The sequence below is a fragment of the Macaca fascicularis genome, chromosome 6 (assembly GCF_037993035.2).
Source record: "Macaca fascicularis isolate 582-1 chromosome 6, T2T-MFA8v1.1".
Taxonomy (NCBI): Eukaryota; Metazoa; Chordata; class Mammalia; order Primates; family Cercopithecidae; genus Macaca; species Macaca fascicularis.
The window spans coordinates 103,127,651-103,262,464 of NC_088380.1; the positions used below are offsets into that span (position 1 = coordinate 103,127,651).

At 52.3% G+C, this 134,814-nt stretch overlaps 2 protein-coding genes, 1 long non-coding RNA gene and 1 pseudogene across 12 annotated transcripts in view; 1 reads left to right on the plus strand and 3 right to left on the minus strand.

Moving 5' to 3' along the window:
• Window positions 1–1,009, minus strand: part of LOC141407043 (uncharacterized) — a 2,578-nt gene extending 1,569 nt beyond the window's left edge. Inside the window, exon 1 of the long non-coding RNA XR_012413980.1 lies at window positions 834–1,009. This is a non-coding gene — a long non-coding RNA (uncharacterized lncRNA). The remainder of the gene's footprint in view (window positions 1–833) is intronic.
• A 12,272-nt stretch (window positions 1,010–13,281) lies between these two features.
• LOC141406970 (uncharacterized) lies at window positions 13,282–16,441 on the minus strand. Its single transcript, XM_073993198.1, has 4 exons — window positions 16,231–16,441; window positions 16,001–16,128; window positions 15,238–15,532; window positions 13,282–14,206 (listed from the first exon to the last, which is right to left on the minus strand). The coding sequence occupies exons 1-4, from the start codon at window positions 16,439–16,441 to the stop codon at window positions 14,010–14,012; spliced, it is 831 nt and encodes a 276-aa protein (XP_073849299.1). The 3' UTR covers window positions 13,282–14,009.
• A 49,760-nt stretch (window positions 16,442–66,201) lies between these two features.
• Window positions 66,202–118,394, minus strand: LOC135971382 (SH3 domain and tetratricopeptide repeat-containing protein 1-like). 10 transcript variants are annotated; one of them, XM_073993969.1, is made up of 8 exons: window positions 118,246–118,394; window positions 115,117–115,233; window positions 76,971–77,151; window positions 75,644–75,794; window positions 71,435–71,557; window positions 70,573–70,729; window positions 69,415–69,611; window positions 66,202–66,601 (listed from the first exon to the last, which is right to left on the minus strand). In XM_073993969.1, the coding sequence occupies exons 6-7, from the start codon at window positions 70,706–70,708 to the stop codon at window positions 69,508–69,510; spliced, it is 240 nt and encodes a 79-aa protein (XP_073850070.1). In that variant the 5' UTR covers window positions 70,709–70,729; window positions 71,435–71,557; window positions 75,644–75,794; window positions 76,971–77,151; window positions 115,117–115,233; window positions 118,246–118,394; the 3' UTR covers window positions 66,202–66,601; window positions 69,415–69,507. The 10 variants fall into 10 exon arrangements, with proteins under 10 accessions (XP_073850070.1, XP_073850071.1, XP_073850072.1 ...); XM_073993970.1 differs by having other exon boundaries at window positions 117,676–118,394; XM_073993971.1 differs by lacking the exons at window positions 115,117–115,233; window positions 118,246–118,394 and adding exons at window positions 91,942–92,059; window positions 92,195–92,242.
• Window positions 117,615–119,053, plus strand: LOC135971380 (uncharacterized; annotated as a pseudogene).
• Window positions 119,054–134,814: the final 15,761 nt, after the last annotated feature.

The following is a 134,814-nucleotide window of genomic DNA, read 5'->3' on the forward strand; positions in this document are numbered from 1 at the left end:
CAGTGCTGTGAGCAGAAGCCAGGGGGTAGCAGGGCCAGGCTGCTGTCCTTCCCAGCAAGTCTCAGACCATGTCTGACGACCCCCGTGTATGATCTACAGTGAGAGAAAAGCTATTTTCACACCACTATCAACACATTGTCTTTTTCACTCATTCTTGCCCAAGTACATGGTGTACTTTCTAGAGGCTGCGTGGTGACGTGTGTGATACACAGCAAGCTGGATACAGAGCAGATGGGGGAGTCCAGCTTCACCTCTGAGCCAGACACTACAGAGATTCGCAAAAAAGGCAACACAGCATCACTCTAAGTAGTCAGTGTTTTACTTTGTTATGAGAAGTATTTTTCAAACATATTTATATTAACATGTAATGATGGCTTACCTTAATGCATAAGTATTTTTTAATACTTTAATTTTTTAATCAACTTTAATTTAGAATATAGAAAAATTATATAAACACACACAGGTACCTACACAGGCAAAAAAAAAGCCCACATAATCAAAAGCTATTTGGGTCCTCATTAAAACCCAACTGTGCCTAGTGTTCCATTATCGGAATCCTAAGCTTGTGGGAGTCATTTATATCCTACAGCTCAAGGTTATTGCCAAGGTCTGATTTTTACAAAAAAAATTGCAACCTCAGGCATAAATGGGTTAATTTTTCAGGGTGTAAAGGAGTCTTGAGACCATTTTGGATTAAGAGCTGCTGTCCTGCGTCTGTGTCTTCATGTCCCCTTGTGACTTTGACAACCTGCCTGTGCTGGTGTCCTTGAGGCTCATGGGTGGCCTGCTCTCTGAATTCCGTAGCCCCCCTCAGCTGGTGAACTATTTCTTACCTTTTCATTCTCAATTTGGTGGTCTTTTCTTCCAAGGAGTCTTCTTGAAACTCAAGTTGGGGTGACAGCTTCTCACCACTTCCCTCGTGGCTGGTAGGCAGACCTGGTGATCCCTCCGATTTACAGCCCTCGGCTATGAGTTTGTTGCAACACACATCAAAAAGTCCATTGTTCTCAATCCTTGCGTCCTGTGCATGGGTGATGGTGATTGAATACAGTGTTAAACAATGCCTGCAGGGTGTCTTTTTTTAAAATTTTAATACCATTAGAACAGTTTTATTTGCAAAGTATTACAGGCATATGCAACAGAATGTGATCAATTGGCTATATTGTAAGTAATGTAGCGTGTGTGTATTATTCTATATGTATATATTCTTATTTATTTACTTCACATTTCAAGACAAACAATGAGAGGATATTCTCCCAGCACCTTCAAAACAGACTTCTTCCCCTCCACACGTACTCAGTGGTCTCTGGGGATGACCCACTCTGCATCCCGGAGCTTACGTGGGAGCAGCTTAAGCAATTTCATGTCACTCATTATCACCCAAGCAATGCTAGGTAATATTTTGTTGGAAAAGTTTGATGGTGGATTGTGAAAAGTTGACTTGTTTGTGTTCTTACATTTTCATGACATGGCTTCTCTCACATTTAGCGATGCTTAAGAAATGTCTAAGTGTAGGTAAAATTCTTGGCCTAAGTTTGCCTATCTTACTTGGACATTGATTTTGGACATTTACAATGATAGTCTTCAGTGGGCTCAGCATGGTGGTTACAAACACGGTGTTTAGAGAACCCCAGAGAAGGGTCCTGGTCCCCAGCTTCTTGCCTCACTTCCAGCTTTGTTGCATGGAGAGTGGGGGTGCATGGATAGTGCCCACCCCGACCCAGGGTGTGTGAAGCTTCGAGTCTGTCCTTGGCACGGAGAAGTGCTCTTCCGATAGTGGATGCAGTCACAGAACCTTAATTACATCCTCACTTTCTGATACATCGCTTGTTTCTTATGTCACTAATATAAGGTCATTATCATAATAATATAGTAATATGTATTATATAAAATACTAATAATTTCCATATAAATGCTAATGTAAAAACATATTTGCAAGATTATTTTACGTAAAAAGAATTATGAAAACTTTCAAGCATACAGAAAATTAGACTAGGATAATGAGCCCCTAAACACTTATCACATAATAGATATCCTTTTCCTTGTGAAGTTTTTGGAAGTAAATTATAAACGTCATCATCTACCCCTAAATATTTGAATTTGTGACCCTAAAACATGAGGATTATTTCTTACATGAGCTAATGCCATTTTCAGTTTTAATAGAATAAAACATACTTTCTTAAAACTGCCTATTTCTTATTCCATATTCAAATCTTCTAGTTCGCCTCAAAGTGTTTGTGGCACAGGGTCCCACAGATCGCAGCTGGTCAGCCCGGGTCTCTCCTGGGCACCCTCTCGGACGGCAGCGGAGTGTGCAGGCCGGGTTTCCTCCGGGCGCTCTCACTTTCCAGGTGACCTGGCTGCTTCTGTGTGGTGTTGGGTGCCATGTTCCTGTGTTTCCTGAGAACTGGAACTTAGATCCAAAGACTTAGTTTGAGTCAGGCTGTGCCTTTTGAAGCAGAGTCCCTCGTGGGGAGTTCTGCATAGATGGCCACATTCTACCATCCTGTGAGGCCTGCTTGCCTCCACTGGGGGGGTCTCACGCCAGCGGGGTGCATGCTGAGAGTCGGCCACTGTCTTGTGAAGATCTGCTTTCTCCCTTCAGCCACGGAGCAGCTGGTGCACTTGAGTTTCTGGTGTCCTGTGATAATGAGTTTCTCATCAACCTATTAATGGTTTTCATATTCATTGAGGATTATTGTCTGAATCATTTATTAGAGTTTGTGAAGTTTTCAAATTCTGTAATTCTTCATTCGTTTGCTGGACTTCTTCAAAGAAGAGCTCCACATCAGCTGGGGCTGTCGGGTTATCTTGAAATATGGTTCTGTGGAAAAGGCAGGGGCGGCTGCTCTCCCTGGGAAGTCCAGTTTGAGGAGGAGGGGGGTGCAGGAACTACCTCTAATGATGACAGAAGAGGCTGTCTTTTTTTTTTTTTTTTTAAAGACAGGGTCTGGTTCTGTCCCCCAGGCTGGAGTACAGTGGCATGGTCTTAGCTTACTGCAGCCTCAGCCTCCTGGGCCACCTCAGCCTCCTGAGTAGCTGGGACTACAGGTGTGCACCACCATGCCCAGCTAGTGCTTATATTTTTTTTGTAGAGACAGAGTCTCGCCGTGGTGCCCAGGCTGGTGTCGATCTCCTGAGTTCAAACAATCTGCCCACCTTGACCTCCCAAAGTGCTGAGATTACAGGCGTGAGTCATTGCGCCCAACATGGAGAAGAGAGTTCTTTCTTTTCTTCTTTTCCCCCCCCCAGTCTTTGTTTTGTTTTTTAGTACCCCTGTGACCTCACAGAAATATTTCTGTATATGTACATATTTGAGACTATGCGATCAGATGGAATTTAGTTTTATTCCCACATTTGCCACAGCTGTTGGCCCATTTTGGTCTCACTTCTTTGGTTTCTAAGCCCCCACTCCCACCTCCCTAAAGCATGCACAGCCAGGCCCTCCCTGCTCCAGAGGCTCAACTGTCTGTTTCCCAGGGAGCTCTGATTTCTGTGGCTAGTGGGGAAGGGCCTTTGGAGAGTAGCATCTGGAAACTAGGGGTGGTGATTGCTTCTGGATTCTGTCAACCCCGAGAGTGTAAAGTTTGTTTCTAAATTCTAGAATGGGAAATTTCTGAAGGTTCTTTAAGATACCAGTTCCCCAAACCTTAACCATAGCTCAGGCAACATAGTAAAGAAAAAGATAAATTCTATCATTGTAACCTTTTTCCTCTGGTTGAATAAATGTTATCTTTATTAACATGTATAACCTTGAACTTGTTGCCAAAAATTGAGTTTTGTGAAATTGTCAGTTGGATTACTCTATTACTGTACAAGGGTTATAAAGTATTTCAACAAATACCCCATTTGGTTTTTGTCACATCTCTAGATGAAGTTTAAAATGAAAGATCAATTTTTGTCTAGGTGTGGTAGCTCATGCTTGCAAATCCAAGCACTTTGGGACACCAATATGGGAGGATTGCTTGAGGCCAGGAGTTTGAGACTAGCATGGGTAACAGTGAGAACCCATCTCTAAAACTTAAAAATTAGCCCAGTGGGCATGGTAGCTCATGCCTTTAATTTCAACACTTTCGGAGGCCGAGGTGGGGAGATCATCTGAGGTTAGGAGTTCAAGACCAGCTTAACCAACATGGTGAAACTCTACCTCTACTAAAAATACAAAATTAGCTGGGCATGGTGGCAGGCACCTGCAGTCCCAGCTACTCAGGAGGCTGAGGCAGGAGAATGGAGTGAACCCGGGAGGAGGAGCTTGCAGTGAGTGGAGATTGCACCACCCGCACTTCAGCCTGGGTGACAGAGCGAGACACTGTCTCAGAAAAAAAAAAAAAAAAAAAGGCTGGACATGATACACAAGGTGACCCCAGGAGACTCCTGTGCAGAGTAAAAATGAACCCCAGCACTAAACTCAGTCCCTGAAGTCCCTGTGGGATTCGCCCCACCTCCCACCCCTGGGTCCACCTGCACCCTCCCGGAAAGAACAGTGACATCACCCCACAGCAGGAGATCACCAGCAGTGGCCACCGCACCCTGGGTAGCTGGGCCACCCCCAGGGTTTCACAGGTGGAGAGGGAGCCTGGGAACTTGCATTTCTAGCAATTTCCAGGTGACAGGGCACCACACTTAAAAATACACAATACTGGGTCCTGAAAGGACTTCTATTCACTTGCACATTGGTGGGATGGAGCCCTACATTGCGAAGGGCTTTTCTTCACGTGTCATCCTTGAGCTCAGGGGCTGGCAGCACTTGGTGGGACCTAGTAGGGCGTCCCTTGCTGACTGCACACCCACAGCCAGAGCCCTCACCGGGATAATTCTCACAGGAAGCCCGCAGAGCTCCTGACACCTCGCTGGAGGGATGAGAAAGCTGAGGCTCTGAGGGGGATAAACTGATTACTGGAAGGTAACGACCTTAGTGAAGTGGTGAAGCTGCAGTGTAAACCATAGTCTTATTTCATTTTAACTTTCAAGACTTCCTGATTTCCTCTATTACAATGCCTGTGCCTTAGAGTCACCAATGGGAACTTGAAGGAAAATAATGCCTGCTGAGGCCAGATGCTCACTTAATTGCCTGGGGGTGGAGCCTGTGTGGTTCTAAGCCCTCCTTCTGAAATTCTGAATGGTGAGGACTGCAAATCAGCTGCCTCCTGCTGGGCCCTGCAGGGTGAAACCTGAGGAAGCCCCAGGAACATTCAGTGAGGGGTTAGGTTGGAGGAGAACATGGTTGGATGAAAAGTAAGAAGGAAATGCACCAACATTTACTGGCAGGCTCTGTCACCCACAGGACAGGGAGGAAGACATGCACACTTGCAGTGCGGGCTTTCACAGCCTGGCAATGAGTGCTTTCAGCCTCACAGGTAAACGTCACCTGTTTCACCATCTCCTTAGGGCTCTCTAGAGCCCCAGCACACAGCTATTTGGGACAAAGGGCAGTTTCAGTGTCTTTCACTCCACACTCAAGCTACAGATTGTCCTTATAGCTCAGGTATCCTGGGGATAATCCATCTCGTTTCGTTTTGGCCGAATAACTTTCCTAAGGATTTCCAGGAGAAAACATCTTCCCACCAAAGAAGAACCTTACCATTTGGAAAAACACCTCTTCGTCATTTGCAAAAACCCCAGTTTTCAGGGAAGTGATAATCTTGTCATGAGAACCAAAGATAAAGTTGGAGATAACGAGGGAGTGGTTACATAGGAAATACGTGGTCATTACTCTGACCAATTATTAAATCACTTTCTTCACATGACACACTTTTTAACAGCTTCTTACTAAACCACAGTGAGGGTAAGAGAGTCACAAGACCGCTTCTTCCTTGAGTCAGAGTCATTCACGGCCCACACCAGGGTCTAGCAAGAATGACTGACGTCACCCTTATTTCCTGGCTACTTGGAGGAGCTGGATATCCCAGTTTACAAATCTCAGTTTCCTGGGATTCGGCTCTGATAAAATCTAAACTGTATTTAAAAAAAAAAAAAAAAAAAGAAGAATAGGCTGGCTGCGATGGTTCATGCCTGTAATCCCAGGGCTTTGGGAGGCCAAGGCAGGCAGATCACGAGGTCAGGAGATTGAGACCATCCTGGATAACAGGGTGAAACTCATCTCTACTAAAAATACAAAGAAAATTGAGCCAGGCGTGGTGGCATGCGCCTGTAGTCCCAGCTACTTGGGAGGCTTAGGCAAGAGAATCGCTTGAACCCAGGAGGCGGAGGTTACAGTGAGCCGAGATTCCACCACTGCACTCCAGCTTGGGTAACACAGCGAGATTCCGTCTAAAAAAAAAAAAAAACCGAATAGATGAAATCTAATGAAATAATCCAGTTCTATCCTTTTACCTCCTCCGTTGTCTGGAGTAATAAAGCTCCGTGCCTCGCCCTCTCTCACAGCACTGAACTGCTTTTCCTGAATTTTCCCACACTGCTGATCACTCACTTGTTAATTTCGATGATACATTCTTTTTGAGAAATAAAGTCAGTTTGCCGACTGCTGCCACTGGTTTGTCAGAAAATTAGCTTACACTGCGCTGATCTCACTCCTGCTGCCAAAGCTCCTTCTAAGGGTCTCTCCTTTGACAATATAGGGATTATGTAGGCATGGGGAGGTGGGATACCAAGGGGGGATTCTGTCAACGTGCTCTTCCCCCCTCCCCAGCCCCACCGGTTCAAAGTTACCGAGCCGGGGGCCTCTCTGACTATCTGGACTGTGCAGACCACCGTGTCTTCCGGTAGGGTCAGGGGAAGGCTTGAGATAAATCTGTAGGGCTCTTCACTCAACCACCGGCCCACTGTCGACCTCAGGTGCTCCAAGTGCCATCGCTGCCGGGCGCTATGTGGATGCGTCGGTGACAAAATGGAAAGTTTCTGGTCTGGGCAGAGCTTGTTCTGATCAGGAGAGACCCGAAAGCAAGAAACACAGTGAACAAATGCATGATGCCCAGGGGTGGATGGCAATAAGCACTAAGGAGAAAAATAACAAGTGGGGTGGGGGTGTTAAGAGGGTGGGGAGGGGAAGGGCTGCCATTGACAAGCGGAGAGCCTGCAGACCTGCCTGAGAGTGACGTTTGGGGAAAGAAGGAAAGGGAAGAAGGGGAGGGAGGTTAGCTAAATGGACATCTGGGAAAGAGCTCAGGCAGCAGAGGGTCTGGGGCGTGGGCGCGGTGGCAGCGTGCTGCATTCCAGGGTCCTCTGCATGGCTGGGACGGAGTCGGCCCTCCCCTGCACATCCCTCAGGGCCTTCGCAGAAACACCCACACGGGGACCTTCTACATACAGGCAGGACACGCCACCCATCGCCGTGACCACACTGTCCCTCAGAGGAGCCGCTGGCCACGTGCATCCCGTCCACATGGAGATGTACTTTAAGATTCTTTACACAATGGATTTCAAAGACTTAGTATGGAAAACAGTGTAAAATATTAATAATCAACATAATAACTGATTGTTATCAAATAATGGGCTGAATATAAAAGTTTTTTTTGTTTTACTTTTTTTTTTTTTTTTAGATAGGGTCTCACTCTATTGCCCAGGCTGGAGTGAACCTGTGCAGTCACAGCTCACTGCAGCCTCCAACTCCTGGGCTCAGGCAATCCTCCCACCTCAATCTCCCATGGGGCTGGGACTGTAGGTGTGCAACGCCATATCTGACTAATTGTTTTGTATTTTTTGTAGAGACTGGATCTCTCCATGTTCCCCAGGCTGGCCTCAAACTCCTGGGCTCAAGTGATCCACTTGCCTTGGGCTCCCGAAGTGCTGGGATTACAGGCGTGAGTCATGGCACCCAGTGTCCCCCCGTCCCGGCCCGCCTTTCTTTAATGTGGCAACTAGTTCATTTAAAATTGCATATATAACACAAGCCACCCACGCAGGCCCCAATCCTGGGAGATGCTCCCGTTGGAGAAACCTCCAAGAAGGGGATCTGCTTGGATTTGCAAATGGCCCCTCTGGCCCCAGGGGGATCTACTGTGCAGAGCTGCTCTGGATTCGGCTCTTCAATACTGCCCTTGAGTGTACTGTGCACCTCTTGACTTTCGACCAGCACAAAGCTCCTTATTAAACGCTGACAATAATTCCTTCCATTCCAGGTGCCATAATGGATTCATTAATCTCCTGTTGATAGTTTTTTGCTGGTTTTCCCACTTTCTATTATTCTAAGCACTGCTATGAAGACTCTCCTTTTACCCCACCAGCCTGTGTCTGCCGCAGCTCACACGCTCTGCCTTCCGGCTGTAATAGCTGAGTGGCCATTTACCCCACGCCCTGACACACTCAAGTCCCTGGATCTCCTCGGCAGGGTGTGTCTGTGGGCACAGGGCTGCCCTGCCACATGCCCCACCCCATAAGCTTCCATCTATGGCCACTTCTTGTGCGACCCTAAACTCACTACCTCTCCTCCTGTCCTCTCCTCTCCACAGAGCCACCTTTAATCGGAGACAGTCAGTCTGCTTCCCAGTCAGTCGGCTTCCCTCCACCTGCTTCCCAGTTCCCCTAAGACAAATCCAAAGTCCTCCTCTGGGCCACCCTCCTCTACCGACTCCTCCCTCACCGTAGGGTCAGGTCAAAGGGCCCCAACCAGAGGCTCCCCTGGGCCCTTTCATAAGACTGGAGCTTTTCTTCTCAGGTCCAGCTACAGGCACATTGTACCCACGCCTCACCGCAGGAGTGAGAGCTCCAGGGGCATAAAGGACTTGGTTCTTTTGCCTAAAGCCTGCCCTGACTCACCGAAGTCGGTCGGTTAATGTGCGAAATGATTACAGAAACACAGAAATAAGGTTAGGTGTGGCGCCTCAAGCCTGTAATCCCAGCATTTTGGGAGGCCAAGGCGGGTGGATCACTTGAGGTCAGGAGTTCGAGACCAGCCTGACCAATACAGTGAAACCCCATCTCTACTGAAGATACACACACACACACACACACACACACACACACACAAACCCAGGTGGGCATGGCGGCGCAAGTCTGTAATCCCAACTACTTGGGAGGCTGGGACAGGAAAATCGCTTGAACCCGGGAGGTAGAGGTTGCAGTGAGCCCAGACCAAGCCACTGCACTCCAGGCTGGGCAACAGAGGGAGACTCCATCTGAAAAAAACCCACACACACAGAAACAAAATCTTAATTGTAGTAAGACACAGCTGAAAAGATATGAAGGAAGTCCCCAAGTCTACTGCATGCCAACCTTTCAATCATTTTCCATTCAGAAAACTTCACATCAGATCATTTACATATGTACGTTAAGACAAGCGGTCCTATATTAATGAATCTTCTCCGTCAAAATCCTGGTCAAAGTCAGAAAACAATCCCACAGGACTCCTGGGAGCATCTCACGTTGGAGAAACCTGGAGAAGTGGAGAAGCTGATCTGCAGGATTTGCAAACCGCCTCACTGACCCCAGGGGGACCCGCAGCACCGGCGCCCTCCCCCTATCGGTGAGAGTCGGAGCCTCACTCAGACCCACACAGTCAGGATCTGAACCTCCGAAGGCTCCCCCAGGCAGCTCTGGGCACATGGAAGCTGGGAAGACAGCAAATGGGCCCTGGGGTTGGGGGACCCAGCACAGTCCAGCCTTTTCTCTTTTGCCTCCTGAAGACTTTCACTGTGGATGTGTGTTAGGGAAGAGGGGAGTGAAGAAAGAGACAGGGAGAGAAGACAGAGACCGAGTGATGCCTCCATTCTGCAGAGGAAAACACCGAGACCCTATCTCAGCACTCCAGACTGCAGGGCCAGGGCAGGACTTATAAGTCTCTGCCTCTCAGTGCTCTGGTCTGCCATGTGTCTGGCTCCCTCTTCCATCCTGACAAGCACAATGACTGTAATTCCAAACAAAGGACTGGGAATTGGGGGTGAAGATGGAGAGAACCGAGGAGTGGGGAGGGAAATGGCAGCCTCTGGGCAGCTACTCTCTAATATACACAAACACACCAGAAAGGGCTTGTAGAAAAGAAACACAAAACGCAACCCAACTACTGACACATGGCCCTCTGTTCCATATTCACCCGCACGTTCTTAGCAGAAAGGCAACTGTGAACGTGCAATCTGGTATCGTGACGTTTGCCCTGACCACGTTGTTACCGTATCTTCATCTTTCTAATTTTAATTGTTTCTGATGGCCCATCCGATTGGTAGAACTTATTTAAAGAGCCCTGATTCTCCCTGATAAAAGGTTGGAGTCCTGTATCAAAAGCTTTTAGTTTCTGTAACCAAGAAGGAAAACATGCTTCTTTTGAAAGATGACAAAATGTCTAGCTTCGAAGGGTCCTCCGAGTATGGCACACAAAGCGGTCTGCATTCATAGAAAATGATGCCATCACATAAATCTCCCACTGTGCCACGGGGTGACACCATCACTCATCGTCTGCCTCCCAGACCCAGTAATTTCTGCAAAATCAATTACTGCACTTTACACTGAAAAGATCCCATCAAAGAATGTGTGTGCACAGGATGGTGAGGGGCGCCGGAGCTGTGTGAGGCGAAACGGCACTGTTCTCAGTTTCCCCTTCCATCCGACTGCGCTCCGAAGCGTTGCTTCAGAGATTTCCATTTTATCTTATAATTAAATAATATGAACTCTACTGGGGGAAGAAAAGCAGCCCATCACATTGGTACTAAGCCTTGATATCATTTTTGCCATCTTGACTCCTATCGCTATAAAAAGTCATTTTCCGTTGCCCTCACAAAACCACCCAAGGAATATTGCTTCAGACACCAAAGGTGCCCATGTGGGGATCAAGCCTGGTGTCCAATAAATATGTATGTCATTGACCTAATGCATGTCCAGTCAATTGAAACCTCACACTTCTGACTTCGGTTTTAAGGTACTAATCTTGAAGTCTTAACAGTGTATATATATTGACCTGAGGATGTTGGGTACTTTTGATTAGAGAGGGTTGAATTCCTCTAAAGGACTTCATGAATGAAGAAGACAGCTAGAAGCCCTGGTTTCCTGCTCCTCACTGGAGATTCCAGGCGGGAGGCAGGCAGCAAACATTTGTGTTCCTGTCAAGCGCCAGGCGTGGTGCTGGGCACGGGAAAGTCACAGCGAAGACACAGCTACACGCAGCACTGAACATCCCTGCTGCAGCCACAGGGCCTGGCCACACCACGGAGCTCTGTGAACTCAGGGAAGCTGGAACACCTCGGGCATCCCTTGCTCATGTGTAAAGTGGGGATAAGTCAGTGCCCAGCATCACTGAGGGCCTGCCACATAACAGAGAGTCACTAAACGCTAGCTATTCTCACTAGGATTGGAAAGGTTGATACTCAATTTATATGAACTTTCTATAAATACTGTATTGATGTTCCTGTCACCACAGGCAAAAAGGACGCTGCTTTCGCATCCAGCCCACCCTAAGGATGCACCTGGACTTCCCAGTACACTCAGCTCCACCAGGCATCAGGCCCTGCAGAAGCCACAACCTGTGACTAAGACAGTGAGTCACTCTTGGTGTGTGGCACAGCGTGACGTGGCGGTGGGCACTTAGTCATGATCAGTCTGCGATCAAGAGCTGCGGAGCTTGTTTTAGGTTGAGTGAAAATCAATTTAATTTTCCAGACATGTCTTGGGACAACAGAAGATACCCAAAGAAGCAGGGGGAAACAAAAAACAAAAAATCCCACAGCCTGAGACAGAAGATACCCAAAGAAGTAGGGGGAAAAAAAAAAAAACAACAACAACAACAACCAAGCCTGAGAAATACTTTCTTCATTCAAGGCCTGGGGAGTCAGGAATACAGGAAAGAGATTTTCAATTTTATCTTATAATTAAATAATATGAACTCTACTGGGGGAAGGAAAGCAGCCCATCGCGTTGGTATTAAGCCTTAATATGATTTTTTGCCACCTTGACTCCTATCGCTATAAAAAGTTATTTTCCATTCCCCTCACAAAACCACCCAAAGAGTATCTGTGTAATTTTGAGCAAGTTGGGTTTTCTTCACTTTTGAGCATTAACTAGATTAAGGAGCTTCACCAAGAAAGTCCCATGAAAATTATGGTGGAGGCCTGACATGATGGCTCATGTCTGTAATTCCAGCTCTTTGGGAGGCCAAGGCAGGAGGCTCACTAGAGGAGGCCAGGAGTTCAAGGCCAGTCTCAGCAGCATAGTGAGATCCTGTCTCTACAGAAATCATCATCATCATCATCATCATCATAACAATTAGCTGGTCATGATGGTGCATTCCTGTCTTCCCTGCTACTCAGAAGGCTGAGGCAGGAGGATCACTTGAGCCCAGGAGTTTGAGGCTGCAGTGAGCTATGATGGCACCACTACACTCCAGCCTGGGTGACAGAGCCAGACATAAGCACTCTTCATGGTCTAAGAGAGAGTACAATATTTGGAATTAGGATCTGTTTTGCTCCTACCACAATCACGTATGCCCCTCATGCCCTTACCTAAGTTATTTTTCTTTGTGAGTCTTTCTCCCCACTTCCAAAATGAGGGCATGCCTCTCTTGGGATCATGTATCTAGGCTTGGAGATGAGAATTGTAAAGCTCCTAGTATACAAAATATTTTCAACAAATGGTAGCTATGGTCATTTTAATATATGGAATTTTACCATAATTTCACATCTGACAGATAATTCCCCTGAAATTAATACTTGAATGTGAATATGTTCTCTGATCTCTAGCTACAGGCAATAGTCTTCTATGTCAGGGAAAATCAAGTACTAATATAGAATCAGAATAAAATGGCAAAAAGAATGGGGGCACAACAGATAAATTCTCGAGGAATAACCTACTTACTGTAAGAATTTGTAAATCTGTGGCAGCTAAGACCAGGCCCTCTGAGCACATCTGGAGGTGAACTTCCTTAAAAGAAATGCGTCCAAATGCTCCAACAGGTTCAAGATCATATCTCGGAAGGGTAAAGCTCTTTAGAGTCTACAAAAAAATTGTGACTTCGGCTCTGCCAGGGAAAGAATGCCCAGGTGACCCGCCGTGGCGGGCTTCCCCAGGGACAGCCCAGGTGTGACCCATGTGGGCTCGAGGCCACCGTATTTGATGCCACCTGCAGAGCTGAGGGCAGCTGTCTCCCATTAAGCCAAGGCTGTACCAACCAAGCCACGTTCCCACATAATATTGGTTTCCAAAATACCTTTTTCCCCAGAAGAGAAGAGGCGTGGACTTACTAACCTTCAATATGTGTAACTCCTCCCGGGTGGCAAAACCAGGATGACAGAGAACACCGCGATTCTGCCAATGTATCCTAATCTCACATGCCTGTACACAAACTCCCAAGCATTTTAGCAAGCTTTTGGACATGAAGCTCAAAAGAATGACCCATCAATATTTTCCAATACATACAGCATCTTAATGTGTTTTTCTTTCGTGTTTTTTTTTTTTTTTTTTTTTGTAGACACAGAGTCTCACTATGTTGTCCAGGCTGCTCTGGAACTCCTGGGCTCAAGCGATCCTCCTGCCTTGGCCTCCCAATGCACTGGAATGACAAGCATGAGCCACCGTGCAGGAACCACAGCACCTAAATTCCAAAATAACCTTGAACCCCTGACCTTCCACCCGCCCTGGTGACTTCCAGAGATCGGTTCCTCTTCCCGTGCCAAAGGTTTCTTGTCTTTCGCGGCCCGGGTAAAGTCACTCAAGATGTTCCCTCTGCTTCTGAAGGCCTTTGACTGAGAAGCCACTCTGGGTCCTATCCCGACCCCAGGCGGTTCCACTGGTACTTGCACATCTCCGGGCCGGTTTAAGTCACGCTGGCCAGACTATTTCCACTTCACTCTGGTAATTTCTCCAATCCCAGCGTCTGCTGCATCACCTTTTCTTTCTCTGAGAATCCAACCCTACAGGAGGAATGCTGAGGCTGGGGGTCCTTTTACTAGAACGCTAACGCCAGAGCACTTCCCAGGGGCGCTGGGGGTCGGGCTGCAGGGCGGAGTCTGGCGCTGCCACTGGGGTCTCCCGCGGGGGGTGCTGGGCCTGGGGAGGCTACGCTGCGGGCTCGGGGAGTGCGTGGCAGACGGATGTCCCGGCCTGGGCGCAAGGAGACTACGGGCCCGGCATCACGTAGGCGCTCGCGGCGGGCGGGGCGGGGCCCACAGCGCCCCAACCTGCAGCACCCGCGCCCGCCCCGCGCGCTCAAGGGCGAAGGGAAGGTCACCGGGGCCGTGGGCTGGGGGCCCATCCCGGCTCCATCCTTGTTCAGTGCGCGGTCCCGAAACGGGAGGAAATCCGCCATCCGGGCCTTTCCACGCATCTGCTGCAGGAGGAACCGGGAAAATAAAAATCAAAACCCAGCTCCGGGCGCGTCGCGTCTCCAGCCCGCGCGATCGCTAAGGCTCCCAGGTAGCGTTCGCCTGGGAAGCGCGGATCTACCATCCAGCGGCTGCAAGGATCGGGACGCTCCACCGTCGGGGCACTGGCGCCCCCACGTGCACCCGGGGCCTGAGGCGCACAGTCTCCACCACCTCCGGCTCGTCAATGTTAAATGTCCTCCCGGCGCGCCCGCGTCGTGGGCCCAGACTCGGGCCCCTCCTGGAGAGCCGCTTCTACATTGCAGGGAAGGGGAAGCCCAGAGCCCGCGCCCCGGCTCCGCTGACGTCCCCGAGTCCCCGCTTCCTGGTCCTTCCCGTCCGCAGAGGCTGGCGGGGAGGGCCTGGGACCCATTTTAGTTTTCGGTATCGTCACTAGCCGAAAAGCAACTAGTGCAGGAAACCCTTTTTTTTTTTTTTTTTTTTTTTAAATCCTTTTAGGAAACCCTTTTTTAAACTCTTCCAACGGAAAAGCGACATGCTGGGGGGTGACGTGGGGCGGAGTTAGGGGGCGGGGGGCCACTTAGCAAGTGATCGCGCTGTACTCACGCTTCGGAGGGGAAGCCCGGCCCTGTCCTACAGCTCTGATGGAGAACGTCCCCCAAGGGCGCTCCAGGCGACCCCCTCTGCCAGGCTCAATTTAAAACATAAACCGGAGGGGGTGGAAACCTCACTCTCTTCCGGACGGAGGTTCCTACCGCCGTGTCCCTTCCTCCTCCGCCCCACCCGGCAAGGACCCCGGGGCTGCCTTGCCGGCTCACGCCGCCCCGCAGGTACCCCTGCCGCTCCGGGTCACGGGCTTCTCTCCAGTTCTCCCCATCGCTTCCCCGCTCGTCTCCCCGGTTCTTCCCATCGCTTCCCCACCTTTCCCCGGGTCCTCCCATCGCTTCCCTCTCTTCTGCCCCGTCGCCCCATCCACTTCGCCCTGTTCTCCCTCCTCCGTCCGTCACTCCCTCGCCGCCGGGAGGGGGGCGCGCACCTTGAGCATCCCCGCCGCTGGTCAGCACGCCGATGGCCTTGCGGGCCCCGAAGAGGTGCTCCAGGAACTTCCGCAAGGAGCCCTTGGGGGCCCGGGAGTCGTCCGCGTCCATGGCGAGAAGGCGGAGGGCAGCCCCTAGTCTGGCTGCGCCGCTGGCAATGGGAACCCTGCCGGCGCGCGCCCGACTCGGAACCGCCGCCAGGCCGGCGCCCCTGAGCGGACCCAGGGCCAATGGGCGGTGACGGGATGGACCCGAGCGCACGGGAGGGGCTGCGGGGCGGGGGCGGGGGCGCGGCTAGGGGCGGGGTCACGGCTAGGGGCTGGGGCAGGGGCTGGCGAGGGGGCGGGTGTGGGCAGGAGGACCTACGCGGGGGTCGTCCTAGGTGGGGGCCGCGCTAGCGGTGGGGGAGGCCGCAGAGGCGAGGGTAGAGCCACAGGTGGGCGGGGTCCCTGCGGGCGGGGCCGCGTTGCTGGTGCGCGAGCCTCGCGGGTGGGTTGGAGGACTCTGGTTGGGGGCTTTAGAGATGCCCCGAGCACCACAAGTGGGGACGGGGGCAGTGTCCTGGGGAGGGGAGACCGCAGCGGGGCGGGGTCACATCGTTTACCGGGCGCGCCAGAGCGGGGCGGGATAGAAAGCGGGGAGCATCTCCCGGGGGGTCGAGGGAGACCCTGAGTGTGCGGGAACGCCGGGGCGTGTGGAAACCCCTCACTTGCGGGGAGCGCCGATGCGGGGCGGGGTGGAATTGGGGCGCGGAGACCCCACCTGGACGCGGAGGCTCGCGCCCGGCCGCGCGCACAGCTTTTTGTTGCCGGCAGGATTCCTCTTGGGGCTGTGCTGGGAGCCTCGGGGCGCGGCTTCCTCGACCGCCGCCCCCAAGTTTTCTCTGCAGCCTGAGGTCGGGAAGGACGGACGGAGAGTGGATCCCCAAGGTGGTGAGAAAAGCTGATCGCGGCAGGCTTAGCTTTGACCAAGTTGCGATTTCCGGGGCCTACGGAGGCTGTGACGCTCCTGGGCCCCCAGCCCGGCCCTTGGGGAGAAGAAGCCTTGGGGTAGAGGAGGGTATCGGGCGCGACCCTCAGAGACCCCTGGGCGCGCGAAAGTCAGAGTGGGGCAGGAGGAGGCGCAACAGGACTGGCCTGGAGGGGAGGCGGGACGACCCTTCCTCCCCACGGACAGGCGCGCTGCTGTACGCTGTGCCGACATCGGCCGGCTTCACTGGCCAACTCCACGTGCTGAAATACGCACACCCAATGGGATGTGCGGTTGCCTATCCACAGCTTAACAGCCTGGTGCCAGGTACCCTGAGATGGGAGAGGGGGCAGCCCCGACAAAAGCACGGGCTTATGGGGCCCCGGTTCCTTCAGTGCTCACCCCACGAAGAAGGGCTCCCAAACGGCCCCACTGGACGGCTTACTGGAGGATGGTCCTGCGCAGTGGGTGTTTGTTGAACAGATAAGAGACAACAAAAGAGACTAAGAAGAGGTTTGTTCTGTGAACCGGGGAAAGTGAAGCAGTCGCAAAAGAGAGTCTCACCAAAGGGCAATCCTGGGGAAAAGATGGAGAGGCATGGATTTTTCTTTCATGTGTGCCTCATCCTGGGGCTCATCCCGCTGAGCATCAAATATTCATTGCAAAAGAGGAAAAAGAAATATGCTGCAGACAATGCTGAATGGTCTGATCTCTCCATTGGCCGGAATTAACGGGGCAGTCCCTAACCCCTCGTGGTCCTCAGAATCACCTGGCCTATGCACACCCCCACTAAACCACTGAAGTCCAGTTTCTTCGAGCGCAGCCAGGGAATGTGTATTTTTAAACAAGCCATCTAGGTTACTCTGATGAATGCAAAGTCGAAGAGCGCTGCTCTCATGCACTGAGCCTGAGCTTTATTCTATTAATAAAAAAGAAGAGGAGAATCCTGGGTGTCTTAAGGTGGCAGTTGAGTGGCCTTTGCCTTTTGGCGGGTAGGAGAGCAGACCGGGGCTCTAAGCACCCGCACCCACCGCTGGGCTCAGGATCTGTGCTGGAGAATAGAAGGGCTAATTTAATTATTCATGCCTTTTTAGAGCATATTACATGTGGAGAAGGTGGGGCACGCTGAATTGTATTTTAGCCAAATACCCCTTATCTCCTTATACACTAGATATTTGTATATTGAACATTAGGGGATGGGTCATTTGTCGTCAAATTGCCTGTAATACAGAAAACGAGAGATACAACCGAACAGTTCAACCATGACGAGTTAAATAAATGATGATAAAAATAGATGCTGCAATAATATTTAATTGCTGTTACCGCTACGAGGATAAGTGTCTACTGACATGGAAATATGTTCAGGACATACAAATAAGTGAAAAGGCAGTCCTAGACACAGTGCGACCCTGTGCGTGTGTGTGTGTGTGTGTGAGTGTGTGTGAGTCTGGATACATATGTAAATGTTTCTGAGCATTTTATTTCCTTTCTTTTGCTTAGTATAGGTAATGCTATTTTTTCCTCCAATGAACAGGTATTGTTTAGGGAAAAGAAATAGTTAATTAAAAACAATAAAATTTAGAGTGTCAACACCCCCAAGGTTACGGATTATGTTGAAAAGTTTGTCTGTATGTAAGGGCTGGGGTCAGGGTGGTCACTGACAGTCCTCACACATCTGTTTTCATGAGTTTGGCCCATTGCTCAGTCAGTCAAGGAATTAGCATATATTAATATATGCCTGTAGCTAAGATGGAAGAGAATAGCTATAGCTCTTTTTTTTTTTTCTTTTTTTTTTTTTTTTTTTTTTTTTTTTTGCACGTCATGTATTTTAATGGTGCTACAACTAGAGGTATTTTTTTTTTAATCGTTAGCCTTAGCAATGAATCTTCTAATTCAAGAGGAAGATATTACATGCCGTGCTGACCGTACAGCTTCCACCCAGTAGGACCTGAGGTGTGTGTTTGTTCTTTATTGTCCCTTAACAGGTTAGTCCAAACTGTGGCCCACACCAGCACACAGTTAAACCACAGGTATGATTACTCCTTGGGCCAGGAGTGCAGGCTTCACTGGGCCCTCTGCCCCAGGGGATCTCCGCGGCTGCAGCAGGTGTCTGCCCAGGGCTGCCGTGTCTTCTGAAGGCTCAGGCTCATCAGGGGAGGAGCTGCTTCCATGCTCGCTTCTGTGTTGCTGGCAGGATTCTGTTGCTTACAAACTTGGACTGAAGGCCCCAGTCTCTCCGTGGCATCAGCTTCAGGCCGCCCTCTGCCCTGGGCAGGTGACTGGCTTTGCCAGAACTAGCACCTATCAAGAGCCAGGGGGAGAGTTCCAGTGGACGGAACCTGCAGCCCCTCCCAATCCAATCTCCGGAGAGACCGCCACCTCTTTTGCCTGGTTCTATTCATTAGAAGTGAGCCACTGAGTCCAGCCCTCTTCGAGGGTCTGGCTGTGAACACTAGGGGCAGGGGCCAAGGGGAGCCACTTGGGAGGGGAGGTGCTGCCTGGGACCTGCCTAGGACAAAGTGAAAGAGAACATGCATAGGGACAGATGCCCTTCCCACTTCCCCTCTGTGGTGAGCGCAGGAGCTGCCGATGTGCCCTAAAGGAGTTGTGGCATCCCAGGAGGGAAGCATCCTCCCAGCCATGAGGGCGCCATGACCCAGTGCCCCAGCATGTGGGGCTGCACATTCCAGGGCTACCTGAGCTGCAACCTCTTCCCCTTCCCTGCCGTCTCTGCCTGTGCATGGAGTGGGCGTCTCAAATCTGCAGGGACCGAACTGAGCTCAGGCCTCTGCACCCCCGCACAACCCCCCACCACTCAGTCTTCCTCACCTCAGCTCCTGGTGACTCCATCCTCCCAGGGACTCAGGCTGAAACCTTGCAGTGCTCCTCCACCCCGGCATCTAAGTCCCTCAGGAAAGTCCCTCTTGGCTCTTCATTGCATCTGGAGCCACAGGGGCCAAGCCACCACCTCTGACCTGGACTGGCACAGGCTCCCTCCCCATGCCCTGCTCTGCCCCCACATCCACCCCACTTCCATGCCTCGGGTGTCCTCAGCTTCAAAGTCAGGGTGCACCTATCAGGATGTAATTCAGGCATATTCTCTGCTGACTCGGAGTCACAGGCCCCACACATGGCCCACTGGCCTGTCCTTTGGTGCCATCAGATCCTGGTGCTGCCCAGAGGCCCATGCGGGTACCCAACAACCTCAGGCCCAGCCTGCTCTTTCTTGAGGCCACGCCCTCCTCTCCCTACCCATTCTGCCCACCTTCCTCAGGTCTGTCCTGAAAGGTCTCCTGCATGGTGAGGCCTCCCCCGATCACCCTCGCAGAAATTTTGGGCTCCATGCACACTCCTGTTCCCTCCCTGCTTCTCTTAAAACATCCTCCTCAGTGTCACACATGGGGCATTTCACCTATCTGCTGAGCTTCTCGACAGGTCCCCCTGCTGAACTCTGAATGCCGTGGATTCAGAGCTCTTTGACTATTCCCTGCTGCAGGCCCAGGGCAACAGCAGAGCCCAGGACAGAGTGAACCTGTCATGGGTGCTGCTGAATGAATGAATGAAGGAGTGAGTGAGTGAGTAAAGGAGTAAATGAGTGAGTAATAGACTGAATGGGTGAGTGAGTGAGTCAGTGAATGAGTGAGTGGATAAGTGAAGGAGTAAATGAGTTAGTGAGTGGGTAAATGAATGAATGAGAGAAGGTTAGTGAGTGAGTGAATTGCTGAGTGAGGGAATGAGTGAATGAATGAATGAGTGAGTGAGTGAATGGGTGAGTGAAAAAGTAAGTCAATGAATGAGCTACTTAGTGAATGAGTGAGTGAATAAGTGAGAGTGAACAAGTGAGTGAATGAGTGAGTGAGTGAATGAGTGAGTGACTGAGGGAATAAATGAGTGATGAGTCAGTGAGTGAATGAATGAGTGAGTGAGTGAGTGAATGACTTAGTGAATGAGTGAGTGGATGAATGAGTGAGTGAGCAAATGAGTGGGTGAGTGAGTGAATGGGTGAGGGAAAGAGTGAGTGAATGAGTCAGTGAGCGAACAAGTGAATGAGTGAGTGAGGAAGTGAGTGAATGAATGAACGAATGAGTGAATGAGTCAATAAATGAGTGAGTGTGTGAGTAAAGGGTGAGTGAATGAGTGAGTGAGCGAGTGAATGAGTGAGTGAAGAGGTGAATGAGTGAGTGAAAGAGTGAATGATGGAGTGAGTGAATGATTGAGTGAACGGGTGAAGAAATGAGTGAGTGAGTGAATGAGTGAGTGAATGAGTGAATGAATGAGTGAATGGCTGAGTGAGTGAATAAGGGAGTGAATGAGTGAGTGCAGGGGTGAGTGAATGTGTGAGTGAATGGCTTAGTGAATGAGTGAATGAGTAAGTGATTGAGTGAGTGAATGGGTGAATGAATGAGTGAGTGTGTGAGTGAGTGAATGTGTTAGTGAATGAGTGAGCGAATGAGTAAATGAATGAGTGAGTGAGTAAAAGGGTGAGTGAATGAGTAAACGACTGAGTGAATGAGTGAGTGAGCGAGTGACGGAGTGAATGAGTAAGTGAGTGAATGAGTTAACGAGTGAGTGAATGAGTGAGTGAATGACTGAGTGGGTCTCTCAGAGGAGATGAGGACCGGAGCTGCCCTCTGACTGCTACAGTAGACAGGAGCTGAGGGAGGAGTCTGAAGGGTGGGATGTGCCCACTCGGTACATATACCCTGCTCGACACATCCCCAAAGAAACCCAATCTCACCAGAGTGGTCTCTGGAGAATTATTAGTAACAACCTTTTTTAACAATATTTCACATATGCAGGATGATTTCTTACTTTCCTTTAAAATGCCAATCGTTTTTTGGACTTGGAATTCTCCACTGCTGGTCCACGCCACTGTATTCTCCCATAGGGGCATCCCCCGAGTTGGAGAAAGAGTCATTCCCAGGAATGGATAAAAGCAAGAAGGGCATCATCAGGTGGGGAAGCTTCTCCTATCATCCTCCCCTTCCTGCTTGGGTTAGCCTGAGTGACTTTGTTTGGAGGTCTACAAAATGCGGACGCATCAAATTTGGATAAAAACCTAAGCAGTTTAAGAGGTTGCAGTGCTAGCAGGAAGGTCTTTGGCTCCCAGCACCCTCCTCCCCTCCAGTCTCTGCTGGACCCAGTACTCTGACTCCACCTTCGTCCTTGGGGGTTTTCTTCCTTCCTTCCCAGTCACTGAGCCGCCTTGGGCTAATCTGCAACCTCAGAGGCGCAGCCCTCCCCCTTTCCTCCTGCCTCTTCCTCCCTTCTCACTTTCCTTCTGCTTCTTTCGGGACTTTGGAAAGTCCAAGAATAAGCAAAACCGTAGACCAGAAAACGCTGCCTTCAGCCCATTCCCCTCCCACCAGCTTTCCCTTCAGACTCCTTGATCTTTCAAAATTAGTTTGCTTTGTATCTAGATGCTAAACTTTATATAGAAAACAGGTGGGGTTGGTTTCTTGGCCGGGTACAGTGGCTCACACCTATAATCCCAGCGCTTTGGAGGCCAAGGCGGATGGATTGCTTGAGGTTACATGTTTGAGACTACCCTGGGCAACACGGGGAGACCTCGTCTCTACAAAATTCAAAAAAAAGAAATTAGCCTGGAGCGATGGCACATCTGTAGTCCCAGCTACTTGGGAGGCTGAGGCAGGAGGATCACTTGAACTCAGGAGTTTGAGATTACAGCGAGATACGATTATATCACTGCACTCCACTTTGAGCAAGAGAGTGAGACACTATCTCCTAAAAAAATAAAAATAAAAAGGGCTGGAGTCCATATCCAAGCCCACCGCCAATTGCGACATGCGGATCTTTTATTTTTATCATCCGCCTCTCTTGTCTAAGTGCCAAATGACACTCACATCGTGTGTAACTCCTTCCACCTTTGTCTGGCTTCTCTTTCCTTATGTATTAAGAATCAGGTTGCATAGAGTTCTGAGAAAATAAAATAATAAATCAGCTGTGTGCCATGCTCATGTGTATAATCTCAGTGCTTTAGGAGGCTGACACAAGGACAGCTTGAGACCAGGAGTTTGAGACCGGCTTTGGCCACATAGCGAGATCCTGTCTCTACAAAAAATAAGAAAATAAAAATAAAACATTTGCAGGACATGGTGGCACACCTGTAGTCTCTATATACACTACACAACACATATAACACAAAAAATGTGCGTTAACCGACTCTCTGCGTGATCACTGAGGCTTCCACCCAAGAATAGGCTATTAGTAAATTCTTTTTAGCGTAGTCAAAAGTTATTGTACGAATTTCAACTGTGTGGCGAGTTGGTGCCCCTAATATCTGCATTGTTCATGGGTCAATTGTATTGCTTAAGAGGTGGCCATTGGAACACTCCTTAGGGGCTTTTTTTTTTTTTTTTTTCTTTTGAGATGGAGTCTCGCTCTGTCGCCCAGGTTGGAGTGCAGTGGCCGGATCTCAGCTCACTGCAAGCTCCGCCTCCCGGGTTTACGCCATTCTCCTGGCTCAGCCTCCCGAGTAGCTGCGACTACAGTCGCCTGCCACCTCACCCGGCTAGTTTTTTGAATTTTTTTAGTAGAGACGGGGTTTCACCGTGTTAGGCAGCATGGTCTCGATCTTTTGACCTCGTGATCTGGCCGTCTCGGCCTCCCAAAGTGCTGGGATTAGAGGCTTGAGCCACCACGCCCGGCCCAAGGGGCTATTTTTTTGTTAAAAATTTTTTGCCACAATGGGCGACTCATTTAAGGCCCTAGGATTCCTCACTTCTGAGCTCCTGCTGCCATAGACCAAGTGCTGATCATTTTTGGTGCTCAACATACTTGTGGCTTCCATCCATCACAGGTCTCACTCTGACCTTCCAGGAGCTGCTCCTTCCACTGCCTGTGATCCTGAGGGTCAGCACGTCCAGCCAGGCCAAGTAGCGAGATCAGTCCTCTCCTCTGCCCCAGTTCATGGATGGGCACAGGATGCGGGTGGTGGGGGTAGTCCACCCGGTTCCTGCTAATCCCACTGGATCATCAGGTGGGGAGAGTCAGCTTGCATAGTGAAACCAAAGAGAGCTGCGAGATGGAGAGTGAGAGTGAGATGCCAAGAAAGTGGGACACACACACACACACACACACACACACAAAGAAAAAAAGAAAAAGAAAGAAAGAAAGAAAGAAAGAAAGAAAGAAAGAAAGAAAGAAAGAAAGAAAGAAAGAAAGAAAGAAAGAAAGAAAGAAAGAAAGAGGGAGAGTGAGAGAGACAGAGAGAGAGACAGAAAAAGTCAGAGAAGCAGAGACACAGAGAGACATAGAAAGATGGAGAAAGAGATGAGGGGAAGAGAGAGACAGAGACACACACAGAGTCTTAAAAAGAGACAGAGAGAGACAGAGCAACCAGTAGAGAGACACAGAGAGGGAGAAACAGAGACAGACAAAGTCAGAGGCAGAGAGAGATGGAAAGAGAGATGGGGAGAGGGACAGAAAGAGAGAAGCAAAACACAACATTCCTTGAATTGCTTCTCCCTGAAGTCACCATTCTATTTCTGCACTTCCAGTTGCCACCAAGAATCTTTCTAAGTCACCTGTCCTCCTTCCTTCCCCATCTTCCTCATGCACTCTTACTGAAGCCTCCTGAAATCTGCCTTCCCAATGACAACTCCTCCTTGAAATGTCACCACTGACTTCCAAACAACCAGCAAATAAAAAAGATTTTTAAAACAATTACTTCCACCAGTTTCTCAGTTTCACTAAAAGTTATGGTGCTCTTTCTTAATACCTCTCTCGAAAATCTTTCTCTTTGTTTTTTATTTCTTTGCATGAATTAACATGAAAATAGAGCACAACATATTATAGTGAATATAGACTATAAATGATGTTTTGTGCATACCTTATTATCAGTGATAAACACTGTATAAGTAATTTATTTTTGCCATTGTTTTCTTACTATGGTTTGAAATTGTCCCCCAAATTTCAAGTGTTGGAAACTGAATCCCCCATGCAGTAGTGCTGAGGGGAGGGATCTTTAAGGGGTGATCAGGTCATGAGGGTTTCGCCCTGGTGAGTGGACTAATGTTGTTATTGGGGGAGTGGGTTCCTTATCACAAGAGTTGGTCTGTTACAAAAGTGAGTATGACCCCTCTTACTCCTTCATGCTCTCTTGCCCTTCCACCTTCCTGTGGGATGACACAGCACAAAGGTCCTTGCCAGATGCCCACCACCCCTTAACCTCATACTTCCCACTTGCAGGACTGTGAGAAGTGAATCTCTGTTTTTGTAAATTACCCAGTCTCAGGCACTCTGCTAAGAGAAGCAGAAAACAGGCTAAGACAAAATGTTTTAGGATCCTCTTCCCTCACAGTTGCAGTGAGAAGTTTATAGCTTTGTTTTGCTTTGTGGAAGACAAAATGCTAAGTAATAGGCATAATTTCGAAGGTTTCTCCTTCCATCCAAATATTTGATTCATTTTAAAATTTCTATTACACTGAGTTGTTGACCCTTGCTTCTGATGCCTCAGAGATGTCTGGAAGAAAACCACGGAGGAAACCTTGGGTGCCATATAGTCTATCTTATCTAAGCGCCCTCTGGACTTCGAGAAGGCTTTCTGTGAAGCAGAGAGCTAACAATGTAGTCCAGCTCAAGACACTTTCCTGGAAAAGTTTTCAGAACACAGCCATTCCTGGGGAGCATCACAGCTTTTAGACTTCACAACAGGCACCAGAGAGCAGTCAGAAGACCATGGAATATTTTGCCTGAATTCCTTCCAGCATTGTGTTCCAGGAACCTTGAAACTCCCTCCCCCTGCATGCAGGTCTTAGGTTTCTCTTTCCAAACCCAAACAGACTTGTTTTTAAACAATCCCCAAGGAGACGATGTCTTACCATTACATATAATTGAATTGTAAATCTTCTAAATTCAGAAAGAAAAAGTATGGAAATAATTCAGAAGCCCTTGAGTTTTTAGCCAGAAGAATCTGCAGTGAGGGGGAGACTCTCTTTATCCTGCGAATTCCCAGCATGCTTCTTCCACACACGATCCTTGCTTGTGTCTCTCTCCAAGCCTGTCTGTAAATAACCCACTCATCCTTCCAAGCTCAACTAACACTCCATGTGAGAGAAACAGTTGGTTCAACATCCATTTCCTCCTCCGCTTCTGACCAAGGCTCTGCACTAAATGCTTCATTCCCCAGCTGTCTTTGTGCACCCACGTGGCCATGTGGGTCCATTCTGGCCTATGTGATATAAGTAGAATTGTTGAGCAGGACGTCCAAAAGGACTCCTTAAAAGGAGCCAAACTACTGAGTATGGGGTTGTTTTATTTTTTCTTTTTCCTGCTGCTTTGAATGCAGCGGTGATTGCAGGAACAAAGCTGCTATCTTGGGGCATGAGGTGATCTAGAAGATACAACCACCTTCAGTCAAAGTGCCTGAGGCAATGATAAGAGAAGCTGGGCTCTCTGATAAGATCACAGATCCAGTGCACAGGGGAGGATTGCCTGCCTTCAGATTCATTTCATGTGAAAAGACAGACCTTTATATGTGTGAGCCTCTGTTAGCTTGAATCTTCTGTTTTATGCAGCCAAACTTAACCCTAACTGCCATACACCGTCTACTTCTATTTTATGATGCTCTCTCTAATCTCTTAGGTAATTGTGTCCCCCCAGAAACCTATGGAGAGCTGAAGGGGTTTTAGGATCATGGAATTCACCCTCCTCCTTTGGTAAAAGAAGACAAAGGCCAGAGAGCTGTGTGATGGCTGAGGCATGCGATTGTAAACCAAAAGGTACCTGAGACCGATCTCAATCCATTTAAAAGTTAATTCTGCCAAGGTTAAGGACGTGCTTGGAAGGAAAAAACACAGGATCGTGAAACACTCTGTGGTCTATGCCTTCCTCCCAAGATGATTTTGAGGGCTTCAGTAGTTAAAGGGGAAGGGTGGGCTGAAGAGGAAGGGTGGGCTGGAGGGAAGGGTGGGCTGGAGGGGAAGGGTGGGCTGGAGAGGAAGGGTGGGCTGGAGGGGAAAGAGGGAATCTGTGGTGGTCCTCAGGTTGCAAGAGAAAGAGAGCAGATGGGGAATGATCAGTTATGTCTTCATCTCGCATGCGGTAAATCAGTCCTTTACATAAGATAAGGTGAACATAGACCAGCTTCCTGTGGAGGTATGTAACCCTTTATCTGAGCTATCTGCTTAGGAACAAAAGGAAAGGCAGTTTCTTGCATGATTCAGCTTCAGTTTAATGTTTTTTCCTTTTTGGCTGTAAATTGGGGTCCTGAGGCTTTATTTTTCCCTGCACACTATATTGTATGTGAAAATTGTTGTTCAGGACCTAAAGTTGTTTACTTACTCCAGCTACGTCCCTTAGCTCAATTTCCATTTAGAGTGGCTTCTGGAAGGCTGGAATTGAAATCCACCAGTGCCCATTTCAAGGTGTTCCCAACATCACCTAGGAAAAAGGAGCCCGGATATGCTTCCCTATGGATGCAGGTCAGTCATCATAATGCGCAGAAACAGCATGGACCTCAGCCTGGAGCCATTGTCCTGAAAGGGGATTCTTCCCAGCTTCGGCCTGCGACTGATCCCTGAGAAGCGACCGCTCCATCCCTGAACCCTTCCTGCTTGTGTCTCCTCACTTCCTAGTGATCACGGCATTCAGCCTCAGAATGCCGCAGGCCTATCCCACTGGAAGCTGCCGAGGTGCCTCCTGCCACACAGGACGCCCGGCACAGCAGCAGGATCAAGGGACCAGCAGGGAAGAAGCTGCAGTGATTTGGGGGAACAGCCTGAAAATCACCTGGAGCCTGGTGGCAGGTGGTCCCACCTCCTCCCCAATATTAGGTACCAGAGAAAATGACAATATGAGCAGCTCATGTCACCATTATTAGTAGAGTCTTTTTATTCTTTCCTTAATTTTTTGCCATGAAATTGAGCTCTATAGGCCCATTTCCTTTTTTCTTTTTTTTTTTTCTTTTTTTTCTTTTTTCTTTTTTTAGACAGAGTCTTGCTCTGCTGCCAGGCTGGAGTGCAGTGACGCAATCTCGGCTCACTGCAAGCTCCGCATCCCAGGTTCACGCCATTCTCCTGCCTCAGCCTCCTGAATACCTGGGACTGCAGGCGCCCTTCACTATGCCTGGCTAATTTTTTGTATTTTTAGTAGAGACGGGGTTTCACCGTGTTAGCCAGGATGGTCTCGATCTCCTGACCCCGTGATCTGCCCGCCTCGGCCTCCCAAAGTGATGAGATTACTGGCGTGAGCCTCCCCACCAGGCCTATAGGCTCATTTTCTGCTTTTAATGCCACCAATACATGAAATTCCAGAGCTGCTTCAGTAAAAAAGTTTCATTTTCATTATTCTATTATTCATTACATTAATTCTATTATTTTATTCTCTTTGTTTTTTTTAGAGGAACTTCAGCATGAGAGGGGCTATCCCTGCTGCCTTGTGGCTGCAGAAGGAGAGAGAAGGAGCCTCTCCAAAAAGGGGTTTCATGAAAGCCCTGAGGTGAGATACTCACTTCAGAAGGTTCAGGACAAGGACACTCACTTTGTTCTGTGCGGTGTGGAGACACGGGTGAGCGTTCCTCAGTGGCACCAACTGTTTCCCTCTTGTCCTCAGCTGCCAGTGCCCTGGGATATGTCATTTGGACAGAACACTTTTCCATGTCCTGCCATCCATTCCACGGAGGCAGGAGAAAGGGGTCTGGAGGCAGGAACATAAGGCCGATTCACCCTGACTTCGGAGAACTAATCAAATGGAAACTCTTGGGCTATGACAGGAAATATCCTCTCCATTTACACAGGGCGTACACTGAGTACATGACTTTGTAATTGTACTTCCTCCTCTTCATTTACATAGGGTGCACACCAAGTAACCAATGGAAACCTCTAGAGGGGATTTAAACCCCAGAAACTTCAGTAACGGGCTCCCTCTGCTCAGGCGTTCCCACCCTGTAGAGTGTGCTTTCATTTTCCATCAATCTCTGCTTTGCTGCTTCATTCTTTCCTTGCTCCATTTTTGCATTGTGTCCAAGTCTTGGTTCAAGGCACCAAGAAGCTGGACACCTTTAACCAGTAACATTATCTTAATATCTTGTTTCAAAACTGAATTCAGTTTTTCATCTGTTCACCTAGCTTTTAGAAAATTAAAGTGAAATACAAATTGGAACTTCCACAGCTTAATACGAGGGTCACTATGAGCTATACAACAGGTTTGATGTTTAAAAGTTTGTAACATTTTTTGTTGCTCTTTCATTTACAAACTACAGTAAATATTTTATTTCTTATGTTTAATTATGAAATATATGACACGTAAGAGTCTATAAAATTTGGGTGGGCACGGTGGTTCATGCCTGTAATCCCAGCACTTTCGGAGGCTGAGGCAGGTGGATCATTTGAGGTCAGGTGTTCAAGACCAGCCTGGCCAACATGGTGAAAACCGTCTCTACGAAAAAAATACAAAAAGTTGTCTGAGCATCATGGCAGACACCTGTGATCCCAGCTACTCGGGAGGCTGAGGTGAGAGAGTTGTTTGAACCCGGGAGACAGAAGTTGCAGTGAGCCGAGATCATGCCATTACACTCTAGCCTGGGCTACATGAGCAAAACTCTGCCTCAAAAACAAACAAACAAACAAAATTGAATGTATAATCCGATAGATTAATAATTGCACTGATGTCATCATCCATTAGCATCGAGTGTCTTGAAAGGCTACAATATGCCCTTCCTTGATCACCTGGGTCTCCCTTCTTCACCCAGACATAGGACTGATGTGTTAATGTTTGTCTTGCTTTTCATAAGGTTTATCATTTCTGTGTATATTATTAAGCAATGTCATACGTTATGGTTTGTGAACTGTATATGGAATAGCAGCGTATTTTTCAGTAATTTCCTTTGTTCACTGTAATTTTTCATTGTTGATACTTCTAACTGCAGTTCATTTTCACAGCTGTATCATATTCCACAATGTGACTGTGCCAGCTTTTTTCCTTGATAGAGGTGTGTTCGGATGGCTTTCAGGTGTTTTCTATTTCTTCAATCACTGCCTAAATATTCTTGCCCCGTATGTGTCTCTTGAAGACAGTGCAAGGGCATTTCTGGGGCAGACATGCCTGAGAAGGCAAGTGTGAGGCCACAGAGGGGCGTGTCTAGCTTTTTGTGAAATACAGTCTCTTAACAGGAGCAACAGCAGTGCATACTTTGCCAGCAGTTGATCTTTTCCACCTTTTGGATTTTTGTGGCTCTACTGAATGTGTTTCTTGAATTATTGGATGTATCCGCAGTACTTTGTTTACTTAAGTTTTGTAACTTTTTGCACGTGGACTTATCTTCCTTGGAATTTTATGTGGGGAGATATTTTGAGGACAGGGTTGCATTGTTTCAGCAAAGATGTTCACTCACATGGGGTAGAGGTGAAGTGAGCAGCCGCCTGGTGCCACGTCGATTTCACCCATGCTCTCAAGGTCTTCCAGCACAAACTCCTGGAGGACTGTTTCTCATCGGTTCCCAGGGTCAGTGGTTTTCCCTCCACCCAGCACCAATGCAGGGACAGCTGCTCTCCTTGCTGCTCCTGCTCTGAGGTGGGCTTTTATTTTAAGTCTAAGATGTCAGATTTTTGGCCTCATTTTGGAGAGACACACAGTTTTGTTTCTGATGCCCCATCCTCTGTGCAACTGTCTAAACCGAAAAAAAAATTCCACTTTTGTTCCCGCCAATTCTTTATTGACTGCTGTGGATTCCATCCTTCAATGCGAGCTCAGTAATGCACTTACAAAGATGCATTTTTGTAGGTTTTACCCAACATCTCAGTTTTTGTTGGGAAAGCTATTTAGTGTCCCTTATGTTGAAAGTTGGAAGTGCCTGGCTGACACCATAGGTGAGAGAGCGGCTCTTATCCCTTTTCATCATCTTCCTGCTGGGTCCAGGCCTTCTTTTCCTCTGTGATTAAGCTGCCACAATGGGCCGGGTACGGTGGCTCATGCCTGTAATCTTAGCACTTTAGGAGGGCAAGGTGGGTGAATCATCCGAGGCCAGAGGTTCAGGACCAACCTTGCCATCATTGTGAAACTCCGTCTCTACTAAAAGTACAAAAAATTAGCCCAGCATGGTGGTGCATGCCTGTAATCTCAGCTATTCGGGAGGCTGAGGCAGGAGAATTTCTTGAACCAGGACCCGGCAGCTGGAGGTTGCAGTGAGCCGAGATCATGCCACTGTACTCCAGTGCGGGCTACAGAGTGAGACTTCGTCTCAAAAAAAATAAATAAAATTTATATATACATATATATATATGTATATGTATATGTATATTTGAAGTATTATCCAATGAGAGCAGGTGTTCCGGAAGACCTTATCTAAATACAGAATCTGAATGGGGGTCCATGTCACACCTGCCATTTTTTCATCTTCGCAGCTGGGCTTTTCTCCTCTTCTCTGCTGGACTGTGCTGTTTCCCACAAGGTGTTCAGAGAGTCTGCCCTGAATCGTACAACCAGGAGATGAGAAGCACAGAGTGACACCAGCAGGAGAACATAAAGATGCGGTGACAGTTATCCTCCTCCTGCAGAGTCCAGAGCAGTGCACTCCTACCGCTGGTGCCCTAGCTAAGCCTGGGGGCCAGCATGCCCGATGATAGTCTGGGAGTGCTGCAGTCAGGGTCCCCACAATGGGCACCCAGCCTGTGCCCTTGCAGTCTGCATGAGCGTGGCCATTGTCACCTCAGAGCCCCTGGGTACAGATCAATGCATCCTACCAGAGCTGCATGTGAGGAAGGACCATGTGAGTCCCGGGAAAGAGCTGAGGCCCTGCAGGGGGAGGTGGCCATGACTGAGACCTGATGCCTGTCTGGAGAATTGTCTGTGGGTGTGAGTGGCACTGTGGGGTCAGTGCCCAGGTTCTGCTGCTCCCCCTTCTCAAAGATCAGGGCCTGAGCAGGGGCTGGGGTGTGTGTGGCACCCGGAACTGCAGGGCCACCACCCATGTGTGAGGCTGTCATGGGGACCTGAACACGGTGTCGTGTGCAGACCCCACCCATCGATTGGCCCCAATTCCTGGCCAGCTTCTGCCAAGGTGAGAGGGTGGAATTTGGAAGGTGGGTGTAAGCTGAAGCCTGTCCCCCAGTGGCTGACATACAGTGGTGACACTCTGTGTGGGGGAAAGAAAGAGAGATCAGACTGTTATTGTGTCTGTGGAGAAAGACGAAGACATAAGAAAGTCCATTTTGATCTCTGTACTAGGAAAAATTCTTCTGCCTTGAGATGCTGTTAATCTGTAACCCCAGCCCCAACCCTGTGCTCACAGAGCATGTGCTGTATTGCCTCAAGTTTTAATGGATTTAGGGCTGTGCAGGATGTGTCTTAGTAAAAATGTGTTTGCACCTCCTGGGCTCCAGGCTGCCAGCTGCCTGCCCAGGGTCTGAATGTCCTATTGTGACCTGTTTCCTCACCTGGCCCAGAGGACAGATAGGGAAGGTTTGTTTTGAGGATTGGGCAGGGTAATCCCAGTCAGCCCTCATTAGCTTGCCTATCCTCCAGGTCTTTTTGATTTCTTTTTACTCTTCTTTGTTATGAAACTCTGGAGAACTGTCCTCCAGCATGTCTTCAGCTGGGGAGGTGGAAAGGCTGGACCATGCCCTTGGCTTCAGGGCCCCTTCTGGGTGCCCTCTCCTCCTAGGGTTTTTAAAAGCATATACTTAGCAACATACCCTGTACCTTAGGGAGCTGCAGAGAATGTCCTGCGTGTCATAACCAGTTCCCTGACCCCAGGCCATCATCACACCCCAAAGCCCAAATAATTTCAGGTGGCCAGCTTCAGACGAGAGTCTGAACTCAATGCTTGTTTTCTGGGGTCTACACAGCCCCGTAAGATGGGGCTACCTCCATTCTACCCCGTGGCTGCCCCAATCCATTAGGGGCCTCAACTCCAGTGATTCCTAACTGGGAGTAAGGTTCCCCAGGCAAGGAATGCAGCCCTCCCCAGGATGCTGGCCTGGCCATGTCCCAATGGACATCAGTCCTGGAGCAAGAGGTCCAAGGCAGGGAGTTTCACCCACCATTTCAGCAGGTGTGGTGATCTTCCTGGGTTCCTAGCCTTCAAGATGGAATTTTTACACTGTGCCACAGTGGGGGTAACAGAGGCACAGGGCCGGTGAGCAGTAAAGAAAGAAAACCTCTGTGACTAGGAAACGTGTCCCTTGCCCAGCACAGCCACTCCAGGATAGCACCCTTTGGGATGTACCGCTGAGCTGTTCCTGGCACATGGCATGGCACTGGGGTGGAGGTCAGCAGCTTGTGGAGTTGGGGGAGGGGGTGCTGGCAGGAGCGGGTAATTTTGGTCCCACCATGGGGAGGAAGGGGACATTGCCCCTTTCCCCATACCTTGGGCACAGCAGCAATTTTCTTCTCTGATGTGTGTGGGCACCAATGCCTATGTGGGTGTGGGTGCGTCCTCCCGTTTTGTTGATGAAGAACCTTCTTGCAGCCATCGGTGTGGGTATGGGCACCACACGTGCCTGGCAGCAGGGTGGTGTCTGCGGAGGCTTGGCTACTATATGTCCTCACTGCCACCTCCCCAGGGGAAGCAGACCCTGTGCCCTAGTGCCCCTCATAGCCAGTCCCTCACATTCTTCACTTGGCATCTCCCTGCCAGATTCTCCTAACTCAGCCCCTGCCAGGTTTCTCCAGGCACTGTGGGCCCTGGGATGGGCTCAAAGGAGGCATCAACTGTGCTGTCTGCCTCTGCCTGAAGTCAGGGATCCCTGGCCACTACTGGCCTCTGGTGAGCAGGGTAGGTGGGGAGGTCAGGGGTCAGCTTTTCCACTCCCTAGTCTGCACTGGTGAAGTCACCACGTGTAACTGGCCTGGAGGCTGCTCTGTGTCCTCCACAGTCCCTTGATGCATTATATTGAAGCCAATCCTTGTGTGAATGACTTGACCTGTTGTTACTGCCCAGATCAAACCAGAACCGAAAGACTCTTGCACTCGGGCCCAGAGCCTGGGGCTGAGGCCGCCATGACCACCCTGTTCTCTTCCTTCTGGGGTCCCTAGGAAGCTCCCAGGACTGAATGATCCCACAGAACACAGTGTCCAGGATGGGAGGGCTGGAGGTCAACTCCCCCCGCGCCTCTACCACCACAACCAAGAGGCCCCATGGAGGTTGGCCCTGAGCTGTGGGTCCCTGTCGGATGCAGGTTTCCACGGATACTTCAGGGGGTGAGCATGGGTCCTCCTGGCTGACGGGAGTCTGGTGGGCACTGGGTGTGTGGGGCCTGTGTAGGTGGGTTGGACAGCACTGGGCCTAGCCAGGGAGCCGGGGACTGGTGTGGCCAAAGTGGGCGGCAATATGTTGCCAGAACAAAACTACAGTGCAACCAGCACAGCTGATAGGGAGAAGGAGGCCTGCCTAGCAGGACCATCCACCCCTGTCCTGGCCCCAAGCCCAGACTGCCTGCCTGTACTGGAACATTGCGTGGTCCAGGAGGCCTGGGCATGAGGGTCAGGTGGTGTGTCCCTGGGTTCCAGACTTTGGTGGTCTCTTGGGAGCTGAGCATCCTCTGACAGGAGGAGGACTCGCGGTCCACTGTTTGTATCGGCCCCTGGGGGTGTGCCCCCACCCCAGCTTCTGAGCCTACACAGGGACGTGGCCAGCGCTCCTCCCCTGCTCTGTGGCTCCAGCTCTGAAGAGCTCACTGGTGACTCTGACAGCTTTCTCCCCAAAGCTTGGGTCCTCGTCTGTGGTAATGGGGTGTCCCAGGCCCCCTGCAGGCAGGAACCCACCCCCCAGCTCCTCTGGTGGGCCCTCCTGGGCTTTCTTACCTACTGGCTTGTGAGACCCGGTTGACCAAACTTGGTGTCCTATTTTTATTTTGGCCTTTTTCTTAGTGTGTGTTTTCTTTAACTACTGCTGTGTAGATCTTCTATTGGAGTTTTAGTAGAGAATCTTGCCCATCCAGAGGGCCTCCACCCAGAGACCCTCCACTACGGCTCCCCCATCGGCTGGTCCTGCCTGTGCTCCGCTTGGTGTGAATGTTAAGTGTGATGGAACACACGGCTGCTTGACCCTGCATCTCCTTACTTCTTGTTGCTGAGGCCAGTTCTGTTCTCTCTTTCAATAATGTTATCCTCTACCCCCGGCTATTAGGAATAACATCATAGAGGGGTGTACACTTTCTTCGATGTTAGGAGTAATATCCTCTCCCCGCCGGATATCAGGAACAAGTCTATTAATTACTAATATTAATAAATATAATAAAAATTAATAATAATCATCAATATTAATAATCATAATAAAGACAGTAAAAATTAATATTGCTTAAAAATGTAAACGATTAGTATTAATAATGAATAGTAATATCACTATTAATAATAAAATAATGATATCTGCAATTAATGTTGTTTAAGTCAATACTAAGAGATGTTGGTAATAAAAAAAGATTAATATTAAGAATTAATAATATTGTTAAATGACATTAATATTAATAATTAATTTTAAATGTGCATAATCCTATATGTGAAATAATTATCCATAATTAATAATGTATCCTATTAATTAAGTGTCATTAATAATTATTAAAATCGATCATTGATGTTTAATAATTAACCATATTATTACTCCTAATACCACAAGGGGTGTACACCTACCTGTGATGTCGTTCCTAATATCCAGGGACAGAGAGCATGATATTAGTTTTAATATCGTAGCTGGTGTACACTCCCGCTGTGACACTGATCCTGATATCTAGGGGGATAGAATATGACATGACTCCCAACATAGCAACGAATGGACAGCCACCTGGTGATATTGCTCCTAATATTCACGGAAGAAGCGTATGATATCACTCCCCATATCGCAGGGAGGGTACAGCTCTTCTGTGATATGGATCCTAGTATCCGGAGGGGGAGAGGATGATAATAATTCCAGTATCGCAGGCTGTGTTCACCCGCCCTGTGATAGTGTTATTAATATCCTGGAAGGGAGAGGATGATATGACTCCCCATAGAGCAGGAAGCGTACACCCAGCCTGGGATATTGTTCCCAATATGCATGGAGGGGAGAGGCTGATATTACTCCCAATGTGGCAGGGGGTGTACATCCACCCTGTGACATTCTTCTTAATATCTCAAAGCCGAGAGGTTCATATTACTCCAGTATGGCAGACACTGTACACTCCCGCGTGATACCCTTCCTGATATCAGGAAGAGGGGAAGATGGTATTAATCCCCATATCGCAGGAGGTGAACACCCACTTGTGATATCTTTCCTAATTGCAGGGGGAGAGAGGATCATTTCATTCCCAATATTGCAAAGATGTACACGCTCACCGCGTGATATTGTCATTAATATACCAAGGCACAGAAGATTATGTTACTCCAATATCGCAGAAAGTGTACACCCCCCAGTGATGTTGTTCCCATGATCCGGGAGGGAAGAGGATGATATTACTTTCAATGTCGCGAGGGTGTAAATGCCACCGGTGATACTGTTCCTAATTTCCACCTGGGAGAGGATGATATTACTCAGATATCTCAGGGGTTATAAACACTCCTTTGATATGGTTCCTAATATCCAGGCGGGAAGTGGATGATATTCCTCCCTACATTGGAGAGGGTGAACACCCGTCTACGATACTGCTCGTAATGTCTACAGGGGGAGATGACATTACTCGCAAAATCTTAACACGCTGTGTGTCCATCGTGGATCCTAATACACAGGAATAGATATAACACCTCAAGTCGCGGGGAGTGTCTACCCTGACTGTCACATTGTATCCTATACCTAGTGAGGAGAGGATGATTTGGCGACCAATATCCAGGAAGTTAACACGCCCCCTGTGATATGGTTCCTCATATCCACGTTGGCAGAGGATGACAATACTGTCAATATGAAAGGGGTTGTCCAACTCGCCTGAGATATTTTCTCTACTATCCAGAAGAAGAGAGAATGATAATACTCCCAATAGTGCTGGGTGTATCTTTCCGCCATGTGACATTGTTCTCAACAGCTAAAGTGAGAGAAGATAATAACATGCATTGTACTGCAGGGGGTGTAAAAAAACAGTGACATTGTCAGGGGGGTGAGCCACCCCCCGCGAGGTGGCTCCCAATAGCCACCCCCTCTCCCCCCCTTTGGCTATTGGGAGCCACCTCGCAGGGGGGTGAGCCACCCCCCGCGAGGTGGCTCCCAATAGCCACCCCCTCTCCCCCCCTTTGGCTATTGGGAGCCACCTCGCAGGGGGGTGAGCCACCCCCCGCGAGGTGGGGACCAAGAGCCACCCCCTCTCCCCCCCCTTGGCTATTGGGAGCCACCTCGCAGGGGGGTGAGCCACCCCCCGCGAGTGGGGACCAAGAGCCACCCCTCTCCCCCCCCCTTGGCTATTGGGAGCCACCTCGCAGGGGGGTGAGCCACCCCCCGCGAGGTGGGACCAAGAGCCACCCGCCCCTCTCCCCCCCCTTGGCTATTGGGAGCCACCTCGCAGGGGGGTGAGCCACCCCCCGCGAGGTGGGGACCAAGAGCCACCCCCTCTCCCCCCCCTTGGCTATTGGAGCCACCTCGCAGGGGGGTGAGCCACCCCCCGCGAGGTGGGGACCAAGAGCCACCCCCTCTCCCCCCCCTTGGCTATTGGGAGCCACCTCGCAGGGGGGTGAGCCACCCCCCGCGAGGTGGGGACCAAGAGCCACCCCCTCTCCCCCCCCCCTTGGCTATTGGGAGCCACCTCGCAGGGGGGTGAGCCACCCCCCGCGAGGTGGGGACCAAGAGCCACCCCCTCTCCCCCCCCTTGGCTATTGGAGCCACCTCGCAGGGGGGTGAGCCACCCCCCGCGAGGTGGGGACCAAGAGCCACCCCCCTCTCCCCCCCTTGGCTATTGGGAGCCACCTCGCAGGGGGGTGAGCCACCCCCCGCGAGGTGGGGGACCAAGAGCCACCCCCTCTCCCCCCCCCTTGGCTATTGGGAGCCACCTCGCAGGGGGGTGAGCCCACCCCCCGCGAGGTGGGGACCAAGAGCCACCCCCTCTCCCCCCCCTTGGCTATTGGGAGCCACCTCGCAGGGGGGTGAGCCACCCCCCGCGAGGTGGGGACCAAGAGCCACCCCCTCTCCCCCCCCCTTGGCTATTGGGAGCCACCTCGCAGGGGGGTGAGCCACCCCCCGCGAGGTGGGGACCAAGAGCCACCCCCTCTCCCCCCCCTTGGCTATTGGAGCCACCTCGCAGGGGGGTGAGCCACCCCCCGCGAGGTGGGGACCAAGAGCCACCCCTCTCCCCCCCCTTGGCTATTGGGAGCCACCTCGCAGGGGGGTGAGCCACCCCCCGCGAGGTGGGGACCAAGAGCCACCCCCCTCTCCCCCCCCTTGGCTATTGGGAGCCACCCTCGCAGGGGGGTGAGCCACCCCCCGCGAGGTGGGGACCAAGAGCCACCCCCTCTCCCCCCCCCCTTGGCTATTGGGAGCCACCTCGCAGGGGGGTGAGCCACCCCCGCGAGGTGGGGACCAAGAGCCACCCCCTCTCCCCCCCCCTTGGCTATTGGGAGCCACCTCGCAGGGGGGTGAGCCACCCCCCGCGAGGTGGGGACCAAGAGCCACCCCCTCTCCCCCCCCTTGGCTATTGGGAGCCACCTCGCAGGGGGGTGAGCCACCCCCCGCGAGGTGGGGACCAAGAGCCACCCCCCTCTCCCCCCCCTTGGCTATTGGGAGCCACCTCGCAGGGGGGTGAGCCACCCCCCGCGAGGTGGGGACCAAGAGCCACCCCCTCTCCCCCCCCTTGGCTATTGGGAGCCACCTCGCAGGGGGGTGAGCCACCCCCCGCGAGGTGGGGACCAAGAGCCACCCCCTCTCCCCCCCCCTTGGCTATTGGGAGCCACCTCGCAGGGGGGTGAGCCACCCCCCGCGAGGTTGGGGACCAAGAGCCACCCCCTCTCCCCCCCCTTGGCTATTGGGAGCCACCTCGCAGGGGGGGTGAGCCACCCCCGCGAGGTGGGGACCAAGAGCCACCCCCTCTCCCCCCCCCTTGGCTATTGGGAGCCACCTCGCAGGGGGGTGAGCCACCCCCCGCGAGGTGGGGACCAAGAGCCACCCCCTCTCCCCCCCCTTGGCTATTGGGAGCCACCCTCGCAGGGGGGTGAGCCACCCCCCGCGAGGTGGGGACCAAGAGCCACCCCCTCTCCCCCCCCTTGGCTATTGGGAGCCACCTCGCAGGGGGTGAGCCACCCCCCGCGAGGTGGGGACCAAGAGCCACCCCCTCTCCCCCCCCCTTGGCTATTGGGAGCCACCTCGCAGGGGGGTGAGCCACCCCCCGCGAGGTGGGGACCAAGAGCCACCCCCTCTCCCCCCACCTTGGCTATTGGGAGCCACCTCGCAGGGGGGTGAGCCACCCCCCGCGAGGTGGGGACCAAGAGCCACCCCCTCTCCCCCCCCTTGGCTATTGGGAGCCACCTCGCAGGGGGGTGAGCCACCCCCCGCGAGGTGGGGACCAAGAGCCACCCCCTCTCCCCCCCCTTGGCTATTGGGAGCCACCTCGCAGGGGGGTGAGCCACCCCCCGCGAGGTGGGACCAAGAGCCACCCCCTCTCCCCCCCCTTGGCTATTGGGAGCCACCTCGCAGGGGGGGTGAGCACCCCCCGCGAGGTGGGGACCAAGAGCCACCCCCTCTCCCCCCCCCTTGGCTATTGGGAGCCACCTCGCAGGGGGTGAGCCACCCCCCCGCGAGGTGGGGACCAAGAGCCACCCCCTCTCCCCCCCCTTGGCTATTGGGAGCCACCTCGCAGGGGGGTGAGCCACCCCCCCGCGAGGTGGGGACCAAGAGCCACCCCCTCTCCCCCCCCTTGGCTATTGGGAGCCACCTCGCAGGGGGGTGAGCCACCCCCCGCGAGGTGGGGACCCAAGAGCCACCCCCTCTCCCCCCCCTTGGCTATTGGGAGCCACCTCGCAGGGGGGTGAGCCACCCCCCGCGAGGTGGGGACCAAGAGCCACCCCCTCTCCCCCCCCTTGGCTATTGGGAGCCACCTCGCAGGGGGGTGAGCCACCCCCCCGCGAGGTGGGGACCAAGAGCCACCCCCTCTCCCCCCCCCTTGGCTATTGGGAGCCACCTCGCAGGGGGGTGAGCCACCCCCCGCGAGGTGGGGACCAAGAGCCACCCCCTCTCCCCCCCCTTGGCTATTGGGAGCCACCTCGCAGGGGGGTGAGCCACCCCCCGCGAGGTGGGACCAAGAGCCACCCCCTCTCCCCCCCCTTGGCTATTGGGAGCCACCTCGCAGGGGGGTGAGCCACCCCCCGCGAGGTGGGGACCAAGAGCCACCCCCTCTCCCCCCCCTTGGCTATTGGGAGCCACCTCGCAGGGGGGTGAGCCACCCCCCGCGAGGTGGGGACCAAGAGCCACCCCCTCTCCCCCCCCTTGGCTATTGGGAGCCACCTCGCAGGGGGGTGAGCCACCCCCCGCGAGGTGGGGGGACCAAGAGCCACCCCCTCTCCCCCCCCTTGGCTATTGGGAGCCACCTCGCAGGGGGGGTGAGCCAACCCCCCGCGAGGTGGGGACCAAGAGCCACCCCCTCTCCCCCCCCTTGGCTATTGGGAGCCACCTCGCAGGGGGGTGAGCCACCCCCCGCGAGGTGGGGACCAAGAGCCACCCCCTCTCCCCCCCCTTGGCTATTGGGAGCCACCTCGCAGGGGGGTGAGCCACCCCCCGCGAGGTGGGGACCAAGAGCCACCCCCTCTCCCCCCCCTTGGCTATTGGGAGCCACCTCGCAGGGGGGTGAGCCACCCCCCGCGAGGTGGGGACCAAGAGCCACCCCCTCTCCCCCCCCTTGGCTATTGGGAGCCACCTCGCAGGGGGGTGAGCCACCCCCCGCGAGGTGGGGACCAAGAGCCACCCCCTCTCCCCCCCCCTTGGCTATTGGGAGCCACCTCGCAGGGGGGTGAGCCACCCCCCGCGAGGTGGGGACCAAGAGCCACCCCCTCTCCCCCCCCTTGGCTATTGGGAGCCACCTCGCAGGGGGGTGAGCCACCCCCCGCGAGGTGGGGACCAAGAGCCACCCCCTCTCCCCCCCCTTGGCTATTGGGAGCCACCTCGCAGGGGGGTGAGCCACCCCCCGCGAGGTGGGGACCAAGAGCCACCCCCTCTCCCCCCCCTTGGCTATTGGGAGCCACCTCGCAGGGGGGTGAGCCACCCCCCGCGAGGTGGGGACCAAGAGCCACCCCCCTCCTCCCCCCCCTTGGCTATTGGGAGCCACCTCGCAGGGGGGGTGAGCCACCCCCCGCGAGGTGGGGACCAAGAGCCACCCCCTCTCCCCCCCCCTTGGCTATTGGGAGCCACCTCGCAGGGGGGTGAGCCACCCCCCGCGAGGTGGGGACCAAGAGCCACCCCCTCTCCCCCCCCCTTGGCTATTGGGAGCCACCTCGCAGGGGGGTGAGCCACCCCCCGCGAGGTGGGGACCAAGAGCCACCCCCTCTCCCCCCCCTTGGCTATTGGGAGCCACCTCGCAGGGGGGTGAGCCACCCCCCGCGAGGTGGGGACCAAGAGCCACCCCCCTCTCCCCCCCCTTGGCTATTGGGAGCCACCTCGCAGGGGGGTGAGCCACCCCCCGCGAGGTGGGGACCAAGAGCCACCCCCCTCTCCCCCCCCTTGGCTATTGGGAGCCACCTCGCAGGGGGGTGAGCCACCCCCCGCGAGGTGGGGACCAAGAGCCACCCCCCTCTCCCCCCCCTTGGCTATTGGGAGCCCACCTCGCAGGGGGGTGAGCCACCCCCCGCGAGGTGGGGACCAAGAGCCACCCCCTCTCCCCCCCCCTTGGCTATTGGGAGCCACCTCGCAGGGGGGTGAGCCACCCCCCGCGAGGTGGGGACCAAGAGCCACCCCCTCTCCCCCCCCTTGGCTATTGGGAGCCACCTCGCAGGGGGGTGAGCCACCCCCCGCGAGGTGGGGACCAAGAGCCACCCCCTCTCCCCCCCCTTGGCTATTGGGGAGCCACCTCGCAGGGGGGTGAGCCACCCCCCGCGAGGTGGGGACCAAGAGCCACCCCCTCTCCCCCCCCTTGGCTATTGGGAGCCACCTCGCAGGGGGGTGAGCCACCCCCCGCGAGGTGGGGACCAAGAGCCACCCCCTCTCCCCCCCCCTTGGCTATTGGGAGCCACCTCGCAGGGGGGTGAGCCACCCCCCGCGAGGTGGGGACCAAGAGCCACCCCCTCTCCCCCCCCTTGGCTATTGGGAGCCACCTCGCAGGGGGGTGAGCCACCCCCCGCGAGGTGGGGACCAAGAGCCACCCCCTCTCCCCCCCCCTTGGCTATTGGGAGCCACCTCGCAGGGGGGTGAGCCACCCCCCGCGAGGTGGGGACCAAGAGCCACCCCCTCTCCCCCCCCTTGGCTATTGGGAGCCCACCTCGCAGGGGGGTGAGCCACCCCCCGCGAGGTGGGGACCAAGAGCCACCCCCTCTCCCCCCCCTTGGCTATTGGGAGCCACCTCGCAGGGGGGTGAGCCACCCCCCGCGAGGTGGGGACCAAGAGCCACCCCCTCTCCCCCCCCTTGGCTATTGGGAGCCACCTCGCAGGGGGGTGAGCCACCCCCCGCGAGGTGGGGACCAAGAGCCACCCCCCTCTCCCCCCCCCTTGGCTATTGGGAGCCACCTCGCAGGGGGGTGAGCCACCCCCCGCGAGGTGGGGACCAAGAGCCACCCCCTCTCCCCCCCCTTGGCTATTGGGAGCCACCTCGCAGGGGGGTGAGCCACCCCCCGCGAGGTGGGGACCCAAGAGCCACCCCCTCTCCCCCCCCCTTGGCTATTGGGAGCCACCTCGCAGGGGGGTGAGCCACCCCCCGCGAGGTGGGGACCAAGAGCCACCCCCTCTCCCCCCCCTTGGCTATTGGGAGCCACCTCGCAGGGGGGTGAGCCACCCCCCGCGAGGTGGGGGACCAAGAGCCACCCCCTCTCCCCCCCCCTTGGCTATTGGGAGCCACCTCGCAGGGGGGTGAGCCACCCCCCGCGAGGTGGGGACCAAGAGCCACCCCCCTCTCCCCCCCCTTGGCTATTGGGAGCCACCTCGCAGGGGGGTGAGCCACCCCCCGCGAGGTGGGGACCAAGAGCCACCCCCTCTCCCCCCCCTTGGCTATTGGGAGCCACCTCGCAGGGGGGTGAGCCACCCCCCGCGAGGTGGGGACCAAGAGCCACCCCCTCTCCCCCCCCCTTGGCTATTGGGAGCCACCTCGCAGGGGGGTGAGCCACCCCCCGCGAGGTGGGGACCAAGAGCCACCCCCTCTCCCCCCCCTTGGCTATTGGGAGCCACCTCGCAGGGGGGTGAGCCACCCCCCGCGAGGTGGGGACCAAGAGCCACCCCCTCTCCCCCCCCTTGGCTATTGGGAGCCACCTCGCAGGGGGGTGAGCCACCCCCCGCGAGGTGGGGACCAAGAGCCACCCCCCTCTCCCCCCCCCTTGGCTATTGGGAGCCACCTCGCAGGGGGGTGAGCACCCCCCGCGAGGTGGGGACCAAGAGCCACCCCCTCTCCCCCCCCCTTGGCTATTGGGAGCCACCTCGCAGGGGGTGAGCCACCCCCCGCGAGGTGGGGACCAAGAGCCACCCCCCTCTCCCCCCCCTTGGCTATTGGGAGCCACCTCGCAGGGGGGTGAGCCACCCCCCCGCGAGGTGGGGACCAAGAGCCACCCCCCTCTCCCCCCCCTTGGCTATTGGGAGCCACCTCGCAGGGGGGTGAGCCACCCCCCGCGAGGTGGGGACCAAGAGCCACCCCCTCTCCCCCCCCTTGGCTATTGGGAGCCACCTCGCAGGGGGGTGAGCCACCCCCCCGCGAGGTGGGGACCAAGAGCCACCCCCTCTCCCCCCCCCCTTGGCTATTGGGAGCCACCTCGCAGGGGGGTGAGCCACCCCCCGCGAGGTGGGGACCAAGAGCCACCCCCTCTCCCCCCCCCTTGGCTATTGGGAGCCACCTCGCAGGGGGGTGAGCCACCCCCCGCGAGGTGGGGACCCAAGAGCCACCCCCTCTCCCCCCCCTTGGCTATTGGGAGCCACCTCGCAGGGGGGTGAGCCACCCCCCGCGAGGTGGGGACCAAGAGCCACCCCCTCTCCCCCCCCTTGGCTATTGGGAGCCACCTCGCAGGGGGGTGAGCCACCCCCCGCGAGGTGGGGACCAAGAGCCACCCCCTCTCCCCCCCCTTGGCTATTGGGAGCCACCTCGCAGGGGGGTGAGCCACCCCCCGCGAGGTGGGGACCAAGAGCCACCCCCTCTCCCCCCCCCCTTGGCTCTTGGGAGCCACCTCGCAGGGGGGTGAGCCACCCCCCGCGAGGTGGGGACCAAGAGCCACCCCCTCTCCCCCCCCTTGGCTCTTGGGAGCCACCTCGCAGGGGGGTGAGCCACCCCCGCGAGGTGGGGACCAAGAGCCACCCCCTCTCCCCCCCCTTGGCTCTTGGGAGCCACCTCGCAGGGGGGTGAGCCACCCCCCGCGAGGTGGGGACCAAGAGCCACCCCCTCTCCCCCCCCCTTGGCTCTTGGGAGCCACCTCGCAGGGGGGTGAGCCACCCCCCGCGAGGTGGGGACCAAGAGCCACCCCCTCTCCCCCCCCCTTGGCTCTTGGGAGCCACCTCGCAGGGGGGTGAGCCACCCCCCGCGAGGTGGGGACCAAGAGCCACCCCCTCTCCCCCCCCTTGGCTCTTGGGAGCCACCTCGCAGGGGGGGTGAGCCACCCCCCGCGAGGTGGGGACCAAGAGCCACCCCCTCTCGCCCCCCCCCTTGGCTCTTGGGAGCCACCTCGCAGGGGGGTGAGCCACCCCCCCGCGAGGTGGGGACCAAGAGCCACCCCCTCTCCCCCCCTTGGCTCTTGGGAGCCACCTCGCAGGGGGGTGAGCCACCCCCGCGAGGTGGGGACCAAGAGCCACCCCCTCTCCCCCCCCTTGGCTCTTGGGAGCCACCTCGCAGGGGGGTGAGCCACCCCCCGCGAGGTGGGGACCAAGAGCCACCCCCCTCTCCCCCCCCTTGGCTCTTGGGAGCCACCTCGCAGGGGGGTGAGCCACCCCCCGCGAGGTGGGGACCAAGAGCCACCCCCCTCTCCCCCCCCTTGGCTCTTGGGAGCCACCTCGCAGGGGGGTGAGCCACCCCCCGCGAGGTGGGGACCAAGAGCCACCCCCTCTCCCCCCCCTTGGCTCTTGGGAGCCACCTCGCAGGGGGGTGAGCCACCCCCCGCGAGGTGGGGACCAAGAGCCACCCCCTCTCCCCCCCCTTGGCTCTTGGGAGCCACCTCGCAGGGGGGTGAGCCACCCCCCGCGAGGTGGGGACCAAGAGCCACCCCCTCTCCCCCCCCTTGGCTCTTGGGAGCCACCTCGCAGGGGGGTGAGCCACCCCCCGCGAGGTGGGGACCAAGAGCCACCCCCTCTCCCCCCCCTTGGCTCTTGGGAGCCACCTCGCAGGGGGGTGAGCCACCCCCCGCGAGGTGGGGACCAAGAGCCACCCCCTCTCCCCCCCCCTTGGCTCTTGGGAGCCACCTCGCAGGGGGGTGAGCCACCCCCCGCGAGGTGGGGACCAAGAGCCACCCCCTCTCCCCCCCCCTTGGCTCTTGGGAGCCACCTCGCAGGGGGGTGAGCCACCCCCCGCGAGGTGGGGACCAAGAGCCACCCCCTCTCCCCCCCCTTGGCTCTTGGGAGCCACCTCGCAGGGGGGTGAGCCACCCCCCGCGAGGTGGGGACCAAGAGCCACCCCCTCTCCCCCCCCTTGGCTCTTGGGAGCCACCTCGCAGGGGGGTGAGCCACCCCCCGCGAGGTGGGGACCAAGAGCCACCCCCTCTCCCCCCCCTTGGCTCTTGGGAGCCACCTCGCAGGGGGGTGAGCCACCCCCCGCGAGGTGGGGACCAAGAGCCACCCCCTCTCCCCCCCCTTGGCTCTTGGGAGCCACCTCGCAGGGGGGTGAGCCACCCCCCGCGAGGTGGGGACCAAGAGCCACCCCCTCTCCCCCCCCCTTGGCTCTTGGGAGCCACCTCGCAGGGGGGTGAGCCACCCCCCGCGAGGTGGGGACCAAGAGCCACCCCCTCTCCCCCCCCTTGGCTCTTGGGAGCCACCTCGCAGGGGGGTGAGCCACCCCCCGCGAGGTGGGGACCAAGAGCCACCCCCTCTCCCCCCCCTTGGCTCTTGGGAGCCACCTCGCAGGGGGGTGAGCCACCCCCCGCGAGGTGGGGACCAAGAGCCACCCCCTCTCCCCCCCCTTGGCTCTTGGGAGCCACCTCGCAGGGGGGTGAGCCACCCCCCGCGAGGTGGGGACCAAGAGCCACCCCCTCTCCCCCCCCTTGGCTCTTGGGAGCCACCTCGCAGGGGGGTGAGCCACCCCCCGCGAGGTGGGGACCAAGAGCCACCCCCTCTCCCCCCCCTTGGCTCTTGGGAGCCACCTCGCAGGGGGGTGAGCCACCCCCCCGCGAGGTGGGGACCAAGAGCCACCCCCTCTCCCCCCCCTTGGCTCTTGGGAGCCACCTCGCAGGGGGGTGAGCCACCCCCCGCGAGGTGGGGACCAAGAGCCACCCCCTCCTCCCCCCCCTTGGCTCTTGGAGCCACCTCGCAGGGGGGTGAGCCACCCCCCGCGAGGTGGGGACCAAGAGCCACCCCCCCTCTCCCCCCCCTTGGCTCTTGGGAGCCACCTCGCAGGGGGGTGAGCCACCCCCCGCGAGGTGGGGACCAAGAGCCACCCCCCTCTCCCCCCCCTTGGCTCTTGGGAGCCACCTCGCAGGGGGGTGAGCCACCCCCCGCGAGGTGGGGACCAAGAGCCACCCCCTCTCCCCCCCCTTGGCTCTTGGGAGCCACCTCGCAGGGGGGTGAGCCACCCCCCGCGAGGTGGGGACCAAGAGCCACCCCCTCTCCCCCCCCTTGGCTCTTGGGAGCCACCTCGCAGGGGGGTGAGCCACCCCCCCGCGAGGTGGGGACCAAGAGCCACCCCCTCTCCCCCCCCCTTGGCTCTTGGGAGCCACCTCGCAGGGGGGTGAGCCACCCCCCCGCGAGGTGGGGACCAAGAGCCACCCCCCCTCTCCCCCCCCCTTGGCTCTTGGGAGCCACCTCGCAGGGGGGTGAGCCACCCCCCGCGAGGTGGGGACCAAGAGCCACCCCCTCTCCCCCCCCTTGGCTCTTGGGAGCCACCTCGCAGGGGGGTGAGCCACCCCCCGCGAGGTGGGGACCAAGAGCCACCCCCTCTCCCCCCCCTTGGCTCTTGGGAGCCACCTCGCAGGGGGGTGAGCCACCCCCCGCGAGGTGGGGACCAAGAGCCACCCCCTCTCCCCCCCCTTGGCTCTTGGGAGCCACCTCGCAGGGGGGTGAGCCACCCCCCGCGAGGTGGGGACCAAGAGCCACCCCCTCTCCCCCCCCTTGGCTCTTGGGAGCCACCTCGCAGGGGGGGTGAGCCACCCCCCCGCGAGGTGGGGACCAAGAGCCACCCCCTCTCCCCCCCCTTGGCTCTTGGGAGCCACCTCGCAGGGGGTGAGCCACCCCCCGCGAGGTGGGGACCAAGAGCCACCCCCTCTCCCCCCCCCTTGGCTATTGGGAGCCACCTCGCAGGGGGGTGAGCCACCCCCCGCGAGGTGGGGACCAAGAGCCACCCCCTCTCCCCCCCCCCTTGGCTATTGGGAGCCACCTCGCAGGGGGGTGAGCCACCCCCCGCGAGGTGGGGACCAAGAGCCACCCCCTCTCCCCCCCCTTGGCTATTGGGAGCCACCTCGCAGGGGGGTGAGCCACCCCCCGCGAGGTGGGGACCAAGAGCCACCCCCTCTCCCCCCCCTTGGCTATTGGGAGCCACCTCGCAGGGGGGTGAGCCACCCCCCGCGAGGTGGGGACCAAGAGCCACCCCCTCTCCCCCCCCTTGGCTATTGGGAGCCACCTCGCAGGGGGGTGAGCCACCCCCCGCGAGGTGGGGACCAAGAGCCACCCCCCCTCTCCCCCCCCCTTGGCTATTGGGAGCCACCTCGCAGGGGGGTGAGCCACCCCCCGCGAGGTGGGGACCAAGAGCCACCCCCTCTCCCCCCCCTTGGCTATTGGGAGCCACCTCGCAGGGGGGTGAGCCACCCCCCGCGAGGTGGGGACCAAGAGCCACCCCCTCTCCCCCCCCTTGGCTATTGGGAGCCACCTCGCAGGGGGGTGAGCCACCCCCCGCGAGGTGGGGACCAAGAGCCACCCCCTCTCCCCCCCCTTGGCTATTGGGAGCCACCTCGCAGGGGGGTGAGCCACCCCCCGCGAGGTGGGGACCAAGAGCCACCCCCTCTCCCCCCCCTTGGCTATTGGGAGCCACCTCGCAGGGGGGTGAGCCACCCCCCGCGAGGTGGGGACCAAGAGCCACCCCCTCTCCCCCCCCTTGGCTATTGGGAGCCACCTCGCAGGGGGGTGAGCCACCCCCCGCGAGGTGGGGACCAAGAGCCACCCCCCTCTCCCCCCCCTTGGCTATTGGGAGCCACCTCGCAGGGGGGTGAGCCACCCCCCGCGAGGTGGGGACCAAGAGCCACCCCCTCTCCCCCCCCTTGGCTATTGGAGCCACCTCGCAGGGGGGTGAGCCACCCCCCGCGAGGTGGGGACCAAGAGCCACCCCCTCTCCCCCCCCCTTGGCTATTGGGAGCCACCTCGCAGGGGGGTGAGCCACCCCCCGCGAGGTGGGGACCAAGAGCCACCCCCTCTCCCCCCCCTTGGCTATTGGGAGCCACCTCGCAGGGGGGTGAGCCACCCCCCGCGAGGTGGGGACCAAGAGCCACCCCCTCTCCCCCCCCTTGGCTATTGGGAGCCACCTCGCAGGGGGGTGAGCCACCCCCCGCGAGGTGGGGACCAAGAGCCACCCCCTCTCCCCCCCCTTGGCTATTGGGAGCCACCTCGCAGGGGGGTGAGCCACCCCCCGCGAGGTGGGGACCAAGAGCCACCCCCTCTCCCCCCCCCTTGGCTATTGGGAGCCACCTCGCAGGGGGTGAGCCACCCCCCGCGAGGTGGGGACCAAGAGCCACCCCCTCTCCCCCCCCCTTGGCTATTGGGAGCCACCTCGCAGGGGGGTGAGCCACCCCCCGCGAGGTGGGGACCAAGAGCCACCCCCTCTCCCCCCCCTTGGCTATTGGGAGCCACCTCGCAGGGGGGTGAGCCACCCCCCGCGAGGTGGGGACCAAGAGCCACCCCCCTCTCCCCCCCCCTTGGCTATTGGGAGCCACCTCGCAGGGGGGTGAGCCACCCCCCGCGAGGTGGGGACCAAGAGCCACCCCCTCTCCCCCCCCTTGGCTATTGGGAGCCACCTCGCAGGGGGGTGAGCCACCCCCCGCGAGGTGGGGACCAAGAGCCACCCCCCTCTCCCCCCCCTTGGCTATTGGGAGCCACCTCGCAGGGGGGTGAGCCACCCCCCGCGAGGTGGGGGACCAAGAGCCACCCCCTCTCCCCCCCCTTGGCTATTGGGAGCCACCTCGCAGGGGGGTGAGCCACCCCCCGCGAGGTGGGGACCAAGAGCCACCCCCTCTCCCCCCCCTTGGCTATTGGGAGCCACCTCGCAGGGGGGTGAGCCACCCCCCGCGAGGTGGGGACCAAGAGCCACCCCCTCTCCCCCCCCTGGCTATTGGGAGCCACCTCGCAGGGGGGTGAGCCACCCCCCGCGAGGTGGGGACCAAGAGCCACCCCCCTCTCCCCCCCCCTTGGCTATTGGGAGCCACCTCGCAGGGGGGTGAGCCACCCCCCGCGAGGTGGGGACCAAGAGCCACCCCCTCTCCCCCCCCTTGGCTATTGGGAGCCACCTCGCAGGGGGGTGAGCCACCCCCCGCGAGGTGGGGACCAAGAGCCACCCCCTCTCCCCCCCCTTGGCTATTGGGAGCCACCTCGCAGGGGGTGAGCCACCCCCCCGCGAGGTGGGGACCAAGAGCCACCCCCTCTCCCCCCCCTTGGCTATTGGGAGCCACCTCGCAGGGGGGGTGAGCCACCCCCCGCGAGGTGGGGGACCAAGAGCCACCCCCTCTCCCCCCCCCTTGGCTATTGGGAGCCACCTCGCAGGGGGGGTGAGCCACCCCCCGCGAGGTGGGGACCAAGAGCCACCCCCTCTCCCCCCCCTTGGCTATTGGGAGCCACCTCGCAGGGGGGTGAGCCACCCCCCGCGAGGTGGGGACCAAGAGCCACCCCCTCTCCCCCCCCCTTGGCTATTGGGAGCCACCTCGCAGGGGGGTGAGCCACCCCCCGCGAGGTGGGGACCAAGAGCCACCCCCTCTCCCCCCCCTTGGCTATTGGGAGCCACCTCGCAGGGGGGGAGCCACCCCCCGCGAGGTGGGGACCAAGAGCCACCCCCTCTCCCCCCCCTTGGCTATTGGGAGCCACCTCGCAGGGGGGTGAGCCACCCCCCGCGAGGTGGGGACCAAGAGCCACCCCCTCTCCCCCCCCTTGGCTATTGGGAGCCACCTCGCAGGGGGGTGAGCCACCCCCCGCGAGGTGGGGACCAAGAGCCACCCCCTCTCCCCCCCCTTGGCTATTGGGAGCCACCTCGCAGGGGGGTGAGCCACCCCCCGCGAGGTGGGGACCAAGAGCCACCCCCTCTCCCCCCCCCTTGGCTATTGGGAGCCACCTCGCAGGGGGGTGAGCCACCCCCCGCGAGGTGGGGACCAAGAGCCACCCCCTCTCCCCCCCCCTTGGCTATTGGGAGCCACCTCGCAGGGGGGTGAGCCACCCCCCGCGAGGTGGGGACCAAGAGCCACCCCCTCTCCCCCCCCCTTGGCTATTGGGAGCCACCTCGCAGGGGGGTGAGCCACCCCCCGCGAGGTGGGGACCAAGAGCCACCCCCTCTCCCCCCCCTTGGCTATTGGGAGCCACCTCGCAGGGGGGTGAGCCACCCCCCGCGAGGTGGGGACCAAGAGCCACCCCCTCTCCCCCCCCTTGGCTATTGGGAGCCACCTCGCAGGGGGGTGAGCCACCCCCCGCGAGGTGGGGACCAAGAGCCACCCCCTCTCCCCCCCCTTGGCTATTGGGAGCCACCTCGCAGGGGGGTGAGCCACCCCCCGCGAGGTGGGGACCAAGAGCCACCCCCTCTCCCCCCCCCTTGGCTATTGGGAGCCACCTCGCAGGGGGGTGAGCCCACCCCCCGCGAGGTGGGGACCAAGAGCCACCCCCTCTCCCCCCCCCTTGGCTATTGGGAGCCACCTCGCAGGGGGGTGAGCCACCCCCGCGAGGTGGGGACCAAGAGCCACCCCCTCTCCCCCCCTTGGCTATTGGGAGCCACCTCGCAGGGGGGTGAGCCACCCCCCGCGAGGTGGGGACCAAGAGCCACCCCCTCTCCCCCCCCTTGGCTATTGGGAGCCACCTCGCAGGGGGGTGAGCCACCCCCCGCGAGGTGGGGACCAAGAGCCACCCCCTCTCCCCCCCCTTGGCTATTGGGAGCCACCTCGCAGGGGGGTGAGCCACCCCCCGCGAGGTGGGGACCAAGAGCCACCCCCTCTCCCCCCCCTTGGCTATTGGGAGCCACCTCGCAGGGGGGTGAGCCACCCCCCGCGAGGTGGGGACCAAGAGCCACCCCCTCTCCCCCTCCCCCCCCTTGGCTATTGGGAGCCACCTCGCAGGGGGGTGAGCCACCCCCCGCGAGGTGGGGACCAAGAGCCACCCCCTCTCCCCCCCCCTTGGCTATTGGGAGCCACCTCGCAGGGGGTGAGCCACCCCCCGCGAGGTGGGGACCAAGAGCCACCCCCTCTCCCCCCCCCCCTTGGCTATTGGGAGCCACCTCGCAGGGGGGTGAGCCACCCCCGCGAGGTGGGGGACCAAGAGCCACCCCCTCTCCCCCCCCCCTTGGCTATTGGGAGCCACCTCGCAGGGGGGTGAGCCACCCCCCGCGAGGTGGGGACCAAGAGCCACCCCCTCTCCCCCCCCCTTGGCTATTGGGAGCCACCTCGCAGGGGGGTGAGCCACCCCCCGCGAGGTGGGGACCAAGAGCCACCCCCTCTCCCCCCCCCTTGGCTATTGGGAGCCACCTCGCAGGGGGGTGAGCCACCCCCCCGCGAGGTGGGGACCAAGAGCCACCCCCTCTCCCCCCCCTTGGCTATTGGGAGCCACCTCGCAGGGGGGTGAGCCACCCCCCGCGAGGTGGGGACCAAGAGCCACCCCCTCTCCCCCCCCTTGGCTATTGGGAGCCACCTCGCAGGGGGGTGAGCCACCCCCCGCGAGGTGGGGACCAAGAGCCACCCCCTCTCCCCCCCCTTGGCTATTGGGAGCCACCTCGCAGGGGGGGTGAGCCACCCCCCGCGAGGTGGGGACCAAGAGCCACCCCCTCTCCCCCCCCCTTGGCTATTGGGAGCCACCTCGCAGGGGGGTGAGCCACCCCCCGCGAGGTGGGGACCAAGAGCCACCCCCTCTCCCCCCCCTTGGCTATTGGGAGCCACCTCGCAGGGGGGTGAGCCACCCCCCGCGAGGTGGGGACCAAGAGCCACCCCCTCTCCCCCTCCCCCCCCCTTGGCTATTGGGAGCCACCTCGCAGGGGGGGTGAGCCACCCCCCGCGAGGTGGGGACCAAGAGCCACCCCCTCTCCCCCCCCCTTGGCTATTGGGAGCCACCTCGCAGGGGGGTGAGCCACCCCCCGCGAGGTGGGGACCAAGAGCCACCCCCTCTCCCCCCCTTGGCTATTGGGAGCCACCTCGCAGGGGGGTGAGCCACCCCCCGCGAGGGTGGGGACCAAGAGCCACCCCTCTCCCCCCCCCTTGGCTATTGGGAGCCACCTCGCAGGGGGGTGAGCCACCCCCCGCGAGGTGGGGGACCAAGAGCCACCCCCTCTCCCCCCCCCTTGGCTATTGGGAGCCACCTCGCAGGGGGGGTGAGCCACCCCCCGCGAGGTGGGGACCAAGAGCCACCCCCTCTCCCCCCCCTTGGCTATTGGGAGCCACCTCGCAGGGGGGTGAGCCACCCCCCGCGAGGTGGGGACCAAGAGCCACCCCCTCTCCCCCCCCTTGGCTATTGGGAGCCACCTCGCAGGGGGGTGAGCCACCCCCCCGCGAGGTGGGGACCAAGAGCCACCCCCTCTCCCCCCCCTTGGCTATTGGGAGCCACCTCGCAGGGGGGTGAGCCACCCCCCGCGAGGTGGGGACCAAGAGCCACCCCCTCTCCCCCCCCTTGGCTATTGGGAGCCACCTCGCAGGGGGGTGAGCCACCCCCCGCGAGGTGGGGACCAAGAGCCACCCCCTCTCCCCCCCCCTTGGCTATTGGGAGCCACCTCGCAGGGGGGTGAGCCACCCCCCCGCGAGGTGGGGACCAAGAGCCACCCCCTCTCCCCCCCCTTGGCTATTGGGAGCCACCTCGCAGGGGGGTGAGCCACCCCCCGCGAGGTGGGGACCAAGAGCCACCCCCTCTCCCCCCCCTTGGCTATTGGAGCCACCTCGCAGGGGGGTGAGCCACCCCCCGCGAGGTGGGGACCAAGAGCCACCCCCTCTCCCCCCCCTTGGCTATTGGGAGCCACCTCGCAGGGGGGTGAGCCACCCCCCGCGAGGTGGGGACCAAGAGCCACCCCCTCTCCCCCCCCTTGGCTATTGGGAGCCACCTCGCAGGGGGGTGAGCCACCCCCCGCGAGGTGGGGACCAAGAGCCACCCCCTCTCCCCCCCCTTGGCTATTGGGAGCCACCTCGCAGGGGGGTGAGCCACCCCCCGCGAGGTGGGGGACCAAGAGCCACCCCCTCTCCCCCCCCTTGGCTATTGGGAGCCACCTCGCAGGGGGTGAGCCACCCCCCCGCGAGGTGGGGACCAAGAGCCACCCCCTCTCCCCCCCTTGGCTATTGGGAGCCACCTCGCAGGGGGGTGAGCCACCCCCCGCGAGGTGGGGACCAAGAGCCACCCCCTCTCCCCCCCCTTGGCTATTGGGAGCCACCTCGCAGGGGGGTGAGCCACCCCCCGCGAGGTGGGGACCAAGAGCCACCCCCTCTCCCCCCCCTTGGCTATTGGGAGCCACCTCGCAGGGGGGTGAGCCACCCCCCGCGAGGTGGGGACCAAGAGCCACCCCCCTCTCCCCCCCCTTGGCTATTGGGAGCCACCTCGCAGGGGGGTGAGCCACCCCCCGCGAGGTGGGGGACCAAGAGCCACCCCCTCTCCCCCCCCCTTGGCTATTGGGAGCCACCTCGCAGGGGGGTGAGCCACCCCCCGCGAGGTGGGGACCAAGAGCCACCCCCTCTCCCCCCCCTTGGCTATTGGGAGCCACCTCGCAGGGGGGTGAGCCACCCCCCGCGAGGTGGGGACCAAGAGCCACCCCCTCTCCCCCCCCTTGGCTATTGGGAGCCACCTCGCAGGGGGGTGAGCCACCCCCCGCGAGGTGGGGACCAAGAGCCACCCCCTCTCCCCCCCCTTGGCTATTGGGAGCCACCTCGCAGGGGGGTGAGCCACCCCCCGCGAGGTGGGGACCAAGAGCCACCCCCTCTCCCCCCCCTTGGCTATTGGGAGCCACCTCGCAGGGGGGTGAGCCACCCCCCGCGAGGTGGGGACCAAGAGCCACCCCCTCTCCCCCCCCTTGGCTATTGGGAGCCACCTCGCAGGGGGGTGAGCCCACCCCCCGCGAGGTGGGGACCAAGAGCCACCCCCTCTCCCCCCCCTTGGCTATTGGGAGCCACCTCGCAGGGGGGTGAGCCACCCCCCGCGAGGTGGGGACCAAGAGCCACCCCCTCTCCCCCCCCCCTTGGCTATTGGGAGCCACCTCGCAGGGGGGTGAGCCACCCCCCCGCGAGGTGGGGACCAAGAGCCACCCCCTCTCCCCCCCCTTGGCTATTGGGAGCCACCTCGCAGGGGGGTGAGCCACCCCCCGCGAGGTGGGGACCAAGAGCCACCCCCCTCTCCCCCCCCTTGGCTATTGGGAGCCACCTCGCAGGGGGGTGAGCCACCCCCCGCGAGGTGGGGACCAAGAGCCACCCCTCTCCCCCCCCTTGGCTATTGGGAGCCACCTCGCAGGGGGGTGAGCCACCCCCCGCGAGGTGGGGACCAAGAGCCACCCCCCTCTCCCCCCCCTGGCTATTGGGAGCCACCTCGCAGGGGGTGAGCCACCCCCCGCGAGGTGGGGACCAAGAGCCACCCCTCTCCCCCCCCCTTGGCTATTGGGAGCCACCTCGCAGGGGGGTGAGCCACCCCCCCGCGAGGTGGGGACCAAGAGCCACCCCCTCTCCCCCCCCTTGGCTATTGGGAGCCACCTCGCAGGGGGGTGAGCCACCCCCCGCGAGGTGGGGACCAAGAGCCACCCCCTCTCCCCCCCCTTGGCTATTGGGAGCCACCTCGCAGGGGGGTGAGCCACCCCCCGCGAGGTGGGGACCAAGAGCCACCCCCTCTCCCCCCCCTTGGCTATTGGGAGCCACCTCGCAGGGGGGTGAGCCACCCCCCGCGAGGTGGGGACCAAGAGCCACCCCCTCTCCCCCCCCTTGGCTATTGGGAGCCACCTCGCAGGGGGGTGAGCCACCCCCCCGCGAGGTGGGGACCAAGAGCCACCCCCTCTCCCCCCCCTTGGCTATTGGGAGCCACCTCGCAGGGGGGTGAGCCACCCCCCGCGAGGTGGGGACCAAGAGCCACCCCCTCTCCCCCCCCTTGGCTATTGGGAGCCACCTCGCAGGGGGGTGAGCCACCCCCCGCGAGGTGGGGACCAAGAGCCACCCCCTCTCCCCCCCCTTGGCTATTGGGAGCCACCTCGCAGGGGGTGAGCCACCCCCCGCGAGGTGGGGACCAAGAGCCACCCCCTCTCCCCCCCCTTGGCTATTGGGAGCCACCTCGCAGGGGGGTGAGCCACCCCCCGCGAGGTGGGGACCAAGAGCCACCCCCTCTCCCCCCCCCTTGGCTATTGGGAGCCACCTCGCAGGGGGGTGAGCCACCCCCCGCGAGGTGGGGACCAAGAGCCACCCCCTCTCCCCCCCCTTGGCTATTGGGAGCCACCTCGCAGGGGGGTGAGCCACCCCCGCGAGGTGGGGACCAAGAGCCACCCCCTCTCCCCCCCCTTGGCTATTGGGAGCCACCTCGCAGGGGGGTGAGCCACCCCCCGCGAGGTGGGGACCAAGAGCCACCCCCTCTCCCCCCCCCTTGGCTATTGGGAGCCACCTCGCAGGGGGGTGAGCCACCCCCGCGAGGTGGGGACCAAGAGCCACCCCCTCTCCCCCCCTTGGCTATTGGGAGCCACCTCGCAGGGGGGTGAGCCACCCCCCGCGAGGTGGGGACCAAGAGCCACCCCCTCTCCCCCCCCTTGGCTATTGGGAGCCACCTCGCAGGGGGGTGAGCCACCCCCCGCGAGGTGGGGACCAAGAGCCACCCCCTCTCCCCCCCCTTGGCTATTGGGAGCCACCTCGCAGGGGGGTGAGCCACCCCCCGCGAGGTGGGGACCAAGAGCCACCCCCTCTCCCCCCCCTTGGCTATTGGGAGCCACCTCGCAGGGGGGTGAGCCACCCCCCGCGAGGTGGGGACCAAGAGCCACCCCCTCTCCCCCCCCCTTGGCTATTGGGAGCCACCTCGCAGGGGGGGTGAGCCACCCCCCGCGAGGTGGGGACCAAGAGCCACCCCCTCTCCCCCCGCCCCCCCTTGGCTATTGGGAGCCACCTCGCAGGGGGGTGAGCCACCCCCCGCGAGGTGGGGACCAAGAGCCACCCCCTCTCCCCCCCCTTGGCTATTGGGAGCCACCTCGCAGGGGGGTGAGCCACCCCCCGCGAGGTGGGGACCAAGAGCCACCCCCTCTCCCCCCCCTTGGCTATTGGGAGCCACCTCGCAGGGGGTGAGCCACCCCCCGCGAGGTGGGGACCAAGAGCCACCCCCTCTCCCCCCCCTTGGCTATTGGGAGCCACCTCGCAGGGGGTGAGCCACCCCCCGCGAGGTGGGGACCAAGAGCCACCCCCTCTCCCCCCCCTTGGCTATTGGGAGCCACCTCGCAGGGGGGTGAGCCACCCCCCGCGAGGTGGGGACCAAGAGCCACCCCCTCTCCCCCCCCTTGGCTATTGGGAGCCACCTCGCAGGGGGGTGAGCCACCCCCCGCGAGGTGGGGACCAAGAGCCACCCCCTCTCCCCCCCCTTGGCTATTGGGAGCCACCTCGCAGGGGGTGAGCCACCCCCCGCGAGGTGGGGACCAAGAGCCACCCCCTCTCCCCCCCCTTGGCTATTGGGAGCCACCTCGCAGGGGGGTGAGCCACCCCCCGCGAGGTGGGGACCAAGAGCCACCCCCTCTCCCCCCCCTTGGCTATTGGGAGCCACCTCGCAGGGGGGTGAGCCACCCCCCGCGAGGTGGGGACCAAGAGCCACCCCCTCTCCCCCCCCTTGGCTATTGGGAGCCACCTCGCAGGGGGGTGAGCCACCCCCCGCGAGGTGGGGACCAAGAGCCACCCCCTCTCCCCCCCCCTTGGCTATTGGGAGCCACCTCGCAGGGGGGTGAGCCACCCCCCGCGAGGTGGGGACCAAGAGCCACCCCCTCTCCCCCCCCTTGGCTATTGGGAGCCACCTCGCAGGGGGGTGAGCCACCCCCCGCGAGGTGGGGACCAAGAGCCACCCCCTCTCCCCCCCCTTGGCTATTGGGAGCCACCTCGCAGGGGGGTGAGCCACCCCCCGCGAGGTGGGGACCAAGAGCCACCCCCTCTCCCCCCCCTTGGCTATTGGGAGCCACCTCGCAGGGGGGTGAGCCACCCCCCGCGAGGTGGGGACCAAGAGCCACCCCCTCTCCCCCCCCTTGGCTATTGGGAGCCACCTCGCAGGGGGGTGAGCCACCCCCCGCGAGGTGGGGACCAAGAGCCACCCCCTCTTCCCCCCCCTTGGCTATTGGGAGCCACCCTCGCAGGGGGGTGAGCCACCCCCCGCGAGGTGGGGACCAAGAGCCACCCCTCTCCCCCCCCTTGGCTATTGGGAGCCACCTCGCAGGGGGGTGAGCCACCCCCCGCGAGGTGGGGACCAAGAGCCACCCCCTCTCCCCCCCCCTTGGCTATTGGGAGCCACCTCGCAGGGGGGTGAGCCACCCCCCGCGAGGTGGGGACCAAGAGCCACCCCCTCTCCCCCCCCTTGGCTATTGGGAGCCACCTCGCAGGGGGGTGAGCCACCCCCCGCGAGGTGGGGACCAAGAGCCACCCCCTCTCCCCCCCCTTGGCTATTGGGAGCCACCTCGCAGGGGGGTGAGCCAACCCCCGCGAGGTGGGGACCAAGAGCCACCCCCCTCTCCCCCCCCTTGGCTATTGGGAGCCACCTCGCAGGGGGGTGAGCCACCCCCCGCGAGGTGGGGACCAAGAGCCACCCCCTCTCCCCCCCCCTTGGCTATTGGGAGCCACCTCGCAGGGGGTGAGCCACCCCCCGCGAGGTGGGGACCAAGAGCCACCCCCTCTCCCCCCCCTTGGCTATTGGGAGCCACCTCGCAGGGGGGTGAGCCACCCCCCGCGAGGTGGGGACCAATAGCCACCCCCTCTCCCCCCCCTTGGCTATTGGGAGCCACCTCGCAGGGGGTGAGCCACCCCCCGCGAGGTGGGGACCAATAGCCACCCCCTCTCCCCCCCCTTGGCTATTGGGAGCCACCTCGCAGGGGGGTGAGCCACCCCCCGCGAGGTGGGGACCAATAGCCACCCCCTCTCCCCCCCCTTGGCTATTGGGAGCCACCTCGCAGGGGGGTGAGCCACCCCCCGCGAGGTGGGGACCAATAGCCACCCCCTCTCCCCCCCCTTGGCTATTGGGAGCCACCTCGCAGGGGGGTGAGCCACCCCCCGCGAGGTGGGGACCAATAGCCACCCCCTCTCCCCCCCCCTTGGCTATTGGGAGCCACCTCGCAGGGGGGTGAGCCACCCCCCGCGAGGTGGGGACCAATAGCCACCCCCCTCTCCCCCCCCTTGGCTATTGGGAGCCACCTCGCAGGGGGGGTGAGCCACCCCCGCGAGGTGGGGACCAATAGCCACCCCCTCTCCCCCCCCTTGGCTATTGGGAGCCACCTCGCAGGGGGGTGAGCCACCCCCCGCGAGGTGGGGACCAATAGCCACCCCCTCTCCCCCCCCTTGGCTATTGGGAGCCACCTCGCAGGGGGGTGAGCCACCCCCCGCGAGGTGGGGACCAATAGCCACCCCCTCTCCCCCCCCTTGGCTATTGGGAGCCACCTCGCAGGGGGGTGAGCCACCCCCCGCGAGGTGGGGACCAATAGCCACCCCCTCTCCCCCCCCTTGGCTATTGGGAGCCACCTCGCAGGGGGGTGAGCCACCCCCCGCGAGGTGGGGACCAATAGCCACCCCCTCTCCCCCCCCCTTGGCTATTGGGAGCCACCTCGCAGGGGGTGAGCCACCCCCCGCGAGGTGGGGACCAATAGCCACCCCCCTCTCCCCCCCCTTGGCTATTGGGAGCCACCTCGCAGGGGGGTGAGCCACCCCCCGCGAGGTGGGGACCAATAGCCCACCCCCCTCTCCCCCCCCTTGGCTATTGGGAGCCACCTCGCAGGGGGGTGAGCCACCCCCCGCGAGGTGGGGACCAATAGCCACCCCCTCTCCCCCCCCTTGGCTATTGGGAGCCACCTCGCAGGGGGGTGAGCCGACCCCCCGCGAGGTGGGGACCAATAGCCACCCCCTCTCCCCCCCCTTGGCTATTGGGAGCCACCTCGCAGGGGGGTGAGCCACCCCCCGCGAGGTGGGGACCAATAGCCACCCCCTCTCCCCCCCCTTGGCTATTGGGAGCCACCTCGCAGGGGGGTGAGCCACCCCCCGCGAGGTGGGGACCAATAGCCACCCCCTCTCCCCCCCCTTGGCTATTGGGAGCCACCTCGCAGGGGGGTGAGCCACCCCCCGCGAGGTGGGGACCAATAGCCACCCCCCTCTCCCCCCCTTGGCTATTGGGAGCCACCTCGCAGGGGGGTGAGCCACCCCCCGCGAGGTGGGGACCAATAGCCACCCCCTCTCCCCCCCCTTGGCTATTGGGAGCCACCTCGCAGGGGGGTGAGCCACCCCCCGCGAGGTGGGGACCAATAGCCACCCCCCTCTCCCCCCCTTGGCTATTGGGAGCCACCTCGCAGGGGGGTGAGCCACCCCCCGCGAGGTGGGGACCAATAGCCACCCCCTCTCCCCCCCCTTGGCTATTGGGAGCCACCTCGCAGGGGGGTGAGCCACCCCCCGCGAGGTGGGGACCAATAGCCACCCCCTCTCCCCCCCCTTGGCTATTGGGAGCCACCTCGCAGGGGGGTGAGCCACCCCCCGCGAGGTGGGGACCAATAGCCACCCCCTCTCCCCCCCCTTGGCTATTGGGAGCCACCTCGCAGGGGGGTGAGCCACCCCCCGCGAGGTGGGGACCAATAGCCACCCCCTCTCCCCCCCCCTTGGCTATTGGGAGCCACCTCGCAGGGGGGTGAGCCACCCCCCGCGAGGTGGGGACCAATAGCCACCCCCTCTCCCCCCCCTTGGCTATTGGGAGCCACCTCGCAGGGGGGTGAGCCACCCCCCGCGAGGTGGGGACCAATAGCCACCCCCTCTCCCCCCCCTTGGCTATTGGGAGCCACCTCGCAGGGGGGTGAGCCACCCCCCGCGAGGTGGGGACCAATAGCCACCCCCTCTCCCCCCCCTTGGCTATTGGGAGCCACCTCGCAGGGGGGTGAGCCACCCCCCGCGAGGTGGGGACCAATAGCCACCCCCTCTCCCCCCCCTTGGCTATTGGGAGCCACCTCGCAGGGGGGTGAGCCACCCCCCGCGAGGTGGGGACCAATAGCCACCCCCTCTCCCCCCCCTTGGCTATTGGGAGCCACCTCGCAGGGGGGTGAGCCACCCCCCGCGAGGTGGGGACCAATAGCCACCCCCTCTCCCCCCCCTTGGCTATTGGGAGCCACCTCGCAGGGGGGTGAGCCACCCCCCGCGAGGTGGGGACCAATAGCCACCCCCTCTCCCCCCCCTTGGCTATTGGGAGCCACCTCGCAGGGGGGTGAGCCACCCCCCGCGAGGTGGGGACCAATAGCCACCCCCTCTCCCCCCCCTTGGCTATTGGGAGCCACCTCGCAGGGGGGTGAGCCACCCCCCGCGAGGTGGGGACCAATAGCCACCCCCTCTCCCCCCCCTTGGCTATTGGGAGCCACCTCGCAGGGGGGTGAGCCACCCCCCGCGAGGTGGGGACCAATAGCCACCCCCTCTCCCCCCCCTTGGCTATTGGGAGCCACCTCGCAGGGGGGTGAGCCACCCCCCGCGAGGTGGGGACCAATAGCCACCCCCTCTCCCCCCCCTTGGCTATTGGGAGCCACCTCGCAGGGGGGTGAGCCACCCCCCGCGAGGTGGGGACCAATAGCCACCCCCTCTCCCCCCCCTTGGCTATTGGGAGCCACCTCGCAGGGGGGTGAGCCACCCCCCGCGAGGTGGGGACCAATAGCCACCCCCTCTCCCCCCCCTTGGCTATTGGGAGCCACCTCGCAGGGGGGTGAGCCACCCCCCGCGAGGTGGGGACCAATAGCCACCCCCTCTCCCCCCCCTTGGCTATTGGGAGCCACCTCGCAGGGGGGTGAGCCACCCCCCGCGAGGTGGGGACCAATAGCCACCCCCTCTCCCCCCCTTTGGCTATTGGGAGCCATGGTGGACTCACAGCCTGGTTTCTATATTTTGAGTAGTATCATCTGCCTCTCTGGAAATAATGTACTGTTTCACAGACGGGTGTACACCCTCAGTGTATTGCTCTAGGAGCAATAATATAATTAATTATTATGCATCAATGATCGATTTTAATAATTATCAGTAATACTATCAATTAATAATTTTCTATTAATTACTGATAATTGTTTGAAATAGATTATGATCTACTCCAAGAATTATTGTTTAATATTAATGTCATTTATCAATATTATTATTTCTTAATATTAATTATTAATTTTTTGCCTACATCCCTTAGTATTGATTTAAGTCACATTAGTTGTTGATATCATTATTTTATTATTAATTGTGTTAATATTATTAATTATTAATACTAATCGTTAACATTTTTCACCAGTGTTTATAGTATCTTAATTGTGATTTTAAATATCTGTGATTAATATTAATTTTTATATTTATTAATATTAATAATTAATAATCTTGTTTCTGATATCCTGCCAGGAGAGGATTATATTACTCCCAGTGTCGCAGAAATTGTAAACCCCTCTATGATGTTATTCCTAGTAGCCAGGGGGTAAAGCATGACATTATTGAAACTACCGCAGTGTGTGTACATGCCGTCGGTCAGCTTTTTCCTTCTATCCAGGGTGGGAGAGGTTTATATGACTCCCAATATCACCGTGGGCGTGGACCGCCACCGTGTTATTTTCCCTGACATCCAAATGTGGAGAGGGTGATGTTTCTTCCGATTTCGCTTGGGTTGTACACCACCCCTGTTATATGATTCCTACTATCCAGCTGGCGAGAGGATGATATCAGTCTCAATATTGCAGGAGGTGTACACTCCTTGGTGATATTGTTCCTAATATCCAGGGACGGAGAGGATGATATCACTCCCATTAAAGCAGGGGGTGTACACCTCTTCTGTGACATTGTTCCTAATAGCCAGCCAGGGAGAGGAAGATATTACCGCCAATATCGCAGGGGTGTACACCCCCTTATGATATTGTTCCTTATATCCTGGGAGAGAGACGATGATACTAGTGGCAATGTCGCAGGGGTTGTACACACCCACTGTGCTATTGTTCCGAATAACACGATATGACTCCCAATATCACAGGGGGGAGGTACCTCCTCCTGTGATATTGTTTCTTATATTCAGGGGGAGAGGATGATATGACTCCCAATATCACAGGGGTTGTACACACCTCCTGCAATATTGTTCCTAATATCCCGAAGGGGAGAGCATAATATTACTCTCAATATCTCAGGGGGTGTACACCTCCTTTGTAATATTTTTCTTCATATCCATGATAGGAGAGGATGATAAGACTCCCAGTATGGCAAGAAGTGTACAGCCGGCCGTGATATAGTTCCTTACATCCAGGTAGGGAGAGGATGTTGTTACTGCCCATATCGTACAAAGTGTAAAACCCCTTCGATATTTTGCCTACAATCCTGAGGGGAGAGGATGATATTACTCCCAAAATCGAAGAAGGTGTACACCCCCCTGGGACACTGCACCCAATATTCACGTTGGGAGACGATGACAATATGCCCAATATCGCAGGGGATGTACACCCACCCTAGGATATTGTTCCTATATCGAGTGTGGGAGAAGACGCTATTACTCCCAATAACGGAGGGGCTGTGGCTGTACACCCCTCCTGTGATATTGTTCTTTATATCCTAGGGAAAAGAGGATGATATTACACCCAATACCGCAGGGGGTGTACACCCACTCAGTGATGTTGTTCTTAATGTACTCCACCTCCCACCACCAGGGATATCGTTCCTAATATCCAGGGGAAGAGAGGATAACATTATGCCCAATATTGCTGGGGAGTATACACAACCTCTGTGATGTTGTTCCTAGGATCCAAAGGTAGAGACGATGATATTACTGGCCATATTGCAGGGGGTGTACACCCTTCTGTGATATCGTTTTTGACATTCAGTTGGGGGAGACGATCACATTAATCCCAATATCGCAGAAGGTGTACAGACCCCTGTGATGTGGTTCCTAATGTACAGGGGAAAGAGAAGAATATTATTCTCAATATCGCAGGGTGTGTAACCACCCTGTCCCCTGTATATTGTCCCTAATATGCAGAGGGGTGGAGGCTGACAGTACTCCCAATATCCCAGAAGGTGCACACACACCTGTGATATAGTTTCTAATATCCAGCGGGAAAGAGGCTGATTTTACTTTCGATATCACAGTGGGTGTACACCGCCCCCAACCCCGGGGTATCGTTCCTAATATCCAGGCGGGAAGAAGATGACATTGCTGACAATATCGAAGGGGGTGGACAACTCTTCTGTGATATGGTTCCTGATATCCAGGGGGTGAGTGGATGATGTGTACACCCCGCCTGTGATATGAATCCTAAAACCTAGAAGAAGAGAGAATGACATTGCTTCCAAAAACACACGGGGTGTACACACCCCGGTGTGATATTGTTCCTCATAACTTCTAGGGGAGAGCGTGATATTACTTCCAATATGACAGTGGCTTGACACCCAGTCTGTGATATTGGTTCTGCACACCAACTCTGTGCCCCTCTTTTCCATGCGTTCTCTCCTCACTGTTGGAACCTCGGGGGAGGCTTTATCTCTGGTTACAGATGAAGAGACGAGGGGTCTGAGAGGTTAAGCAAGTTTGTTACTGGAAAGGGGTCCCGATCCAGACTCCAAGAGAGGTTTCTTGGATCTCACAGAAGAAAGAATTCGGGGCGAGTCCATCAAGTGAAAGCAACTTTATGAGGAAAGAAAAGGAATAAAAGAATGGCTACTCTGGCCGGGCGCAGCGGCTCACTCCTGTAATCCTAGAACTTTGGGATGCCGAGGCAGGTGGATCACCTGAGGTGAGAAGTTCGAGACCAGCCTGGTCCAACATGGCAAAACCCTGTCTCCACTAAAATACAAAACATTAACGGTGTGGTGGCAGGTGCCTGTAATCCCAGCTACTAGGAAGGCTGAGGCAGGAGAATCGCTTAACCCAGGAGGCGGAGGTTGTAGTGAGCCAAGATCATGCCATTGCATTCTAGTTCGGCCAACAGAGCAAGACTCCATCTCAAAAAAAAAAAAAAGAAAAAAAAAGAATGGCTGCTCCACAGGCAGAGTGGCCTCAAAAGCTGCTGGTTGCCCATTTTCATGGTTATTTCTTGATCATACGCTAAACAAGGGTTGGACGATTCATGAGTGTTCCAGGAAAGGGGTGGGCAATTCCCAGAACTGAGAGTTTCTGCCTTCCCTTCTGAGACCGTGTAGGGTAACCTCCAGATGTTGCCATGGCATCTGTAAACTGTCGTGGCGCTGGTGGGAGTGTCTTGTAGCAGTTAAGGCATTATAATTAGCACATAATGAGCTGTGAGGGCAATCAGAGGTCACTCTCGTGGCCATCTTGGGTTTGGGGCTTTGGCCAACTTCTTTATTGCAACCTGCTTTATCAGCAAGGTCTTTATGACCTGTATCTTGTGGGGACCTCCTATCTCATCCTGTGACGAAGAATGCCTAGCCTACTGGGAATGCGGCCCAGCAGGTCTCAGCCTCCCTTTACCCAGCCCCCATTCAAGATGGAGTCGCTCTGGTTCACGTGCCTCTGACAAGCTGGCCTGGGTTGAGTGTCCCCTAGTGTGTGGTTGTTGGAGCTGTTCCTAGGAGTAAGCGGGATTGTCAGTAGGAAACAGGCCTCGGTTAGCCCTGGGGCTGGCACTCTGCCCCAGTATGTCGGTCTCATTTTAGTGGTGACAAAACTGGGGCTCAGAGACATCAACTCCCTCACCCCGAACCCCCAGACTGTGCGTGGTGGGCTGGGGTTTGAATGTGGGGCTTGAAGACCCATCATCTCCTCTGGTCCCCCAGTCTCTGCTGTCCAGGAGAAACAGGATCCCAGGATCCAGGCCCCTCATGGCACCAGCCAGGGTGGGTGGAGATGGGAAGGCACAGTTCCAAAGCCCCCCGGATTCTGAGGCAGTTCGGGGGCCGAGAGCAACCCGGACCTGCGACCCCACCCCGAGAAGAATGGCTGCAGGCCCGGCCCAGCGGGCAGGAGGTCTGTGTCCTCAGTCAACGTGACGGCGCTTCCCGCTCCTCCAGCCAGGCCGTGCCGTCTTCACGTTTCCAGTCATGCGGCCTCCTCTCCAATTCCCAAGCCCAACCCACAGAGACAGCGATCTGGGGTCAACGTGAGGTTTGTCAGCAGCTCTGAGCTGCTGCTTCCCGCCAGCCCCGCGGCCCGTTCTGGAAAGCTCTCTGCTGTCCCCTGGTGGGGAGGCTCGGGGCAGGGCTCTGGTTGCAAGCATGGGGTCCCAGAACCTCCTGGCTCTGTCACCTCTGCTGGGTGGCAAACCAACCCAGGACTGAACCAGTGACACCTGTGGCGCTCCCAGAACCTCCTGGCTCTGTCACCTCTGCTCGGTGGAACACCAACCCAGGACTGAAGCAGCAGATGGGTGCCTGATTCCTTATTATCAGAGCTCCGCCCACTGGCAAGTCCCTCTCTGGGCCTCAGTTTCCCCTTCCATTAAACAAGGGGCTTGGGGGATACAAAGGAGAGGTAACAGCTTAGTGAGGATGGGAGGTTTCTTCTGGGGAGATGAATACATTTATGAAACTTGATGGCGTGAGTGGTTGCACAGGACTGTGAATGCACAAATGCCACATTATTTGCGTTGAAATAGTTCATTGCATGCGATGTGAAAGTTACCTCATTTAAAGTGTTTAAAAGAGCGGCCTGGGAGAGTGCAGTGTATGTGAGAATCACGTGGGACACCCACAGTCTCTAACCTCGGTTTCCTTGCCGTAAACTGGCAGAGACCGTGTGAGCTGTGTTCCTTGGGCCCAGAGATTCCAAGAAGGAAAACCTGGGTTTCCAGGGACTGGGATGAGGGCCGGAGGCTGGAAGGGGAGGGGTATGTGGGGACGGCTGGGGGGCAGCCCAGATAAGGCTTTCAATACTGGGTAGCAGCATCTACACAGGCAGAGATCCCCGCATCTCACTTCCCGCAGGGCTGACCGGTGGTCAGAGGTGGGACTGGCCAGGCCCGGCCCAACCAAGCCTAGGAGCAGAGGACACTGAGTGAGGGATCCCTGGGGCCACCCTCACTGGCTTGTGGCTCTCCTGACACCACAAGAGAGGTCCAGGAGCTGACCTTGGGTCCTAATGGGGGACATCTTCCTGGCTGCAGGCTGGCAGGGTGGTGTGGTGGTCAGTGTACTGGGCTCTGCATCTCCGCCCCTACCTGCTGTGTGACGGTGGGCCAGACACCTAACCTCTCTGTGCCTCTATTTCTTCAATGGCGAACAGGGACACTAGCAGCCCCCACATCCAGGCACAGTGGCCTGAAGGTTAAAGGCAAGGGCGGCACGAGACCTACAGCAAGAGCTCTGAGCAGGGAGAGCAAGGAGCTGCCCAGAGTTCCACCACCATCTCCCCTCTGGCCGCCGAGGAAACCGAGGCTCATGATGACCTGGCCCAGGTCTGTTGGACTCACAGTTGTTCTCATCCCCAAGATCAGCGGGCTGCCACCAGGGAAGGAGATGGCCCCCAGACACAGCCCAGGAAGCACACAGGGAAGGATGCCCTGGGGACTTCGGTATGTTATTGTAAAAAAAAACCATTTATTGCTATTTGAACCCTGCTTTCATGCCTCCATTTCCCAGAAAATGAGCCACGGGAGACACCAGGAGAGGGAGGAGACCATCCTCCTTGCACAAAACCCACTCCCTCGGATGCTGTCCTCAGCGAGGGTGGCTGGGGGCCAACCAGGGGGCCCACCCGCAGAGTGGCAGAGGAGGCAGGTTGACCCTGTGGACGTTGAGCTCTGTGGCGAAGGTCCTGGCCTTCTGGTAGAAGAAGAGCGACTTCTCACGGTCCAGGAGGAAGTTGTGGGAGATGGTGGCCGGCCGCGTGTAGATCTTCAGCTGTGCCTTCTTGTTGCCCAGGTCCACGGCGGCTGCCAGTGCCAGCTGGTAGTACCTGGCTGCATCAAACGGGTCCTGAAGGGGACAGGTCATGCTCAGCAAAAGGGGGACTCGGAGCCCGTCTTCCCAGAGGCCGTTCCTGTCTCCAGGTCATTCCACATGTCCAGCCAATGCTGGCTCACCCCATGAACCCTGAAGCCTGTGACACTGCTGTGGTCTCAGCTGCAGGAGGTGGGGATGACCCTGACACCCCTGGAAGCCTTCCTGACTGCCCCTACGCCCCACTCACCCCAAGTCTCCTGCCCCAGTGCCACCCTCTCTGCAGGCAGTGGCTGCTTTCCCCATGGGCTGAGGTCAGGGCAGATCCTGCCTGCTCTGAGAGTTCCATGCAGGGCCCGTGGCTCCAAGCCACAGCAGGGGCACAGCGTTGAGTGACCCAGGCTCCCCTCTGGCCCCTGTCCATGCTGACCATTTCCAGGCCCTCCACGGGACAGGCCAGGTACAAAACCATCTCACAGGTGTTCTCTCTGGCAATGTTCCCTGAAATATTGACGGAGTGTGACTCCCCAGACATCCACTCCCATTTTCAATGCATCTTTGGCTCAAATTCACCATCCCTGGGTTGGGATGCCATCTCCCAGACCTCCTCCTTGACCCTCCCATCCCCCACCCGGCTTCTCCCCAGGCGCCTCCTCCACATGGGGTCACCCAAGGGACCTCTCTAAGACCCATGCCTAGCCTGTCCCTCTTTACCATCTCAAGATGACTCCCAGGGCCAAGGACAAAGTCCAAGATGCAGCAGTCCATTCCCCCACTGCCCCGCCCCACACACGGCGCAGGGGCGTGAGAAGGCCCCGAGTCACCGCCACTGCTCATCCAATGCCCCTCGGCCCAGCCGAACACTGGACTCTGTGCTGGGTACGTGGCTGAGCCTAATGTCCTTGCTCCCAGTCTGAGGGACCTGGGAGTGAACACTGACCACACAGGGTGGCCCGGGCTGTGGCAGAGGGAAGCCCAGGAGCCTGTGGGGGGCCCAGGAGGCCCCAGACTCAGCCGGGGGTGGAAGGCAAAGGCTTCCTGAAGGGGTGGGGGCATCCCAACTAAACAGGAAGGAGCCAGCCAATGCATATGTCTCTGCGTGTGCCTGTGCATGTGTCTGTGCATATTTGGGTGCCTGTGTGTCTGTGCGTGTTTGTGTGCCTGTGTGCATGCCTGTGTGTGTGTGCGTGTCTGTGTGTGCGTGTGCCTGTGCCCGTGTGCATTTGCGTGTGCATTTCCATGTGCCTGTAGTGTGTGCAGCAGCTAGTGAGTGGCAGGCTGAGCCAGGACACACCTAATCCTACCTATTCCAGGGCTCGCTCTCACGTGTAGACTAAAGGGGACCCCTTTTTAGAGGCAATCGGCAAAGATGCCCATTTACCCCTGCCTCTCTGCCAGCCTTCCAGGCCCCATGCAGCCCGGCTTTTTCTCCTACTCCTCTGGGCCCTGGGTCCAGAGCCTACTACACAAGGAGGAGGGTGTAGCCTTGGAAAGACAGCCGCCCTTGGGGAATTCCAAGGGGGTCTCCCTGTGGGAAGCTGGCCTGCACTGACAGCATAGTCACAATGAGGCCCAGAGGGCTGTGCATGGGAAGGAAGACTGTGCATGGGAAGGAGGGCTGTGCATGGGAAGGAGGTGAAGGAGGCCTCTGCCCCTCAACCCCAACCATGGACTTTGGCCTCTCAGGTACTACTTGGCCCTTTCCTTCCTCCTGGGCAGGCGGAGTGGGCGGCAGGCTTGACCAAAACAGAGAAAGGCCTCTTCTGGGAGGCCCGTCCCCCTGGGTCCCAGGTGAGCCCCTGAGCGGTGAGCAGCGTCCCTCTAGGTCTGACACTTGGCACCTCCCTGTCTGGCTGGGACTTGGGAGGCCACAGGGACCACTTCTGACCACCAGGTGTCGTCAGCACTGGGCGGGGGCCTTCCCGGCAGCCCCAGGCCTGCGGTGGGGGATACGGGGCGGGGTCTTAGGGCTGCCCCAGCTCCTCATGTTGTTCTAAGGCCCCCAAGATCTCGGCCGCAGGACTGGAGTGCCCTGGCCCCTCAGCCCATAAGGAGCACTGACGCGGTGCCGGTGCGATGCTGAGGAGGGGCGGTGCCTGCTGGGCAGAGGGGTGGAGACACCCCAGGTCTGAGTCTGACAGTCCCAGCTCTCCACCCCTGCAGGGCTGGGGGCAGAGGGAGCACAGCACCTCCCCTCGAGACAGACCCGACCCAGCAAGGCCTCAGCCTGGCTGGCTGGGGCCCCGCCCCACCGCACCTGCCCTGAGCTGGGGTTTCCCTGTCTGTGAACCCAATGGTAAGACACTGGTCCCACCCCACCCTTCCTGGGTGATGTGAAAATTCAAGGTGTCTCGGAACTCCAGGAAGGAGTTGCTCAGTGCAGGCTGGCACCCTGGGCAGGCTTCCTAGACGAGGCGCCAGGATTTGGGTTGGATCTTGCAACGTTGATTCAATGCGAGGATGATGCCGTCCTCCGAAATGTCCTTCTCCCGACCCTGTTTTCTTTGTTAAATGCAACTTGACACTTGACTGTCAAGAATCAGCTTTGGTGTCATCTCCTCCAGGAGGGCCCCCCGACTGCAATCCTCCTTCTTTATCCAGAGGACACCATTGCCCACTCATGTGTCAGCCTCCCTGGCTGAGACTGAGTTCTTGAGGGTGGGGCCTGGCCAGCTTGGGAGCTGGGTTGTATCTGCTGACCTTGCCGGCTCCTCCAGCCACGTGCAGAGCTCCAGGGAGGCCACTGGGCCATTCCTAAGGAAGGCTGGAACCCAGGCCTCTGGGGTCTGGGTGGAGATCCCACTCCAAGGGGGCCGGGAACACCCCAAGCCCTGCCCCTCCCCACCCACCTTCAGGTCGTAGAAGATGATGTCACCGAGCACCAGGTACACATTCACGTAGTGGAGGGTCTCCTCGTCGAACTCCAGCGGCGAGTTGCAGAGCTACAGGGCCTTGAGGTAGAAGTGCTCCGCCAGCTTGCCATGACCCAGCTGATGGTGCAGGGCGGCCAGCCGGTGGTAGGCCATGCGCTCATTCAGCTGGTCCCCTGGGGTGGAGGCCAAAGGGGCAGGTGTGAGGATGTGGCTCCCTGGGGCAGGGAGGGCACAGGCCCCTCTGGAGCAGGCATGCAGACCCCAGGCAGCACACCTGGCTTGCCTCCAGGCACCTGCGGTCACCTGGGCAGCTCTGGCCAGTCCCTTCTGGGTTCCCAGACTCACTTTCCCATCTGCAAAGCAGAATTAATAAGGCCTGCCCCGTCTACTGTGAGGCTTTGGCAAAGTCGGACTTGGATGGCCCAGCTCTGTGCCTACACATAGCCACCTGCCTATGCTCACTGGTTTTAACCAGGGGAGCCCAAAAGCCATGCAGTCCAGGTGCTCCCAGGCACCCCGGCTCCAGGCAACCCACAGACATAACATCCGACTCCTCCTGGGTGTGTCACAATCGGAGCCCCCTACTTTGGGGAGTCAGCTGCACACCTACTGTGTACTGGGCCACAGGGCACAAGGCGCTGGGGCATGCGGCCTGCCTAGGGTTCCCTGTCTCTGGAGGGGGACAGACGACCCTGGCACAGCACCAGGGGATGCCCGGCCTTAAGGGGCAGACTGTTGGAAGGGGAATTGGGATTTTATCAGCCAGAGAGCTGGGTGGTTGATGAGGGTGGGAAGGGTACAAGAGAAAGGGAATATGCCACTCAGCCTGGCACATACAGGGACCAACGAGATGCCTGGCATGTCTGGAAGGCAGAGGGCACACTGGGCGGCCCTTGTGGTCAGCAGCGGGAACAGGCAGAGGAAACAGAGCTCAGTCAGGCAGGGAGCTCTGCACTGCGTGAGAGACCTTGGGCTGTGCCGCACAGCCGGACGGGGAAGCCAGTTGGGCAGATCTGCCTGCCTGGACAGGAGACCAGGAAAATCCAGCAGCTGTTTCAGCTCCTGCCCTGCAGTCCTGGAGGCTGGGCTCTGGCACAGTGTGGGTCCTGGCAGGGTGGGGCTCAGGGGACTTACCCAGAGTGATGCTGAGTGCTAGGGCCACGTAGGCAAACTCCAAGCACTCCTGGGGATTTTCCAGTGTGGCCAGCAGTGCCACCAGCTTGTTGCACAGCTGTAGCTGCAGCTCCGCCTTGCGGTTGCCTGTAGTCATTGCCAGGGCCAGGACCCGGTCCTACCACACAGGCAGGTGGGGTCAGGTTTCCCGTAGCACCCACCTTGCCCAGCGCCCTCCTCAGAGCTCAAACATGTGCTTGGAGCTTCCCACACCCCAGCTACACCTGCACCTCCACACAGCTCTGTGCTCTGGGATAACACACAGTTCAGACACCCAAGTTGGGGGCTGAAGAGTCACCTGAGGCCCATCCAGCTACACCCGGCAGCCTCAGACCCGTCTCTCCCACCTGGCCACCGGGGGTCTGACTCGGGGGAGCCAGCACTCCTCTCTGCTCTAAAAACACCACATTTATCTGTGCCCAGGACTGAGCCACACCGTGAGCTCAGAGGAAGGGAGAAGCCGTCCCACTTCGGGGTGCATGCAGACCCGGGCCTCCCAGTGACATGCTGTGTGTCCTCTGACATGTCCCTGTGCCTCTCTGAGCCTCAGTTTCCTCATCTGAAAGATGGGGACAGAACTTCCCGCTCATGGTTGCTTGAGATCATCAGGTACAAGGGTAGAGCCATTGTCACATCCAGGCCCCGAGTGTTTGTCCCAGGCAGGGGCACGGTCAATATCATGCCCGGTGAGACCACTTGGAAACTAGCATGTGCATGGGTGGCCCTGCCTCCAGGTGGGAGGCCTCTGCCCTGCCACACCTGTGCCTCAGCCCTCCAGGTGCCCCCCTGAGGCCCACCCACATCAGCCCACAGGCCAGCTCACCCGGTAGAAGGACACAGCTTTCTCCCGCTCCCAGGCCCCACTGAAGAAGATGTCTCCAGCTGCCTCAAACAGCTCCGGCCCCAGGTTGGGGTCGCCTGTGTACAGGACCACATTCTGTGCCACCTGAAAGGAGACAGAAGTTCCCTCAAGACCCACACCTGGTGAGGTGGCCATGCCCACCTTTTCCAGCCTCCTTCCTCTCACACACTACAGGTACACCTGAGCATTTTTCAGACCCTGTGCATTAGGGCTGCCCCCACCACTGGCATGAGGACAATGAACTGATGCACCTGAGTGCCAGGAGATAACTGAGCAGCTGCAGCCCAGGAGCCCGACACCTGTGAATCCTACCACCAGGGCTAGCCCTAGCCCACTCCCCCTGCACTCACACCAGTCTCCGTGGCCCCCAGATTGCTGGGAGCCCATCCCCTGGCTCCTTTCTGCGTTGCCACATCCCTGCCACATCAACAGTGTTTGTGGGTGGGCCTGGTCCCCTCTTGGCCATGAGCTCTTGATCCCTCTCCTCAGCTCAAGGAGGTATACAGCAGGTGCTCAGTAATGAAAGCTTCACCAGGCTCGTGGGCTTCACAATTTGTTCCGGACCACACTGTGTTTGGGAAAGCCTCTGAAAACAGCCACTATGATAGATTCATTTTGTAAGGAGATGTGCCACGTGTTGCTTGGAGCAAGTTCTTCTGTGTGTTAACTGAGTGGTCACATTATTTGAGCATGTGCTGTATTTGAGCAGGTGCTGGGCACTGTGAGGGGCTGCGCCTCTGCCCTCAGGGAGAAGATGCTGGCCACTGGGGGAGGATATGAGGGAACCAGTTGGAGGGAGGAAAAAGGCACACAACAGGTGCTCAGCAGTAGCTTAGGAATGAGTGGATGGATGGATGAATGGATGAGGAGATGTAGACACATGGATGGATGGATGAGTGTGTGGATAGATTAATGCTGGGATGGATGGATGGACGGATGGATGGATGGATGGATGGATGGATGGATGGACGGACGGACGGACGGACGGACGGGTGGGTGGATGGGTGGATGGATGGGTGGATGGGTGGATGGGTGGGTGGATGGGTGGATGGGTGGATGGGTGGATGGGTGGGTGGGTGGGTGGATGGATGGATGGATGGATGGATGGATGGATGGATGGATGGGTGGAATGATGTGTGTATGTCTGTATGTATGTATGGGTGGGTAGATAATGTATGGATGGGTGGAGGGTAGATGATGTATGTGCATATGGATGGATAGATGGTGGATGAATGTATGGATAAACAAATTGACAGATAGATGAATGGAGGGATGGATTAATAGGTAGATTGGTGGGTGGATGGATGAATGATGGATGGATGGACGAACAGTGAATGGATGGATGGGAGAAAGGATGGATGGAAGGATGGATGGATGGATGAATGGATGGGTGAATGGATGATGGATGGATGGAAGGATGAACAGGTGGATGGATGGATGATGGAAGCATGGATGGATGATGGAAGCATGGATGGATGATGGATGGATGGATGAATGGATAAAAGGATATGTGGATGGATGATGGACGGATGGAAGGATAAACTGGTGATTGGATGGATGATGGAAGGATGAACGGACAGATGGATGGAACAACAGGTGAATGGATGGATAGACGGGTGAATGGATGGATAAAAGGGTGGGTGAATGATGGATGGGTGAATGATGGATGGGTGAATGGACAGATGGATGAATGGACAGATGGATGGATGAATGGACAGATGGATGAATGGACAGATGGATGGATGAATGGACATATGGATGATGGATGGATGGATGGATGGATGGATGGATGGATGGATGGATAATGGATGGATGATGGATGGATGGATGAAGAGATGAATGGATGGATAATGGAAGGATGGATGAATGGATAAATGGATAGATGGATGAATGATGGATGGATGGATGAACAGGAGGTGAGTGGATGGTTGATGGAAGGATGGATGGATGACAGATGGATATATGGATGAATGGATAAATGGATGAATGGATAAATGGATGAATGGATGAATGATGGATGGATGAATGGTGGATGGATGAATGGTAGATGGATGGAAGGATGAACAGGTGGATGGATGGAAGGATGGAAGGATGAACAGGTGAATGGATGGTTGATGGAAGGATGAATGGACGGATGGATGGATGAACAGGTGAATGGATGGATAGACGGGTGAATGGATGGATGATAAATGGATGTATGATAAAAGGATGGATGATAAAAGGATGGATGGATGAATGGACAGATGGATGGATGAATGGACAGATGGATGATGGATGGATGGATGGATGGATGGATGGATGGATGATGGATGGATGAACAGATGAATGGATGGATGATGGAAGGATGGATGGATGAATGGATAAATGGATAGATGGATGAATGATGGATAGATGGATGAACAGGAGGTGAGTGGATGGTTGATGGAAGGATGGATGGATGACAGATGGATATATGGATGAATGGATAAATGGATGAATGGATGAATGGATGAATGATGGATGGATGAATGGTGGATGGATGAATGGTAGATGGATGGAAGGATGAACAGGTGGATGGATGGAAGGATGGAAGGATGAACAGGTGAATGGATGGTTGATGGAAGGATGAATGGACGGATGGATGGATGAACAGGTGAATGGATGGATAGACGGGTGAATGCATGGATGATAAATGGATGTATGATAAAAGGATGGATGATAAAAGGATGGATGGATGAATGGACAGATGGATGGATGATGGCTGGATGGATAAATGGATGGATGGATGGATGATGGATAGATGGAAGGATGAACAGATGAATGGATGGATGATGGAAGGATAGATGATGGAAAGATGGGTGGATGATGGAAGGATGGATGGATGGATGAATGGATAAATGGATGGATGGAAGGATGAACAGGAGGTGAGTGGATGGATGATGGAAGGATAGATGGATGATAGATGGATGGATGGATAAATGGATGAATGGATAAAATGGATGGATGGATGGATGAATGATGGATGGATGGAAGGATGAACAGGTGAATGGATGGATGATGGAAGGATGGATGGATGAATGGACGAACAGGTGGATGGATGGTGGCTGAAAGAATGGATGATAAAAGAATGGATGAATGATGGATGGATGAATGGATGGATGGATGGACGATAGATGGATGAATGGAAGGATGAACAGGTGAATAGATGTATGATAGATGGATGGATGGATGGATGGATGGATGGATGGATGGATGGAAGGAAGGATGAGCAGGCGAGTGGATGAATGATGGAAGGATGGATGGATGATGGATGGATGGAAGAATGAACAGGTGAATGGATGATGGAAGGATGGAAGAATGGACAGAGAGATGGATGAACAGGTCAATGGATGGATGGATGATAAAAGGATGGATGATGAATGAATGGATGGATGGATGGACAGCTGAATGAAAGCATCATGGATGGATGGAAGATGGTTGGATGGATAATGGAAAGATGGATGGAAGGATGGATGGAAGGATGGATGGAAGGATGGACGAACAGGTGAATGGATGGACGAAGAGGTGAACAGAAACATGATGGATGGATGGATGGATAGAAGGATGAACAGTTGGATGGATGATGGAAAGATAGATGGAAGGATGGATGGATGGACGAACAGGTGAATGGATGGATGGACAGGAGAATGGATGGATGATAAAAGGATGGATGGATGATAGATGGATGGATGGACGGAGGGATGGATGGATGGACAGAGGGATGGATGATGGATGGATGGATGGATGGATGCGTGGAAAGACAAACAGGTGAATGGATGGATGATGGAAGGATGGAAGGATGGATGATAGATGGATAGATGGAAGGACCCACAGGTATATGGGAAGATGATGGAAGAATGGATGGATGATGGATGGATGGATGGAAGGATGAGCAGGTAAACAGATAGATGATGGAAGGATGAATGGATGGGTGGATGGACAGGTGAATGGATGGATAGATGGGTGAATAGATGGATGAGAAAAGGATGGATGAATGATGGATGGATGGATGCACAGATGGATGGATGGATGGATGGATGGATGGATGGATGGATGGATGAACAGGTAAATAGATGATGGAAGAATGAATGGATGGGTGGATGGACAGAAAGTGAACAGCACAGGGGTCCTCCTGCATCCCTTGCCACTCACCTGGATGTACAAGTCCACCAGCTCGCTCTGCTGCAGGCTGTAATAGATCTTCCCTGCTTGCAGCCAGGCACGCGCCTCCTTCTCTTTCTTCTGAAGATCAATGAAAATCCCCAGACTTCATTTAGTGTAGTCCAGAGTGGATTTGTAGGCCCTGGAATCAGACACAGGTGTCAGAACAAGGGCTTTCATCCTCCTGGAACCAGTCTGCCTCCTCCTGTGGGTCTGGTGACAGATGAATCTGGAATGTGCGGACTGGGAACGGCCCCCTTGTGTGTGCAGTGTTCTGCCCTTCCCAGGGTGCTGGGAGGGCCAGGGTGAACACACACAGCATGGAAAAGATGAAGGACATCCTTCTGAGGGAATTGGGCATCATGCTGCCCTGTGGCAGGAGGAATGTGCTAGTCCATCTCCCCTGCCTCCCAGACATGGCCTGTGTCTTCTCCAGACGCACCAGGAGCCGTTAGTGTTCAGAGGCTATCTGGGCCGATGGTTCTCAAGGTGTGCAGGTATCACAGTCACCCGGAGGCCTGTCCCTATAGCTTGCTGGCCCTGCCCACAGAGCTTCCGGCTCCACAGGCCTGGGGCAGGCCCTAGAACTCCCACTTGCCACAGGCTCCTAGGTGACATGGATGCTGCTCTGCTGGTCCAGGGACTACACTTTGAGAAGCATGGCTCTAGCACACTGGCCCATTTTCCTTTTGTGAACCTGAGGCCAAGACTGGAGCCAGTCTCCCAGGTCCCCATGGAATCTGGCTCCTTCCCTGCTCTCTCAGTAAGTCTGACACTCCAGGGGGTGTGACTGCAGCAATGTCACTGGGCCCTGTGGGTGGGGTGGCCAGGGCCATGGTTACCCCACCAGGTCAGGATGCTTGGGGGAAGCCGAGTAGGCCACATATGGGATGTGAGACCTTGAAACCCTGCCCCAGGGAAGCAGGTGACACAACTGGCTCTGTCTTCTGTGGGAGAGAAGCCACAGGTGGCTGCTGTGGTCACATTTAAGGGGACAGATGAAGGCCAGGAGTGAAGATTCGGGGCAGTCAGAGGTCAGATGACAAAAGCCACCATAGTAGGAAGAACAGCCCAGAGAGCACGTACTGCCTCTGCTGGGGTGGAGATGACCTTTGACCCAACAAGGGAGGCTCAAGCTGGGACTCACGGGCCAGCAGCAGCCCTGGAACGACCCCAGGCCCACCAGCTCAAAGCATCTGATGCCAAGGAACCAAATGATCAAAAGGAGAGGGGCTGCTGGGGTCCTGGGCCAGCTTTCTTGTGCCCCGCTCCTTGCCCTGCCCATCCCCACCTCCACCACTGCAAAGCCAGCCCTTACCGCTCGGTACCCAGGGACAGGTAGAGCTGACTGATGGTCTCCAGGAGCTGCCCCTCCAGCACCTTGTCGGCCACCTTGCGGGCCAGGGAGAGCTGGAGCTCATGGTAGATGACACGCTGGGCCTCACTGGGCATGACGGTGCCGTAGAAGTAGCACAGCCGCTGGACGGACCGCAGCTGGCCTGGGCAGAAGACAAAATGGAAGACATTAGTCTCCCAGCATCGAAGCGAGGCTGGCTGGGCTCGGAGGCCCCTGAGCCATGCTTGCCTCTTTCACACCTCTGTGAGCCTGGGCCCCATAGGTGGGGAGACTGAGCACAGACAGGCCATGCACCCATTTCAGGACAGATTCCGAACACACAGTCACATGGGCACACTTTGGTGCAGATGCTCATGGTAGAGGCCGGCCTTCTTTACAACTCCCAGGGCTGAGGTCCTGGCCAGGCTCGGCCCCTGCACCAGGCCATCTATTTCTGCTTCACAAAGCCTCTCTGGCCAGGACCAGGGCCGCCTTCAGCCTGAGCTGATGAGGCCAGGGGCACAAGTAGCCCCTGTCGCAGATGGAACCCTGAGAGAGCAAAGCCAAGCGTCATGTCTGCCACATACGGCATCATGTTGGGGGAACGGGGTTCAAAGCTGGGCCCTGGCGTTCCCACACATGCTTCTCTCATGCAACCAGGCTCCCAAGCCACAGGCTCACTGACCTCTCCCAAAGCCAGGGCGCTGGGAACGGTGGAAAGCTTCTGATTTTCTAGTGCCAGAAACATTCCGGAGATTAACACAGGAAACCAGGTACGCCAAATGGACAGCTGTTACACACACCACCCAACAACAGCTGAATACACAGTCCTCTCGAGCACCCATGGGACATTCCCCATGACAGACCATGTGCCAGGCCACAAAATGAGCCTCAGGGAATGGAGAAGGTCTGAGACCAAAGCAGAGGTGTTCTTCAGCTGTACTGGCACGAAACTGGAAATCAACAGTGAAGGAAATGTGAGAAATTCAAAAATATGTGGAAATTACACACTCCTAAACAACCAGTGAGTCAAAGAGACCATCAGGGAAACTGAAAACTAATTTGAGAAGAATGCAAACAAATGCACAGCCCGGGCCAGCGCGGTGGCTCACGCCTGTCATCCCAGCACTGTGGGAGGCCGAGGCGGGAGGATCGCTTGAGTACAGGAGTTTGAGAACAGCCTGGGAAACATGGTGAAATCCCGTCTCTATAAAAAAGTAAAATATAAAAATTAGCCGGGTAGGGTGGTGCACGTCTGTAATCCCAGCTACTCGGGAGGCTGAGGCATGAGAATGGCTTGAACCTGGGTAGAAGTTGCAGTGAGCCAAGATTACACCACTGCACCCCACCCTGGGCAATAGAGCAAAACTCTGTCTTTAAAAAAAAAAAAAAATAGCACAGTGTATCAAAAATTCCAACATGCAGCTAAGGCAGTGCTGAAAGGGAAATTTATAACTGTAAATGTCTACATTCAAAGACAGAAGAAAAATCTCAAAAACCTAACCTTCCACCTTGAGAAACTAGAAAAAGAATGAACTAAACCCAAAGCAAATAAAAGGAAGAAAATAATAAATATGAGAGTGGAAATGGGAAGTAAAAATACAGAGAATGGAAAAACAGAGATAATCAACAGAACCAAAAGTGGGTTTTTTGAAAATAATAACAAAATTGACAAATCTTTCACCAGACTGACCAAGAAAAGAAAGAGGGACACAAATGACGGAAATCAGAGACTGAGCACCATGGCTCACGCCTGTCATCCCAGCGCTTTGTGAGGCCGAGGTGGAAGGATCGCTGAGGCCAGCATTCAAGACTAGCCTGGGGGAACATGATGAGACCCCATCTCTAATAAAAAGAAATAAATAAAAAATTAAAAACCCAAGTTTCTAAAATGAGAAATGAAAGAGGAAACATTATTGCCAACCTGACAGAAATAAAAGGATTCCATGAAAACACTACGAACAACTCTACACCAACAAATCAGACCATCTAGACACAACAGCCAAACTCCTAAAATGACACAAACTACCAAAAGTGACTCAAAAATGACCCCAAGTAAGCATGTGGGGTATCAGCGCCGCCCTCGGTCTCCTTGACCATTCAGGGCAGGGTGGGGAGATAGGGAGGCATGATCCCCGTTCCCTGGCCTGCATTTCCAAGTCTGAATCCCCCAGCACCCTGGGGACGGCCTCGTAGGAGGAGGTGCCACAGGCTATTGTGCCAGGAGCCACGGGAGGCTGCAGTGGGGGTTGGGGCGCTGGATTCCTGGAGGGTCTCCTTCCAGTCAGAGAATGCCCCTGGGGAAGAAGCCTGGGTCTGAACCCCCCACCCCTCCTTGGGCAGATATGTGGGACCGGGGCCCCTTCACATGGTCCTTCCCAAAATCTCATCCCTCCTAGGGCCAGGAGTGGGTGCCAGGCCTGTGCTGGGAAATGGGCAGATTTGGCCACAGCCCCTGGGGCTCTGGTCCAGGCCACAGGAGGCAGCTCTGAGTGCTCTCACTATGCCATGACAAAGCACTGCAAGGCAGAGGGGACCCACAACAGTATCCCTTGTCTCGGCCATTTCCCTGGACTCAACTTCCTCATCTATCCTCTGCGGCCTAGATTTCGGACAGCCCTGCCCACCTACTGTCCATTCACTGCTCAGTCTGCAGTGACTGTTGGATAGCACTCCATGGCTCCCCAGTGCTCTTGGGGAAAAGGCCAAGCCACAGCCTGAGGCCCCAGGCCCTGCTTAGCTCTCCAGAAGAGCTTCTCACCATCCAGCACCCAACCCACGCACTCCTAACTCTGCACCTCCCTGCATAAGCCCTGCTCACTCACCCCCGCTCACACCCCACTTATCCCCGCTCACACTTCCGCTCACTCACCCCAATCACACCTCCGCTCACTCACCCCCACTCAGTCATCCCCGCTCACACTCCCACTCACTCACCCCATCACACCTCCGCTCACTCACCCCCACTCACTCATCTCCACTCACACTCCCGCTCACTCATCCCCACTCACTCACCACCGCACCCCACTCATCCCGGCTCACACTCCTGATCACTCACTCCCATCACACCTCTGCTCACTCACCCCCACTCATCCCCGCTCACTGACCATCACACCTCCGCTCACTCACCACCACTCACTCATCCCCGCTCAATCACCCCCACTCAATCACCCCCACTCACTCACTGCCCCTCACACCCCCTTCGTCCCCGCTCACTCACCCCCACTCGCTCACCCCTGCTCACACCCCACTCATCCCCGCTCACACTCCCACTCACCCCCATCACACCTCCACTCACTCACCCCCACTCACTCATCCCCGCTCACTCACCCCCACTCACTCACCACCACTCACCCCCACTAGCTTATCCCTGGTCCTTCACACAGGCTACACCACCAGCCCCTCCACCACCACCTATTACTTGATTAAATCCTCTCAACCCTCTGGTCCCAGACTAAGAGGCTTCCCTAACCCGGGGCCAAGTGCTGCCCCGCCATCACGCCACTCACCCTTTTGTGGCTTCTCTGGCCTAAAACTCACATTCCCATGCTCAGTCCCTGCCACCCGAGGACCCCACAAGCCCTATTTATGCGTGGGGCTGGCACACACTGCACAACGAGCTGCTTTTGCATGAACTGCTCTGCGGCTTCGGGCAATCACCCGCCCCGTGTCCTTTGTGAAGTGGGATGACAGGTGCGCAGCCTGCCAACACACCAAGCAGATAAGACGGGCACAAGAACCGGCGTTCAGGGCCTGGCTCATGGAGGGGCCCCAAGTCCCAGCTCAGCAGAGCCTGTCTTGATCCCAGGGTTATGGCTAGGGATTCCCAGCACGCAGGACTTTCCGTGCTCAAGGCAGCATGGTCCCTGGGCAAACTGGGAAGAGCTGGCTGCCCCAGTAGGGCAGAGGGCCTGGCCTTGCATGGGAACCGCCTGTCTCCAGGGCGCTTGCCAACATCTGCTGCTGGCCATGACTCAGCACTTTCGATGGTGGAAAAACCACCACTTGTTTCTGAATCACAAACCCCAGGTGTGCCCTGATGCGAGTGGCCCCGGAAGGTGAACAGGAGGAACCGGGGCACTCACTCTCCACATGGCCCATCTCCACAGCGACTGGAAGGGCCCACTCATAGTAGCCCTTGCCCTGCTGGGCCGGACCCTGGTGGGTGCAGAGGTGGCCCAGCTGCAGGAGCACGTGGGTGAAGTCCCGGCCACACTCCCTGCAGGGCAGCCTTGAGAACAGCCGCACGGCCTCCAGGAGGTGGTGCTGGGCCAGCCTGCTGGCACCCGCGTGCAGGCACAGGGTCCCGAAGTTGGCCAGCACCACTGCCTGGTTCCTCCGCTGGCCCAGGTCCTGAGCCGCCCGCAGGGTGCGGTAGTAGCCCTAGGCTGCCTGTCTCATCCGGCCCAGCAGGGCAAGGGCTACTATGCCTTCAGAGCCACGTCTCTCTCTTGTCATCTAACCCATTTAAACTCTCCTTTCAAACTATATGCCAGACCTAACCACTTCTCACCTTTCTCATCATTTCCAACCAGGTCCAGCCCTCATCACAGCGCTCTGGGTTACTGCAAAAGCCTCCCAATCGCCAGGCACAGTGGCTCATGCTTGTAATCCCAGTACTTTGGTAGGCCAAGGCAGGTGGATCATCAGAGGTCAGGAGTTCAAGACCAGCCTGGCCAACATGGTGAAACCCCTCTACTAAAAATACAAAAAATTAGCCAAGCATGGTGGTGGGTGCCTGTAATCCCAGCTATTCGGGAGGCTGAAGCAGGAGAATCACTTGAACACAGAAGGCAGAGGTTACAGTGAGCCGAGATCGTGCCATTGCACTCCAGCCTGGGTGACAAGAGCGAAACTCCATCTCAGAAGGTTTAAAAAAAAAAAAAAAAAGCCTCCCAACCTACCTCTCTCCTTCCACCTTTCACCCTACCCTGCATTCTACCTTCCACTCTCAAACATTTCAGAAAAAAAAAAAATTATATCCACAGAGAGAGAAAGAGAAAGTACAAATGGGGTGAAATGTTTGGGGAATCTGAGGGAAGAGTATATGGGAATTCTCTGTACTATTTTTGCAACTTTTCCATAAGTCTGGATTATTTTGAATTCAAGAGTTAAACAAAGAAAAAACAAAAACCAAAACAAAAACAAAACACTATCTCCATTTGTGAATCCATCCTGTCTTTCCCCTGGCAACTGAAGGATGCTCTCAACTAAGCACATCTATTTTTTCATGAACACTAAAAGAATCCTTGCCTAGTTTTGACTTTCTGTGCTTGGCAGTAGAATTTCATATATGTGTGTGTGTACATATATGTGTGTGGTGTGTGTGTGTATATACAGAAAGGGAGAAATATATATGTGTGTATATATATAAATATATTGTAAATTTATACTGGTAATGTGTATATATATAAATATATGTGTGTGTTTAGATATATATAATACATACCCCATAGGCTGTCCTTAACCAGTTCTAAACTTAGTCGGAAAAACACATACCTAAGCAGAGAATTTCAAAATAATAAGATGAATATTTTGATAGAGGGATGTGTTGCTATGGAACATGCTGCTAAGACACAAAACCTCCTAGATGGGGCAAAGAATGAACGAAGTTTTGCACCTATAGGCACCCCCTCTGATATCCCCTCAAACGTTTATATTTATATGCATTTGCTTCCCCCAGGACCCCCGTTTCATAAGGGTTAGTCCTAGAGCCTAGCAAGTTCCTACTACAGCTGGCACACATATGCCATTCAAGAAACAGTGGCTGAGTGAATGACGAGTTAAGAACCATTTGTCAGCCAGTGCTCAGTAATACAAAATGCACTGGTATGCAAACTATATTTTTGTTGAAAGCAAGGGCAGGATCACAAATTATCTTTCCAGAGAAAGCAAACCTCAAAAGCTTCTTTACCCTACTAAAGCACGTTATAAGACGCTCCCCTTATATAAAAGAAAACCTCCTCATTCGTTATCAATGGCATGGAAACCTAATAAGCCTTCACCTCTGATGACATCTCTTCCATCCCCAGGGCTAGAAGAAGGAGGTTCTGGAAACCCTGGTAGTTGTGAAGGTGGCTCCCAGCTCTGACAGTCTTGAACCCTGCGGGTGCGGAGGTCACACAGCAGAAGAACAACAGAGGGAAGCATCATCAGGCTTTGAATATGTTTGAACCAGAGATGGCAAATAGGCTGCAGCCAACTGAAAACACCAGAGATTCATGGTGGCCACCTGAGGGGTTGTGCTCTTAAAAAACAAAAATAAAAATTAAAAATTAAAAAATTAAAAAAGGAAGGGGTCAAGAATCCATCAGGTCTGACTGAGATGTGTATCAGTGACTAACACCTCATATGGCAAAAGTACTCCGGTGCGCTTTGGGTACTCACAGCTTCAGCAGTATTCAAAGGCGTGTGCTTCCCTAAGACTAAGCCACGGGAATACCCCCAGCAACAATGCCAGGAGAAACGTCTAACATGGATTTGGCTAGAAATACAGTTGTCTTTAACAAATTAACACTGAATAAATCCTGACTTACTAGAGCCTGCGAGAATGACATTCTCAATAACAGTTATCACTACAATCTCCAAACATCTGCAATCCTGCAAGGAGGAACTGTGACAGCGCAGGCCACGTGTCCAGACGGCTTCCCAGACTGCCTGTCACAGAATAAAAGAAATGAAACCCCCCCTAAGAATGTCTTCACTCACATTTAGCCAGTTGTTCCTTTGTGTGCATCTCTTTGCTAAAATGGCCATTCTTCCCCACAGCCTGAAGTCATACGCTAAAATAAATGAGACTCACATGAAGCCAGAAACGTGCAGATGCCAAGGAAACCAACACAAACGAAATGGGCTGGAGAGTGTGGCCAGGAGGATGGTACTTCCCAGGAAGCAATTACTTCATCTCTGCCCATGAAGCAGGCAGCTGTCACTGTCCCCCAGGCCCACGCCAGCCACTCGAAGTAGGTTCTAACCAAACTACCTCCAACAATCAACATAAATACACCACACAATTGGCTTCTGAAAGGACACCTTGCAACCAACAAGAAACTGCTAGCACAGCTTTGAAAAACTGTGCAACTAAAATCCTTGGAAAGGGATCAACACTGCCACATTTTGACTCAAATACTGTTTCGTGGTAGCACTGCAATAATTCACTGAAACAAAAGAATGAATGAGGAACATTATATAAATGAATATAAAAGAATGAATGAAGAATGAACATTATATAAATGAATGTTTATATAGGAATCAGAGGAAGCATGACTAATCATTTAAAGAAATAGGTCAAGAAACTGCTAGGTTCAGATGCTACCGTGAGACACTGTCAGGGCCTTAGGCAAATTCACTTCTCTTGGTCCTGTTTCTAGGTTCATCAAAAATCAGCTTCGGATTAGGGAATCTGTTGCTTTCCAATGCCTTCCTTCTGCGATTCCAGCCCAGATTTTAGGACTGCTCTCCCACTTGGTATATGAAAGCACTTTCTATGTACAATAGCAAGAGTACATTTCTGTGTTGAATGCGGTTTGGGACCTACTCTATGAGGCAGAATATCATCATGTAATTTTAAGCATGACAACAAGGCACACTCTAGATAAGGATAACACATAAGGCATGGCCATACACCTGTGTGTGCCTGGCAGGGAGACGGGGAAGTCTCATTTAATGAAGCCGGGGTGCCTGTTGCACCTTAACATCCTCAGTCCACATCAAGTTCACAACGTCCTTCTGACATCAAACCACAGGTATCACATACTTTTCCATACTTTCCACCCAAGATTAAAATATGCAGAGCACACCGTGATAAAGACGCCTCCATCCCCAGCATGTGGGCTCACATTCTGTAGAATTACATACTTTCAGGGCAAAATGGTGACCAGGTTGTAGTGGCAAGCAAGACTGGGCTCCGTGGGGACAGCAGGCCCTGCAGCAGCCACCACTCCAGTTGCCACAGTCTGATGCAGCTGCAGAGAAGCTGTGGCTGAGGCCATTCACTTTGTGAGAGAACCGCACAGGAGGGAAAAGGTAGGGAAGGTAGGGAAGAGGGCAATGTCAGGCTTCTGAGCCCAAGCCAAGCCATCGCATCCCCTGTGACTTGCACATATATGCCCAGATGGCCTGAAGTAACTGAAGAATCACAAAAGAAGTGCAAATGCCCTGTCCGGCCTTAACTGATGACATTCCACCACAAAAGAAGTGAAAATGGCCGGTTCTTGCCTTAAGTGATGATATTATCTTGTGAAATTCCTTTTCCTGGCTCATCCTGGCTCAAAAAGCTCCCACACTGAGCACCTTGTGACCCCCACTCCTGCCCACCAGAGAACAACCCCCCTTTGACTGTAATTTTCCTTTACCTACCCAAATCCTATAAAATGGCCCCACCCTTATCTCCCTCCACTGACTCTCTTTTAGGACTCAGCCCGCCTGCACCCAGGTGATTAAAAAGCTTTATTGCTCACACAAAGCCTGTTTGGTGGTCTCTTCACACGGACGTACATGACAGGCAGGTGCAGAGCCAGGGAAGGATCTGTGATGAGAACAGAAAGGAATGCGCCTCCCTGTACACACACTCGGAGTTTATGACAATGTGGGTAGGGGGCTGAACTGGATGCCTGAGAACATTCCTCCAAGTTCCTTTGCTGATTTTCTAAATATTGGTGTAAACTCTGAACTCAGAAAATTTTTTTAAATCACTTCAATCAACATCTTTGTCTGGTGCTCAGCATCATCATGTCTACATGATTATCTAGAAAACCAACTTCGGTTCTAAGGCTCACGTCCTCCTACAGTGTCCCAGGGATTTTACAAGGGAATGCACCTCTCATTCGCATCAAGAACACACACAACTACCATTAAATAAATGCTTAATTTGCTTACACAATTTTTTAAACACCCAGATTTGAAATACAATAGAGAAGACAACTTTTTGATAGCTCTGCTTGCCAACTGGAGAAAATAACCTGCCATGATTTCTAACCAGTCAACCACCTGTCTTCCCTGGCTGCAGTAGGAGCAATCTTTCTGAGCTCAGGATTAAAAAGAACCTAGCTGGTTAAGGGACAGATAATCATCAGTTCTCAGCAGGCCTCCTGGGTCCCAAATCCCCATGTGATACGTGGAAGTAAAAAGCTATCAATGACCAAGCATCTGGACGCTTATCCCACCTTGCCATCTGCTTCTCCTGCCATGCAAATATAAAATTAATAAGCCTGCTATTAGAGAACAGAGTTGGTGCTGCATCTGTCTTCCTAAAATTACGGATAATTACCAGCCCACAATGGCTTCTAATCAGATTTGAGTGGTCCCTTAGACAGGAAGCTAAAGTGCCTCAGCCCTAAACTGAGAAGAAAACAGAAACTGGAATGTTCTAGGTTTGATTTTTTTCCCCCTTGTTCTAAAGTTGCTGTCCCCAAATCTCCTTCTACTGTCTTGTTTATAAAATGTATGAGAAACAGGGAAATTTAAAGACACTATAGAAATGGCCACTTTTTCTAGGTACAAACTTCGTCAACATGATTTTCAGCTGCTGGGCTTTTTCTCCACAAACTGTGAGCCTGGAGTACATTTTTCTCCCTCGTGGTTACACATTCAGAGTCAGGGAAAGTGGCTTTAGCAGTAAAGAGGGGAGTGCAGTGAGAAGTGACCGGGCACTGAGAAGGGCAGACAGGGACTCTACCTCGGTGGCCTGCAGCATTCCTGGGCCTCGGCCTTTACTTTTCTATCTGTACAAGGGATCTAAAGGCCCGTGATTCTAGGCCACGACAGCTCTTCATACACACATACGCAAATATCACACGCCTATGTGAAAAGCTGTGACACTTGGCTGATTTCCTGAAGAAGTTATCTTGTATCATTTCTACTCAAGTACTCCACCTCCTTCCAGACAAGTATCTGAGGATGATGGGCGATCCCACAGCAATGTGTGTAACCTCTCCTGCTTATGATCCCTGTTCACATAGCATTTTCCAAAAGCATTTGGTGTGAAGTGCCAGAAGAAAGAAGAAGAAGGTTCTTTTAGCCCATTCATTCATTCATTCATTCATTCAACAAATATTGACTGACTAACTACGTGCCAGGCACTGGTGATATAACAAGGAACATACATATTTTTGTAGGTAGAGACAGACAACCAAAAAGTATGTTAAAGAGTGATCAATGCTGTAGAGGAAAATACACCAGGAAACAGGAAAGAAGAATACCCCTAGCCACCCTACACTGGGGTGATGCTAGCGTTACAAAATGGAAACAGCGGCCGGGCACGGTGGCTCACACCTGTAATCTCAGCTCTTTGGGAGACTGAGGCAGGCAGATCATCTGAGTTCAGGAGTTCAAGATCAGCCTGACCAATACGGCGAAACTCTGTCTCTACTAAAAACATAAAAATTAGCTGGACGTGGTGGCACACACCTGTAATCCCAGTTACTCAGGAAGATGAGGCACAAGAATCACTTGAACCTGGGAGGCAGAGGTTGGAGTGAGCCGAGGTCGTGCCACTGCACTCCAGCCTGGGTGACAGAGCAAGACTCTGTCTCAAAAAAAGTAAAAATAAAAATAAAATGTAAACAGAGAATAAGATACCAAAAGAAAGAACGTGAACGATTAATTGTAACAAAAGCCTTTGTAAGCTGATACTTTCCTTCCTGGATCCTTTTACCTTACAAATGGAAAAAAACGGTGGGTAGGGGTAGCATCAAAATTATGGTGATGTTTTAAGATGGCTTTGGGTTTCAGATATCTGACAGCCATACTCATGTACTTCAAGGAGAAAGCTCTAGCTCTGTAAGCCATCTGGGCAATGGTTTAATGTCTTTTTTTTTTTTTTTTCCCCAGAGGATTTTTAAAGTACAGGAAAACGTGTGTGTTTATTTGGCTGCTCTGTGCCCGCACACGTGCAAACTGTGCTAACAGGTTTTTCCATGTTTTGCTGAATTTGCCAGCTTGCCATAAACAGGCTTCCATGTCTTAATTGTCTATAAATAGCACGAACACACAAAAATGCAAATCAAGACAAGCTGTCCCTTCAACTGCTGCTGCCATGATGACAGCGAGCGACAATTGGCCAAATCAATACATGGAGACTGAAGCTGTCCGGCAGAGAGCACAGGGCCGACTGCTTTTCCCATAGCATTTAAAGAAACAAGCGGAAACAGCTCTCCACACAGGACAGACACGTCCTTTGTTCTTTGAATAAATGCTGCCAATGCCCAAAATACTTTCTCCATCACACTATCTATATGGAATTCAAGTTCCTTCCAATACCATGAGTAACACCAGTGATAGACTATGTTTAGCCATAATGACCCATTAGCATTCTTTTTCCTCTAAAATGTTGAAATAATAACATTGAGTGTGCACTCACGAGGTGCCAGGCTCTGAGTTTGATCTCGTTTAGTTCTCATTGAAATCCGGTAAGATCAGTACCATATTCTCTCATTTTTCATAGATGAGGAAACTGAGTCATAGAAAGGCTAAGTAAGTTGTCCATGGTCACAGGTTATTTAGGAACTTTTCTCCAAACTTTCAAAAGTTAACTACTGCCACTATTACTAATGGGTTTCTGTTTGTTTGTTTTTCTTTTTTTTTTTTTGAGACAGGGTCTTGCTCTGACCAGACTGGAGTGCAGTGGCGTAATGATGTTTCACTGCAGCCTCGACTTCCCGGGCTCAAGTGATTCTCGCACCTCAGCCTCTCCAGTAGCTGGGATTACAGGCATGAGCCACCACACCTGGCTAATTTTTTAATTTTTATTTTTTGTAGGGATGGGGTTTCACCATGTTGCCCAGACTGGTTCCGAACTCTGGGCTCAAGAGATCCTCCCAGGTCGGCCTCCCAAAGTGCTGGGATTACAGGTGTAAACCACTGTGCACAGCCCTACAAATGCGACTTGTACAAAGTCAGAGCAGTGAGCAGGAAGAGAACAGAGACTTCAGTGAGTCTCCTGGCTGTTGCAACACCATATCCCTCCTCCATACCGTAATGTGTCTACACCCACCAAGCTCCTAGATGTTGAAGGCAGGCCAGCTCAGAGCCGAAACAGCAGTAAAGAAAGAGAAGATGCAGACATGCGTCTTGATTTCAGTTCGAGCGTGCGTCTCTCCCCTGCAGCTGCACAGGCAGAAACCAGGGGCCTGAGTCTGAGGCAGTGTGTTTGGTTCCTGGCAGGTAATCTTTTGGGAGACCATCCCATACAATTAGTGTTACACTTCTCAAAAAGGAAGTGAGACTTTTATAGAAAAATCGATTCCATTTGGGAGAAAGGTCTAATAAAACTACAAAAGGATAATTCAACAACAAATTAAATTCATCTGTCCAAACTGAAATCCCAAAGCCCTCTGGGCACACAGCTGCTTTTCTGAGCTGAAATTCAGCTCCAGCTAAGAAACAGGTCAACTTTTCTAAAAAGATTCTTTTTCACAAGCCTTCAATAAAAATTCCTTTCCCTCACTTGTCATTTTCCAGATTTAATGGCTCCGTTGGCCTTCCTCTTATTTAGGCCATGAGCACTGACTGCATGTCTGCTACGGCTGGGACTCCAAGGGAGGCACCCTAGGGAACACAGATGACGGCAGCACAGCGACACCCTCAAGGAGCACACACGGGGAAGGCAAGATGATACCATGGCAGCCTTCAAACAGAAAAGAACTTGGCCTCCATACCCCGTCTCATTTCTAGAAAACAACGATGCTGAGTCAGTAACATTTACCGAACAGCCTGCAGTGTGAAGGCAGGCACGAGGGGGCTCCATGCGGGGAAGAGCACCTTCAGAAGGGGGCATGCAAGCAACGTGCAGGCAGGAGACACTCCCACTCACAAGGGCCAGCCTGGGGGCCTGCAGAAATGCCCATGCATCTGGGAGGAGGGAGAGAGGACAAGATACTTAAATGCTCTAAAATGAATAGAAGCATCCCAAGAACCTCCCCCAAAATGGGGCAGGGATTTACGAAAGACCAAACCGAGCATGCGCAGTTACCTGAGCATAGCGCCACCAGAGCGAGCTATCAAGGAAGAAACAGGGTCACTAGAAGCCTGAGCCTCTACTCCCAGCTCTGCAACTCATTCACCCTATGACCTTGGTGAAGGCTCTTAGCTTCTGTGAGCCACAAGAGAATCACGGGAAAACAGAAGATATGAAAACTGCTCTGCCTTTTTCACAGAACTGCTGAGGGAATAAAATCAGATAATGGATTTTTAAATTCTCTGTGAATTACGAAGCAAAATACAAACGTATGAAATCATTCTTACCATTAATAACAGCACTGTAAAATTAAGAGCAGAGTTAAGACAACAGCATTTTCCACCCCCCGACTCCCGAGAGAAATAGTGAGTCCAGCTGATGTATTTGGGCAACCCCAGTATCTAGGCTTTGAGAGCCTCAAACAGCTCAGGAACTCTGACAGTATCACTCCAGCCCAGTGCTCATTAAGTTCTCCAAGACAGCCACTGACATAAAATACTACAGCTTTTTCAGCTGGGCTTGAAGCCCTCCTCCAAGCTCACAGCACAGCTAAACAATGAAGAAGAGGTTTTCTGCTACTAGGCTCAAAAGCTGGCTTTTGTAGATTCCCATAGAAAGAACATTCAAGGCCAGGCGTGGTGGCTCATGCCTGTAATCCCAGCAATTTGGGAAGCCGAGGCAAGAGGATCACCTGAGGTCAGAAGATCAAGAACAGCCTGGCCAATATGGCGAAGCCCCGTCTGTACTAAAAATACAAAAATTAGCCGAGCATGCTGGCGGGCACCTGTAATCCCAGCTACTCGGGAGGCTGAGGCAGGAAAATCGCTTGAACTCAGGAGGCCGAGGTTGCAGTGAGCTGAGATCACGCCACTGCACTCCAGCCTGAGGGACAAGAGCGAAACTCCATCTCTAAGAAAAAAAAAATAAAGAAAGAGCATTCTTTTTTGCTGATGTTTAATTTCCTGTGCTTAATACAGAGAAATCATACAACACTGAAATCCTGAAAAACATATCATAAAAAGCATTTAGTGACTGAAAAGACATTCAATATAACCTGTAACAGTGAGTTCCCCTCCTCTTTCCAGCGAGCTCCACTAATGCTGTGACCCTTAACAATGCTTTCACTAACACAGAGAAAATTTAATAGGACCGCTTACCCCTCTCAGCTGACAGCTAAACCAGTGCTTCTCCCTGGGCTCACTAAAGATTGCCTTTACCTAAAACCAGGCTGCAATGACCCTGTAGATGTTGACTAACAATTTCAAAATTCCCATATTCTTTGTCCACTCCTAAGGAAGGTGAACTGAAGCCAGGTGTCTCCAAGTCAGAACTAACAGAGGCCGTAAACATCAATGGCCCATCCCCTTCTTTGACAACCAGGGGATCTAAAGCTGAGATTATGGAAGAAAACAGCCTGCTTAGGAACAAAGCGGAAACCAAAGCCTAGTCACTTAACCTCTGGTCCAGAAATCCTGTGACAATCCAGCACCCATATAGGATGAGTCTCCCTAACCAGAAACTCCGAAATCCACAACTTTTTGAGTGCCGACGTGACGCTCAAAGAAATGTTGATTGGAGCAGCTCAGATGCTGGATTTTTGAATTCAGGATGCTCAACCAGCAAGTGCAATACAAATATTCAAAAATCCAAAAATGCAAAAAAATCTGAGACACTTCTGATTCCAAGCAGTTTGGATGAGGGATATTCAACCTGCATTTTTTTTTTTCCTCTAATGAAGGAAATTAAAAATGAGGACCGAGCAAAGTCATTCAACCCATACTAAAGTCATTCAATAGTTTAATTAGTACCCATTTAAAGTTAAGTGCTACCCGCAGATATTTAAAAGGATGAACACATACATGCCTATAATCCCAGAACTTTGGAAGGCCGAGATGGGAGGATCACCTGATGTCAGGAGTTCAAGACCAGCACGGCTAGCATGGTGAAACTCCATCTCTACTAAAAATGCAAAAATTAACCAGGCATGGTGGTGCACACCTGTTATCCCAGCTACTCGGGGGGCTGAAGCACGAGAATCGCTTGAACCTGGGGGGAGCACGTTGCAGTGAGCCAAGATCACACCACTGTACTCCAGCCTGGATGACAAAGCAAGACTCTGTCTCAAAAAAAAAAAAAAGAAAAAAGAAAATTAATTTAAATTGTGTTTTCACATGCAGCCCATGTTCCCATAACACAAGCCCTGCTCTGTGCTCCAAGGGCACACAGGGTGCCCCTTTATCTTAATACTCACCATATTCCATGGCAGCCATTGGCACATGTCTGTCCATCACACTAGACTTCCTGTGCATGAGGCAGGGATCATATATTATTACCTTTCTGTCCCCAATGTCTGGCCTAGAAGACACTCAGTAAATGATTACTGAACTAAGTCAGTTACTAAGACATGTTAAACTTGTATTAACAAAAATGTCTGGCCTAGAAGACACTCAGTAAATGATTACTGAACTGAGTCAGTTACTGAGACATGTTAAACTTGTATTAACAAAAATGTCTGGCCTAGAAGACACTCAGTAAATGATTACTGAACTAAGTCAGTTACTAAGACATGTTAAACTTGTATTAACAAAATTAATTCAATAAGTTTGCCAATGCAGCGTTCATACCACACAGCTTAAATCTCAACCTGCGGATTTATCTTGTGTTCTGCTAGATTATCACCTATTAACATTCAGGAGGCACCTAGTATGTGCTAGGCATTACTAATTGCTGGGGACCTAGCAGTGACAAAACAACATTCCTTGTTCGAAGAGGAGTTCTAATAGAAAGAGGAATAGAAGGAACAGGCTAGATTGATGAGAGAGCTAAGAAAAGGACAGGCTGCCATGGGAAGCACCTGGTCTTGTCTGGATGGTACATAGTTAACGAAGTCTGAGTGCTTCATATGGCATAAGATCATCTCCTCCAAAGAAGCGAATGAAGCTTTGATTCCCCAGTACCGGAAGTCACCATAAAGATGCACACAGCCACATGCTTAGTGTAGGAAGTGAAACCAACCAACCAAACAAAGCTCCAACTTCCAGAGGCAACAGTCCAATTATGAAATCCTCTGGCTACGTTCAATTGAAATTCAAGGTATTCAAGAGGCTAATATTTAAGTGATAAATTAACCCAACCACTTAAAACTAAACTAGTCTTTGGTTCAAGGCGTAAGGGTATATACTACCTTTACAAATTTATTAGCTCTTAATATTTACATTTAAATATGATGATGATGGTGTAATAATAACTTTACTGAGTAGTTACTATGTGTTAGGCACCAAACTAAGCACTTTACACACACATTTGCACAATCCTGTGAGATGATAATGACTCCTTGTCATCCCATTTCATAGCTGAAAGTCAGGTTTATATAAGCTTAAAAACTTGCCCCAGATGACACAGCTAGTTAGCAAGACGCAGGCAGCCTGACTCCATAGGCCTTGTTTAAAGAAGGAATATTTATAAACTGTCCAGCACAGCAGTGGTACAAACAAGAGTTCAATAAATGCCTAAAGAGTACTTCATACCCAAAATTGTTTCCCGCCAATCAAACTACACTTACTCTGGTTCTGCATAACCAACTGTCAAATCATTGTTCCATGAAGAAAAGGTGGAACGGGTAGAGATCAGAATAGAGTGAATAACTGGTAAATATACTTCATGGCAGGTAGTAACAGGAGGTGGCATTTAGGCTATTTCCACATTTGTTTGCATAACACTTTTTTTCACAGTTCTAAAGCACAAGAACCATTCTAAGCTGGTGAAAGCATAAGGCATGTCTATGATCCAGGACTCCAATTCACTGTGGATCAGTGGATCTCAACCTTTATGGTATATCGGTTTTTAACAGCACTATAGCTGCCCAGGCTCCATTCCTGCAGATTCTATTTCAACTGGTCTGGAGTAAGCACGCATGCTTTTTTCACAGCCCCCCAGATGCAGCTAGGTTTGCAAACCACTATCCAAGATGTTCTCACACTTCCGCTCAGTTCAACACACACTCACTGAGATTCTAAGCACTACGAATCGGGCTAAGTTAACAAGTCAGGCTCGACTCCCTAATAATATTGGCAAAGAAACCAATATCAGAGATTTATTCCAGTCCAAACCAAATAAATTGCCGGGTGAAAAAAATGCCCAGGCAAAGTTTGCCACACAAAACAACTTCCTGTATCTTCCCGGTCCGTAGCCTAGAGACTGACTCTGAGCCATGAGAATTCAGAATCAGGGGAAAATGCCAGTCTGAGGCATCTGCCACACTCCTAACACACCCCCAAAAGCGCCCAGCTACATTTCACATCCACTGTCCTAACAGGGGTCGAAATAGGGAAGAGCAGTGCAATACAGAAAACAGAGCCTGCTGGGTGCCAAAAGGCTGGGGAATTCCAGTCCTAGCCCTGCTACCAATCGGTCTGGTCACTTCTCTCTGGTCCTGGTGTGGCCAACAGTTACGCAAGAGGGTGAGGCATAAAACCACAGATGTCAGGCAAGCTCCAGAATCCAAAATACATAGAAATTAAAAAGCATTAAGGTGATATCAAGGAATATATGCCATCAACCAGAAAAGTAACTGAAGTATTCCTTTTCCCATTCATAAGAAATCAAATGTGGAAGCAGAAAACTGAGCAATCAGCCTACCAAGTTGACTGGGGCAACAGAATACACTCAGGGATTCTGTTCAAAACAGCGGGGGTGACAGGCCAAAAGGAGAATGGCAGAGCGTCCCTCTCTCCTCTGTCCACCCATGCCACCAGCACGTGAGTGCGTCCACACGCAGCGCCCAGTCTCCTGTTCCACTGACGCCAGCGTCCACTCATCGCAAGCCTACTAAGTGCCACATCTGCTATGATGCTCCCTCATCTCATCACCATAGACATCCCTGCTGGAGGTGAGTATGTGACAGACGAAAATCACGGAGGCCTAGGGAGGTTGAGACCTGCATTCCCACTGCGGTGAGGGCGTGCTTGAGAGGGACCCCACGGCTGGGCTCTCCATGCTGCTCTCCTCAGTAACCACTCCCAGAGCAGAGCAGCGAGGGGGAATTTTCTTCCTCTCACTATTTTCAGCCCCTTGGCTGACCCAGCATTCCCCAGAAAGCTATCGAGTCCTGACAGCTCTGAGGCCACAAAGCCATAAACGCAGGGGACACACAGCCCATCTGTCTCTAACGGGTCTTTTACTTGTCATGCTGGTCATTTCTAAGAGCAGATGGGTTAAGAAAGACGTGGCAGGTTACCACGAAATGACCCCTCCACTCCTCCGTGGGGGAAGGCTGACTAGCGAGCAGTCAGGCCGGCTTTCTCCCCCCCCACTCCCTGCATTCCTGTCCCTAAGGAACCACAGACAATTCCACCAAATATAGGCAGGAGACAGCCACCTCCTTCCTACAGCTGGAGGGGGGAAGGGTCCTCTCGGGCCTTTCTAACTGCATGAAAACCAAACTGTGAGCCGTACTGACCCGGGCCTCACTCATGTTGCAGGCATGTACAACACAGGTGCCCAGTGGTATCATCAGGCAGAAATATGAATGTGCTTTCCATCGTTTTCATACAGTGATTCCAGAACCGCTATTCACACAGCTCCACTTCTCACACATATAACGGGCTTCATGGATTACACAGCATTTTCACCAAGCCCCTCATCCGCTCCTCCCAGCAGCCTTGTGTGATCCCTTCAGTAAGCTTCCTCATCTCCATTTCTTAAGAAATGGAGTTTCTGAGGTTATGAAACCAAAACTTTCCCAAGAACATCCAGCTGGTGTTAGAACCAGGATATGAGGGCTTCTGATTCTACAACCAGTATTTGTGCCAATATTCCACATGGGCCCCTCCAGGGATTTCTGCCTGATCTTAAAATGCAGACAGCAAATCCGTCTCTCTAGAGTTCTGGGGTTCCCTATAGACAAGAAGTAAAACTTCTAACAGAAAGCTTATACTTATTTGGAAGGCTACGTGGGATATTCCTTTAAGTTAGTTTGTTCATGTTTTGGAAAGATTGTTCCAATGACAATGCGGGGCATCAAGTGTAGAAAGGATTCCATGATGAGGCAGAGAAACAATTCAGTGGCTCTTACAATAGTTCAAATGAGGCATGAGGCGCAACCAGAAAGGACAGAGGGAAAATGCATTGGAAAGAAATGCAAAATGAAGTCCACTCAGACCCAGGATGGAAAAAAGGGGATTAAGCATGATAGTGGTTTCTAGTTTGAAAGACTGATGAACAACGATGTCATTAACTACTGCAGAGTGGTATCTGGGGCCTGGGTGCACCAGTTTGTTTAACCATTCACCTGCTGAGCAGTTTCCAGGCTGTTTCCAGTTTCTAGCCTTTATAAATAATGCTGCTATGAACAGATACATAAAGGCTTTTGTGTGAACATAAGTCTTCATTTCTCTGGGATAACTGCCCATGAATGTGACTGCTGCATCCTATGGCAATTGCACATTTAGTTTTTTCAGAAACTGTCAGCTGTTTTCCAGAATGGCTGTACCATCTTCCATTCCCACCAGCCAAGTGTGAGTGATCCCATTTCCTTGCATCCTCACCAGCATTGGTCTTGTTACTACCTTTTATTTTAGGCATTCTGATAGGTGTATAGTGATGTGGCTTTAGTGTGCATTTTTCTGATGGCTCATGATGTTGAACATCTTTTCCTGTGCTTATATGTTATCTGAAATGCCTCTTCAGGTCTTTTATTCATTTTCAAAGTAGATGATTTGGTTTCACTGCTGAATTTTGATAGTTCTTTATATATTATAGATATGAGTCCTTTATCAGACATCTGGTTTGCAAATAGTTTCTCCCAGTCTCTAGCTCCTCTTTTCATCTTTATTTTGCACTGTACATTTTAGTCCATGATCCATTTTGAGTTAATTTTTGTACGAGGTATAAGGTTTAGATCAGAGTTCAGGTTTTTTTCCTATGAATAATCAGGTAGCCATTAACTTTTTTTAAGAGACAAGGTCTCACTCTGTCACCCAGGCTGGAATGCAATGACAAGAACAGAGCTCACTGCAGCTTTGACTCCTGGGCTCAAGTTATCCTCCTGCCTCAGCCTCCTGGAGTAGCTGGGACCACAGGCAGGTACCACCACGACCAGTTAATTTTTTTAGTTCTTGTAGAGACAGGGTCTTGAGCCATGTTCCCAGGCTGGTGTGGAACTCCTAGGCTAAAGTCATCATCCCACTTATATGCGGCCAGGCAGTGGCACATGACTGTAATCACAACACTTTGGGAGAATGAAGCAGGAGAATCACTTGAACCCAGGAATTCCAGACCAGCCTGAGCAACAGAGGGAGGCCCTGTCTCTGCAAAAAATTTTAAACATTAGCTGGGCATGGTGTTGTACACCTGTGGTCCCAGCTACTTGAGAGGCTGAGGTGGGAGGATCTCTCGAGCCTATGAGGCTGAGGCTGTAGTGAGCCATGATTGCACCACTACATTCCAGTCTGGGAGAAAGTGAGACACTGTCTCCAAAAAAAAAAAAAAAACAAAACAAAACAAAAGAAAAGAAAGAAACAAACAAACAAAACATGCTAGAGCATCACCCATATGAGACAGGTATTGTCTTTCTGAAAATTTAATTACAGTTATATAATAGACATGTAAAATGTCCACTTTGAAAGCTTGAAAAATATATAACTCTAAGTATTCTTACCTTAAAATTCTGATTCCTACCTAAGATATCACATACTGTTTACATAAGTATCACAATGCCTGGACAACAACTAAAAATGTGTACGAGGGAGAAAAATGAGCATGTATGCCTATTAATTAAGGTATATTTCCCCCTCATTACACAAAAAGTCATCACGGCAAACCCCTGTGACTGTATCTAAAGCAAGCCTACAGTTTTACTTCTCTGTATAATAAAATGCAAGGCTAAAATTCAAATACTAAACATTTCCTGAAGCCAAGGGTAGTTTACTTAAAATAAATGCCCCGGGTCTATATCAAAAATATGAAAAAGCTAACTACTTAGCCATTGCAATCTAAGTTCAGCTTTTTCTTTTTAAATTGACACATAATTGTGCACTCTACATATGTATGGAGTACACATAGTGATGTTATATTACATGTAATTTATGTGATCAGCGTAATTAGCATATCCACCATCTCAAACATTTATCATTTCTTTGTGTTGGTAACGTTCAATACCCTTCCTCCAATTATCTGGAACTATATATTCTTTTTTTTTTTTTTTTTTTTTTTTGTGAGACAAAGTCTTGCTCTGTTGCCCAGGCTGGAGTGCAGTGGTGTGATCTCAGCTTACTGCAACATCTGCTTCCCAGGTTCAAGCTATTCTCCTGCCTCGGCCTCCCTGGTAGCTGGGGTTACAGGCACCCACCACTATGCCCGGCTAATTTTTGTATTTTTAGTAGAGATGGGGTTTCACCACATTGGCCAGGCTGCTCTCAAACTCCTGACTTCAGGTGATCCACCCATCTCAGCCTCCCAAAGTGCTAGGATTACATACATGAGCCATGGTGCCCAGCCTGAAACTATATATTCTTGTTAACTATAGTCGTCCTATGTTATAAAACACTAGAACTTACTCCTATCCAGCTCTAATTTTGCATCCTTTAACAAATTTCTCCCTATCTCCCTCTTCCCCCACCCTTCCAACGCTCTAGGATCCTCTGTCTACTTTCAACTTCCATGAGATCCACTCCTTTTGCCTTCCACATAAGAGAATATATGCTGTGTAACTTTCTGTCCCTGGCTTATTTCACATAATATCTTCCAGTTCCATCCACATTGTTGAGAATAACAGGACTTCATCCTGTGTTATGGCTGACTAGTACTCCACTGTGTATAAAGACCACATTTTCTCTATCCATCATCTGCTGTTGGACACCGAGGCTGATTCCATACCTTGGCTATGGTGAACAGTGCTGCAGGAAACACAGAGGTGTGGATGCCCCTCCAACACTGATTTCCTTTTCTTTGGGTATCTACACTGTAGTGGGACTGCTGGATCACACTGTAATTTCATTTGCAGTTTTCTGAGGGACTTCCATACTGTTTGCCATAGTGGGTGCCCTAGCTTACTCTTACTCTTTTTCATTTTTCTCTTTGAGACAGAGTCTCACTGTTGCCCAAGCTGGAGTATAGTGGTGCAATCTCGGCTCGCTCACTGTAGCATCCGCCTCCCGGGTTCCAGTGGTTCTCATGCCTCGGCCTCCTGAGTAGCGGGGATTATAGGCGCCTGCCACTGCACCTGGCAAATTTTTGTATTTTTTAGTAGAGATGCGGTTTCACCACGTTGGCCAGGCTGGTCTTGAACTCCTGGCCTCAAGTGATCCGCCCACCTCAGTCGCCCAACAGTGCTGGGATTACAGGTGTGATCCACCATGCCCAGATAATTTTTGTGTTTTTAGTAGAGACGGGGTTTCACCATGTTGGCCAAGCTGGTTTCAAACTCCTGACATCAGGTGATCTGCCCATCTCGGCCTCCCAAAGTGCTGGGATGTCCGCGTGCACCCCGCGCCCAGCCAGCTGCTCTAGTTTACACCCCCCTACACCCTGTAAGAGCTCCCTTGTCTCCATATCCTTGCCAGCACTTGTTATTTTTTGTCTTTTTGATAATACCCATCCTAATCGGTGAGATGATACCTCACTGCGGTTTTGATTTGCATTTCTCTGATTGTAAGTGATACTGAACATTTTTTTCACATATTTTTTGGCCATTTGTATGTCTTCTTTCAAGAAATGTCTGTTCGGTTGGGTGTGGTGACACCAACCTGTAAGCCCAGCACTCAGAACGCTAAGGCAGGAGGACAGCTTGAGCCTAGACCAGCCTAGGCAGCAGAGCAAAACCCTAGCTCAAAAAGAAAAAAAAAAAAAAAAAAAAAAGAAATATCTGTGTCTGTTCAGCTTTTTGACCTCCAAAAATTAAGAGCCCATTTTGGAATCGGACGACCTGCCTGATTCAGAGACAATCTGTGTTTGGTTCTACTCTGCTACTTCCTATGTGACTTTGGGAAGTTCCCTTAGCCACTTTGAGCTCAACTTCCTCAACATTAACCAGGAATAAGTACCACCTGCCTCTGCTGGTTAACGCTGAGGACTGAAAGGAGAACCTCAACGCCACTTGACGATGCTGCCTGGCGGAAGCCCCTCAATGCGGGACTGGTAGGATCATCTGAAGCTAAGTACAACTTTCCTTTCCACTGTCCTAGGCTCACTCTGCATGCGATTAGAAAGGAATAGCGAATAAAGGAAACCAAAATAATTGCTTAATTTTTAATAAGAAATTTTTAAAAAGTGGGGGTGGTGGCAAAATAGGAGGGAGAGGAGGGGAAGGAAAAAGCAGCCAGTCCCAAATTCTAGTCCAGGGCTCATCCCCGGCCTCCTCACTCAGGCAATCACCAGTCCCCACCTCCTGGGGAGGGGTACTTTCTCCGCTGGATTCACCTACAGGGAAGGCACTGCCACAGGTGTTCAGAAACCAGGAGCACCTTGAAATGGGCAATGTGCTTTGGGTAGGAGACCTACAATTTACCCAAAGAAACCACGGCACAAAAGTGACCCACATAGGAGGGACCAATGGCTGTAAATACTTGGTGGCAAAAACTGATGTCATACCGTCTGTAAAGGAGACACACACCCAAATAAAATTTGCCAAAATAGCATGAAAAAAATTCAGCAGACATCCAGTGCCATTCTGTTACTGAAATATGTATATCCCAAAGCCAGGGACCTCTCTGGAACACTGTCTTTATTTCCACGTTTCATGGAAGATGTTTGAGTGCACTCACGTGTGTCTCAACAAACCTCCAGTCCCTGCTCTAAACCCTGTGACTCCTCAGCAAAACCCAAAAACAAGTATCAGTTTTCCTTCCAAATGGGAAATTTCCTGACCTAGCGAAACCAGCATCAAATCCACTTATTATGAGATAGCTGATTACAGGCAAAGCCCTCTAGTCCAGGATGACTCCCCTCCTGCAGGAGCGGGAAGGATGGGCATAGCACTGGCCTTCCAGACCACATCTCCAGGCAGTTTGAAACCATGGCTGCTCAGGTGAGCCATGATAAAAATCAAAACCAAGTATCTCTGAAAAGTGTGCATGTCAAGACCCAGACCTCGGACCAGACTCAGCAGAAATGGATGTTGCAAGGTTTGTTCAGAGACCTCCTCTCCATACCCCCTCTCCCCGGGACCTCCCTCCTTGCACTAGCGGTCCAGGGCCAATGGACCGCTCCCTTACCTCTAGCCCAGTGCATTTTCAGGACCAGCTCCCAGACTGTACCAGACCCTGAAATGTATTCGCTGAATGCACTATTTCTTGAAATGATCATAAATCACCTGATTATAGCAACAATTGTTTTAAAAGTGTTCTCTCTCTCTCAGGAATCATGCCATGAGTTTGAGCAAGCAGCTTTGCTTCTCTCTACTGCAATTCTATCATTTGCAAAATGTTAACAATTACTGTGTTCACCCATAGCATTGTTGTAAAAAGCCTTAAGACCCACTTCATGTAGCCTGCCCGGAGCACAGACCCTGTCACATGGTAAATGCCCACTGAAGGTGAGTTATCTGTAGCTATTATTACCTGCCCCTCCAGCGAACAAAAGGAGTCGATCAGGTCTCATCGTATCACCATGAAAGGATGTCCATGTAGACTGTGCAGTGGGAGTAGGGGAACTCAATGTTTATCAGGTACTATTTTGTTTTTTACAAAGTGTACATATGTATTTGTAGGTACACTGGAAAAGATCTGGAAGGAAATACACCCAGTGTTAATAGTGACTACCCCAAAGACACATTCATCCAAACACACAACAGAAAAACACTCACTATCTTTCTGTCTTCCATATCATTTGAACTATTTTCAATAAGCATCTATGGCTTTTGTAAAGTTTTTGAAAGCAATTTATTGCATTTTTTTCTGGAGAAACAAGCAGGAGCACGAAAAAGGTGGAAACAGAAGGTAAAATGGAATGGGACTCAATGGAATTGAGTCCCAGCCAGGCTCAGCAGGCACACGAACCACACACCTCTCACTACAACTCAACACCAGCTCTCTCTTCTCTTGGTCCAATGGCCCAAGACTTAGAGATAAAATGTTTATTGTGATCACATCAATCACACCAAGGAACTTGGAACCACCCTTTCAAACTCCTCTCGTTGTGTGTACCTGCCCAGGGCTGTTAGCTTTCCTCCTGTGTCTTTGGCTGGCCTGTAATCCCCTAGCAGTGGAAATGCATCCTGACACTTAGCCATCATCCCCACAACACTCAGCACCGCATAGAGACCAGGGCAGTGATGCCCACTCGGACTGCGATTCACTTATAAAGCAAAGGACCAGGGGCCAGATGCGACTTGTCTTTGGTAACTCACCAGCTGTTGCTTGAACCAGAACAAAGCCAGGTCTCCTGATGCCCAGAAAAGAGCTAGTGCCTGTACCGCTAGAAAAGTGGTGAAAATGTTTTGCTTGCTGTGAAAAGACGCACTACTGGAGAAGATGGGTGCAACTTCTCATGGAGCCACTCAGCCCAGATCACCAGGAAACAGGGCTGCCGGATGACACACTAAGCCCAGATCACCAGGAAACAGGACTGCCATATGAGACACTAAGCCCATCCACTGGAAAGGAAATCTGGCTGGGCAGTAGAAGGAAATTCACACAGGTTACCCCAGCCCAACGGCAGGAACAACATGAAGAAAACAAAAAATAACTGACTGGAAAGCCATAGCCTGGCTAGCAAATTCAAAACAGAGCCACAATCCTAGCAGCACATATCACTGCAACACAGAGCTTCAGTCAGTGTGCTCACACTTTAAGTAGAAAGGTAAAATGTCCATGTTTTTGGAACAAAGGGCTATTTTTATGTGTGTGTGTGATGTCAGAACAAACTGTTGGCAAGGAAATAGAAATAGGCGCCCTTACACATTGACAGTGAGATAACAGTATGGCCCTAACAGAAGGGAATCGAGCAACACCCATCAACATTTAAAATGTGCAGAACCCTGAATCCCACAATTCCATTTCTAGCAATGCATCCTATGAACATATTGATGCAAATATGGAAGAATTACGTACAACTCAGCATTGATTAATCCAAACGGTTGGGAATAACCTAAATATTTACCAGTGGGGAACTGATGGAGAACACTGTTTATCTTATGCCAACATCTGTGTTTTAAAAAGAAGATACATAGGCTGGGTGCAGTCGCTCACACATGTAATCCCAGCACCTTGAGAGGCTGAGGCAGGTGGATCAAGAAGCCAAGATATCCAGACCATCCTGGCCAACACGGTGAAACCCCGTCTCTACTAAAAATACAAAAATAATCTGGGCATAGTGGCGCGCGCCTGTAGTCCCAGCCACTCAGGAGGTTGAGGCAGGAGAATCGCTTGAACCCAGGAGGTGGAGGTTGCAGTGAGCTGAGATCACGCCAGCCTGGTGACAGAGCAAGACTCCATCTTGGAAAAACAAACAAGCAAACAAACAAACAAAACTGGCAACAGTGGTCACAGAGCAGTGATGGGAGTAGGACTGCCTTTCACTCTCCAGGACCTTTTGAATGTCGCTCATATTACATACTCAAAATATATGACTACAGTAAATATTTTCAGAGTAACTATGAAAAACTGGGGAAATAATAATATCTAACACACAGGACTGCTGCATAATTAAAGGATGAAAAACATTAATCACTATCAGAGTTCAAAGGAAGAAAGATTAATTCTAGCTTGGATGTCAGAGCGGGGATCATGTAAAGGAAGTGAGTATTTCAAGTCTTGAAGGATGGAGAAGATTTAAAGAGGCAGAAGTGTGGAGATGATGTCCCAGATGGAGATAAGAACATAGGCGAAGACGATGTCCCAGACGGAAATAAGAACACAGGTGAAGACGATGTCCCAGATGGAGATAAGTACATAGGCAAAGACGATGTCCCAGACGGAAATAAGAACACAGGTGAAGACGATGTCCCAGATGGAGATAAGTACATAGGCAAAGACGATGTCCCAGACGGAAATAAGAACACAGGTGAAGACGATGTCCCAGATGGAGATAAGAACATAGGCAAAGAAGATGAAGAGATGAGAAGGTATAAATTCTAAATGCAGCTCTCAGGCTGGGCTTCAGAACAGCGCTTAGGCAACAAGTTGGAATGCAAGGCTGATGGCGGGAATGGAAACACTGCAACCCAACTTGCATATCACGCCCAGATCATGAGCCTTGAATGCCAAGCCAGGGAACCCGTCCTTGATCTTAACAACAAAAAATCACTGGGCTGGGCGTGTGGCTCACGCCTGTAATCCAGTGCTTTGAGAGGCTGAGGTGAGAGGACTGCTTGAGGCCAGGAGTTTGAAACCACTCTGGACAACACAGCAAGACTCTGACCTTACAAAAAATTTAAAAATTAGCTAGGCAGTGCTGGGATTACAGGTGTGAGCCACCACACCCGGCCTGGTTTCTCTACTTCTAAGGGCACTAATCCTGTCAGACCAGGGCCCACGCTCATGACCTCATCTAACCCTAATCACCTCTCAAAGGTCCTATCCCCTAATACCATCACACTGGCAGTTAGGGTTCCAGTACAAGAATCTGGAGGGGACATTAACATTCAGTTTATAACAATGTCTTTTCAATCCTGTTGAAAAAAACAACCAAATGAGTAGGCAAAGAAGTACCTTATATGTAAACAAGTCAGAACTTTTCATATTTCTGCGAACACATTAAGGTCAATTTAAAATGTCTGATAACAAGAGTCAGAAGCAGAGATAAATGAAAGTTAGTTACTCTGCATTTTAGGCCCACCTTGAGTTGTCTTCCAATGACATTGTGGCACAAAGAACACTGCTTTCTATTCCTGGTTTTGCCACCAAAGAAGCTGGAACATTTCCCTGTATTTCTGTTTATCTTGAAAATCACTGGGCTGACCTAGCAGACCTCCAAGGTCCCTTCCATTCACAAATTCCACAAATAACTTCCTACCAACAGAGGCTACACAAATAAACTACACTGACGAAGGGGAAAGCTAACACTAGCAAACAATGAGATGCACACAAGACAAGACGTATAGAGAAGTGGATCAACCACAAACTGGTGGACGATGAGCCGGCGGGGGATAAAAACACATTCCCTAACGATGGACAGACAGGAAATGGCGCTGAGGTAGTATTGTTGAAGATTTCCTATTTTACAACTTCAAGATAAATGGCCCAATTGTTTATATTCATTCTGATTAAATGTGAACGTGAAAACTTCCTCCAGGGGACACAGACATCTAAAAAGTTCCCAATGTATCCAATTTGTCATTTGATATTTTTACTGACAAGAAAAATGAGGGACTGAATATACAAACAGAACATGCCTGATCATATGTATAAAGACAGAACTCAGACCACAACCTGTAGCTGCCCACCCAGGAAACCAATCCCCTATCTACAGTAAACAGCTAGGAGGCCAGCCAGGCTAGCACATGAGACAGGAAGCCAGACTGCTCTCTCTCCACAACCCAGAAACTAAACCACGATTCTGTCCGTGGCCAGGACTTGACTCAAAACTGACAGCCACCCTAATTTTGGCCCCTATTTCCATTTAGGATAATTCAAAGAAAGCCAAATACACCCCTAACGAATCACATAGGACACCCCACTTCTGCACAGCCGCCTCCAGCCCCCACAACAGCCTCCACTGAGAGCCATTCTTTTCCATCCTGAAGCTTCCCCACTCCTCATCTGCCACTCACTTGCATGTCAGTCTCTGCCACACGCAAGTGATGGTGCCGACTCCCTTGCCACAGCAGCTCTGAGAAAGTCATCTCTGCCTGTCTCATGTGGGCGGCCTTCCTTTATTTCCCCCAAAGAATAAGTCTTAAATGAGGGGCTTCTCTCTCTATGGCCCAGCTACACAATTCAGAAGCCCAGCATGGCAATTCCAAGCCTGGAAAGACCATACACCCCTCAGGTCTTCTTTCCACAAAACACAACTTCCTTGAGTTCTTCAGTCACTCCCCACTAACCGGGGAAGGAACCATGTGTTATGGAAAGATCAAGGGCTTTGAAGTCAAACTTCTGAGTTCATCAAGTACTTCATCTTTCCACTTAAATTACATGGCCCTGCCCAGGCGTGGTGGCTCACACCTGTAATCCCAGCACTTTGGGAGGCCGAGTTGGGCGGATCACCCAAGGTTGGGAGTTCAAGACCAGCCTAACCAACATGGAAAAACCCCGTCCCTACTAAAAATATGAAATCAGCCTGGTGTGGTGGCTCATGCCTGTCATCCCAGCTACTCGGGAGGCTGAGGCAGGAGAATCACTTGAACTTGGGAAGCAGAGGTTGTGGTGAGCCAAGATCACGCCATTGCACTCCAGCCTAGACAAGAAGAGCAAAACTCTGTCTCAAAAAAAAAAAAAAAAAAAAAAACAAAACAAATGACGTGACCTTGAACAATTTTCTTAACTTCTCTAAGCTTCTATCTTCATCTTCAATAAAATAATTTTACCTCTAAGATTGCATTAAATGGAATCCCACATGTAAAACAGCTGACAAATGTTAGGGACCCAACAGCTGTGTGCTCCTACTGCTGCCCCACTTTACCCCAAGGGAGAAGTGCAAGATGTCCAGAAAAAGCCTGTTGATCCCTACACCTCAGCATCCTGTGTTCACACAAGGCGCAGTGGCATCCAGACTTACCTGGGTCACCCAAAGACAAGCCATGTTTTGATTTGTCAACTTAGGTACACATGGCTTCTAATGTTCACCATATATGATCCATAATTTAGAAGAGATTTTCCTACACTACCCCGCGGTTCTATTTTAGCAGACTTAGATGTGCCATAATAGCTCACTCTCTTAAGCCCTCTTCAGTATCAAAAACAAAACTTTAATCTGTAACACAGTTATCAGCCGTGAAAGTGGAAAAGGTACCTATGAGTCAAAATGACCCTCTGCCCCGCTCCACCCCACCCTACAAAAAGCTGTTCAGGAGTATTTGGGCTGCTTATGAGAATGCTGTCTGTATTCCCAGGAACAGACAAACGCCTACCCTGGTTAGAAGCTGCACTGCTCAGCCTCCAGGGTAGAAAGCTCCCCACACCCTCTACCCAAGGAGAAGAGAAGCAAATGGGGTGGCCAGGCTCCAGGACGTGGACTGTTTAGTGTGGTTTCTGCAGTCCAGGTCACCGCCATGGGTGAAGCTTTTCCTTCCTTCTTTTCCAACCAAGTGGCCAAGGTCCTACGGCTGCTGTAGGGCCTCTTCCCCAGGATGAGACAGCCCAGCCATTCCCCTTCCCTCTTTTTTTTTTTTTTTTTTTTTTTTTGAGATGGAGTCTCACTCTGTCACCCAATCTGCACTGCAGTGGTGCAATCTTAGCTCACTGCCACCTCTGCCTCCCGGGTTCAAACAATTCTGCCTCAGCCTCCCTGGTAGCTGGAGTTACAGGCGCCCAGCACCACGCCCAGTTAATTTTTATATTTTTAGTACAGATGGAGTTTCAACTTGTTGGCCAGGCTGCTCTCGAACTCCCGACCTCAGGTGATCCACCTGCCTCGGCCTCCCAAAGTGCTGGGATTACAGGCATGAGCCACCGCATCTGGCCGAGTCAGCCCAGAAATCTTGACTTTTTGTTCTGGCAAAATTACTCTCTTCCACGTCTGCCTTCCAAGTAGCTAAATCAGAGATCTGGCCTTGGGGCAGGCTTGAAGAACCCCTGTTTTTTGGTCCTCAAGAGCTCCTACCAGGGTCTGGGACAATTCCAAGACTTGTGTTCTTAAAGAGGAAAGAAACCTCACATACACGGCTCTCGCAGAGCTCAGGCAGAGCTCAGGCAAGGCTTGGGAGGTGGCCCTAAGGTTTGGGTGTGCCATCTATGATAACAGCTAAGAGATCTGAAGCCAGCTGTCTGGGTTCCAACCTCAATTCCAACAGCACTGGCTGTGTGATGTTAGACAACGTCCCCAGCCTCTCTGTGGTTCAGTTTCCTCACTGTAAAAGGGACACAACAATAGAGCTTCTCTAAAAATTAAGTCAATTGGTGCATATAAGGTATTCAGAACAATGCTTGGCACATGGGGGAGTTCAATAGACACGTAATGAACAGAGTAACTTAGCAATTAGTAAATATACTCATCCAGGACAGGCACGGTGGCTCACGCCTGTAATTCCAAAACTTTGGGAGGCTGAGGCGAGAGGATCACTTGAGCCCAGGAGTTTGAGACTAGCATGGGCAACACAGCAATATTCCATCTCTAAAAATGTGTTTCTGTAACATATATGTCTATATAGACTCATATATTCACAGTGTATTTATAATACACAAAATAGCGGAATACAGACTTAACTATTCACAATGGTTACTTCTAGAGAAGGGGAAATGCAAATTTCAGCTTTTTATGCTACACATATATTCTTGTATCATCTGAAATATTTAAGCAAATTGTATGTATAAATTTGCCCCAAAACACATAGCAGAACAATGTAGTTTTGACTCAAAAATCTTCAAATCATGATGGAATTGTCCTGTGAAAGTAAAGTTATAGAGATGAAAAGTCTCCCTCCAGCCTAAATGCTCTTTCATATGACCTATATTACACACACCAATGCAGACGCCCCAATCCTTTCCCCACGGTCATAAGAATTTTTCAGTGAACTGTATTCCCCTTTACAAACTAGATGATAGTTAGAGTTACCAGGCAAGAACGTGGATCCAGTTCTGCTTTTTCAAAGCCCAATGTTCCTCACATAATAGCAATGCATTCTTCAACCGGTCAACTGCCCCCAACACCTGAGCTCTCTGTTGTACACAACTCAGCGAGGCCTGGGAGAAAGCAGGTGCAAATTTCACTTACTCAGTAACAACACATCCCACCTGATTCCTCTGCTGGGCTAGTTCTCAAGTCATCTTTTTCTAAGCTTTCATTCGGCTCTACCACATGTACCTAGGCTGGGTAAAATACTTTACCAGGTTTTTTTTTTTTTGAGATGGAGTTTCACTCTCTAGCCCAGGCTGGAGTGCAGTGACACCATCTCGGCTCACTGTAACCTCCACCTCCCGGGTTCAAACGATTCTCCTGCTTCAGCCTCTCAAGTAGCTGGGACTACAGGCACACCCAGGACTACCACCACACCCAGCTAATTTTTGTATTTTTAGCAAAGATGGGGTTTCACCATATTGGCCAGGCTGGTCTCAAACTCCTGACCTCATGATCCGTCCGCCTTGGCCTCCCAAAGTGCTGGGAATACAGGCGTAAGTCACCGCACCTGGCCTACTTTACCAGTTTTATTCCTGAATTAAACCTGTTATTACTATCAATAACGTCAATCAGTGCCATTTCATTCACCGTATGACACACACACACAAAGCACTCCATACTCGCTCCACCTATCTGCTTTTCTGCAATGGCCACAGTGTTCCCCATCTTACATGAGAGGCACACACAAAGACAATGACTTCTCCAAGGTTTTGTAATTCACAATCAGTGGCAGAACCAACATGACCAACCACGTCTGGCCAAGGCCTGTGTTTCAGCCACACCATCTGGTTGCTGCCCCAAGGCTCAATGGGCAAGTAACAGATCACTCCGATTGCAGAGGCTTCAGAAATGCCTTCCACCATGGTACAATGGACGGTTCGCTCTCAGAAGGGGAGGCAGGGGTGGAATCAGCACACAGTTCTGCTAGGTTTCTCATGCAGGGCACAGACTATGTGTATTTTGTGCCTTGCTTTGCAGTTGAAATGTCTCCTGCCCCCTGTACAACAGCTTTCTTTGTCCTCTCCACATAAAAGTACAACTGAGGTCCTCAGGGGAAGGCAGTGATCACTGCCCTGTGCCACACCTGACTGATGTCCAAACAAGTGGACACACAGGCTCTTCTCTTATGGCCCAGGCTGCCCCCATCTGCTAAGCATCAACAACTACACATAGGATTTGCAGAACATGAATGACATGGAGGTGACTGCTTTATCTCTGTTGAAAACTTACTGCACTCTCTTAAAAAAGGGAATTCAGGAAAAACTGAACATTTGAGGCTGGCTGGCTGTAATCTTCAGCTGCTGAGAAAGCCTCAGCTGCTCGGTTCCACTGTGGAAATCCAACTCCTCCCTCAAAGTCCAACTCAAGTACACCTCCTCTGCGGTGACTGCCCCTTCCTCCCTTTCACAAGCATGTGTTCTCTCTGCAGTCCCAGAGCATTCTATCGCCACCTCTGGAGCCACACTGTCCCAGCCTACAGCCAGCTCAGCGCACAGCTGCCTCTCCCTTTGTGTACCTGCAGGCCCCACCTGGGCTGGAAGGCTGCCTCCTTCTCCTCCGCACAGAGGCGGCACTCAGGAACTACTGAATGAGGGAGGGAGTGGATGAGCAAGATCAGCCAAGGGCTACAGGGAGTGACCTGCAGCTCCCAGCAGGAACAGCCCCTGCCCTGCCAATCCGGAGGTGCTGGCTCTGTTCTCAGCAGGGCCGCTAAAAGCTCCCTTATAACAGCTCTAGGACACGACGGTCAACTTGGTGTCAGGCCCTAGAGACACCGAAACTCCTAACAAATAAAGAGGCCGCGTATGCAGCATGCTCGTTAAAAGCACAGGCTTCGGAGTCAGAGCTTGAATTCCGCTTATTATGTGACCTTGAGCAAGTTACTCAATGCATCAGTCTCATTTTGTCACCGGCAAAATGAGGACATTATCTGCCACACAGTGTTGCTGAAAAAGTAAGAGAGGTGACAGACGCAAAGTGCTTGGCACTTACTTACTCTTATTGGTTTATTACAAAGAAGAGAACACGGGAACAGCCAAATGCAAGAGAGGCACAGGGCACACCACGGGGCAGAGAGGTCGAGGCTCCCATGCCTGGAAGTGCCACCTCCCCAGCACCAAATGAGTTCACCAAACCAGAAGCTCCCCAAACCCAGTATTTAGAGGGTTTTATGGAGTTTTAATAACATCAACATGATTAAGTCACTGGCTACCCGTGACTAGCTCAATCTCCAGCCTGTCTCATCTCCCCTCCCAGAGGTAGGTGTGGGGCTGACATGTCCAACTCTATAATCATGACTCATCTTTCTGGCAACCAGCCCTGATCCTGAACCTGTCTAGGGGCCGAAGCCCCCTGTCATCTCATTATCATACAAAAGACACTCCTATCGCCCCAGAGATTCCCAAAGTCTTAGAAGCTCTTGTGTCAGGTATTGAAACCTAAGACCAAATATTATAACCAATGATGTTCCTATCACTCAGGAAATTACAAGGGTTTTAGAAGCTGTGGGCCAAAAACCAGGAAGAATACTAAATATATACACTATTATACTATGTATCCCACTATCACAATAATTTTTTTTGAGACAGAGTCTACCTCTGTTGCCCAGGTTGGAGTGCAGTGGTGCAATCTCAGCTTATGGTGCGATCTCAGCTCACTGCAACCTCCACCTCTCAGGTTCAAGCAATTCTTGTGCCTTATCCTCCTGAGTAGCTGGAACTACAGGTGTGCAACACTACAACTGACTAATTTTTGTATTTTTTAGTAGAGACGGGGTTTCACTGTGTTGGCCAGGCTGGCCTTCAACTCCTGGCCTCAAGTGATCTGCCCACCTCGGCCTCCCAAAAATCTGGGATAAGTCACGAGCCACCGTGCCTGGCCTCACTAGCACAATAATTATACTGAGAGGATGGGGGAGAAAAACGTGGGCAACAGGAGGAGCGGGGAAGGTAAGCAGCCTGAATCCTTGTCTTCCATAGTAGGACACCTCCCTGTCTTTCACACAATCTAGAAGAACGAGCTAAAACATAAACACAGTAACCTCCAAGGAGCAGGGATCAGAGTGGAGAAGGGTAAGGTGGGGGATTGCTGGGTTTTGTCCTAAGCCTTGTTAATTTCTGACTCTTAGAACTGTAGGCCTGTACAACTTTGCTAAAAATGAGTATTTACCTGTAATCCCAGCACTTTGGGAAGCCAACGTGGGCGGATCACGAGGTCAGGAGATCGAGACCATCCTGGCTAACACGGTGAAACCCCGTCTCTACTAAAAATACAAAATACTAGCCAGGCGTGCTGGCAGGCGCCTGTAGTCCCAGCTACTCAGGAGGTTGAGGCAGGAGAATGGTGTGAACCCAGGAGGCGGAGCTTGCAGTGAGCTGAGACTATGCCACTGCACTCCAGCCTGGGCGACAGAGCGAGACTCCATCTCAAAAAAAAAAAAAAAGAGTATTTAGTTTTTAAACAAAATCTGATATTTGACCAACAACAATAGTATATTAAGTGATATGGTTTTTTGTTTTTGTTTGAGAGAGGGTCTTGCTCTGTTGCCTGGGCTGGAGTGCGGTGGTATAATTCTAACTTACTACAGCCTCAAATTATTGGGATCAGGTGATCAACCTCTCGAGCAGCTAGAACCACAGGTGTGCACCACCATGCCCAGCATTCTTTCTCTCTTTTTTTTTTTTTTTTTGGTAGAGGTGGAGGTCTTGCTATGTTGCTGGTCTTAAATTGCTGACCTCAGTGGATCCTACTGCCTCAGCCTCCCTAAGTTCTGGGATTACAGGTGTGAGCCACCACACCAGGCCAAAGTGGTGTATAATAAAATTTTTTGGAATCCAACCACTTTGAAAAAGTATGGAGAGCTATAAATCATCTCCCCATAAACACACATGGATGCAGATACACAAAATTGTTGCACAGGATTTTGGGGACTTCATAAAGTCCTGAAAGCCAGGTTAAAAACCTTAGGACTATACATTCTGGTTTCTTTTTTTTTCTTTTTTTTTTTTTTTTGAGACAGTCTTGCTTTGTCATTCAGGCTGGAGTGCAGTGGCGTGATCTCCGCTCACTGCAAGGTCTGCCTCCCAGGTTCACGCCATTCTCCTGCCTCAGCCTCCCGAGTACCTGGGACTACAGGCGCCCGCCACCATGCCCGGCTAATTTTTTGTATTTTTAGTAGAGGCAGGGTTTCACCATAGCCAGGATGGTCTCAATCTCCTGACCTCGTGATCCACCCTCCTCGGTCTCCCAAAGTCTGGGATTACAGGCGTGAACCACCGCGCCCGGCCCTAGATTCTGGTTTATTAAAGGAAATGCATTTCAAGTCAGAGTTTGTCATTTATTGCACAGGAAAATAAAAACTTAGTTAAGAAAATCAAAAACACCCACATGATAAAATGAGGTCCTACTTGGTTTTAAACTACTTGGTGACCACCATCAGTTGTTTGCTTGACCACAGGATGCACCTAATTCCTAACTATGAATAAAGGTACAAACATTGTTTATTGGGCTTTTGGCTTCAGCCTTGAAACAATCAGATTCTCTCAAACTCAGGAATGTGAATCGCTGTTGGGTTGATGCAGCTGTTTCCATTCTAGAAATGGACCTGGAATCATGTACTTTTCGCCCATGAAGAGTCCTTTGTGCAAAACTTGAAAAGGGAAGGTCCCAAATTCCCCATATGGTATTTCTTCCAGTAGAGGAATTACTCTAATGACTTCTTAGCAAAACTTACATGATCAGGGCAGGCCATCAAAATACTCCAGAAAACAAAGTTTAGCTCCATTTCTGATGGACCTGTCTCCACTGCTATCAGTCTCACCAACAGCCTCACATCAAGTCAGAGGAACGGTTTTTTCATTTAAGAAGGATCTTCATGGCTGGGTGTGGTCGCTCACGCCTGTAATCCCAGCACTTTGGGAGGCCAAGTTGGGTGGATCACGAGGTCAGGATTTTGTGACCAGCCTGGCCAACATACTGAAACCCCGTCTGTACTAAAAATACAAAAATTAGCCAGGCTTGGTGGCACGTGCCTGTGGTCCCAGCTACTTAGGAGGCTGAGGCAGGAGAACTGCTTGAACCTGGGAGGTGGAAGTTGTGGTGAGCCAAGACTGCACCACTGCACTTCAGCCCGGGCAAGAGAATGAGACTCCGTCTCAAAAGAAAAAAAAAAAAAAAAAAAAAAGGGACCTTCATGTTCCTGCCAACTTGCAAAAAAATTAAATAAATAAATAAATAAATAATTGATATCTGTTAACCAGAGGTGACAAAAAGCACCTCCCAGGCTGCTGTAGTAAGTGGATCCGTAACTGTGGTGGGAGATTCCAACCCCCGAGACCTGTGACTATGTCGTGCAGCAAAAGGGCTTGGCCACAGGCCTTAGGAAGAGTATCCTGGGCTATCCAGGGAGGTCCAATCTAATCCCATGAGCCTCTAAGAGCATAGAACTGGCCAGGCGCGGTGGCTCACACCCGTAATCTCCACACTTTGGAAGGCTAAGGCAGGCAGATCACGAGATCAAGAGATGGAGACCATCCTGGCTAAAATGGTGAAACCCATCTCTACTAAAAATACAAAAATTAGTTGGGTGTCATCGCGGGCAACTGTAGTCCCAGCTACTCAGGAGGCTGAAGCAGGGGAATCACTTGAACCCAGGAGGTAGAGGTTGCAGTGAGCTGAGATCATGCTACTGCACTCCAGCCTGGGCAACAGTGCGAGATTCCATCTCAAAAAAATATTTTAAAATAGGGAATAGAACTTTCTCCGAGTGCAAGAAGAGAAATGCACAAAGGGGAACGGGAGAGCCTGACCAGGTCCCTGGCCTACCTAGTCCTGAGCTGATGGGACCACGTACAAAGACCAGATAGAGGCCTCAGGAGCTGAGGGCAGCTCCCAACAGATGGAGAGCAAGGGAACAGACACCTCAGTCCTGCAACCACAAGGAACTATATTTGGCCAAAAGCACTTGGAAACAATTCTCCAGTGAGGAATGCAGCCCAGCCCACATGGTGATTTTTGCCCAGTCACATCCACGTCAGTCTTCTGCCCCATAGAACTGTGAGATGATACAATTTCAATTGTTTTAAGCCACTAAATTTGTGGAAATGTGGTAAAGCAGCAACAGAAATGAATACAGTGATTCACGTGGAAACCCCTAGAAGAGTTCCTGGCACAGTGTTGACACCTGACAAGCGTTTCCTGATTTCCTTACATCGCAAGGCAGGGCTGGCCACACTCCATCCAAAACAATAAATGATAGACTTGTTCTGACAAAACAGATTCAGTGAATTATAAATGGCCCAGAACACCTACAAATTTTAGGTTTCAGGTAAGTGATTGCCTTTCTTTTCACTTAGAAGCCTCCCAATGCTCATCTTACTGATAAACTCTAAGTACCAGGCAGGAGACTAAACACCAGACAAACCCAGCCCCAGATGCCCCAAGGGAGCCCATCCCAGCACTCACTCTCCGCTGCACTGAAATGATGTCCAGGTCAGTTTATCCCACTAGACCAAGAACTCCAGCTCTCCACGTGTGAGTCACCAGTGCTGCCTCTGCATCTCTGCTTCTAGGATGGTGCTTCTGCACTTCACAGGAAATCTGTATCAATGTTTGTCAACACTATATATGACAGTGTCACTTAATATCTGCACAGAAAACATAAATTCTTTGAGGACCAGGGCTGGGTTTATTAGCCTTTGTAATCCCACTGCCACTGTCTGAGACATCAGAGGCACTCGGTAGAAGTTGGTGAAGAGAAAGAAAAGGCAGAGGAGAGACAGGAAAGCAGGACCAACACCGCAGACACAGATTCTGAGGTGGCCGGAGGAGAGGCAGGGCAGAGAAACTTCCTGGATGCTGGAATGGGGTTCACTGTGATATCTGCTGCTGGATTTCAAATGTCAAAGGTGACGCTTTGCTGACCTTGACCTCTGACTGCCCTTTAGCTTTCCCAACCTCAACACAGGGCACTTAGAAACTGCAATGTCAAGAAATTATGCTTCATTAAAGCATGGGAATGTTATTTACATGGACGTTCATTACTGAATTTTTTACATGGGAATGTAAATAATTGAAGAGATTGTTAAAGATTAAATCATGCACATTCAATAACTTTGTAAAATATTAATGATAACTGAAACACAAATTTTGATGTTCCCCAAAAATGCTAAAATATAAAAAAATACTGGCCAATTAAAGATAGAAAACAATCCTAATGCAGCTCCCCAACAGACACATTAAAACTTCTCTATACATTAAATATTTCGGATTTCAAAGGAAAACCCAGATTCATTCCATTCTTAATATGGCGTTAAAAAAAAAAATCTTAGGTAATACAATATTTCATTTAAAATTTACAAAATTCCATTACATTCATTATTTCATTTGATCCTCAAAACAATCTCCTGAGTTAGGCAGAACAGGTATTATTAACAACTAACTCCATTTTACAGGTAAGGGAACTGAAGTTCAGCAAGTACTTGGGCTTAACAAAAGCTTTAATAGGGCCACATATCAAAACCAAATCCTCTGCTCAAAAGAACTAGAATAAGTTATCTTTTACATATTATTCATACTTATATCCTGTCAATATCCAAAAATGTTTTGAGGTAGCCTGCAATAATAGACACCTATCCAATAAAAACATTAAAACGAAAAACAGGGGGAAAAAAAAACAGCAGGTGACATGGGAGACAGACGAAGGTAGATAGCAAAGACTGAGACTTATAATCTAAGAAAACTTCATCTCTGACCTTCCAGTTCCAGGGAGATAACGCTAAGGAAACAAGATGGTTTATAGACTCATAAACTGACAAAAGAGAGGTTGCATCAGTTCTTAACTCTGAAACACTCCTAGCAGCCACAGCAAATCTCTAGGACAACATACCAATGGCATCAAAGCAAGAGTATACTTCGGGATAGAGTGAATTAAGTTCCCTGTTTGGGACCCAGGCCAGGGCTAGAGAAAAGAACTCTGAAATGTAGAGCTCAAAAATACATCCTCTGTCGGCCAGGCGCAGTGGCTCACACCTGTAATCCCCAGCACTCTGGAAGGCCGAGGCGGGCAGATCACGAAGTCAGGAGATGGAGACCATCCTGCCTAGCACAGTGAAATCCTGTTTCTACTAAAAATACAAAAAATTAGCCGGGCATGGTGGCAGGCGCCTATAGTCCCAGCTGCTTGGGAGGCTGAGGTAGGAGAATGGAGTGAAGCCAGGAGGCGGAGCTTGCAGTGGGCCAAGATCCTGCCACTGCACTCCAGCATGGGCAACAGAGCAAAACTCCGTCACCAAAAAAAAAAAAAAAAAAAAAAAACATATATATATATATATATATACCCTCTGTCTTCTCCATACCCATGTGTCCCCTTCTGTGAGAGACTTCCTTACACCATTGCGGGGAAGAGAATTTTTCTCTGCTATATTTGCTTGAAAGAATTAAAGGTGTAGGGCAAAAATTCTTGGAAATTATGTAGTTTACGATCCTCAAAAGTGAGAAAAATGAAGCCCAGAAGAGAAGGCCTTCCAGGAAAATTCCAGAGCCAGAGGTAGACCCAGTACATTGTTTTTGTTTTTGTTTTGAGAGGAAGTCTCACTCTATGGCCCAGGCTGGAGTGCAGTGCAGCCATTTCACTCACTGCCACCTCCGCCTCCCGGGTTCAAGCTATTCTCCTGCCTCAGCCTCCTGAGGAGCTGCGATTACAGGCGCCCACCACCACACCCAACTAATTTTTGTATTTTTAGTAGAGACAGGGTTTCACCATGTTGGCCAGGTTGGTCTCCAACTCCTGACCTCAAGTGATCCGCCTGCCTAGACCTCCCAAAGTCCTCGGATTACAGGCGTGAGCCACCGTACCAGGCAGACCTGTTAAGTTTTAATCAAGTACTCTGAACTATGCAACAAACGCTAGGAAGTAATAGAAAAAAAATTAATCTAAAAACCCTCTGGAGAGTCAAGGAATTGCAGATTTAAAATAGCACGAATACTTGGATTCACGGTATTGAAAAAGGACCTCGCATTTACCCACGCGCGCGGGTCCACGCAGCCACCTATATAGGTGACAAAACACTCAGGAAGCCCTCATGCGGGGCCGGGAAAGAGCCCCCACGCAGAGTCACGGACTCCCTCGTCCGAAGGTCCGCGCAGTCCCCTCGGTGAGTCTAGGGAAGCAGTCTCGCTGCGAGGGAGGGCGAGGAGGGCGGCGGAGTCTCCCTCTCGCGGTGGCCCGGACCCCGCCCCACGAGTGGGCCCTCGCAGGGCCCCCTCTGCTGCACGCGGGGACCAGCCACGCTGCGGGGAACCGGGCAGAAGCCAGCGCCTGGGTCCATGCAGTCCCCTCCGCGGCAGACGCGGGGAGCCGGGGAGCAGTAGGGACCGGCCCTCACCCGCAGGGCGACCAGGACACCCCGCGGGCCCACGAGGTACCGCAGCAGGCGCTAAGCCCCCGGTGCCGCCCAAGGCCGAGACAAAGCCCTGGAGCAAGGACCCCGGATCCCAACCTCAGACCCTGCGGAGCCCAGCTCGGAGCCGCCAGGCGCGGGGCAGAGACCCCCGCCCGGTCCGGAGACCCCGTCGCCCGTCGCGCCCTCTCACCTCAGGCTGCCGCCTCGCAGCGCTCGCTCCTCGCCGCGGCGCCTGGGCCGACTGGAGCGCAGCTGAGCAGCCGACAGAGCCGCGGCAGCCTCAACAATGGAGCCCCGGGGCGGGGCCGCCGCCGCCGCTTCAGCCCGTGTTCCCCGCTCAGGATCCGGCTCGGATCAACGAGCTGCAGCTGGCGCGGGGTTGCGGCCGGGAAACACACCGCGCAGGTGCACACGGCCCAGCCCGCCGCCCGCAGCCCCGCCCCCAGCGGAGCCGGGCGCCCAGGGCCCGCCCCCCGGGCAATGGGGAGCGAGCTGCGCGGAGAGGGCGGGGCCTGGGGGAACAAAGGCAGGTTGGGCGGGGCGGCGCTGGGACTGGGCGTGCGGTGTCCCGCGGGAGGACCGGACCCAAGAGCTGGCCGGATCCTGGCCTCCTAGAAGACCCAGCTCAACGTCCACCTGCAGTCTGCCCTACAGGACGCGCTCATCTCAAGCCCAGAACTCAGGCTTTTAGGGCAGAGAGCGAGAGACAGGCTTGCTTTACAAAAAAGGAAACTGAGGTTCAAGGAATAGGATTGCCTGCTGCCCGAAGTCACGTAGTCCCATTCACTCGTTCACCTTGTCATTCAGCAAACATTTGGAAGCACGTATGGTGGGCGTTAGGAGTGAAGTAGGGCCAGGCGCGGTGGCTCGCTCCTGTAATCCCAGCAGTTTGTGGGACGGAGGCAGGTGGATCACTTGAGGCCAGGAGTTCGAAACCAGCCTGGCCAACAAGATGAAACCCCATCTCTGCTAAAAATAAAAAAACTTAGCCGATCGTGGTGACGCGTCCCTATGGTCCCAGTTACTGGGAAGACTGAGGCAGGAGAATCGTTTGAGCCCGGGAGGTGGAGGTTGCAGTGAGCTGAGATGGTGCCACTGCATGCGCTCCAGCCTGGGCGACAGAATGAGACTCTGTCTCCAAAAAAAAAAAAAAAAAAAATTAATAGAGGGGAAGTAAAAACGAACTTAGGCCTTCCCTGAAGGAGCTCGGCCAAGGAGTACCTGAAATGTCTCTGCATCTCTTTAAGGTCTGATAAAGGAACCAGGAGCAAGCGCTAATCACTTCCCTTTCCTACCTCAGAACTTTCATGTGTTTGCTGTTCCCAGCCTGAAATGCCAAGTACCAATGGTATTTATTTATTTATTTATTTATAGAAATGAGGTCTCCCTATGTTGCCCAGGCTGGTCTCAAACTCCTGGCCTCAAGCTATCCTCTCGTCTCAGCCTCCCAAAGTATTGGGATTGCAGGCATGAACCACTGTCCCAGCCCTGATCGTCTTTAAAACGTCTTTCCTCATCTTATTTGAGTTTCCTGCTCCATGTGACCCCACACCCTTGGTTTCCCTGTACTTCCATAGCTGCTCCTCGGTGGGTCCTGGGGACCCACCCCCTTCTCTGCCCAACTTGTATATGTCTGGACTCAGGCCAAATGCCCTTCCATTTGCAGTGGGCACTGCCACAAGAAATCTCATGCCTTTCCAGGCTTCACAAACCATCCACATGCTCTGCTGCCTGCCAGAGACATCCATCCCAGTCAGATGCCCAGCCCTGACCTTTCCCAAAGGCCCAGCTGGACACAGGGAAACATCTCAAATTTTCCGCGGGCCAAACAGAGTGCTTTATTAGTGCCCTAACCTGCTCATCCACATTCTTGTGATTCTCAGTGAACAGCCCCTCCATCCACCCAGCTGCTCAGGTGAAAATCTCAAATCCTCCTCCAGTCCTTCCTCCTGGAACCTCTCATGCAGCCCTCTGCCTTCCTAGGACACTGAGCACGCCTCACTCCCAGTGCCAGCTGGGGTGCTGTCTGAGTGGCTGCCACCCACTTGGCATGAAGTGTGACCTCTCGCCCGGTGTGGTGGCTTATGCCTGTAGTCACAGCACTTTGGGAGGCTGATGTGGGCAGATCGCTTGAGGCCAGGAGACTGGGACCAGCCGGGCCAATATGGTGAAACTAAAATACAACAATTAGCCAGGCATGGTAATGTATGCCTATCATCCCAGCTACCCTACCCAGGAGGCTGAGGCAGGAAAATTGCTTGAACCTGGGAGGCAGAGGTTGCAGTGAGCCAAGGTCACACCACAGCACTCCAGCCTGGGCAACAGAGCGGGACTCTGTCACAAATTTTAAAAAAGAAGAAGGAGGAGAAGAAGAAGAAGGAGAAGAAGTGTGACCTCTCTAAGGCAAGGCAGTGTCCCACTCTGATTCACTTCCATGTGTAAAACAGGACCTGCGCCCTGAAGGCACTCACTCAGGAAGGCTGCTGGGATGGGTGGATGCACAGTTCAGGTCTTCATGGTGGCTGGGGCTGACCCCATCCCCATCGCTCTTCGCACACACACCTGCACACTCATCACTCCCACGCTCACACCCACCACTGAAAGCCTGGCCCCTAATCTGATTTGCCTAACAAGGTCCCTGGATGAACAACACATGCTTCCCTACCTCTCCCCTGCTAGGGCCCCACCGTGTTCTGGGATGTACTCAGGGATCAGGAGAACAAAACCTCAGGGAGTGAAAGGACATGCCAGGGTGCAGGCCTCTGCATCCCCCTCCATGCCCTCACCCCTGCCTGACACACCCTCACCCCTGTACCTGGCCAGCTCCTACCAACCCTTAAAGTCTCACCAAGTTCAGTGGTGGCAGCCACACCCTAAAGTGACTGACCCCCCAATGACCTATGCCGTTGCATAGTCTTCCTGACCTTGGGTACGAGCAAAACCGGTGACTGGCTTCTAACCCATAGAGCCTGGCAAAAGCAATGGGATGTCATTGTCACAGTGCATCACCTTCGCACACTAGAGAGAAAGGTTCCGCCTGCAGGCGCTACAGGAGGGAGATGCTGTGCTGTGCTGAGAAAGGACCTTCGGAGGGGCCCTGTAGGCAAGGAAGCAAAAAACTGGGTCCTTGCCAAGCGGGTCCGAGGAAATGAATTATGCCAGTAACCTCGGCGGACCTGGAAATGGATTCTGCCCTGGTGGAGCCTCAGATGAGGATGCAGCCCAGCTGCTTAGCGTGAGATCCCAAGCACAGGACCCGCTAAAATGAGCTCAACTCCTAGCTTGCCAAAATTGGCTTAAAGGTGTGTGTTGTTTTAAGCTTCTAAGTGTTTAGTTATTGCCTATGAAAGTGGTAAAATATGAGACAATAACTTAGGTCCCCTCCCCATCACACACATTCTTCTTTCTGGCATTCATCACAATTATACTTATTGATTTAAAATCTCCCTTTTGACTGGGTGCAGTGGCTCAGGATTTCCAGACCAGCCTGGCCAACATGGTGAATCCCCATCTCTACTAAAAATACAAAAATTAGCTAGATGTGGTGGTGCAATCCTGTAATCCCAGCTACTCAGAAGGCTGAGGCAGGAGAATTGCTTGAATCCAGGAGGCAGAGGTTGCAGTGAGCCGAGATTACACCATTGCACTACAGCCTGAGTGACAAGAACAAAACTGTCTCAAAAAAAAAAAAAAAAGAATTGTCTCTTGCCACTAGCATGAAGGTCCCATGAGAAGAAAAATGGAAACTCTTGCTCATAACAGTGCCCCAAATGCCCAGCACGGTGTAGCTCTAGGGCAGTTAGTCGATGGTGGACGCTGCTGGTTGGAGGGCCCTGCTGGCCCTCCCAACTGCCTTCTCTCTGGTCACATTCCATTATAGAGAACAGAATAGTTTCTTGCCTTTCCAGAGTCCCTCTTAGTGGGGATTGGCCAAGTGACATTGTCCTGCCCCGGGAGACATAAGTGGAAGTTGGCCGAAAGGTTTCTAGCCTTGGTGTGCTGGGACAATTTGAACCAGGACATGACAGCTGACCGTCCATTGTTCGGGAATTCTGCAAGTTGGTTGTTCAACACATTCGGTACTTCAAAATATTAAATAATATAAACTTGCAAATTAAAAAATGCATTAGACCAGATGCAGTGGCCCACGTCTAACACATGGGAAGCCTGAAGCAGGGAGATCACTTGAGCCCAGGAGTTCAAGACCAGCTTAGGCAAAAAAGGAAGACCCTGTCTCTACAAAAAATTTTAAAATTAGCTAGGCATGGTGGTGTGTGCATGCAATCCTAGCCACTCAGGAGGCTGAGGTGGGAGGATCGCTTGAGCCATCTGTTCAAGGCTCCAATGAGCTATGATAGTGTCACTGCACTCCAGCCTGGGTGACAGAGCCAGACCCTGTCTCAGAAATAAATATATTTCATATATTAATAAATTTATAATAAATGTATATATATACACATTTATGTATTATAATTATATATTTTGACATAAATATCTATTTCTTGTTTTATTTATTTATTTATTTATTTTGAGATGGAGTTTAACCCTTGTCACCCAGGCTGGAGTGCAATGACACAATCTGGGCTCACCGCAACCTCCACCTCCTGGGTTCAAGTGATTTTCCTGCTTCAATCTCCTGAGTAGCTGGGATTACAGGCACGCACCACCACGCCTGGCTAATTTTTGTATCTATAGTAGAGATGGGATTTCTCCAAGTTGGTCAGTCTAGTCTCGAACTCCTGACCTCAGGTGATCTGCCACCTCAGCCTCCCAAATTGCTGGGATTACAGGTGTAAGCCACTGTGCACAGCCTATATGATATATTTATATATTATAATTATGTATATTAATTTTATATAATATATACAAATATAAATATGAAAACTTTCCTTGCCTTCTCTTGTTTCTATCTACAGTCAGTCCCATGACTTCAAATACTATCTACATGTAATAATTTTAAATGTATATTTTATATATATTTATAATTTTGTTGTTGTTGTTGTTGTTGTTGAGACGGAGTCTCGCCCTGTCGCCAGGCTGGAGTGCAATGGCACAGTCTCAGTTCACTACAACCTCTGACTCCCAAGTTCAAGCGATTCTCCTGCTTCAGCCTCCCAAGTAGCTGGGCTTATAAGCGCCCACCACCACGTCCAGCTAATTTTTGTATTTTTAGTAGAGACACGGTTTTGCCATGTTGGTTAGGTTGGTTTCGAACTCCTGATCTTAACTGATCGCCCACCTCAGCCACCTAAAGCTCTGGGAATACAGGCGTGAGCCACCGTGGCCAAACTATTTTTCTGTTTCCAAACATTTTACATGAGAGGAAAGCAGAGAATAAATCATCTAACACTCTACTGTAAAAAAAATCTTTGTGCCTCTCTTCTTTTCATCTTTCCTAAGTGTACATATTACCAAAATGTCTTTAGGTTGAGGTCCCCCCGTGAAAACTCTACAGGGTGTTGTGTCCTCAGCCACCCTCCTGTCTTTTCCTAGTCCTGGCATTTTAGAACTGTCTGGGGATGACCCAGGATACGCATTGTGGCCATGTCTATTGGAGGGTCTAGTGAGTATCAGCCCCGGGATCATCTCATCCCCAAGGACAGCCTGAGGTAGGGGGTAGTGTCTCTCAGGAGAGCAGCTGGATGCTCTTGGCCTTAGAGGAATCTCCTGGTATAGTTTCATCTAAAATGGTGACCCCTTAGGGTTATTAAAATTTTAGGACATTAAAATGAATGGACAATACAACGTAATGTCATTAAAGCTAGGTCATTAAAACTGTTCCTCCAGCCGGAGCTTTTATTCCTCGGAGACACATTGACGGTCTGCCAATGGAATACTGATATTGAGAGGAAAAGGCAGAAATGATTTCAGCTCTCTAGATTGTCTCAGACTTGTGAAGAGAGAAAAACTGTCCCAAAGAACAAGGAAAACCCACCCCAGAGAGGATGTGCAAGAACCTGAACATGAAGATGCTTTTAAGGCACACAGGAGGACAAAGAGCAGTGCCAGTGCCTCCTAGGTGGTGACTGAGTGCTTTACTGAACAGGATGGGTGTCCCGAGGGATAGAATGGAATGCCGTGACACTTAGAAAGGTCTGTGTTGGGGTCAGCACTGCCTCTCCCTGAGTTTGTTATCTTGAAAAGGCTTGTCCGCTTATTTGAGTTTCAGTTTTTCATTGACTGTAAGATACATTTTGTCAGTACAGCTTGAAAGATAAAAATACTATTTCCAAAGAGGCAAGCTAAAATGATGCATTTTATTTGCTAAAAATTCATATTTATTTCTTCCTCAGAGTGAGTGTAGTAGGTTTTAAAGGTCTGTTCTTTTTAAGGGTAATTTCAAACGGAATTGTAGGACTTAGCTTTGTCAATGCTACTGGTGAAATAAAAGTGTGATAGACAAATTGATGATTTACAAAGATTCACCAAAATGTCAGTTCCCCTCTTGTAGCATGGTGAAGAATTTATGAAAGTGGACACATCTGCATCCTTTATCTGGATATCTGGGGTTTTCGTTTGTTTGTTTGTTTTTTTGGAGACACTGTCTTGCTCTGTAGCCCGGCTGGAGTGCAGTGGCGCCATCTCTGCTTACTGCAACCTCTGCCTCCCGGGTTCAAGTGATTCTCCTGTGTCAGCCTCAGAGTTACTGGGATTATAGGCCCACCACCACACCCAGCTAATTTTTGTATTTTTAGTAAACACGGGGTTTTAGGCCTGGCACGGTGGCTCATTCCTGTAATCCCAGCACTTTGGGAGGCCAAGGTGGGTGGATCACAAGGTCAGGAGTTCCAGAGCTGCCTGGCCAACACGGTGAAAAACTGTCTCTACCACAAATACAAAAAAATTAGCTGAGCCTGGTGGCAGGCACCTGTAATCCCAGCTACTCGGGAGGCTGAGGCAAGAGAATTGCTTGAACCAGGGAGGTGAAGTTTGCAGTGAGCCAAGATCTTGCCACTGCACCCCAGCCCAAACGACAATGGAAGACTTCATCTCAAAAAACAAACAACAGCAAAAAGGCGGGGTTTTGCCATGTTGGCCAGGCTGGTCTCAACCTCCGGACCTCAGGTGATCACCCGTCTCAGCCTCCCAAGGTGCTGGGATTACAGGCCTGAGCCACCACGCCTGGCCCACTCTATTTTCTTTTTAGTCCCTAAATTTTAACATGTTTGAGTTTGTCTGTTCCTTTATCACTGTTTTCTTACACAAAAGAAATTCTGCCTAATCCTTCGTAAAAAAAAAAAATCTTCCTGTGACTTCTGAAAGTGTTCTGGTTTTGTCTTTCATATTTGAATATATAATAAGTTGATTATGGTTCATGGAATAGAGAAGAATGCAATGCATTTTCCCAAGTAGATGCCAGCCTGGTTTGCCTCATATTTTAAAGTGCATGTGATTTCTTTTTCTATTCTACAGTGCCTAGTCTATCATTCATCAACTTTCCATATAAATGCTGGGTCATTAAGACTTTTCTTCCCCTTGGTCTGCTTGCTCATCTCTCTGCTAATACTGTGCTGTCCTGAGTATTTTCATTTGAAAATCTTAGAAGTATGTTAGACAAGCTATCACTCTTTTTTTAAGTGACAAAAAAGCATTAGATATTTGTCATTTTTACTACGTATGAAAAAGTAGTTTTTCTTGCCTAAAACAACCTGATTTGGGAATTTATGTGATTTCATAGGAATAGCATCTGGAAGTGGTGACATTAATGTCATTTTAAAAACCATGTGTCATATTTCCTCTTATTCCTTTCTGCCTTGACATTGTGCAATAGAAATTTTAAAAATTGTTGTATTAATGTTGTTAAATACCAATTATTGGTTTTATTTATTACTCAATTAAATTTAATAAGCATACTCTGTCTTGGTGTAATCACATGGAATGGGCTCAACTCCCCAGTTAACAAGTGACAGCACATGTAAAATATTGTCTACCAGGGAAACTCATTGAACACTTAGTGTTCAGACTGTGTTTTGGTGTCTGGTTCCCTAAGCACCACTGCAGTGACACAAAATAATAGACCTTCAGCAGAAAAAGTTTTGGCAAATATATTGCATAAGCCATTTAGATGCAGTGGGTCATTCTTATTACTTGGGTTGGTGGAATCCCTTTCAAAATGTAAGTTACTAATACAAAGATGGAACTTTGCCAGCAGGTGTTTTTAAGAATCAGTAGTCTCAGGACTGATAATATTAACTCCCTTATGCACATCAGGTAGGACTTTATTATGACAGATACTAGAAATGTACAAAGTGAAGTTAAAAGGTAACTCCTAGCAGCACATCTTACTCCCTGGATTCTCTAATGAGATGGGTGTTTCTACTTTGCTGTTACCTTTTTGAATAGTTCAATTCCAGCATTAATACTGCTGTGTGGGAGGGAGTATGTGTGAACAGAGTAAGAGTTGTGACAATCACGTCATAGAAGAAATGCTTGAAAATTTTAGAATCATGTAAAGAGCTTATGGATTGAGTATAAATTCCCAGTGCTGTCAGTCTCACCCGTCCTTCTATCCACATGTGTGGAATGTTCTAGGACTCCATGGCTTTTGAGGATGTGGCTGTAAACTTTACCCAGGAGGAATGGGCTTTCTTAAATTCTTCTCAGAAGAATCTCTAGAGAGAAGTGATGCAGGAAACCTGCAGGAACCTGGCTTCTGTAGGTAAGAATGACAACACATTTCACTTAATTACAGAAGTATTTCCCTATCATCAGTGCTATTTGTGATTTGGAATGTGGCAAGGGAATGATTTGGTGAAGAAATCAGGCATGGGCACTGTGTACAATGAACATAAATCTAGTAACGTTTCTATAGTTTTTAATAATTCGTGATAATTTTGTGGGTCTGCATTTTAGGAAACTAATGGAAAGACCAGAATATTGAAGATCACTTTGAAAAACCTGGGAAAGATATAAGATAACTTGCACTGAGAAGAGGAAATAAAGTCCTTTGAAGGAATCTTAGCAAGTCATATGAACTTAAAAACAAGTAATCAAAACAAATAAGAGTCACTTGAAATTTATTTTGTTTTAGAAAAATTTCACCCAAATGTAACGTACTTCAGTGTAGCAGTCAGTGTTTGGAAAACAGTTTACTTGAAAATAGCGCTACAAAATTGTGTATGTGAATGTTACTAATTTCGTCATAGTCACGTAGGTGGTAGCTGTGTTTTCAGTGGTAACCCATTTACTTTCAAATAATTCAATCATGGCCAAAAAAAAATAATAATAATGCATTTTCCTTGGTATTGGTAGCAGCGTAAGTCCAAGACCTATTAATAAGTATAAAGTTATTAAACCAACCAATAATAATGTGCTTGTCATTTTTTTTTTTACAGAAATCATGTGTTACAGAGACTGTGTGAAAGCAAAAAAGGTAGACAGTATGGACAAGTTGTCAGCCAAATTCCAAATCTTGATCTGAATGAGAACGTTTCTACTGGATTAAAACAACGTGAATGCAGTGTTTGTGGAAAAGTCTTTATATATCATTCCCTCCTTAATAGGCACATCCTAGCTCACTCAGGATACAAACCATATGGAGAGAAGCAATATAAATGTGAACAATGTGGGAAATTCTTCGTTTCTGTTCCAGGTGTTAGAAGACACATGATAATGCACAGTGGAAATCCAGTTATAAATGTACGATATGTGAGAAAGCGTTTTATTTTCTCAATTCATTTGAAAGACATCAGAGAACTCACACAGGAGACAAACCCTGTAAATGTAAAGAATGTGGTGAAGCGTTCACTGTTTCCAGTTGTTGTGTAATACATGAACGAACTCACACTGGAGAGAAATCCTAGGAATGTAAGGAATGTGGGAAAACATTCAGATTTTCTTGTTATTTTAAGACGCGTGAAAGGACTCACACTGGAGAAAGACCCTATAAAGGTACCAAATGTGATAAAGCCTTTGGCTGTTCCACTTCCCTTCGTTGTCATGGAAGCATTCATACTGGAGAGAAACCCTATGAATGTAAACATTGTGGCAAAGTCTTTAGTCCTTTGAGTTCCCTTTGTAACCATACTGGAGAGAAACCCTATGAATGTAAACAATGTGACCAAGCCTTCAGTCGTCTCAGTTCCCTTCACCTCCACGAAAGAATTCATACTGGAGAAAAACCCTATGAATGTAAGAGATGCGGTAAAGGCTACACTCGTTCCAGTCACCTTACTCACCATGAAAGAAGTCATGATATAGAGGCTGGGTGTAGTGACTCAGCCTATAATCCCAGCACTTTGGGAGGCAAAAGTGTGTGTATTGCTTGAGCCCAGGAGTTCATAACTAGCCCGGATTAAAACAATGTGAAACAACCTGGGCAACATGGTGAAACCCTGTCTCTAGAAAAATAAAATAATGCCGGGCACGTTGGCTTACGCCAGCTACTCGGGAGGCTGAGGCAGGAGAAGGGTGTGAACCTGGGAGGCGGAGCTTGCAGTGAGCTGAGATAGCCCCACTGCATGCCAGCCTGGGCGACAGAGCGAGACTCCATCTCAAAAAAAAAAAAAAAAAAAAAAAAGAAAATAATTAACTGGGCATGGTGGCACATTTCAGTTGTCTTAGTTCTTTTTCAAGGACATAAAAAGCCACGGGGGATTGGGGGAAAGCCCTGTGCATGCGGATCACAAAGTCAGGAGATCGAGACCATCCTGGCCAACATGGTGAAACTTCGTCTCTACTAAAAATACAAAAATTAGCTGGGTGTGGTAGCATATGGTTGTAATCCTAGCTACTCAGGAGACTGAGGCAGGAGAATCGCTTGAACCCAGGACGTGGAAGTTGCAGTGAGCCGAGATTGTGCCACTACACTCCAGCCTGGTGACAGAGTGAGACTCCCTCTCAAAATTAAAGAAAATAAACAAACAAATAAATAAAGCCCCTTGAATGTAAGAAATGTGGTAAAACATTTACTCTTTCCCATTCCCTCATAAACATGAAAAGGCTCACACTGCATAGAAACCATAAGAATGTTAGGAAATGTGGTCAAGCCTTCAGATTTTCCTGTTTTTGAAGATTTGGGAGGACTCAGAGTGGAGAAAAGCCTTTTGAATCTAAATTTGTAGTAAGGCCTTCAGTTGTGTTAGTTCCATTTGAAGACATCAGCTCATTCCTGAGAAAAACCCTATGAATGTCCAGAATGTGGGAATGTTTCATTGCTCTCATACCCACTCAAGGACATATGAAAATGCACACTGTAGCTCCCTGGACCTTGTAAATACAAGAACGTACACAGGATTAAAACTCTAATAGTTTAGAAACTGCAAGAATATTTTCAGTTTTAACATTTATTTGAAAAGTCATGTTAAAATTCCCACAGGAAAGAAGTTCTGTAAGTGAAGCTTTTCTAATTTGAAAAGCCTGATGCAAATTAATTATGGTGCAGTGCTTGAAAAAAATGTATGAAATGTTACACAAGTTACAAGTATATTGTTTTTATCAGTGGCTCATTCTTAAAGAGTCTTGAGTATGCATTTCACCTTGTTTTGCAGGGAAACCTTGAGGTGAGAGTTCTGTAAATGCTCTTTAAGCAGTAGTACTTGAGTTTCATAGATAATGATACTAAGTTTGTTGGTAGAATTTTTGTCTATTCATTTGATAATGTGCTGGATTCATGGTTGAATTTTAATGTTTTTCTAAAATGTAGGTAAGTTTAATTTTTTTTATTTCATTATTATTATTTTTTTTTTGAGATGGAATCTCACTCTGTTGCCCAGGCTGGAGTGCAGTGGTGCAATCTCGGCTCACTGCAACCTCCGCCTCCTGGGTTTAAGTGATTCTCCTGCCTGAGCCTCCCGTGTAGCTGGGACTACAGGTGCCCACCACTACGTCCAGCTAATTCTTTGTATTTTTAGTAGAGACAGGTTTCGCCATGTTGGCTAGGCTGGTCTTGAACTCCTGGCCTCATGATTTGCCCACCTCAGCCTCCCAACGTGCTGGGATTACAGACATGAGCCACTGCACGCGGTCAGTAAGTTTCATTTGTATGTATTGTCCTGTGATTAACTGACCAGTGAATAATGATTGTGAATTGTTGGGATTGTCTTACTAGCCTCATTTGGCAAATTTTGATTATCCCTTGTTCATTATACACATTCCACCTTTCTTTATTAAAGGAAAAACTACTCTTGATATAAAGATGTTTACTTTTTGCTAATAATGAGTTGGTATTAATTCCTAAGTACATAAATTTTACCATAGAGTATCATCTCGTGAGTTCTTTGCATTTGTTGCCTTTATTCTTTATTATTTCTGTCTATTATTTGGATCATTCACTTTGAATGAAAGAGAGAGGACTGTGATAGGACAATATGTTGTAACTAATCTGAGGGAGGAAGCATTCAATCTCTCAGTCACGTATGATAGCGTTGGGCTTTTCATCGATGCCTTTCTTATTGTAGTAGATAGTATTGCACCATTATGATATGATAGCTTATATATTGTATTTTAGAGTATTACAGTCTTACCACTCAGTGTCACATGATTCAGTTCCCTACCAGCCAATAGACAAACCAATCACATACTCCTGTAGGAATAAAGGAACATCCTGGGCCGGGTGCAGTGGATCACGCCTGTAATCCCAGCACTTAGGGTGGCCGAGGCCGGTGAATCATGAGGTCGGGAGATCGAGACCATCCTGGCTAACACCGTGAAACCCCATCTCTACTAAAAATACAAAAAATTAGCCACGCGTGGTGGTGGGTGCCAGTAGTCCCAGCTTCTAGAGAGGCTGAGGCAGGAGAATGGTGTGAACCCGGGAGATGGAGCCTGCAGTGAGCCAAAATCACACCACTGCACTCCAGGAAGGGTGACAGAGCGAGATTCTGTCTCAAAAAAAAAAAAAAAAAAAAAAAAAAAGGAACATCCTCACCTTTTTAATGCTATACCACTCTCTGCTCCTAAATTAATCCCTGTTTGGGCCTGTGGGAGCTTACACCATCCTCCTATATGTAATTAATAACTGATGTCTGGCTTATCTGTTTAGTAATAGATGTTGTGTGTTTCACGGTGCCAGTAAACGTAGGGTGCTCATTCCTTCCTTACCAGTGGGCTGCATGAGACGCTATTGAAACAATTGGCAACACAAGTGGAATGGACCAACCCTCATGAAGGACACCTGCTCAACTTGACCTACCTGCTGTCGGCTGACGGTTCCGTAACACATTAGCAGCCGCCTGAGTCAGAACCGTGAGCTGACGATGGGCCTTCCCTTTGGTCTACACAACGTTTTGTGGTCTTCAGGTGTTGTCATCTTCTCCCACACTAAACTGCTCTCATCTCCTACACATGAATATTTACTTGCACCCCCGCATGACATTTGGCCTGTGCTTAGCAGGCAGTTTTGAGGCCCTGGCTTATTAATGCACAAAAGGGCAGCACATAAGCCGACACTTAAGTCCTAATTAGCAAGGATCAGGCTGTATCTCTGTAGTCCCTGCATCTACTCTGGTCACCATCTCTGTATGCTCAGGGCAGCCATGTGAACATTATTAATTATTGTACACTCCAAGACAATAGTTATTATGTAGGCAGAAGTAGTGGCCTTGTCTGTTTCTTGTGCTGCTGCTCCCCTTGCCACTGTCCCCTACACCCTCCTGATGAGGTGTACATCTATGGTGCCTCATGGTTCAGTCACGGATGAGTAAAGAAAATGGGAAGAAAGAGTTGTTCTAATAATCACCATTCTGACGGATGTGAGAAGTATCTCATTGTAGTTTTTATTTGCATTTCTCTAGTGGTTAGACTCAGATAAATCCAAGATTCCATGGATTCTTTTCGATTTGGCAACGGCTTCTCCGAAAAATAAGTATGTTCAAGACATTAGGAGTTATGTGTGAAGTCACAGCACAGTAGTTGTCACTGTTATCTCCGGAGGTTTATCTGTTATCTCTCTAAAACTCCATTTTTTTTCTGAGGTTTCCCAGAAAAGGTCTGGAAGAGAGCCTTCCTCTGCGGGTCTTGTTGCCTACAGAAGAGAAAAAGTTCAGGCCATGCACCCAGTTTTCCCCAGGAGACAGGAAGAATCCAGTCTCTGGCCCAGTCCTGTTCTCTGTTTTGTGGTAAATAAACGGAACTCTTGTGCCCTTTCCACCTCTGCACCTTCCCTCATGTGCCAATCTTCCCATCCTCCCAGTGGCCTTCTAGGCTTCCCAAGTAAGGACCAGCATTTGGATTCCGTCGCTATTCCCCCTGTCATGGGGAACCTGCACGAAGCTTCACCACCTGACATCGTCCTCCCCCAGCTTAATATCAGGAACAAGTCTGTTGTTTATTATTATTATTAAATATAATATAAATTAATAGTAATCATCGATAATAATAGTCACAATAAAGATAATAAAAATTAATACTGGTTAAAAATGTTAACGATTAGTATTAATAATAGCAATATCACTATTAGTAATTAAATAATCATATCAGCAATTAATGTTACTTAAGTCAATACTAAGTGATGTTGGTAATAAAATAATGATTAATATTATGACTAGCATTGCTAAATGACATGAATATTAATAATTAATTTTAAGCATGCATAAAAATATATTTAAAATAATTATCCATAATTAATAATGGTATCCTATTAAATATTAGTGTCATCGATAATTGTTAAAATCAGTCATTGATGTGTAATAATTAATCATATTATTATTCCTAATTCTGCAGTGTGTGTACAGCTACCTGTGATGTCGTTCCTAATATCCAGGGAGGGAGAGGATGGTTTTAGTTTTAATATCACAATAAGTGTACACTCATCCTGTGACACAGATCCTAATATCCAGTGTAGTAGAGTATGACATGTCTCCCAATATAGCAATTAATAGGTAGCTACCCAGTGATATAGTTTCTAAAATTCACGGAAGGTGCATATGATATTAATCCCAATATCACAGGGAGGGTAGAGCTCTTCTGTGTTATGATTCCTAATATCCAGAGGGGGAGAGGATGATAATAATTCCAGTGTCACAGGCTGTGTTCACCGGCCCTGTGACATTGTTATTAATGTCTTGGAAGGGAGAGGATATTACTCCCAACATGGCAGGGGGTGTACATCCACCCTGGGATATTCTTCTTTATATTCCAAGGCCGAGAGGTTGATATTACTCCTAGTATCACAGACACTGTACACCCCCATGTTTTTAATCCCTGTGATATTGGGAGTAGTATCATCTTCTCCCGGGTGGAAATTAGGAACAGTATCTCCGGGGGCGTGTACACCCCCTGTGATATTGAATGTAATATCATCCTCTTCCCTCCTGGATCACGGGAACAACATCACTGGGGGGTGTACACTTTCTGTGATATTGGAAGTAACATCATCTTCTGTGCCTTGGATTATTAAGGACAATATCATGGAGGGACATGTGTACATCTTCTACAATATTGGGAATAATATTATCCTCTCTCCCCCTGCATATTAGGAAAGATATCACAGAGTGGGTGTTCACCTCCTGCGATATGGTGATGAATGCCATCTTCTCCCCTTCCAGATATCAGGAAGAGTATCACATGGGGGTGTACAGTGTCTGCGATACTGGGAGTAATATCAATCTCTCGGCCTTGGAATATTAAGAAGAATATCACAGGGTGGATGTACACCCCCTGCCATATTGGAAGTAATATCAGCCTCTCCTCTCCATGGATATTAGAAACAATATCCCAGGCTGTGTGTACGCCTCCTGCTCTATGGGGAGTCATATCATCCTCTCCCTTCCAGGATATTAATAACAATATCACAGGGCGGGTGAACACAGCCTGTGATACTGGAATTATTATCATCCTCTCCCCCTCTGGATACTAGGAAACATATCACAGAAGAGCTGTACCCTCCCTGCGATATTGGGAGTAATATCATATGCTTCTTCTGTGAATATTAAGAGCAATATCACCGGGTGGCTTTCCATTCATTGCTATGTTGTGAGTCATGTCATACTCTACCACCTAGATATTAGCATCAGTGGCACAGGGTGAGTGCACACCTACTGTGATATTAAAACTAAAATCATGCTCTCCGTCCCTGGATATTAGGAACAACATCCCAGGTAGGTGTACAGCCCCTGCGGTATTAGGAGTAATAATATGATTAATTACTAAACATCTATGTCGATTTCAATAATTATCAATGGTACTATTAATTAATAGGATACCATTATTAATTATGGATACTCATTTTAAATATATGATTATGCACACTTGAAAATAATTAGTAATATTAATGTCATTTAACAATATTATTAGTTCTTAATATTAATTATTTTATTACCAACATTGCTTAGTATTGATTTAAGTAACATTAATTGCTAATATCATTATTTTATTGTTAATAATGATATTATGATTAATTGTTATACTAATCGTTAACATTTTTTACCAGTATTAATTTATACTATCTTTATTGTGATTATTAATATCAATGATTGCTATTAATTTTTACTATATGTATTAATATTAATAATTAATAGACTTATTCCTGATATCCAGCTGAGAGAGAATGATATTACTCCCAATATCGAAGAAAGTGAACACCCCTCTATGATGTTATTCCTAATAGCCAAGGGGTAGAGGATGACATTATTGAAACTATCACAGTGGGTGTCCATCCCTTCGGTCATCTTGTTCCTTATATCCTGAGTGGGAGAGGATGATATGACTCCCAATATCGCAAGAAGTGTACAACCGCCTGTAATATAGTTCCTAACATCTAGGTGGGGAGAGGATGATATTGCTGCCCATATCACACGAGTTGTAAAACCCCTTCAATATT

Bases quoted from the DNA above. Each gene is read 5' to 3' on its own strand.
- LOC141406970 (XM_073993198.1), bottom strand. From the start codon at position 16,441: ATGTCGGCACAGCGTACAGCAGCGCGCCTGTCCGTGGGGAGGAAGGGT. The intron at 16,129-16,230 runs GTAGGCCCCGGA...TCCCGACCTCAG, and splicing joins CCAGGAGCGTCACAGCCTCC to GCTGCAGAGAAAACTTGGGG. The intron at 14,207-15,237 runs GTGCGCGCCCCC...TTCCTCCTGCAG, and splicing joins CAGCGGCGGGGATGCTCAAG to CAGATGCGTGGAAAGGCCCG.
- LOC135971382 (XM_073993966.1), bottom strand. From the start codon at position 71,608: ATGGCCACCTCACCAGGTGTGGGTCTTGAGGGAACTTCTGTCTCCTTT. The intron at 70,730-71,434 runs GTGAGCTGGCCT...CCTGTGTGGTAG, and splicing joins AAGCTGTGTCCTTCTACCGG to GACCGGGTCCTGGCCCTGGC.